Source organism: Canis lupus, chromosome X (assembly GCF_003254725.2).
Source record: "Canis lupus dingo isolate Sandy chromosome X, ASM325472v2, whole genome shotgun sequence".
NCBI classification, from domain to species: Eukaryota; Metazoa; Chordata; class Mammalia; order Carnivora; family Canidae; genus Canis; species Canis lupus.
Genome location: NC_064281.1, coordinates 17465124 through 17607265, shown reverse-complemented (window position 1 = coordinate 17607265; position 142142 = coordinate 17465124). Strand labels below are relative to the sequence as shown.

Below are 142142 nucleotides of genomic sequence, written 5' to 3'. Positions count from 1 at the left end.
TCAGGTTTCTGTCAGGTAATTATTTTATTTTTATTTTATTTATTTATTTATTTATGGAAGCTTTACACCCAACACGGGGCTTGAACTCAATGACCCCAAGATTAAGTTGCATGCTGTACTGCCTGAACCAGCCAGGGCCCCTGTCAGGTAACTATTTTAAATAGAGGACACATAGCTGAATTTTTTTTTAATTCATGAGAGACACAGAGAGAGAGAGGCAGAGACACAGGCAAAGGGAGAAGCAGGCTCCCTGCAGGGAGCCTGATGTGGGACTCGATCCCGGGACTGCAGGATCATGCCCTGGGCCGAAGGTGGCGCTAAACCGCTGAGCCCCCCAGGGATCTCCGCACATAGCTGAATTTTTATTCATACAAGTTTACTTTATTATTTTTAGAGGGGGCACCATATATATATTTTGGCTGAATGCAAGACACTCTCATAATTAAAGATCAGAATTTGGCTGAAGCAGAATATCAACGTCATATAATAAACTCCTGAGATACCAGAATCAACATGAGATAGAACATGAGATATTAATTTAAAAATATTATTACATTTTATTGTGAAAAATACTAGTATTCAGATTTTTAAAGTTTGAAATTTTATGCGGGAATATTTATTTCTTATCAATGTAGGCTGATAGTTTGCTTCTGGGGTCACTATACTCTACATTTATGACACTAAATTATAGGATAAGCTAGGTTATGCTTAGTTAGCAAATTCTTTTTAATTTATTTTTATTTATGATAGTCACACACACAGAGAGAGAGAGAGGCAGAGACACAGGCAGAGGGAGAAGCAGGCTCCATGCACCGGGAGCCCGACGTGGGATTCGATCCCGGGCCTCCAGGATTGCTCCCTGGGCCAAAGGCAGGCGCCAAACCGCTGCGCCACCCAGGGATCCCTTAGTTAGCAAATTCTAAAATCCCAGGGGCTAGGGGCACCTGGGTGGCTCAGTTGGTTAAGCGCCCAACTCTTGGTTTCAGTTCAGGGGCTGGTCTTGGAGGCGTAGAATGGAGCCTCATGTTGGGTTCCATATGTGGTGCGGAGTCTGCTTGAACCTCTCCCTCTGCTTCTCCCCTACTCTCGAACTCTCACTCTGTCAAATAAATAAATAAATAAATAATAAATAATCTTTAAAAAAAATCCCTGGGGCTAAAAACAACAAAGAATTATTTGTGCTACGTATCCATCATGGGCTGGCATGCTGATGGAGACTCCACTATTTTATCATGCTCACGTCTCAAAATGAGGTTGAGAGTTTACTGCGGCAAAGACTAGAGTATGTACCACTGGCAGTGAAGTGCCCTGGCCCAGAGGTGCACATATTACTTCCACTCATGTTTCATTAGCCAAAAGTAGTCAGATAGTTGTGCTTAACCCATGTCATCACCTGGAAGGAGAGGAACACTTGGAAATAAGCAGTGGTGTTATTACCATATAAATAGAAGTTCACTCTCACCTATGGAGGGTCTAGTAGCACATACTGTTTGCTTAGTGCTGTCATTATGGGATACTGCTAGTGTTGATGCTTCCACACAATTACTAAGCCTTTCCTTTCTATTTAATAGGAACCGACTAAAGTAAAGACTCCTCTCCATTTTAAATCCCTAGTCTTGGTATGGTTGAAGATGGCACAGTTTGGATGAAGCAGTTCCACAAATGGAAGTTTCTAGTTCCAGCTGAAGAAAATATTTTCTGAATCTCGTCTGAAAGTGCTGTCTTCAGTTCTGTTTCATATATATATGAATTGCCTGCAACTGCTGCTTTACTGTCATGTGAATGTTTGTCCTTATAAACCTTGGTTCTAAAAATGTGCTAATCGAGCAATATAATTGGCTTTCAAGAAACCAATCATCTAGGTTTTTCCATCTGCATTTCAGTTTCATTTTGTGTGCATGAATGTCTGCATCTTTCTGGAGTGAGAAGAGAATCTTTTTAGCAGCTATAATGTAAGAAATATTTGCACCCTGAAAGCATCAGTTTGGCTACTTCTTCATTCAGGTTCCAGCAAAGCAAAGTACTTTCTCTGCAAGCAGTTTTAATAAAATCTATTTTTTTCATCTAAAAAGCATATTATTTTGCTTTCGTTCAGGATGGCTTTTGGGGCACCTGGGTGGCTCACTGGCCGAGCATCTGCCTTTGGCTTGGGTCATGATCCCGGGGTCCTGGGATTGAGTCCCACACTGGGCTCCCCACAGGGAGCCTGCTTCTCCCTCTGCCTATGTCTCTGCTTCTCTCTGTGTCTCTCATAAATAAATAAATAAATAAAATCTTAAAAAAAGATGGCTTTTAAACATGTTGAAACATCTTGTTAAGTATACGACAAGGCAATTCCAAAATCTTTGGACATCATGTACTTTTGTCTTTGACTGAAGTATGATGAAGTGGCCCACTATTCTTCTGCTTATAGACAGTGATAGGTACTTTCTGATTACAGTACTGAAGTGCGTATAAACAAAACACTGTATACTTATGATTCCTAAATCACTTCGCCTTTACCATGTTTGTTCTATTATTAATAACAGTGACACATTTTACCACTGATTTTCCATCCTATAAATAGTTCTTCAGTCAGAATACATTATGTTGATAGCTGTGTGAGACCTTAACAATCTCTGAACTATGAAAAGAAGCAGAGTGGAATTCATTATTAATCTACCATATCGTCAGACTTAAATATGACCTGTAGTTGTTTTTACATATCCAAATGTCTGATCTCCTGGATAAAATAGCACATGTAACAATATCATAGCCTTTCTATATATAGCAGAACACTATTCAAGAAATTTTTCAATAATACATTTTTTAGAAGGAACTTGAAACTAGCATTTATAGCTTCAGCAAATACAAAAAAAATCCTTCATCTTCAACTATTGAAAATAGTTTATAGTATCTAGTAGGAGATGTCAACTTATGGCGTGAGGGTCAGATCTAGCCCTCTGCCTGTTGTGTGTATAAAGTTTTATTGGGACACAGCCATGCTTCTCTGCATATTATCTAGGGCAGCTTTGCACCACAACAGAGTTGAGTAGTTATGACAGAGACCTAATGGCCTACAAAGCCTAAAATGTTATCTGGCCCTTAAAAGAGAAACCATGCTGGCCTATAGTCTATAGTAATATCATCAATAAGACTTTTCTTTAACTTTTAGCTTTCTCAGGCACAGAACTATAAGGAATTCTCAAAGCCTTCTCAAGAAGTCTATTATTTTGAAATTTGATAAGTGGGAATAAAATGTGGTTTTGAAACCTTGTTTTGCTTTAATACTTTTATTCTTCTTATACTTTACATTATTTTTTCATGTATAAATTGAAGATGATTTATCAAGGATGCTATTGAACAGGACTTTGGAATTTTTCCTGCTTGTGAAATGTTGACATGGCTAACCAACTTTCTGCCATTAATTTACCCTCGCAAGATGTGAGGAATTCCTTAGTGAGACTTTCTTGAAGGTTTATGACCTAAGTGGAAGTGAAGAACAAAAAACTAAATATAGCTCTTTATTTTAGAGTTTGTTGCTACAGCATAGCCTAGCAAAAGCCAAGCAATGCATATTCTTAGTTGGTTTTCTGCATAAACTTAATAGTTTAAAAAATTATAATTATCACAGCATTTTACTCTTCAGTAATGGGTATACATTTGTTAATCAAGTGATGGATTTAAACTTAGCATGTATAAGTTTTTTTCACCTCAAGTTATTTTAGACTCTGTGTATGTTTGAAAGTGAATATTAAAATGTTTTCAGTAGATGCAAGTGACACATCTTTCTCATATTATTCACATTGTTTCACTAATTATATATGATGATACCTACTCCATCATATGATCACTGGTTGTACAAATTTTCAGAGGTTGCAGAAATGATGTGGAAGTAGGCATTTGCCATATAGAGGAGGAAAAATAATTCTCCTTCTACCTTTTCAATTTCTTGGCTGAGACTGCCCCCCCATAATAGAAGATTCACAGGAGAAAAGCAAACAGAAGCTTAATAATATGTACACCTCCTATATACATGGGAGAGACCCAGGAAAATGGAGTAACTCCTTAAAATGGCCCAAGCTACCACCTTAAATATCATCTTCATCTAAAAGCAAAAGACCTTGGTGGGGGAGCCGGTTATGGGAGGTGACCAGGAAAAGCACAATAAACAAGGGTAAGGCTGTTAAGCAGTTTTGAGTTGTTGCCTTCTGTACTGATAAGGGTTTCGGGAGATTAAGAGTCATCCTCCTTCTGGTACAGAAGGAGAAACCGCTACAAATGGAGATTTGCCTTTTAAATATTTCTTACAAAGGGTAACTTGTATTCAGTTTTCAGAGCTTCTCCCATGTTTGCTGTTTCTAAAAACAAAAACAAAAACACTAGTTTAAATTAATATGCCAAAGAGGCATATTCTGCGGTGGTGTATTTTGCTCTGCTTTAGCCATTTGGACTTCCAAAGGTGGGAAACAAAATTCTAAATCCCAAGTTCCAAGGTTTAAACAAAACTTCGGTGCATCCTTGTTATTTAATTCAGCAGGCTCTAAAGTATTAAAGTAAAAGTATTCTCTTATGGCCTGTCTGAAAATATCTTGATTTCCCTCTTATTTTATTTTATTTTATTTATTTTTTTAAAAGATTTTATTTATTTATTCATAAGAGACACACACACAGAGAGGCAGAGACACAGGCAGAGGGAGAAGCAGGCTCCCTACAGGGAGCCTGACGTGGGACTCGATCCTGGGTCTCCAGGATCACACCCTGGTCCGAGGGCAGGCGCCAAACCACTGAGCCACCCAGGCGTCCCTCCCTCTTATTTTAGATGATAGTTTCATAGGTCATATAATTCTAGGTTGAAAGTTGTTTTCACTCAGCATTTTGAGAATGTTACTTACTTTCTGGCTTATATTGTTGCTGTTGAGAAGTCTGTTGCCAGTTTAACTGTCTTTTGTTTTAGGTAATCTGCCTTGTTTTTAGTGTTCCACTCTGGCGTATTTAGATGTTCATTTCTTTTTCTCTAACTTGCTTGGAATTTGTTGCTATATGGGTCAGGGTCCAGGCAGGAGAATGGCAACCATGCTAGGTACTTCAAAACAGGATTTTTAAAAAAATTTTTAATGATTTTACTTATTTATTCATGAGAGACACAGAGAGAAAGAAAGGCAGAGACACAGGCAGAGGGAGAAGCAGGCTCCATGCAGGGAGCCCGACGTGGGACTCGATCCCAGGTCTCCAGGACCCCAGGCCGAAGATAGGCCGAAGACAGGCGCTAAACCTCTGAGCCACCCAGGGATCCCTCAAAACAGGATTTTATAAGGGAATTGGCTACACATATATTGGAAGGTTGAAAGAGGAACAAAGGTGAGGTAGCTGGGAGATTAGAAAGCATAAAGCAGCTAGCACATCTCTAGGCCTATACTATGCCCCCCAGGCATAGAACTGGGAGGGTGTGATGCTACCAGAACCTTGGAGGGTGGTGGAGGGGGCCACCATCCCAGGAACGATTGGGCTGGACGGTTGGAGGAAATGTTGTGGCTAAGGGCTAGTGGCCAGAAGGAAAAATAGGAAGTGAGCAAATTTGAGAGAAGAACTCCTGCTAGTACCCTCTTTCTACTTATGATTCGGTACTAGTGCCTCTTATTGGTGGAATCCAGGAGGAAGCCACTTGCTAAAGGAGTCTGGGAAAGCAGTTTGCAAACATCCAACCCCAGTGCTACCTTGACAGGGATAGTAGGATGAATGTGGAGCTGAAAGCTAGGTAGGTATCCAGCACTATTCGGCTTGTTGAATTTTATGTTTTGTCATCTTCACCAAACATGGCAAATTCTTTTTTTTTTAAACATGATAAATTCTTAGCCATTCTCACTTTGAATATTCTTTTTCCCTTGAGTTTTCCTTCCTCATTTTGAAAGTCCGATTAGATATAATAGCTTCTTTATCCCCTATGTCTTTTTCCCTTTCTTTAACATTTTCCATGTCTTTATCATCCTGCATTCTGGGCAGTTTCTTGAAATCCATCTTTCAGTTCGTTATTTTTAACTTCAACTTTGTTTAATCTGCTATTCTGACCAGTCCATTGATTTTCCAGTTTTAGCAATTTTATTTTTAATTTCTAGAAATTATATTTGGTTTTGTTTCAAATCTGATTTGTTGTGTTTTTTTTTACTTTGCCTTTTTCCTTAATTATATTTTCAATTCTATATATTTAACATGCTTATTTATTATATATCATGTATCCAATGATTCCAGTATCTCTAATGTTGGCTGTTCTGATCCTTTATTTTTGCTAATTATTGCTCATGATAGTGTTTTTTCCCTTTTTATTGCAAACTCCTGTTTGTTCGAATTCTCTCTGGTGGAAGTAATTAATGCCTGAGCTTAATTAAGGTCAGTTCCTCCAGAGAAGGTTAAGATTTACCTTTGCCAAGTACCTAAGGGCCCCACTAATCTGAGGGGTCACTTAAATCTAAATCATTAATTTTTTAGGTCCCAATTAGATGGATTAGAGGTATGGTGTCCAGTTGTGGTAGGTTGCTTCTGAAATGTCTCCCAATGATCTATCATTGCCTTGTGTAATCCCCTCCCTTTGTGTGTGGGCTAGACCTACTGATGTGCTTCTAATAAATAGATTATTGCCAAAATGATGGGGTGTGGCTTCCATGATTAGATTATAAAAGACTGTGACTTCTAGCTTCCTTATATTCTCTCTCTCTCTTTCTCTCTCTCTCTCTCTCTGGCTCTTCTCATTTGCTCACTCTGATGAGACAAGTTACTGTATTTATAAGCTGTCCTATTGAGAGGCAAGTAACTGAGGGTGGCCTCTGGCCAATAGCTAGTGAGGAATTAAGGCTTTCAGACCAGCAGCCTGAAGAAACTGAAGACTATCCACAACCTCAGGAGCAGGGTTGGCAGCAGATCCTTCCCCCATTGAACCTTGAGATGACTGTGGCCCAGCTGACTTGACTGCCACCTTGTGAGAGACCCTGAGCCAGAGGACCCACCTAAGCTATGCCCAGATCCTTGACCCACAGAAACAGTGAGATTATAAATCTTACTTCAAGCCACTCACTTTTAGCATTATTTGTTATCAAGTAGTAGATAAATATTACACCAATCACAAGCAGTAATAGTCCTATTCTACTCTGCACAGATTGAGCCAAATCCTTCTTATTATTTTCCATAGTAGCCATCATTCCTTAAGAGGACACTGGAACAAAATAGAAAGTGCCCAGAGGAAGACTGTTGGGGGGGGAGGGGTAAGAGGTTTGGAAAAATGTGTCATATGAAGAACAAGTGAATGAATTAGGTGAGTTTTACTGAAAAATTATCTATTATGATTTTTCACATTTTAAAAAAAGATTCAGGTAAAGAGGCCACATCTAGAAGCAACAGGAATTATCAAGACTTATAGGCACCAAAGCTGCTAGAGGCTAGTTTGTAATTAGAAAATGTCATAGGGGCCTTTTTTTTTCTCTCTTCCATCTATAGCCACGGCCAAGAGGGGCAAGTTTCTTCTTTACTGTCACATTCTGGGGATGGTTGGTTTGTTCTAGTTCACTCACTGAGGGTCTAGTTTCCACATTTTCTGTTCCTATTGAGGGCCCATTAAAATAGCTCAGGTCAGCAGATGACATCAGGGCAGCTACCTGTTTCAAAGCTCACTCCCTGCTCTGAATTCATGTTTTTCTCATCCTGAATTTTTTTAAAACCTTGAGGATTTCCCTTACTTTCCTCTACCTCAACCACGCATTTATAAAATATTTAAAATTTTCTATTATTTTGTGTATTTTTGTCCTAGGAGATTTTTCAGGATGGCTAAATATACCATATTACTGGAAATGGAACTCCCTACACACCTGTTTTTTAAAAATTGTGATAAAATACACATAACATAAAAATTAAATTTTTAGCCTTTTTAAAAAAGATTTTATTTATTCATGAAAGACAGAGAGAGGCAGAGACACTAGCAGAGGGAGAAGCAGGCTCACCACAGGAAGCCCGATGTGGGACTCGATCCCTGGACCGGGATCACGCCCTGAGCCAAAGGCAGATGCTCAACCGCTGAGCTACTCAGGCATCCCCATTTTTAGTCATTTTAAAGTGTACAGTTCAGTGGCATTTAGTGCAGCTACAATGATATATAACCATCATCACTGTTTCCAGAACGTTTTCATCATTCCAAAGAGAAACTCTGAACCCATTAAATAATATCTTTCTATTCCCCCCTCCTCCTAGCCCCCTCCTCCTAGCCCCTAACCTCCTACAGGCCTGTTTTTAAAGGGTTAAGTTACTGCAGATCTTTGAGAATATATCTGCTAAACTTCAGATAGTCTCAGATCCTAGGTTGAGGAAAAAAATGGTCAAAGACTATAAATTTAACATTGGGGACTTATACCAGGGAAGTGTTATTGACTATTTCTGTGCTCTATGCCAATCACAGTTCCTTTTAAAGTTGACATGTGCTGCCAATATCCATATTTTAGGAAATTGCAATTTGGCTTTTCTGCCATTCTCCAGAAGCCCTGCTGTTTCCCAATTTTACTTTTATAACCTTCAGCAAAAACAAACAAAAAACAAAAGCATGCTGCGTGGAATTCTTGGTAAAGGCTAGTAGATATTGCCAAGAAGAGCAAGATCAAAGCTTACTGCTTTTTAAGTGAAAAATCTGTTGTTTGTACGGATACCCACTATCATTAAAAAGAAATAATTACTCAGTGGTACCTTTTCTATAGGAAAGTTTAATTAACATCATACCTAAGTATACGAGAAAACAAGATATATTACTGGCTGAGCATTCTGTACGTCTCTCCCCATAACTGTCTAGTAAAGAGAATTTTGTCTTTGCTATCCTATTCGAGATCTTTCAGGATGCAGAGTTGGAAGAACGAGATGGACTTAGAAGGAGACAGACCTGAGAGGTGGTGAACAAGAGGAAAACATTTAGTGTAAAGCCAAGTTAAACCTGGGATTAAGTTTGAAAGAAGGGAGAGTGAAAGGAAAACCTATGTGCTGGATGCCAGAGAGAGTTTGGGGGTTTGGTTAATGAACTGGAGAGGAGAGGAAAGCTGACCTTAAGGCTGTTGCTGTAGTTATGATTCATATCCCCTTTAATATTCTTCATTGATTTCACTTTTTCCTTTTATTTTGAGACATTACTCATGTACAGTCAAGTGCACAAATCTTAAGGATCGAGCTTGATGGTTACACACCACCAAGGTCAAGATACAGAACATACCAGCACCCCACATATCTTCCTCATCCCCTTCTTGGTCTGCTCACCAAGAAGTAATCACTCTTCTAGTTTCTATCACCATAGATTAATTTTTGTTTACTTAACTTCATAAAAATAGAATCATATAGTATGTATTCTTTTGTGTCTGTTTTCTTTCACTCAACATTACATCCATAAGACATCAATATTGTTGGTCGCAAAAGCAGATTATTTTTTAATTAAAGGCAGGTTATTTGTAATATTCCACAAATTAATTATCTGTCGTCTACTTGACAGACATTTGGGTGTTTCAATGTTTGTCTATTATAAATACTATGAACATTCTAGTTTGCATGTGTGTGCATATATATATGTGTGTGTGTATGTGTGTGCATATATATATATGCTGGTAGACATAATCACTCATTTAGGTTGGGTGTATGTCCAGGTGTAGAATTACTGGGTCATAGAGTGGACATATCTGTATATTTAGTATTTGTTGTTAAAAAATTTTCCAAAGCAGATGTACCAGTTTATATTCCCACCAATAATGTGAGAGAGTCCCCGTGGCTCCATATCCTTGCCTGGCCTTGATATTTAAGTAATTTTTTCCAGCTGTGTTGAGATATTGACATATAAGGATTTGATGTTTTCAGGCTTTTAATTTTAGTCACCTTTAATGTTCTTTGAGGGGCACAAGCAGAGATGAGAAGTCCTTTTTAACTATTTTTGTTGTTAACCTCTGTTTTAGGATAAAAAATTATTTTTATTTGTTTATTTTATTTTTTATTTAGTGAGAGGGAGAGAGCGGCGCAGGAGGAGGGCAGAGGGAGAGGGACAGAATCCTAAGCAGGCTCCATACCCAGTGAAAAGGCTGATGTGGGGCTTGATCCCATGACCCTGAGGTCATGACTTGAGCCAAAATCAAGAGTTGGGACACTCAGCTGAGCCACCCAGGTGCCTCATGCTTGAGTATAAAGAATTCTATGCATATGAAGCCTTGGAAATTATCAGGGTCACAGGAGACCTGAGGTTTTGGTTTATGCAGATCCAGTTGAGCTGTTGAAGTAAGCACATATTTGAGAAGAACTGAAGATCACACACACACAAAAAAAAAAGAACTGAAGATCACTGTGGTCTTGAAGGTGAAATTTTATTCTATAAAGATAGAAGAGTGGCTCTTAAAAGACAGATGGTTGAGTAAAGACTGGCTAAAGTTGGCAAAGCTGTCAGAAGAAAGGATAAATGTATCTTTCTATTGGGCCCGTTGTTAAACTTGAATGTGCATCAGAGGGCCCTTTAAACCACAGCTCACCACTCCTACCCCCCAGGGGTTCAGAGTAATTGGGTCTGGGATAGCGGAGGGATGAAGAATCTGCATTTCTAACCAGTTCCCAGGTGATGCCCATACTGCCGATCCCAAGGGCACACTGATGTCCAACCACTGAAGTCCCTGGTTGTGATGTCCCAGTGAGGGGCAGTGGAGATGATAGGCTGTTGGTTTTAGGATATATTTGGAGGGGTCTAGCCAATGAAACTTGATGTTAAACATTGTGATCCTAGGTCGCTCTTTAAATAGGTTTCCTGTTTGTGTTTGTGCTTTTAAGTTTTTAAATTTTACTTATTTAAAAAAAATTAGAGGGGTGGTTGGCAGGGCCATCTGAGGCTTTATTTGGGAAAAAACACTTGAATTGGCTTTTAGTTGGGGACATGGGCAGGGGAGTACCCAAGGCAGTAGATGCCCCCAAGGGTAGGCTGATGGCTAGAGCTGAGCCTCCAGTGTGTCTCCTGTTCTGATGTAACCCTGCACAACTCCTTCCCCCAGAGGCTCTGTGGCAGCCTCGGGAGCAGGGAGGCTGGAAGGGACCACTGTGGCTGTTCACTTGGACAGGACATCAGACGACCTGCATACCCAGTTTCACAACAACCATGGTCTTGGAGGAGCTGACTCAGCTGAAGGAACTGGAGCTCTCCCGCAGCTGAAGCTGGACTGGAAGCAGCTCAGGCTGTAGTCGAGGCCAGGGCTCATGAGGCCCCTGAAGGCTGAGCTCAGCCCATCTTCTGCCTTCCAGACTCCAGCTGGCTCTCCTTGCCCTCTAGTTTGCAGTAGGTGGTGATCTCGATGTGCAGGGCCTTCTTGACGTTCATGAACTCCTGCCACGCTATGTCCTGCTTGGCTCGCTGCAGGGCAGTCTCCAGCTCGGCAAGCTTGGCACTGGAGTCCTTAACAGCCAGCTCCCCATGCTGCTCTGCATCAGCAGTGGCGACCTCCAAGGATGCCCTCTGGCCTTTGAGGCCCTCGATCGCGGCCTAGATGTTCTGGTTCATTTCGGAAATCTCCATCTTCTTGTGACAGCAGTCATCCCTGTGTGCTTCCCCATCAATATTGGCAGCTCCTCATACTTGATCTGGTACATGGTGTGGGCCTCAGCCTGGGTGCTGTTGGCGATGTCCTCGTACTGGACCTCGACCTGGGCAGTGATGCGGTCCAGATCCATGGAACAGCTGTGTCTGAGATTTGGCCCTGCCGCTCACCGATTTCCTCTTCATACGGCCGCCTGAAGAAGCCGATGTCATCGGTCATCCCTTCCAGGTGGGACTCCAGCTCTACCTTGTTCGTGTAAGCTTCATCCACATCCTTCTTGATGAGGACACATTCATCCTCCATGTCTGCGTGCTCTCCGATCCCCTCCTCATGCTTATTCTCAATGTCCTCCAGCAGTCCCTGCATGTTGCCAAGCTCTACCTCCAGCTTCAGCTTCTGGCCCAGTGTGTCCAGCTGCCACCAAAGGTTGTTGTTCGAGCTTTTGAGCATGTTGTCCTTGCTGCTCTGAGCTGTTTTCTGCTGCTGCACACGGCTACACTTGGTCTTGAGGATTTTGTTCTGCTGCTCCAGGTGCCACACGTTGTCGACGAAGGAGGCAAACTTGCTGAGGGTTTCAATCTGCAACTTCTCCTGGGTGTGCACAGCCCGGATGCTGGGGTCCACCTCCAGCTTATGGGGGCCTCAGCAAGCTCTGGTTCACTGAGATGGCAGTGATGTCCCTCATGCCGCCAGCCTCACTATAGCTCCAGACCATACTCATGCTGGTGCCCAGGCTTCCTCAGAAGCTGCTGCTGCTCACATGGGAGAAGGCTGATGAGCTGATGTGGGTGCCAGGTACCCTTGTGGACAAGGGGCTGCCGAAGGCCCCGGAGGCTGGAGGTGGACACCTTGTAGGACTTCTGGGTCACCCTGATGGACATGGGGAGGCCAGAGTGGAGGCCAGTAGGCTGAACCTGACAGAGGTTCGAGAAGGACATGAGAAGCTACCTCTATGTGGGTGCTTTTTTAGTGTTTTTAATTTAAGAGCCAGCACAGTCTTCTTAAACGTTCAATCTCTAGGTTCAAATCAAAACTCTCCGACCTATCATTTATGCAGTGTTACACATTACTTCATTTCTCATTTGTAAAATGTGGATAATATGAGCAGGAGGTTCTTGTGAGGAATAAATGAGATACCTCATATAAAACTTCTCATGGAAAAAAAATAAAAATAAAAAAAATAAAACTTCTCATGGGGATGCCTGGCTGGTTCAGTCAGTAGATCATGTGACTCCATCTCTTTGTTGTGAGTTTGAGCTCCACAATGGGTGTAGAGATTACCTAAAAAGATTTTATTTTTATTTTGGGGGTGCCTGGGTGGCTCAGTTGGTTAAGCGGCTGCCTTCCGCTCAGGTCGTGATCTTGGGGTCCTGGGATCGAGCCCTGCATTGGGCTCCCTGCTCGGCGGGGAGCCTGCTTCTCTCTTTCCTCCCTGCTTGTGCTATCTTGGTCGCTATCCCTGTCTCTCTCCCTCTCAAATAAATAAGTAAAATCTTAAAACAATTATTGGAAAGAGAGAGAGAGCACATGCGCATGCATGAGTGGTGGGGGGCAGCAGGAGAGGAGAAGCAGGCTCCCTGCGGAGCAGGGAGCCCAGAGTAGGGCTCCATCCCAGGACCCCGAGATCATGACCTGAGCCGAGGGTAGAGGCTTAGTCAACTGAGCCACTCAGGCACCCCCAAAATAAAATCTTCTAACAAAATTATGGTATATGGAATATGGATTTATGGATTTTTGACGGGTTCAATTGGGGCAAGGAGACACTGCTTAGATATTATAATGAGGATTGCCAAACAACAGAAGAAAATTCTCCATTTTTTCCTTTAAAATATAAAAAAAAATTTTTATTGGAGTTCAATTTGCCAATATACAGCATAACACCCAGTGCTCATCCAGCCAAGTGGCCCCTCAGTGCCCATGATCCAGTCACCCCAACTAAAATATTTTATTTTTAAGTAATCTCTCTACACACAACGGGGGGCTTAAACCCACAACCCTGAGATGAAAAGTCATATGGTCCACTAACTGATACAGTCAGGCACCCCTCCGTTTATTTTCTAATATTTTTTGATAACTAAGAAATAGGCAGAAAGCTAATTTTTAAAATTTCTATTTTTATCACCTTTATGCAAAGCACATATTGTCAACAATAATTCTGATAGGTGACTTGAAAAATTTAGCTTGTATCTTCTGGGCAAATTCTGTACAATATTATGTACAGTATTCACAATGCACATTTTATCCATTTGAATTTAATGGGTTTTGGTGAGAATTGCAAACTGGATATCTGCACTTGGCACTTGGAAATTTTCATTTACTTATTCAGTTATCTTATCAGTGGCACAATTAAAGATTGCTGAATTATCCATTCAGCTACAAAACTGCCAAAGGTCAAAATCTCTAATACTGGTTTTCAGCATACTGACAGGCCAAAGCAAACGATGCAAAAATTTTAAAATGTTTTCAGAGCTCAGCAAAATTTTGGCCAAGGAAAGTTTTCATGCAGGAAACATGATGCAAACATCTATTTTTTTTCATACCTTTCAGAAAATGGAATTGTCCACTATACAGTAATACATAATTCCAACAAACTCTTCTGCATCCAATTAGCTATAAAAAGAACTAACCATCAAAAGGCAATCATCTGTAGCAAAAGCATTTTATCTCTGGAGATACCAATAAAGGTTTCATTCCTTTTGAAAAATAGGAAAAAGTTATTTTCCAGCCAAATATAAACAATCTTCTTGCATACTGTTATTTTTTGTTCCAGTGTTTTTAAGTGGAGACACCCATCAGAATCACTTGAAGGGGGGTGCATCTTCAATATACCCCTGGTCCTGGCCCCTGGCTGGATGCAAGGCTGGGATTCTCTGAGGCCGAAGCATGGACATGTTTGTGTTTGCATGTTTTTTAGGATTCCATAGGCCCTCCATTTTGGGCCACATGGCAGTTTGGAGAATTTGAAAGCCCTTCTGCTATAGAACACCTAGAAGTACTGGATAAAGTGAGGCAAGTATCTTAAAAAAAAAAGAGTTAATTTTTTTAGTAATCTTTACCTCCAACATGGGGCTCAAACTCATGACCTGGAGGTCAAGAGTCACATGCTCTCTGACTGAGCCAGCCAGGTGCCCCGCCACATTTTTCTTTAAAAAAGTTTATTTTCTTTTAGAAGGCAAGTATCATTTTATTTTTTTAAAGATTTATTTGAGAGAGAGAGGGTGCATGTGTGCACATACACATGAATGGGGGAAGAGACAGAGGGAGAGAGAAGTCAAGCAGACTTCAGGCTCAGTGGAGAACTAGATGCTGGGCTTGACCTCCTGGTCCAAGAGATCATGACCTGAGCCAAAAGCAAGAGTAGGATACTTAACCAACTAAGCCACCCAGGCATCCCGAGAAGGCAAGTATCATTTTAACTATCTATCGATTTTATTTATTTATTTAGAACACAAATGAGGGGAAAGACAGAGGGAGAGGGAGAGAAAATCCAGAGCAGACCCTGCAAGGAGCCCAGAGCCTGACTTGGGGCCTGATCCTAGTACTCTAAGATCACTACTGGAGCCGAAATCAAGAATCAGAAGCCTGACCGACTGAGCCACCCAGGAACCCTGGCAAGTATCATTTTAAATGCATAGTTAGGATAGTAAGGAAAATATTTCAAGGCCAAAATCAGAGCTGAACCTACAGTTCCACATGGTAAACAGCTGCTAACACTGATTCCCCTAGAGAAGGAGAGAGAACTTTGTGACCAAGATACTTGGGTTTTAACAGCTTTGAGGGTCCAGAGAAAAGGATCTGGGAGGAACTGGAACTAAGAACTTTGTATAAACTTGGGATCCTGAGAGTGATCAGTGGATCACTACAGTGATCAGAAGGCAAAGCTATCCATTAGCTGAGGTAGAAAACAAAGAAGCTTGTCTACCCTTGTCTGAGCTTTGGGTGAGGGTGGGGGAACACACACACACACACACACACACACACACACACATCCATGGTAATAAATAATCATCACCTTTCCTAAGGGTAGTTTTCAGTCTGAATTTATATTACTTCTGTGGTCTAGCAGCCCCAAGCTAGGAAATTTAAGAAATGTTTGCAAACTAGATCATTTTCAGGACTCTTGGAAAAAGCAAATGCGGGACTTCTCTTGAGGGGCACAATCAAGTGAGACCAAAGCACGGTTGTAGGGGACTGCAGGAGTAATTTAAGCAGCGCCCAGGTGCTCCCAGGGTGCAGAGTGGCTGAAGATGGGGTGCACTGCTTGGCCTCAGGCAATCACCTTGCTCCCTGCACAGCTGATGGAGACTCCCTTCTTCAAGTTCCACTACTCTGAGGGTTCAAAGGTATATCCGTAGCCTGAGAATTTGCTCAATGGGATGAGAGTAAACAGAAGACTCTTTCACTATCCTGTCCCCAGCTAATAATATAGTTAGAGCCTTGTGTTAGAACCTGCATATAGGGGGTAGTCCTTGCTGCTTCCCTTGAATTTTGGACTTGACCCAGATTAGGGGCTGCCTTTCAGCTATTTCCTGTAGGTGTGAGGCCAAGCTGCTAGGACCTCCATGGGAATATGAGTTCATAGGCCAAAATAACCAGACATCTGAGGAGTGCAGATACCTCAAGAGAAAAACAACAGTTTATTTTGGAAACCAAGTACCAACTGTAGTAGAAATACTAACAAGCCAATCAAGGATTTTAAGTAAATACGAAAGGACTTCCCCTTCCAGTTAGCAAGGAAAAAGTTGCAAGATACTGCCATTTCCACTGGACTAGGTGATTTGGAATTAACTGCCCGCTGAAATCTACTACTCTGTTCCAATAACCTGTAGGACCATAAATGCATGGGAAAATGCAGACAGGCTAGATTTGATAAGAATGGTGATCCACGGCAATAATATTTACATGCACGTGCTTACATTTTATTCAGTACCATGCAATTTTATCTTGAAACTGCTGAGTCAATTAGGGGTAAGTTGGGGGAGATGTAAAGGTGAAAACATCACTAACAGAATGGTTTATTAATTTGTGGTTCATTGGAAGACTAAAGATTGTTCAAACAAACAGCCGTGAAATCTTCCCTAATCCTTTGTTATGGAGGTGTAACCCCAAATGAAAATCAGTGTGGCAGCATTATAAGTACTACAACCAGCTTTATAAGAAGAGCCAGGAAAATTTTAATTTATTTAGCATTACTGCACTTGCAGATTGTTTTTATAAATTGCATCAGCCTATTCAACCTTTCTGGATTGAAACATTCCATGTGGGAGAGTTACACGGCCTTGAGGTAGGGAATTGTCCTCAAAAGCGTTGTGGAAACCTAAGCATCAGTTAGGAGCAAGATTTGGTCTGTAATGGAGCCCTAGAAAAGAGCACGGTGACTTAGGTAATGCCTTTCTCTGCAGTGTCCTGGGGAGAGCGTCCACTGTGAGTCTCAAGAAATATTGAAAATGCCTGATGCTTCCAACTCTGAAATTATGTCAAGCTAATAAAACCTGACTCCATTTCGGGAAAAAGACAGTCTCTTTAATAAGTGGTGTTCTCAGAACTAGACAGCTACATGTAAAATATTAGACCATCTTTTAACACCATACACAAAGATAAGCTCAAAATGAATTGAAGACCTAAATGTGAGACCTGAAACCATAAAAATCCTAGAAGAAAAAACAGGCAGGGGGTGCCTGGCTGGTTTAGTCAGGAGAGCATGTGACTCTTGATCTTGGGGTTGTGAGTTTGAGCCCAACGTTAAGTGTAGAGATTACTTAATTTTTTTAATCTTAAAAAAAAAACACAGGCAGTAATTTCTCTGGCATTTGCCCTAGCAATATCTTTTCTAGATATGTCCCCTAAGGCAAGAGAAATAAATAAAAGCAAAAAAAAAAAAAAACATTGGAGGGACTACATCAAAACAAAAAGCTTTGAAAAGCTTTTGTACAGCAAAGGAAACCAACAAAACAAAAAGGTAACCTACTGAATGGGAGGAGATATTTGCAAATGATATATCTGATAAGGGGTTAATATCCAAAATATATAAAGAATTTATACAACTCAAACCAACCAACCAATCAGACAAAAAATCAACCAAACAATCTGATTAAAAAATGGGCAGAGGACCTGAACAGACATTTTTCCAAAGAAGACTACAGATGAGCAACAGACACATAAAAAGATGCTCAACATCACTCATCAGGGAAATGCAAATCAAAACCAATGAGATATCACCTTACACCTTAGTCAGAATGGCTAAAATAAAAAAGACAAGAAACAATAAATGTTGGCAAGGATATGGAAGAAAAGGAACACTTGTACATTGCTGGTTGGAATGTAAATTGGTTCAGCCACCATAGAAAACAGTATGGAGGATCCTCAAAAAATTAAAAATAGAATAATTCCGCTATTAGGTATTTACCCAAAGAAAACAAAAACACTAATTTGAAAACATATATGCACCTCCATGTTGATCACAGCATTATTTACAATAGCCAAAAATGGAAACAACCTAATTGCCTATTTTTTTTTTCTAATTGCCTATTAACAGACAAATGGATAAGGAGGATGTGGTATATATGCACAAATGGAATATTACTCAGCTACGAAAAAGGATGAGATTATGCCATTTGAGACAACACAGACGGCCCAGAGGGTATTATGGTGAGTGAAATAGGTCAGACTGAGAAAGACAAATACCATATGATTTCACTCAAAAGCGGGATCTAAAAATAAAAGTGAATAAACAAAAAAGCAGAATCAGACCTATAAATAGAGAACAAACTAATGGTTGCCAGAGGGAAGAGGGGTGGAGGGTGAAGGGGAGAGGGAGATACAGGCTTCCAGTTATGGAATGAATAAGTCATGGGAATAAACATGCATAATGTATAAGCTTGTCAAATCACTGTTATACACCTGAAACTAATGTAACATTGTGCGTCAACTATACTAACAAACAAACCTGATTCTATTTTAACATTTAAATCCTCTTTCTTTGTTCTGATTCCAAATATCTCAAGCCACTTTCAAGTTACCTTCAGATGATTAGACATCTCATATAGCTTGTTCAAAGGGAAAAATGTGCTGGTTAGACAGATAAGAGTAAAAAGGCCCACACAGAAGTTATATTTCTCAATAAAAATTAAACATGATGCATATGGGTGTGTCATATTTAGTCCCCTGTGGGTTAGTATGAATCACGATCTCTGAGATAAAGCTCCTAGACAGTAACACCAAGGGCCAGACTTAGACCGGGGTGAAGTCATTAAGATAAACACCATCAAGGGAGTACCATCCTGCTAGCCTTTCTCAGTTGTGTATCTTTCCTGCCACGTCTATGGTGCATATGGCGAATATTCTAATCCCCACTGCTAAAGAACTAAAAGAAGCAGGTTGAGGAAGCTTGTGTTTGAGTTGTGGTGTTTCACTCCAGCACTCTATTGAAACTCTGCCCTCAAAAGTCAGTAGCATCATCCCGGTGGCCCAACGCAATGTCTTCTCAGTTTTTATCCTACACTCGCTTTGCTACTTGAACCTATTGACCATCATCTCAGTCCATGGGAATCCTATCTGAGGCAGTCCAGACTGGAAGGAGAAGGGTGAAGCTGAGCCACAGTTCAGGAAATTAAGCATGAAACCTAAAGTCATTAGGCATCCACTAATTATGCATGCTAAGCATTTTCTTCCAGGCACCTGTGATATATCAGTGAATAAAACAAAGACTGCTGCCTACACAAATGAATATAAATGTCTCCAGGAACATTAATAGAATAAAGGATTGTATTCTCCCCTTCATGTTACTGTAGGTTTTATTCTCATTTTTATTACAGTACTTTCAATGGATTATTGCAATTGTTTGCTTACGTGTCTGTCTCTCCATCCTGGACTAAAGGCTTTGGGATGGCAGGGATGACATATTTTATTGTGCTGACACTTGGCAGGCATTCAATAAATGACAGTAGAATAAATACCTGAATGAACAAATCAAGCCGGATTGCTAAATAGGCTTGAGTTCTAATGTCTTAGAGAGACTGTGCTTATCTTGGTCTTAGAGGAAAACAGATTTTATATTAAAAAGAAAACCCCCCCACAAAACAGGAATACTGCACTAAAGGAATACATATTAAACAAGAATCAGTGCTTCTCTCTGCCCCCTACCACTGACACCCTGGGCAAGGCCACCATCATTTATTTTTCTCTGGATTAACAAAACCATCTCCCAGTTTGGCTGTGTTCCTCTTCCAACTGGTCTTCTCTCCCTCAATCTGTTCTCCATAATGGAGCCAGGGAATGTTTTAAAATACGACCATGACCATGTCATTCATTCCCTTCTGCAAAATTTGCCATAGTCTTTATTTTAGTCAGTTTTTGCTACCCACATCTGAGTGACTTACCAAAATAAGTATTTTCAGCTCTTAGGTCTGTAGGTTGGCAGCAGTTTGGCTCACGAAGCCTGGGTTCAGCTGGGTAGGACCCCAGGTTTCTGGTTGGGTTAAAGTGTAGTACATGATGTCATTCTAGGGCCTAGCGAGAAGGGGCAGCAGCTCCCTGAAGCATATGGTTTACACAGGCCACCAAAAGAGGCGCAAAAGGACAAATGAAACCAAGTAGCTCATTCATACCTTCCATGGGCCTTCTCAGCTAACAGTTCATTGGCCAAAGGAAGTCACATTGCTAAACCCAAGGTCAGGGGGCAAGGATGCTTGCTCTGCACACCGTAAAGATGTGGTCACTTCTGTAACATGAAGGGGGAAAAGAACTGGGAGCAACAACCCAATTGACCCCACTTTTCCTTGACCTTAGGGTTCAGTCCAAAAACCCGTCACACTCTGTTTTCTTACTTTCCCACCTTCTACTCTTGCAGCTTCTCTGTCTCTCTCACTGCATTTTCTTCAGTCTTTGGATGATCAGGAGACGTTCAGGTCCAATAATAGGGAAGGCTGTCTCTCACTTGCAAGCCTTCATCCACGCTACTGCCTTCTCCTGATGCACTCCCCCGTCTCTCTTCCTCACCTCTGCCTCCCTGCTCCCGCTTGGCCCAGGGGATTCACCTCTCCTGGCTGCCAGCATAAACGGTACCTCCTGTAGGACTGAACCAGTCCCTCCTTCTCTGCATCACCAAGGCTCCGGGACTTGATATTCTTGGAGCCTTTATCACCAAGCATTGTTTTTTTCTTGTGTAATGGACTGTCTCCCCTGGCTGACTGTGACCTTTCTGAGCTTGGAAACGGTGACTCTGTTTCACCAGCCTGTCCCCAGCACCTTATACAGTTAGTACCTGGCATACAGGAAGTACCATTTTGTTTTTATTTGATGAATGTACACAGAAGTGAGAACAAACAACAGAGAATACAATTTGGTTTGAGGATCTGCTCACAGTAATGTATTTTGGAAAGTCTGGGATGTACACATGTCCTAGAGGCTCAAGGCAATGAAATATGTGCGTAGCCTTTTCATTTTTTCAAAGTCCTCTCTGGTCTCTGCTGCTTATTTTCATTACACAATTCTCCTCTTTGTTAGACTTTTGTCATCCACACACGACACTACAAGACAGCCTACAGGTGACCCTGGTAGTCTGAAGAAAGACTTTACCCTGTGGCTATAATAAAAAGACAGAACTGGGCTGATGGTGTTTGCAACAATCCAAAGGATACAGCCAGAATATTGATCAGCTCTTGCAGCTGGTTGTATGCCAAGGGACAAAAGCATCTCCCCCAGGATGGAGTGACGAGATCTGCTTTTGTAAAATGCACTGCTCTAAGTTATTTGTTCATAGCCAGAAGACTAATTCTTAATTGTTGCATTTCTGAGTGAAGAGACCCAGATGTTACATGCTCATTTTCTCTTTTAGAGTGTGTCAATTTATGCAGTTCTGGCCTGAAGGCTGGGAGAGGCGGCCAGTCACACCTGACTACCGGCTCTACATGAAAATATGAGCACCGATGTTTTATCTCTGGAATTTGAGGAAGAAAATTTCATTAAGGACAGAAGCCATTCCTAGTTCCCAATAAAGGGCAGACGAGAAGGCCAGTTAAGGATCTGAAGGTGATTGGCTGGTGGGTGTGGGGTGTGGGGTGTGCGTGGAGGGGGATGGTTGAAGTCATGGAGGACCCAAATCTTCCAGGTCCCAGCATATGGGTTTGTTTACTTTGAGAGGTGATTGCCAGCTGAGGCCTGTGTTCTTGCAGCTCATTTCAAATTCTGATGATAGAGAAATTATTCCTTTTTCTGATGATGAGAAATCTGATCCAAATCGCATAGGCTTAGAAATGTCTATGCTAGTAATTTGCTAAATTTAAGGATATAGGATTTCACAATTAGATTCTCATTTAAGAAAAACCATCTTGCTTATTTAGAGAATTAGTCTTTTATTAGTCAAAATGGATTTGCTTCTGAGGCTTAAGCTACTTGGACTCATTTCAGGCAAATGTTTTCTAAGAGCTGAGTTCTTAAATTGAAAGAGAAACATAAGCCAACATAATAACATATTTAATGAGCTGCACGAATGCCTTGAAAAATCCCATCCTGACCAAACAGTAGAACAGAAATCATAACCAAAGCTGCCAAATAGCTTCCACAAAGGGCCCGAATCATCCTAGGTTACAGTATAGATTCGTGTATTTATTTTTTTTTCTGTTTTCTGAATTTCTTCTTATATGAAGCTTGGTCCTTTTAAAATGCAGCCTGATGGGCAGCTGGATGGTTCAGTTGGTTGGGTATCTGCTTTCAGCTCAGGTCATGATCCTGGGATCGAGCCCAAACTTGGGCTCCCTGCTTAGTGAGGAGTCTGCTTCTGCCTCTGCACCTCCTCTCTGCTCCTACTCTCTCTCTGGCTCTCTCAAATAAATAAATAAATAAATAAATAAATAAATAAATAAATAAATAAATAAATTTAAGAATGTAGCCTGATTTTTCCTGGCTATTTTAAGGGCATGACTGGCAACACTGAATTAATTGTTTCTCAGATGAGATCAGTAATCTCTTTGGAAAAGTGTGTGGGTTCATTGTGTGTTGGGGAGCAGTGGAGGTGGTTACAAAGAGACTGTGGAAACACTACATGTGCAAGCAGGGATGTGGAGAACTCCAGATTGTATGATTACCTCTTCCAAAATGTTTCTCATCCTCTGTGTTGTGATCCTTTATCTCCCAATTATTTCAAAAGTTGCTGTGAAATTTTTAGCACAGCTCTTTGAACTTCACAGTGGCCTTGGGGACTTCCCCTCTGCCCATTTTGTCATTCACAGGACAGTGAACCTCTCCAAGTGCAGGTGGGAACTGTTCCACTGGCCAGAGAGAGGAGCCCAGCGGGACAGGGCCTGGGTGAGGAGAAGAGGTGACAGAGAGAGGGCTGAGGCTGGAGGAAGGGGCTGACCCGGGATCTGGAGGACTGGAGGATCATAGATTACAAGGTGAGGAAATGGCTTCTCAACGCACACATTTCCAGGGTTCCGGGGAGGCCCTGGAAAGAGAACTTTCATGGATGGATGTCTGCTGACCATGCTATCCTGACTCGCCCCATAAATCTGACCTCCCTGGGGTTCTCTCATGGGTATTGGCTGCCACCACCACCAGTCCTCCTAGAGTTCTTGTAAAGGAACCTAAACCAGTGTGGCTGTTCAGTCATCACCAGGGTTTTTGGTTAATATAAGGAAATACTTAATGATCAGAGACAGATGAGAATTATGGATCTCCTCCCCTACCACCAGGTGGATATCACTGTAAAAGCAAACCTAATTCTGCCAAACATACAAGTACTTAGAGCGAACAGTCACAGGACAGACAGCCTGTTCCTATGAGTTCAGTGACCTCACTGTCAGTTTTTTAGGCATTCCGACAAGCACCCAAGTCCCAAAGGTTTGATCCAAGGCAGATCCAGCACTGCTGTGATGAGAGGTGACCAGGCCTTTTAGCGAGATCAGGCCCCGTTGTCCTTTCTGAAGGGAGCTCACACCAGATCAAAAAGAATGGTGTAAGCACATGTTTGGTTGTTCAGTGTAGTAGATTCTTATTTTCTTATTTATGCAAAGAGCTGTGAGCCTCACGGAATCTTTCTAGCCCCTCATATATCTCCAACACCACTCATTTCACCAGTAAGCAATTATCTCCAACATTCCCTGAGTTAATATAAAAGCCCCAGGGAAGATTCCGATGGCCATGCTTGCATAGCTACCCTGGAAGGTGGTTTACTGATGAGAGCCCTTTGGTGTTCACCAACTGCCCCTGGGGTATAGATTAAAGTACACTTTCATTCCTGTAGCAGTTCCTGTGCTCCTTTCCCCCCACTAATCTCCATAAATGATGTTATACACATCATCCCTGGAAGTAAAGTAACTCCATAAAATCCCTGCTCCTCATAGTAAAGCAGTGTGTAGGTTATAAGCCACTGTGCCTCACTTCCAGACTCTTCTTCGTGATGCCGGCGTGAGGACTCTGGACACACATGCTTTGCCAGTCGTCCCTGTTAGTGTCTGCCCATGGGGAGGGACCACAAAGCTGGAAAAAGAAATCACTGCTCCTTCCTGTGTCCAGCATCGGCCAGCAACTACACTTCACTTTGTCAGCAATGTCACCTTCCCGTGCTTCTGAGGCACCAGCACCAGCCAAGCACCTCCCTGCTCAGAGGTCTGTGTCCCAGCTCCAAGGGACCCCTCCTCTGGGCCTTGAGGCTCTGGGAACTGCCTTCTTCCCCTTGTTTCTTAGCCTCAGGGTTGGTAGCTGTTTCTTGCCATTATTGTCTTTCAGTTACCTCATTGCTTCCATTTTATGTTTCCAGGCCTCCTGTACCTGCTCTACTAAGTCCCAATATTAAACTTACTCTGTTAAAATAACTAGTCTGGGTTCTATTTTCCAGCCTGGATCCTAAATGATAGAGTCAGGGTCTAAATATAAGAACAAAAAACAGAAAAAAAAATTCTAGGAGCTTGGCAACGGAAATCTCAAAGAAAAGGTTGGTTTACAAGGAAAGGACTAATAGAATATGATTATCTTTGGATAGCCCAAGACCCAAACTATCAGGATGGTAGGCCTAGATCAGATCATTAGAAGATTTTCCAGAATCTAGTTATCACAGTGATCTGACAGCAAGTGTGGGGAAGCAGGCACCGAGTGCCTGGGAGTGGTAGACAGTGTGCTTGCTAGTCTCCAACGATGGCCCCAATAGTATCCTCCCTCCCTTTATACATGTGCCACTCTTTCCATCAGGGTAGAACTTCTTTCCCCTCCCCATGAATTTGGGCTTGCCTTGTGACTGGCTTTATGATGCCATTCTGGGAATTCTGAGCCCAGTCATTAATAGAACTGCCAGTTTATGCTTTTTCCTCTCGCGTTGCTCGTTCCTAAGACAATCCCTCTCATAACCCAGCCCCCGTGCTATGAGAAGTCTGAGCCACAAGGTGAGGCCACACGAAGGAGAACTGATGTACACTGGTCAATAACCCAGTTGAGAGCCCAGCAGACAGCCAGCATTTGCTTCCAGCCATGTGAACATGCCATCTTGAATGTTCCAGAGACCTTTATTGTCACTCTTCACTCTGTCCAAGTGCTTCATCTTCCATCCCCCAAGTAGCCCTTCAAAGGATTTTAGGCCCCTCCTTAAATTCTGGTAGCAGCTAATATAATCAAATATTCATGCTGCTGTGCTGTCTTACAAGGAGTCTTTTGATAGAGGTACAAATTCTGCTAGGATGGGATTGACCAATTTTAGTAACCATGCCTCCAGGTTTCCTCTCAGTGATCTGAGCCTCCCAATATCTGGGAAGTGGGCTTCCTATCTATTTTTGTTCTCTTTTATCACATATGACATACTCTAGAACTTAGGGGCTTAAATAAGCACCTCATTCTCTCTCCCCAGTCCCTTGCTTGACTGAGCTCCGCTGGGTGGTTCTTCTGCTCCACATGCTGTCAGCAAAGACTACAGGCATCTGAGGGCCCAGCTGATCTGGAACATTCATAGAGCTCTTCTGCTTTGTGAATAGCTAATTTCCCTCAACTAGATGAAGGATAAAGGCATTGTCTTTATCTGGACAGAGATGCGATAACAGAATAGGAAGAAACGTGTGAGTGAGACTCAGCAAGAGTTGGAATTCCTAGTGAGAAACACTCGGAAATTCATGAGTTCCTAGGAATTTGCAGACATTTGGGGACAGCATTGAATTTCTCACATGGTTTGGGGAGGCTTGAGCTGACTGAGCTCCTTTAAATACAATAAACAGACCCAGGGGTTGCCTGGGTGGCCCAGTTGGTTGAGTGTCTGAATCTTGGTTTTGGCTGAGGTTATGATTTCAGGGTCCTGGGATCAAGCCCTGAGTTAGACTCCCTGCTCAGCAGGGAGTCTGCTTGAAATTCTCTCACTCCCTCTCCCTTCACCCCTCCCCCTGCTCTCTCTCTGTTTGAAAGCAAGAAAGCAAGAAAGCAAGAAAGCAAGCAAGCAAGAAAGAAAATCTAAAAAAAACTCCACAAAGAACAGACCTAGCTGACAATTAGAAGTTCCAAGAGAGAATTAGAACCTGGTGCACATTCACATCCATTGTATGTAATGAATTAACTTCTTTCCTGTGCATCTAGAATGATACTTGTTCTCAATTCTCCTCGGGAGAATTTGAGAAGAGTCACCTGAATCATTTTCTGTGTTCTGGGGTTCAGGAATGGACTCCCAATCAAGACATCAGGCTTTTTATAGGCCCAAATAATGTACCTTTTGATAGATTCAGAAGAATTTAGAGTTTTTAGAGGAAAACATTGACAGTGTACCAAAGGCCCTGGCTGGTGAGAAGGTCCCTATTCTAGCAATCAGAACTTCAGGTCTCCAAGCTGGAGGGTACCCTGAGAGTCGTGGAATTCAGTCCCTTATTTTCCTCATTGTAAAATGAAACTCAGAGAGGTGAAGTGACTTGTTTGTTAGGCAGCAGAGCTGGAAGGGGAACCCTGTTTTTTTGACTCTAGGCCTAGGAGTCTTCTGAGAAACAGTTCCATGTACTTGTGGCAGATTGTATTACTGTTCCCCCAAATATTCCCTTTTTTCCCTCTCTCTTCAATGCCCCTCCCCTGTGGTTCATGATCTCTCTTTTCCTTTTGCCTCAACAGCCTGAGTGAATATGGCATGGGGCAGAGCTGCATCGGACATCTGGTGTCAGTAAGCAATGCCTTTTGGTGGTTGTAAGCCACTAAAGTTTGGAGCTGTCTGTTACCAAGGGCTTAACTTAGTCTACCCTGACTATAGCCATTTTCGTCTGCCTTGTAAGCAGGCCATCTTGCAAGTGAGGGGATGTATTATCCACTGGTCGGCCTGAAAACTGCATTTCTTCCACAAGGTATTATTTTGGAATGCTGCCACAAGTTCATTTCCTCTGAGTCTGTATTGCCTGCACAGTACCTCAATGAACCCGATCAACCTGGATAACTGGAAAGTAAGATCCAAGAGTTTGGAAAAGAAACAGTGATATTGAGGGCTTCCCTGACCATCCCTTCCTCTGCTAGAGAGAAAGCAAGGGAGAGAGGTGGGAGGGTGAGGGGAAGGAGGCCAAATCAAGAAAGGGATATGGGGGTTGCAGAGAGGCAGAATTTCCTGACTTCCTAAGTTTGCTTAGGGCCAACCTAGAGAGAGTTAGCTCTGTACCCGACCCTTAGAAACTTCTTCCTTACCTGGTAAGGTGTAAAACAAGGTCTTCCTTCTATACTGCTTATTTTTGTTGTACTCAAACTTTAAATGATGAAAGAGGTTGAATTAGGGTATTCAATGATGATTACTTGTCACATTAAGTCATTAATGTCATCCATTGTGTCATTAAAGTGAATCAGCCTAAGGTGAGGTAATGGTGGCCCTGAAAGTAGATTATGTCATTAGAGAGTAACCCTTTGACAGAAAATACTGTATAATTGCCCGGTGATTCACATATTATCTAGAAGCAAATCCCAAGCACCCGATTTAGGTGAAATATTATTTTTGAGCTTTTAGAATTTTGGTATTTCCCTCAGCGGAGGTGGAGTTACCTAATGGTGCTGCCAAAGTCAGAGGGTGATTGAACTTCATCGTTACAACATCAAAACCCTAGGCCATTAAACAGTCTGCATATTTGAACCCCAATTTCATATATTTTATAAAATTGTGAGTACCCTTTAAAAGGAGCCTACATGGCTCCTTTTATCTACATGGATGAAAAACCTTTTTAAAATAAATTTTATATTTGGTACTTCATGGACAAAAAGTAAGAAAGCAATTAAAACAGATAGAACCAAGTTTTGTGTTTCCAATGTTGTTACCTCGTGACTCTGGCAGTTATGACAAGAGCAATTTCACGTCAGCATGAGGCAGGCAGCCATAAAATCTCTCTGAAGTAACTGCATGAGAAACAAGGTGTTTTGTTTATGTATTATAAAAAGTTCACAAAGACTCCATTATGTAGGAATGTTAAGTATAACCCAAGTGACAACTCCATCCTAACATGTGCCATGTCTGATCTTGCCTAGCCCAGAGCAGCCTAGCTACAGAGCCTGCTCTTCTCACAAATATTTGGATTAGGAACTTTCCATATAGGTTTCTTTTTTTTAAGGATTTTATTTTTTTATTTGACAGAGAGAGAGCACAAGCAGGGGGAGTGGCAGGCAGAGGCAGAAGGAGAAGCAGGCTCCCTGTGGGACACGGAGCCCGATGTGGGGCTCGATCCCAGGACCCTGAGCCGAAGGCAGATGCTTAACCGACTGAGCCACCCAGGCACCCCTCCATTTAGGTTTCTTATTCACACAGTGTGCCACTGTCCAGATGGAGTGCCACCACAATCTACTGCGACAGCACTGGGTAAAGGTACCAGACCCTGGGGGGCAATGAATGAATGGCAGTGCCCCACATTCCTTCGTCATCCACATGCTTCCTCCTGCCTCTGTGAGCTGCCTGTTTGCGATGTGTCATTCAAAGCACTACAAAGTTCACTTGGATCAGAGGCAGTGTAGTGGTTAAGAGCATGGATTCTGGGGCCAGGCTGTCCTACTTCAAATCCTGGCCCTACCATAACTGTGCGACCTTGAGCAAGTTCCTTAACCTCTGTGTGCCTCAGTTTCCTTAGGTATAAAATGGGTATGATGAGAATGGTACCTACTTGCAGGGTTGTTATGAGGGTTAAGTGAGTCTGGGCGTGTAAAGGGCATAGAACACGTTGCTCCTGGCTCGTTGGGAAATGCTACCTAAGTGTTAGCCGTCACCGGTTAGCTATCACTGCCCCTGGTTCCAGCCACTGTGATTTGGAATTCCATCTGTCAGGAGAGGGTCCATGTGGTTTATCGGAACACTCAGTTGCCAAGACATCTGGAACGCCTATCATAGGAACTAATGTGAGGCCCTGGCCTCCCAAAGGCCACCCAAGGAAACCAGAGTCTTAGGGGGCAGTTTCACTCAGTTTTGTCACTAGGTGGGGCCAGGGCAGGCTGCCGTGGCAGTTCCTGACCTGGGTGTAAAGATGGATAGAGAACTGGTGACAGCAGCCAAGCTCCAAAAGGGCATAATGATGGACTTTACTATTATTTCTTATAGGAAGAAAGGATTTCACAGACGTGGTTTTAGGTTAAGAGGATTGTTCCAAAAGATATGTCTGTGCTAAAGCCCTTCGGCCAAAGATTTAGTCTTATAGAGGCCCTGTGTCATCTGAACAAGAGTATTAGTAGCCCATCCTTACTAGGAGGTGGAGGTGTGGAGTTGGCCTGGCTGCCCAAGCCTGGTGTCGGGGACACCTGGCGGGGAGACCCTGGGCCCCAGCACATCCCACTAACCTGCAGCCTCCCTGCCATGCCATGGCCAGTGCTGTTGGCTGATTATTCTATAACCATTCCTCTTTTTCCTTTGCCTACCTCACACTGGAGAAGCGCAAAGTCAAATACTACATGGTCTGGTGGGTAGTCATGTGACACAGCTCTGGCCAATAAGGCACAAGGAGAACTCTTCTGAGAAATATTTCCCCCTACTTTCTGCCTTTGGGGACAGTTATTTAAAGATAAAATACGTATAGCTGTGGCAACCATTCTGTGACCATTAGCAAGTCCAAGGGCAGACAAGACAGTATGCTGAGGAATGGTAGGAGGGGAGGATGGAAAAAACCCGAAATCTCTCTGTCCTCATTGAGCTCTTGAGTGAATCCTGGGACTGCTTCTCTCTGGATTCTTTATTAAGTAAATAATGAATGTTCTTAAGGTTTAAGCCACTGTTAGCTCTTTTTCTGATACTTACAGCCAGAAGCATTTCCAAACAAGGCCTTAACTCTCACCCTGTGCATCTCGTTTGTGTACCTGACGTGCTGTCTCCTCTCCTGATCTGTAGCCCTTTGGACAAGGGCAGGCCCTTGTTTGACCAGGCCTTAACCGCCTTACCAGCTGTTCTCTTGCTCCCTCTTCAAGGTGCTGGAGACTATTCCCAGCCACTGGCTGAGCCCCCAGGATGCCCTGCTTACCTGTTCCCAAATGCAGGATCTGGCCACATAGTCCTGCCACGGAATCACTGAATGGCACCCCTGCTGAGCTGTGTCCTTCTAGACCCGAGGCTTCCCTATCACTTGGAACATTTATATTTGAACTACAGCCCCCGCCCCTCCGCCGCAAGGTCGGTTCCCTGGGTCCCAGTCTTGCCCAGTTTTGCCTTACTTGTGCCTCCCTGAGCGCTGGATGCCACGTCCCAGCAGGGCCAGTTGCTAGGCCCGCACTGGCTGGGACCCACACAGCCGGGGAAGTTAAGGTCCAGAAACTGCCCCTCTTGGTCCTGAAGATTTTTGAGTTCAGGGTGCTTTATCCCTCACTCCCCAGAATTTCTGTGCTGCTGACTGGTCATTTTACCCTTAGCCCAGAAACCTGATCCTAATCCCTGCATTACATCTGTGCAGAAGGGTATTTCTGAAAAGAGGTCTGGATTTTAAGAGTTAGGAGGTTTTGGCTCTAGTCCTGCCTCTCCCACAAACAAATCAAAGCAGGCTGCTACTGTTCCTTTCTGGGCTTCTCTTTTCTGTGTTCAAAATGGGGTGTCTACCCTTCGCCTGACACTGCCATTTACATATTTTAGGAAGTGAAATTTAAACTTAGAGACACAATGAAAATTCCAGAGCACACCTTGAAGAACTTATTTAGAGCACCGAGGGACGTTTCTATAAGTTCTCATGGTGGTTTTTTAATTTTGAGGTTTGGGGATTGTAATGAAAATTTCACTGGAGCCAGTCTTAATTTTAAACAAATCACATTAATTTCCCCCCAGGGCTTTCTAACACACCAGAAAGAAATTACAGAAAGGAGAGGGGGAAAAGCACCCAAACAGTAATTCTTCCCAGCTGTAAGCCTTGCTTTTTATGTGAATTAAGTCTTTGATCCCTAAAAATCCATTTTGCTCTTGGACAAATTCCAGAGACACTGCCCTCTTGGGGGAAGCAACGGTGCGGGGGACAGAATGGCTGTTTGGGGATGAGGTTCCTCCTCCAATCGTGCTGATCCAAGAAAGAAGCCTGAGGAATGGGAGTGGGGCAGTGAGCTGTGGGTTCCTGCTATCTGGCAAATGCAACAGACTTTCTTTCCTTTTCAATTTCCTCTGCGGCTTCTCTCTGCTCTCTTCAGAAACGCAGGCCCTGACTCTTTTCTTTATGAGCACATTTGTCTTTGTAAGTCTGCAAGGCCGCGGCAGTCCTGCTGAATACAGTTGGCTGGAAACGGTGAGGCCTTCAGTCTATACAGTCAATTCTATCCTTAGGTGAGCTCATCTGTTTTTCATATCTGAGCGTTTCTATGTGCCAGCTACCATCCACAGATGTACTGACGGGCAAAGTGGGTGCAGGGCACCCAAAGAAAAAAACCCATTTGGGGTAACTCATACTGTGCTGGTAATAGAGATTTTTATTTATTTACTTTTTTAGAGACTTTTAAAAAAAGTTTTAAAAATTGTGGTAAAATATGCATAGTATTTGTCATGTTGATCATTTTTAAGTGTACAACTCGGTGGCACTAATTACATTCTTAATACTGTGTACCCATCACCAAAACTTATCGTCACCCCCAATATAAATTCTGTACCCATTAGGCAATAGCTCCTCATTCCTCCCTTCCCCCAGCCCATGGTTAACCTCTATTCTGCTTCCTATTTCTATGAATTTGCCTATTCTAGATATTTCATAGGTGGGATCATACAATATTTGTCCTTTGTGTCTGGCTTCTTACATTGAGCATAGTGTTTCAAGGTTCATCCACGCGATAGCATGTGTCAGAACCTCCTTCCTTTTCACGGCTGAATAATAGTCCATTGTATGGAGAGACCCCATATTGTTTATCCATTCATCTGCCCACAGACACTTGGGTTGTTCCCACTTTTTGGTTGTTGTGAATAGTGCTGCTATGAACCTGCATGTATAGAGATCTGCTCAAGTTCGTACTTTCAGTTCTTTTGGATAGATACCTAGAAGTGGGGATGCTGAATGATAAGGATTTTACATGTGGACATGGTGTCATTAGCACCAACACAGGCAGTAGGGGTTTGCACAGATAAGACATGTAGCCACATCCAGAGGGCTGAGGCAAGGATCAGAGCCAAGTGCAAGGAGAAGAAACAGTTGGAAGAGATGGACCATGTAGTTGTCTAGAAGATGCTGAGATTCACGCAGGTCCACAGTGAAGGTAGAACCAGAGGCCAGGCACTGGGTAAGCGGTCCCTTTGGAGAAAGGCTGCAGGAGCTCCAGGGAGGGTGCAACAGAGCTGGCACACAGGGGGACTGAGCAGCCAGGAAGGCAAGGGGCAGAGCGTCAAATAGTGATCATGTACTAAAGAACCAAAGAACCCACAGGAACCAAGTGGCAGGGGTCAGGGACCAAACCAGTCGTCCAGAAGGCAATATTGAACCTGAAAACTAACAAGCTTTGATCCTGTGGACATCCCCCCAAGCTAGAAGGCCTCTTGTATCCCTCCTGCTGATCCAGGGAGAAAACCCTGATGGTGTGAGGAAGGGCATCTAGATAAGGAACCATCCTGAGCCAACTACCTGTGGGAAGAGGTCGCTGAAGTAATTCCCTTTTGAGACCAAGGTGAGCGGCTAAAGGCTCAAGGTGATTGTCATCCTGAACTATGACACGAGGGAGCATCACAAAACAGCGCCGTTTTAGTATATGCTGGACCCAAGGGTAAATATATTGCATGTGTACTGAGCAAAGTGTTCTGTTAGGAGGCCAAGAAGCACACATACTAAATTCTAGGTGATGACTAATTCCCATCTACTTGGCTTAAAAATAACTGCAGAGGCCATTCCAGGCCACGGAGGTCAGTAATTCTAGGAGGGCACAGACCAGGTGGCGTCCTAATCCCCCTGTGCCGCAGCCTGCTGGGAAGGGAGTTTACACCTCGGTCTCCAGGTTTATCCCTCGAGCAGGGGCAACAATAGGAAAGGTCATCTAGCGAAGACAGCCGGGAGAACAGCTGCCTGGGACAAACCCAGGGTAGGTGAGCTCTCAGCCCAGAACTCTACAGCTATCCACGTTCAGGCTCACCGAAGAGGGCGACACAAATCTTGGACGGGACAAAACCTGCCTGGCTGGGAACTCCAGGTGGTTCTCAAAGCGGCTACTTCTAGATCGAATTATCTCTGGGGCCAGAAGTTGCACAGCTCAATCAGGCCCTATCTGTGAGCTGCCCTGGGACTAATGTCTACTCAAACTAGCATCCACATATGAGTAGGAAACTTTCCTCTGTCACATCCCTGCCGCAGAGAATCGCACCAGGGCTTTGGGAAAACACACAAACGCTGCTCTGAATTTGCACGATGCATAACCCAATCAGGGTAACCCAAGTGGGGGCAAATCCACATTAGGAGAGATTTTAGTTCAGGTCCCTTCTCTGTAGCATTTTAAAAATAGGCCTCAATAGTAACAGGCCCAACTGTAGCCACTCTGACACTTTGAGAAAGTTCTGTGCTTTCTGGCTTCTGATGTGTTTATTTCTGGCGGCTCCCTTCTTGGGGGGGGGGGGTCTCCTACCCCCAGAGGCGTGTGTGCCAATCTGAACTCCTCCAGGCTCAGAGATGTGTTTCACGAAAACCTCCCCGGGATTGCTTCTTGCTCCCAGGGCCCTCACCCTCCTCGGAAAACCTAAGGTCACTTGCCACATTCTGGGGTGGGTTTTGTTTTTGTTTTTGTTTTTGGCGTATTTTAAAATCTCCTCTCCTAGATGGTAAACTTCTTGAGGTCTCACGGTTTTCTTCATTTTCCCATTTCTCCAGTGTGTCTTGTACGTAAGAGGCATGCGATGGGTATTCATAGAGACAATCAATGAATAAACTCACAGGTACAGACGGAAACTATATTCAGCATGATTTTTTGGAATCCCTATTTGTACAGAGTTATGCCAGGTACACTTTGGGAAAGTGTTTTTTTTTTTAAGATTTTATTTATTTACTCACGAGAGACACGAGGGAGAGAGAGAGAGAGAGAGAGAGAGAGAGAGAGAGAGAGGCAGAGACACAGGCAGAGGGAGAAGCAGGCTCCATGCAGGGAGCCCGACGTGGGACTCGATTCCGAGTCTCTAGGATCACGCCCTGGGCTGAAGGCAGCGCTAAACCGCTGAGCCACCCAGGTGGCCCCTGGGAAAGTATTTTTAAGTATCTGACATTCCCAGTGTTTCATATATCTATTTTTTCCCTGTCTTTTTCTTAGTAGAAAAAGCACCATCTGCGTATGGTATCAGTAAATTAATTAATAAGTGATTAGCCTGGTCCTAACCGCCCCTGCCGCCCCCCCACCCCCTTCCAGGTGGCTCTCTCTCATTCTGTCCTCCGGTTTCTACCGTCTGCACCTTACTTTCGTGGGCAGTGGAACTGTTCACTATGTGACCTCCCCGGGTTTTTGTTGTGAGGACAAGACCATACGGTGATGCAGACAGGTTTAGAAGAGTGACCGGTGCCAGGCAGAGTGAGGCTGGACTAGGAGCTTTGCAAACCCCCTCGCAGAACGCCACATGCCACACTTGACCACATGGGAGAAGACAGCGCCGCAGGACACGTTGTTCGTCCTAATGAGCTCCAGGAGATGGTGCACGACAAGAGTCCAGCGAGGAACAGGCAGAGAACAGGACGAAGGACATTTCCTCCATTCATCAGGGGGCCGAGAGCAGAGCTCTCCTGTGTACCCACTTAATCAACCCAGCTTACCTTCCCTCCAAAGCAGGCTGTACCCAAACCACACAAGCGCATTATTTCAAAGTCACAGGAGTTGCCTTCCAGAACAAGACAGCCTATTAGAAAATGAATGATGTGCCTTTCTTCCTGGAAAGAATGAATCAATACCCCTCGTGGGCCCAGTCGTGGGAGGGGATGGAAAGGACAGCTCTTCCTTCCACTCCTGGCTCACCCGTCTTGGCCCCGTGGAAGGGACATTTCGCATCTTCTCTCCCCACAGAGGCTGAGTCTGCAGTAAGAGAAGTTTCCCTCCCTCTAAATAATACATTTTACACATCAGCTATGATGGATACCCCACGGGCGAATATTGTCTTCTAAGCCCCATGCAGACTTGAGGTTCGGATTACTCGGACAGGTGCGGTTGTTCATACTGTGGGTTCAACCACAACCCCCCGACAGTTCAGTTCGGTTGCATAGAGGTTTATTTTAAGGTTAATAGTTTTGAGCCCCGCTGTGCACTAGACACTGTGCAGAGCATCTTCTATGGCTTGTCACCTCTTCTCTTGTTTTATAAACCAAGGAGACTGGTATCAGAGAGCTTTGGTCATGTGCTTGAAGCCATACGGTTGGGAAGTGGTAAAGCTGGCTTTTCTTTCTTTCTTTTTTTTTTTTAAAGATGGGATGTTCCCATTTTTATTTTATTTTTTTAAAGATTTATTTATTTATTTATTCATGATAGACATAGAGAGAGAGAGAGGCAGAGACACAGGCAGAGGGAGAAGCAGGCTCCAGGCAGGGAGCCCGAAGTGGGACTTGATCCTGGGACTCCAGGATCGTGCCCTGGGCCAAAGGCAGGCGCTAAACCGCTGAGCCACCCAGGGATCTCCAAAGCTGGTTTTTCAACTGAAGTCTCTGTGGCTCCAGAGTCCTTGCTTCTAACCATTAGGCTGTGGTGGTCATTTGCGGTGTGGCTTGTTAGGGACATAGGAATGAGTCAGATTTGCCTTGTCCCCAAGTGTGAGAGGCTGGCATGTTATGCCTATCTCACCTGCCTTTTCCCCCCACCAAAGGTGTATTTACTTATTTCAGAGGCTGAGAGGCAGTGGTAGAGAGAGAGGGAGAGGGAGTCCCAAGCCGACTCCGTGCTCAGCGTGGAGCACAACGTGAGGCTGGACTCCACAACCCAGAGATCAACCAAGAGTCAGAGGCTTGACCCACTGTGCCAGCCAGGCACCCCTCACCTAGCTTTGATTTGGAGTTTACTGGATATCGTTACCTACTGTGAGGTGGAAAGTGAAGAGCCACAGAATTTAGGGTCTTGCCCAAAGTAGGGTTAGCGGGTGACCAAACAGGGACCCGAACCCAGGCAATCTAGTCTGATTCCACAGCTCATACAGCTAAGCACTGGGCCACATCTCTCCCTGCAAGTGTTTGCAGATGTTTACTTAAGGTCTAATAACTTCTTTAACAGAGGTAAGTACATGGACTGAAACATAACCACTGCTTGCACTGAAGAGTCAGGGACACCAGGTTTGGGGCTTAAATGGCGCCACTAAGGGAGGTGGCAGAGGTGGGAAGGGCACTCCATGCCAGGGGCCCCCAGGAGCAGGCAGGTGTGTCTCTGTGTCCATCACACACAGCTCCCTGCTCCAGTGCCCCACTTCAGGTGACCCACTAGCCAGGACATTGCACAACAGTCTCCCAATACCAGTGGCTTGGTTTGTCATTTCTTGTTGGTTTGTTCGTTTGTTACTTTTTATTGAGGTTTTCCTTACATTTACTAAAGTGCTCTAATCTTAAATGTACAGCTTGATGAGCTTCTCTAAAGGCATACATCCCTGTAGACGCCACCTAGAGTAGGATGTAGATCATCTCCATAGCCCGAGAAGGTTCCTTCGTGCCCTCTCCCAGTCACTACCTGTACCCTTCCGAGATGATCCATGTTCTGACCTCTACTGTCTCTATTAGGCGGTTTTGTCAGTCCTTGAATTTCACACAAATAGAATCATACAATGTGTGTTCTTCTGTGTCTGGCTTCTTTTCCTTAGCAAAATGCCCCTAACGTTCCTCTGTGTGGTTGTGTGTAGCAGTTCTTTTCATGACTGTCTAATTTCCACTGTAGGAATATACTTCAATTTACTCATCCATTTAACGTTCATGGATGTCTGAGTTATTTCTAGTTTTTGGATATTATGAATAAAAGTACCACATCTTGTACATGTCTTTTGGTGGACATATGCTCTCATTTCACTTGGGTATATACTGAGGAGTGGAGTTGTCAAACTAAAAAGTATCTGTGTGTGTGTGTGTGTGTGTATCTCAAGCCAAAAGGTTTACACACACACACATATGTGCACACACACATTTAGTTTTAGTAGGGATAGCCAAACTATTTTCTGAAGTGATTATATCAATTTATGCTCCTCTGTCAACAGTGTGTGAAAGTTCCAGTTACTTGACATTCTTACAGGCCTTCCACATAGTTCAGTTTGACCACTGTTCGTTTTTTTTTTTTTTTTAAACTTTTTACTTTGGAATAATGACCAATTGGAAGAACCACAATCAAGATACAGAGCTGTATAGTTCGCCCCCCCACGCCCCCCACACCATCCTAACCCTTAGCAGTCACTAATCTATTCCCCATTTCTATACCCTTGTCATTTTGAGAGTGTTACACAAATGGAATCTTACAGCCTGTGACCTTTTGAGATTGCCCTTTTCACTCAGCATCGTGCCCTTGAGACCCATCCAAATTGTTGTGTATATTAAGAGTTTGTTCTTTTTTATTGCTGAGTGGTATTCCATGGTATGGATGCAGCATGGCTTAACCATTCACCTATTTATAACATTTTAGTCATTTCTGGTTTTGGGGTATAAATAAAACTGCTATGAAAAATCATGTACAGGTTTTTGTGTGATTCTAAGTTTCCATTTCTCTATGATAAATGCCCAGGAGTGAGACTGCTGGGTCATAAGGTAAGTATATGTTTAGTCTTTTAAGACCCTGCAAAACTGGGGTGCCTGGGTGGCTCAGTCAGTTAAGCGTCTGCCTTCTGCTTGGGTCATGATCCCAAAGTCCTGGCATTGAGCCTCACAGCAGGCTCCCTGCTCAGTGGGGAGTCTGCTTCTCCCTCTCCCTTTGCCCCTCCCCCTGCTCTTTCTCTCTTTCTCTTTCTCTTTCTTGCTTACTGTCTCTCGCTCAAATAAATAAAATCTTTAAAAAAAAAAGGAACTGTGAAACTATTTTCTAGTGGAGCTATGCCATTTTACATTCTTTCCAGCAGTGTAAGAGAGGTCCAGTTATTCTAAGTCCTTGAAAGAAGTTGCTTTTGTCACTATTTTTAATTTTCTGTTTTGTTAAATTTCTGTTTAATTTTCTGTGTTTTGTTTTTTCCTGCTTTCCTGTGCTGTGGGTTACTTGAACATTCTTTAGTATTCCATTTTAATTTATGTTTTTGTGATTTGTGTTTGATTTACTGTGTTTCATAGTGTATCCCTCTGAATAATCTTTTAAATGGTATGTAATACATATATTACATATACATAACTTATCACAGCCTGCTAGTATCAATGTCTTACCAGTCTATGTGAAGTGTAGAAATATTACTTCCCCTTAACTCCCTCTACCCTCCCATTTATAATATAATTGTCTTAAATATTTCCTTTACACACATTGAGAACTACATCATACAGTATCATAATTTTTGCTTCAACTGTCACACATAATTTGGAAAACTCAAGAAGAGAAGGAAGGTCTATTGTATTTGCCCATATTTTTATTCCTTCCATTATTCTTTCTTCCTCTCTGATGTTCCAAGATTTCCTTTTATCATCTCCTTTGTGTTCAGAGAATTTTCTTTAGCCGTTATTTTAGCATGGATCTGCTAGTGACAGAGTCCCTTATTTTTCCTGGATCTGAGAATGTCTTTATTTCCTCCTTCATTCCTGAAGGTTATTTTCACTGGATGTAGAATTCTGGGTTGGCAGTTCTTTTTTTTCCTCCAGCACGTGAGAAATCTTTCGATCTCCCCAGTACCTTATGAGAAATCTGCTGTCATTGGAATTGTTTTACCCCTGTAGGTAATGTGTCATTTCTCTCTTGCTATTTCCAAGATGTTTTCTTTGTCTTTTATTTTCAGAAGTTTGACTGTGAAGTGTCTTTGTGTGAAATGCCTTAAATTGATTACAGCTGGGGTTTGCTCAGCTTCTTGAATTTGTTTGTGTCTTCTGCCAAATTTGGAAAAGTTTTAGCCATGATTTCTTGAAAGACTTCATAAGCCTGACCTTTCTCCCACCCCTGTTTGGACTCTGATGATACGAATGTTAAATTTGCTATAATCCCACAGCTCCCTGAGGTTCTACCATTTATTTTTTTTAAGCATACTTTCTCTCTGTTGTTCAGATTGGGTAATTTTTTAAAAGAAGAATTTATTTATTTGAAAGAGAGAGAGAGGGTGGGGGAGGAGCAGAAGGAGAGAGACAAGCAGACTCGGTGCTGAGCTCAGAGCCCGACACAGGGCCTCAACTCCACAACCCCGAGATAATGACCTGAGTGGAAATCAAGAGTTGGGCACTCAACCAACAGAACCACCCAGGTGCTCCTGGATTGGGTAATTTTTATCATTCTGTCTTCCAGTTCACCAGTTCTCTTGTACATGCTTTCCATTCTGCTGTTGAGCTCATCCAGTGAATTTTGAATGTTACTTGTTGTATTTTCACTTCTAAAATTTCCATTTGATTCTTCTTTATGTCTTCTATTACTTTGCTGACACTTTCTAATTTTTCATCTTTTAAAGCATGTTCATAATTGTTCATTGAAGCATTTTCATGATGGCTGCTTCAAAATCCTTGTCAGATAATTCTAACATCTGTGTCATTTCAGTGATGGTGCCTGTTGATTGTTTTTTCTCTTTCAAGTTGAGATTTTCTGGTTCTTGGTATGACAAGTGGTTTTCTGTGGAAACTTGGACATGTTTGGTGTTATGTAATGAGATGGCTGATCTTATTGGAGTTTCTGTTTCGGCTGGCCTCTTTTGATATTATTCTAGTGGGCAGAAAAGAGGGGTGCTGCCTTGTTACTGCTAAGTGGAGGTAGAAATCCAGGTGGACACTTGACGGGATGAGCACTGGGTGTTATTCTATATGTTGGCAAATTGAACACCAATAAAAAATAAATTTAAATCCAAAAAAAAAAAAGAAAGAAAAGAAATCCAGGTTCTCCATTGGTCTCCATTCACACCTGGGTGGGGATGACTCCTCATTATTGCCAGGTTAAGATGGGAGTTCAGGTTCATTTCTTACTGGGCCTCTGCCAATACCACCCTGGATGGGAGGAGCGGGGTGCCTCCTTACTGCTCCCCACATAGCTTCCACTGACATCATGCATAGGAGGCCTCATTACCACCGGGTGGTTGTAAAATTCTTGACTCTCCACTAGGCCCCCTTTGACACGGCACTCCATTAGGGAAGGGGAGGTATGTCTCATTACTGACAGGTAAGAGTGGAAGTCCAGGTTCCCCATGTGGTCTCCGTTGACAGCAGGGATTGGTGAGCTTTGTTCCTGCCCTGTAGAGCAGAAAGTCTGGGCTCCTCATTTGGCCTTCTCTGGTAACACTTTGTTGGAGGACTTGTGGTGCTTGTTTGGAGCCTGGCAAGTACACAAGTATGGATTTTCCAGTCGGCCTTTGCCGACGAAGATAGATATGGGGGCTACAGTATCTTCTCTGGTGTGTAGCTGGGATAAGGTGATTATTGTCTAAAAGTTTCCATCTTTCCGGTTCATCCCTTTTGTGACCCTTTGGCTGAGCAAGGCAGGATTTTCTTGGGGCTTCTTTTGGTCTGTGCCCATTAGAATTCTAGTCAGCCAGCATCTCCAGTATCCAGATTGGGATATTTGAGGCAAAAACAAAAAACAAAAAAACAGGAACTCACCACTATGTTGTTTCTCAGGCCTCAAGTTCTCTAACTTGTCTACTTTCTTTTCTCTATCGTTTTGAGTCTCCTTATATTTGTTTGATATAAAATTTCCAGGAGTTTTAAGGTGTATTTAGGGAGTGAAATAGAGCAAAGCACATCTACTTTATCTTTCTGAAAGCAGTAGTCCTTTCTGAAAGTTGTTTTAAAATGCCGTTTCATGGGGTCATAGGTTTCTGGAGTGTTATCTTAGGGGCTGCTATGGTGATGGGAGAAGGTGATAGAGGGGAGTATGGAGTGTCAGTTGATGCCCTAGGGGCCCTTACCTATGATTTCATAGGGTGGCTTCAGTTCTGTTGATTTTATATATTGGGGTCCTATCTAAGATCTCAGGGACAAAAGGGTTTTGCAGCTTAAAAGAAATTGGAAACCACTGCCACAAACTATTGAAATGTCCTCAAATTCCAACATTTTGGTTTCCAAACTATGTCTCTCTCACTGTCTTTCACACCTGAAAGAAGTGCAAAAATCTTTTGTCAAAACCATGTGTCTATGTTTTTAATTTGGGCAACATGGTAGCCATAACCATATGCCATGAAAGCAAAGTGTCTTGGAAAGTCCTAGATATTTGCACACCTAACACAGATGTTCCATTTTGCTATTTTTCCAGCTGGTGGGATTGGGGAAAAAATTCAGCCCCTGAGGTCTAAATGCCTAGATTTGAGGCTTAACTAATTCCTAGCTGTAATATTATACAAATGATAACTTCTCAGAGCCTCCATGCCCTTATCTGAAAACAGGGATAATAAGATCTTATTTATGAGATAATTTGTTAAATGCTAACAGCCCATACTCATCTAAAGGGCTGGTCTCTGCAATGCTGCCCAATACAGCAGTCACTAGCTATGTGTGTCTACTGAGCATTTGAAATATGACTGGTACCACTGAGGAATCAAATTTTGTTTTATTTGAATTAAAATTTAAAAACTTGTATTGGAAAACTTTGTAGTATATTTGGAACAACCTGAGTTGTGAGTATTTGGAACACCTTGAGTATGGAACAACTATAAATGTTATGAAATCTAAATACAGATCAAGAATTTCTTTTTTTAAAAGATTTTATTTATTCATTCATGATAGACACAGAGAGAGAGGCAGAGACACAGGCAGAGGGAGAAGCAGGCTCCATGCCGGGAGCCCTAACGGGACTTGATCCCGGGACTACAGGATGACGCCCTGGGCCAAAGGCAGGTGCTAAACCGCTGAGCCACCCAGGGATCCCCCAGATCAAGAATTTTTGATGAAAATTTGGTGTCTGTGTTGTGGTGTGCTCTAAGTGTAAAACACTGGATTTTGAAGATTTAGCATGAAAAAGAGAATGTAAAATTTTTTTAAAAAATTTTATTTATTCATGAGAGACAGAGACACACACACACACACACACACACACACACACACACACACACAGAGGCAGAGACATAGGCAGAGGGAGAAGCAGGCTCCCTGCGTAGAGCCTGATGTGGGACTTGATCCCAGGACCTCCGGATCATGCCTTGAGCCAAAGGCAGATGCTCAACCACTGAGCCACCCAGGTGCCCCAAGAATGTAAAATTTTAATACTTTCTGTGTTTATTGCTACATATTGAAGTGACAATAGGTTAGACATACTGGAATAAAGAAAATATACTATTAGAACGAATTTCACTCAGTTCTTTTTATTTGTTTTTAATGTGGCTACCAGAAAATTTAAAATTATATAAGTGGCTTACATCATGTCGCTGTTGGTCAGTGCCGTTCTAGAATGACACATACGAGGCAGCCCCGGTGGCTCAGCGGTTTAGCGTAGCCTTGGGCCCGGGGTGTGATCCTGGAGTCTCGGGATCGAGTCCCGCGTCAGGTTCCCTGCATGGAGCCTGCTTCTCCCTCTGCCTGTGTCTCTGCCTTTCTCTCTCTCTCTCTCTCTCTCTCTCTGTGTGTGTGTGTGTGTCTCTCATGAATAAATAAATAAAATCTTTAAAAAATAGAATAACACATATGAAGTAGGTAAATGAACATTACATGCTCTTTTACTTTGGTGAGACTGATTGATTCCTCTAGATAGCTTTATTGCTTAAGCAATTAAAATATATTTTCTTAAACAGTTTAGCATATAGGGAATACATAGAATTTTTGCCTAAAAGTTGGCTGACCGAAGTTATAAGAGGTAAGTTCCTCTCCATAGTGGTGGGAATGCAAATTGATATAATCGGTAGCAGATAACCATTCATTCATTCATTTATTTAGGAAGAAGTTTCTGAGCTTTTACTTTGTGTTAGGTGTGCCAATATGTGGGACTTTACTGAACACTTTACTCTCACGGCATGTGGTTATTATGGCCACCGTGTTTCCCAAACTAAAAACATAGACACATGTTCTTGATGAAAGATTTTTACACTTCTTTCAGACATGAAAGACAGTGAGGGAGATAGAGACTGGAAGCCAGAATGTTAGAGCTTACTGACAACTTGGGAAGTCAGTCATTTGAAAAATAATTACAAGAAGAGTCATTTAGTTGTAGTTGTGATAGGCTCTACAAAGTAAAAAATACCTTTTAAAATAAACATGCCATTTGTACAGAAACTTTCCTCTTAGGAATTTATCCTAGAGAAATAATCGTAGTCATGTCCAAATGCATGTATAGGAATGTTCCTTGAAGTGTTAAGGAAACAACCCAAATGGTCAACCCAAATGTGGGTCAACAACCCAAACAACCCAAATGGTCAACAATTAGGGATTGGCTATCTAGAGTCACCATTTGAGGAACACCTGGGTGGCTCAGCTGGTTAAGCATTTGCCATTGGCTCGGGTCATGATCTCAGGGTCCTGGGATCGAGCCCCGCATCAGGCTCCCTCCTCAGTGGGGAGCCTGCTTCTCCTTCTCCTTCTGCTGCTCCCCCTGCTTGTGCATGCTCTGTCTTTTGAAATAAATAAATAAATAAAATCTTAAAAAAAAGTAACCATTTGACAGAAAACTATGCTGTCATTACAGACATGTTGAGGCAGACATTGAGTGACTTTAAAATGTGATCATAAAAGGAGTATGTACATTGTCAATCTGATTAAATAAAACATAACAAATGTACATAAAAGTACAGGAGCAATCTTCACCAACGTGTTAATAGTGTTTATTTCTCTGGTGGGGCAATGAGCGATTTTTCTTTCTTCTTTGGCTTTTGTGAAGTATCTACATTTCCTTCACAATAAACATCATTTAGCTTACTATCTAGAAAAAGAGGTAAATATATGTATTTTTAAAGGGAGCTGGCTAATCAAGTTGTGTATCATTTCATAATTGTGTTTAACTGGGACAGAATCAGGAGATGGAAAATAGGGGTCTTAGTCTTGTAGGATTTTATAGTTAATTTTAAAAAAGTTAGGCCATAGTTATTCTGTATTCATTACTCATTTGAAACTAACATCAAAGCCAAAAGAAATTTAAGAGAAATTAAAAAGATAGCCACCTCAGCCAGCTGAGTGGAACAGGAAATTATTGTTTCTTCTGTGCTTGAGTGGGTTCATCATCACGAGCCAGATTTCTCTGCACAATTCAGCTTTGCGAGAGCCACATTTTGTAAATTCAGGTGCTTTACAAATTTAAAGTAAAGATGTTTAATGAAAGCTGTGATTAGTTCTATTACAAAGATTCAAGGTCCCTTTCAACAAAATGGAAATTACCTGGGCTACAAAAGAAGAAGCAGTCTCCATGTTTCACCAGCTGCCTGATACACTGGCTCATCCGTGTTTTGCAGGACTAGGAGTTCAGGTCTTCCTTGGTCGTTTGCTGTTCCGTGGCCTCTTCCTTCCCTGTCCAAGCATAGGCTACACAAATCTCCTACTGTGACTGCTCCGAGGACTTTGTCTTCTGCAATACTCCTGTTTCCTTTCCTCAGATAAAAACGCTTGGGTTTAAGTGGTGACTTAAAGGTGGTTGGTAACAGTTAAAGACGCCAGTGAGGGAAGAGCACCAAAGAAAACAGGGACAGACGACTTAGAGTGAGGACCAGACCCAACAAACGTTCCTATTATTCCTATCCTGCTCTATTATGAGGCTGATACACATTTCCAGTTGCACGTCATGTGCACTTGGGTAGAAAAAGATCTGTGGTCCATTGGTCAAATAGCTGACCTGCGGAGGGTTTGAGGACATGTCCAGTGACTGGGGACAGGGACCAGTAAGGGAACATCATGTGGTCCCGGGCAAATAATAGCACTCCAATAACAGTAACTACTACATTAATTGAATATCTACTTTGAGCCAGACCCTAGCCTAGGTACTTTATTTTTATTTATTGATTGATTTTTTAAATTTATTTGAGAGAGCGAGCCAGAGCATAAGCAAGGGAAGGGCAGAGGGAGAGGGAGAAGCAGACTCCATGCTGAGCAGGAAGCCTGATGCACAGCTCGATCCCAGGACCCTGAGATCATGACCTGAGCTGAACGTAACGCTTAACTGAGTGAGCCACTGAGGTACCTGGGTATTTTAAATAAGTTAGTTGATTTGCAAATTTATTCTCAAAACCCTTAAAAAATGGGTCTTATTTTTCTCACAGGTGAAGAAAGTGAGGTTGACAAGGTTATGTATTAATATCAATACTATTATTATTACTACCACTGGAATTGCTGGTTAATTTCATTGAGCAATAGCTATGCACCAGGTACATGCTCTGAATTTCTTTATCTCATTTAATCCTGGCAACAACCCAATGAAGTTAACATCAGAACACACACCTAGGGGCGTCTGGGTGGCTCAGTTGGTTAAGTTTCTGCTTTCAGCTCAGGTCATGATCTCAGGGTCCCGGGATTGAGCCCGCATTGGGCTCCCTGCTCAGCAAGGAGTCTGCTTCTCCGTCTCCCTCTGTGCTCATTCTCTCTTTCTCTGAAATAAATAAAACCTTAAAAAAAAGAACACACACCTAGTAATCTGGGATTTATATGCAGGTGCATTTGACTTCAAAGTCCAGCTATTTCCATTGCATTGTACATTCACCACCATTATCTTTAAAAAGTGGTAATTTAACAATACAAATAAAGAATAGCTGAAGAATGAAAGTAAACTTAATTTTTCTTCTAGTTCTAATTTGCTGTAGATTTCCTTTGGGGGTTGCTAATAGATTGTCTGTACCACTCTTTTTTGTCTTCCTCGAGAAGATGACATTTGGGGGACTTGCATTTATTGCAGTGTTTATTTCCACCCCATTCATTCAAGTAAGAATCCTTGGCCCACTCAGTGATGATTCTTGGAGCTGATCCTCAATCTATTTCCATATTGAATCTCCCTGCCAACCAAGTCCCCATCAGACATGGAGTAGTGTCATTATTTTCCTTAAAAGCTTGTCTGAAATCAAAAAGGAAATTATCTTCCACTCCAAATCAGGACAGGAGAGATCATGAATAAGTGTCACCTAGTCTCTTGGGTTTGTCCCAATGAGGTAAAAGGAATTCTCAGACCCATGCATATGTTCTCTCTTAGGCACATTTGTTCTGTTCCTTCCTCTTACTGATCTTGTCGATCACATGCTTATAAAAAATTGTTATTTTGAACCTGAAAAGTCCTAGACCACCCTGTGGCCCTCCTCAGCATGGTTATACATTTAAAAGAAAGATCCAGTCTAATCCAAAGCCTTCAAGGGCAATGAAGATCTTTGTTCAATATTCAGCTAGCTCTCTTGTTCCTTTCTCCTTTCCATTCATTTTCAGTTATTTGCTCTTACAAGTATGCATTTCTACTTGTTGCCCTAATCATGATACCAAACATCAAAGCAGCACAAAGTAGGGGTTGGAGGGACAGAAGAGTCAGAGGCACGCTTTGTATATTTATGATTGTTGTGTCCCTGTTACGTCTTACACAGTGTCTTCGTCTCTTCAAAGTGGTGGTTCTCAACCTACTGCACATGTGAATCACATGGGAAATTTTATAAGATATCAGAAGCCCCAAACCGCAGCTAGACCAGTTAAAGCAGAATTTCTGCATGGGACCTAGGTATTGTTTTTTTTTTTTAATTTTAAGTTGAAGTATAGTCAACATAAAATCTTAATCTAGTTTTAGGTGTACACCATAGTGACTCAACGATTATATACATTGTGAAATGATTACAACAGTAAGTATATTACAGTATTATTTGATTGTATTCCTTATGCTGTACTTTTCATCCCTGTGACTTATTTATTTTATAACTGGAAGTTTATATCTCTTAATTCCTTTCACCCATTTGGCCCACTCTCTTCCCTCCTTTGGCAGCCCCCAGTTAGTTCTCTATATTAATGAGTCTGTTTCTCTCATCTTTGTTGTTTGTTTGTTTTGCCTTTTAGATTCCACATATAAGTGAAATCATATGGTGTTTGTCTTTCTCTATCTGTATTATTTCACTTAGCATAATATTCTCTAGGTTCATTCATATTGTGGCAAATGGCAAAGCTGGAAGTATCACAACCCCAGATTTCAGGACATACTACAAAACTTTAGTAATCAAAGCAGTATGGTACTGGCATAAAAACAAACACATAGATCAAAGGAACAGAATAAAGAGCCCAGAAATAAATACATGCTTATATGGTCAACCAATCCAAGACAAAAGAGGCAAGAATATAAAATGGGGAAAAGACCATCTTCAATAGATGGGGCTGGGAAAACTAGACAGGTACATGCAAAAGCATAAAAGTGGACCATTTCCTTATGTCATACACAAAAATAGACTCAAAATAGATTAAAGATCTAAATGCAAGACCTGAAACCATAAAACTCCTAAAAGAAAACATAGGCAGTAATTTCTTGGACACCAGTCTTAGCAATATTATTCTGCATCTGTCTCTTCAGGCAAGGGAAATAAAAACAAAAATACACAGTTGGTACTACTTCAAATTAAAAAGCTTTGGCACAGCAAAGGAAAACAGTCAACAAAACAAGACAACCTACTAAATGGAAGAAAATATTTGCAAACGATGCATCTGATAAGGGGTTAACATTCAAAATACGTAAAGAACTCATACAACTCAACACCAAAAAAACAAATAATCTGACTTAAACATGAGCAAAGGACCCGAATAGATATTTTTCCAGAGAAGACATCCAGATGGCCAACAGACACATGAAAAGATGCTCAACATCACTCATCATCAAAGGTATCCAAATCAAAACCACAATGAAATATCACCTCACACCTGTTGGAGTAGCTAAAATCAACAACACAAGAAATGACAGGTGTTGGTGAAGATGTGGAGAAAAGGGAACTCTTGTGCACTGTTGATGAGAATGTGAACTGGTGCAGGTACTATGGGAAGCAGCATGGAGGTTCCTCAAAAAATGATAAATAGAAGTAGCATACAATACAGTAATTCCACGTCTAAGTTTTTACCCCAAGAACGAAAATACTAATTCAAAAAGATATAGACACCCCTGTATTTATTATAGTATTATTTAAAATAGTCAAGGTATGGACACAACCTAAGTGTCCATCAGTAGATGAATGGATAAAGAAGAAGTGATATATATATATATATATATATATATATATAATGGAATATTACTCAGCCATAAAAAAGAATGATTTGTTTTTGATCTCAGGTTATTTTTAACATGCAGCCAAAGTTTACAACCTCTGCTTTAAGTGATCTGTGGTTGGATTCTTCTGTTTCATCTCTTCTAGGACTTAGCATGTTTCCTTTTTGTCTTTTCTGCCTCTTATTTTATTTTTCATGTTCACTTTTCAACCTTGTACTTCTCCATTCTCATTTATTCTTTCACATGTACTTTATTTCTAATAAAGGGATGGAATGACGATTCAAGTACAAGTTGTTACTTTGAGAGGTGATCCTGGGGAATCCCCATGAGGGAATGGGGAAGTAAGATAGGGAAGGGAAGGCGGACAATAAAGGATGCATTATCAAGGGTGCCTACTCTGGGCAACTAGAGCTTAATTTGGTTGAAATGTAAACACATACCTCAGAGTTATGCCATCCACGGAGGAAGGGAGGTAGAGACTGTATCTATCAATTCCTGCCAGTCTTTGGTTGAGGATTGCTCCCAGGGGCCTTTAATTCTCTGCCCCTTCTAGCCTATAGGCAAAATGGGCTATAATAGCCAGAGAAGGACCTGAGACCAAGGACTACAGGTGCTGACATTTGGAAGACTGGCTAGTACATAGCAGAGTTAAGCCACACCATACTCTTGTTCTCAACCACTGGTAAACAGATTCAGGTTCAGCACGTTTACAACTTCTTTAGTGTCTGTATCAAATCTGTTCTTCCTTGGCTTTCTTCTTTTTTTCCCCCTCATTGTCTCACTTCATACCATGATACCTCACACTTCCTCTTTCCTCATATTTCTTCTTTCTTCTCTGGCACTCTCATTTGTCACTGGAGGCTATGATAGTCTCCCTCCTGGGAAAATCTGCAGGACATACTGGTGATCTAAACACTAGTGCATTTGCAAAACACATATTTGATCATGTTACTTTGATAACATGTCCTCAAACATGATACTCTGTCCTCAAGATCTAGCTTTTCTTTTCTTCATGCCTTTATCAGATTTTGCATGTGGCTGACTCATCCTTCAATACCTAGCTCAAATATCACTTCCTCTGTAAAGACACCTTGCAAAGCCAAATTAATTCCCCTTTCCTCAGTGCTATCATAATGCTGTGTGTAAACCTCAGCACATTTTGTGCTCATCACAAAACATCATAGGTATTTATCTACATATTAGTTTCCTCATGCAGAACATGAAGACTGAAGTTGTTTCTCTTTGTATTCCTTCCCCAAGTGGAGAGTTCTGTGAAATTATGTGTTCTAAAAATGTTTATAGGATTATACCAAATTCATATTGATTTGAGATTTGTTTTGAAATATGAACATTGTTTTACGGGTGTTCTAACAAACACATTCATGGAAGACATACCTAATGGATCTAGTCAGAGAAACTTTAATCAGAAATGAGTTTTGTCCCAATACTGAGAGAGTGACACTAAAAGTTAGGAATTGACTGAGATTTGAGGTAATACAATTATATATAGCCGAACTACATCCAGTTGGACAAATAATAAGAATATACATTATGTTGAACTCATTGTCATGGTGAACTCTTACTTGCATGATAAAAAAAATAGATCAATCAAAGGTATATGAAGTATCACCAGATATGTGAGTCAAAATAGCTTTCCATAGCACAATAAGTTAGAGGTGGTGGAGAGAGGTATTGGGCAGTCTTTGACTGAAAGAATGGTGTAAAAGAACTCTAGAAAAGAATTTGAATCAGATAACCCATTGAAATGAAGCTATTTTCATTTCAGTCTTGTTCTGTAATTTTGCCTGTGAATTTGACCTCCCTGATTTAATCACTAGCTCATTGATAGTTTAATATAATACTTTACCTCCCTGAGATTTCATTGTACTTATGTTCGTGTCTATTTTTATACATTTTATTTTCAATATTCTTGATTCAGGAGGTGCAAAGTGGAGGTGTAGGGCGGGGGTTCAGAGAGGGAAGGTATTGTGTCGGCAGGTGGTTTGGACGTGGACCAAGTAAAATTTTAGGATGTTCTAGTACATCTGCAATTTATGAGTTGGGGAACATTTCCTTATAAGGAATGGATAAAATATTATCTCTTTCTTCTACTTGAATTTTTTATCTACCTTAATCTTCTCCATTTTAGAGTAAATAGACGTCTTTAGTATTTCTCATTATTTATTTATTTTTAATTTTGACAGTTTTTTTTTAGAAATATGGAAAAGTAAGATCAATATAATACCTTTGTACCCATGAGCCATAATTTGCTAAGGACTAATATCAAATTTATTTTTTATATAGAAGAGGCATTATAGCTAAACTCGAAATCTCTTTCCCCATTTTTCCTCCCCCTCCTATAGGCAATTGTTTTCATGTGTTTTGAATGTATCTTTATTATTCAATTTTTGGATTAATATATTTAGGTTTGCTTTTTAAATTGTTAACAAAATTTTCTTTTCTGAACATTCTATATCTCAAAGCTGGAGTGTTTTCTTCCAGGCTTACCCACCTGGAAAATTTCTACTCATCCTTCAAAACCCAATCCAAAAATATCTCTTTGAAATCTTACTTTAATCTCTTACGCAGATTAATGGTGAGTTCATCAGCACTTCTACAACACTCAGTTCCACACCCCCAGTCTGGTTAGGTTTATCTGTCTTTCTCACTATGAAACCTTCAGGGATCAGAATACATCTTATTTACCCTTGCATTCCCAGGTCTAGTTTACTGACCATCAGTGAGGAGCATCTCAATAAATATTTGTTGAATGAATAAACTGAAGTTTAGAACATTCTAGTAGCTAAATATTGAATAAACACGTCTTTTATTCAAGGAAGAGAGACTATGGGAATGGGAAGAAAGAACTTGATGTGTTAGGCAGTCTTCAAGAACTGGGACTCTTTTGACTTGAGTTTCATTTGAGAATTAAATATATTTATGCAAAAATCAATGAAGAAAACTACCCCAAATTTGGTAAAAGTTTACATTACCTGTTTGAAATTAACTATGCTTATTTCCTCTATGATAAGGTGGAAATTTTAGGGGTACCTAGGTGACTCAGCCAGTTAAGCATCTGCCTTTGGCTCAGGTCATGATCCCAGGGTCCTGGGATTGAGCCCTAAATCTGGCTCCCTGTTCAGTGGTGAGTCTGCTTCTCCCTCTCCCCTGCTCATGCTATTTCTCTCTCACTATCTCTCTCTCTCTCAATAAATAAATAAAATCTTTAAAAAATTAAGTGGAAATTTTAGGCTATTTCATTTAAGGGAGATATGTAAAAATAGTAAGAATGGAGGAATTATGAATATTCATGAGGGATTATTACTATATTAATAGAAAAATGAGTCAGGCCCAAATTTTGTTCAATCTGGGTCATAACTGCTCAGTGACATAAAATGTGAGCTCTAAAGACAAGTGCCATTACAATTTTTATAAAAACACATTATCCTTCAAAATATTTTAATTAAAAGTACTCAGGCAAACACTTAAAGCAAATTCAAAGTTTTTTCCTCCTTTTCTTCTGGTAGGATGGTCAGAGAGAAAGCAGGTCAGAAACAACCCTGGAGATGAAGAACAGCACATCTCACACCAGCCCCAGAAGTGCCAATTTCAAGTAACATCTTGCAAACCACATAATTCACACTGTGCTGACAAGTGATTTTCTACCACTCAATTTCATATTCCAAATTTGGGGAGATTTTAGATGTAAATGTTCCCAAAACATTTTACTTTCAATTTTCAATGACGTTGAGGGCATCTGTTTACTGTCTGACCTCGTTTCCAAGGGCTGTAAGATGAACTAGACCCTGAAAGATGACCATGGGGCTTCTTGAGAGCCAAGTCACCGGTCATGGCATTTGACCTGATGGAATGCACCACAAAAATGTCTTTTCTGTGGTGTATGTGTGCTTGTATGAGCTCTCGAACAGTTGTAAGATTGACATGACAGCCGTCTTCTAAATGCTACCCATTCCAGGGCTTCTTAATGGAGTTAATTTATGAGGCCTAATGACTTACATCTTTCTTTTCACTATCTTCTAACTGAAATTTAGTTTTTATCTCAATTATGAATATAAGCAATAAACCACAATTAGGCATTGATCTATAACTTTATCACCAATGGAACAGGTATTTTCCAAGGACATTTTAATTGTTGCAATTGTTGAAACAGTGTTTATGCTCATCAGTTGGAAATTACGATAGTTAATGGAACTACCTTTAGACTTTATCCATGAACACATTAATAAATCAGCACGTATTGCACAAGTTTACCTTTAATATTTTGATAACTATCTTGATATAATTGATTAGTTTTGTAGTACTATATATTTTGTTTTATGCACTAAAAACATTATTCTGAGGAGAGGCCCATAGGCTTTCCTAGACGCCAAAGGGTCTATGGCACAGAAGTAAGAATTCATGGTCTCCAGAAGGATTGAACTTCCTCAAATGAAACACTGTCAATGCAGCTGTGGTGTAGACCAGTGTTTCTGAATCTTTGTAAAGTCATTAAGCCCTGTCTTCAAACAACAGCTCATGTGGAAGGCCAATATATACAGTAGATCAAAGCATGGCTGCCCTGTTTGAGGTGAGACCCTTAGCCCACAGTCCCAACTTGTGGTCTGTCATTTTGAAGTTGGCCCAGCGCAATGTCAGAAAATTAAGTCTGTGATAGACTCTACCTGTAGGCTTGAACAGAGTCAGAGAGGGCAACAGAGAACAAAAGTAGAAGACAAAAAAGTAATGGAGATTGAGGAAGGCCACTGTAGAAAGCAGACTAATAAAAGAGAGAGTAAAGATGGTGAGGAAAATCATCAAGTCACTGGGTAGGATATCTTTGATGTACCAGGGGCAGCTAGCTCCCTTCCAGTTTTGTATTACAGTTGACCCTTGAATAACATGGATTTGAATTCTGTGGGTCTGCTTATATGTGAATTTTTAAAAAGATTTTATTTATTTATTCATGAGAGAGAGAGAGAGAGAGAGAGGCAGAGACATAGGCAGAGGGAGAAGCAGGCTCTCCGCGGGGAGCCCAATGCCGGACTTGATCCCTGGATTCCAGGATGATGCCCTGAGCCAAAAGCAGACGCTCAACTGCCTGGGTCACCCAGGTGTCCCTATTTGTGAATTTTTTACAGTGCAGTATTGTAAATGTATTTTCCTTATGATCTTCTTAATGATATTTTCTTTTCTCCAGCTTACTTTATTATAAGAATACAGTATATACTACATATAATAAACAAAATATGTGTTAATCAACTGCTTATGTTATCGGTAAGGCTTTGGTTAACAGTAGGCTCTTAGTAGTTACATTTTTGGAGAATTAAAAGTTATACTTGGATTGTTGACTGTGTGAGGGGCACATGCCCCTAACCCCTGCGTTATTCAGCTGTAGTTGTAGAAATCCAGTACTTTTATTATGAGAAGCCTGTTTGCTTGCTAGAGTCCAAGGAAAATGCATGAAACATTGGTCTTGCTGCATGAGGGCAGATGTAAAGAAATGGGGTATTCTCTCGAAGCCACACTGCAAGTTCAGGGAGGCTTTTTGGTGGAAATGACCTCTGGAAAGGAACTCCCAGGACAACCTCTTTAAGTCTAGTGGATGCTGTTTGTGCTCTGCCCAGATTTTTTTTTTTTACTAGTCAGTGCATTAGCCCTCCAGCTCCTGTTGTGTTTGGGAGCCTCTTCTCCACAGTTGCCCTTGGCTCTGTGTAGCTTCTCCTACCTCCAACCCCCCCACCACCCTCAGAAAGACAAGGGGGTGCCAACGCTGTCGCCTTATTGGTTTGTTGCCATTTGTGCTCCAGAACTCTCTACTGAATCAGGCTAAAGTTGGTCTCTAGCTGAGATCACATTCTTGCAAATTATCTATCCCTTCCTATCCTTTTGCCTCACACCACTTTTCTCCAGAGCACTCCCACCACCAGCATATGGACAAGAGTCCCATCTCAGACTCTCCTTCCAGGGAACCTAAACTAAGACCTGGATTCTTCATCTCTCTCTTCCTCACCCCCTCCTTCTTTTCTTCCCTCTCTCTCTCTCTTCCTTCCTAAGGCCAGTTTTATTGAAGGCAGGAGCAAAAAACAAGAGGCATGAGGACACAGAACCTGAGTTTCACGGGCTTCATAATTTTGCCTTGCATTTGGGACAGGGATTACTCTATTTTTGTATAATCAGTGCCTTTGCCTAAAAGCTTAGCAGTTGCCTTGAAAAGCAATGACTCTCTCCTACTTATGTCATAGATTTCCTTGGGACCTGATCTTATTAATATGACGTATATACGAAATCCTTCCTTATGGATTCCTCATCTTTTTAAAAAGGCAAATAACTCCTATCTCTCAGAATTATAGCAAGAACTTAAAAATATGGTGGACCTACAATTAGAAAAGATAATTAAGTGCTCCTAAGAGCATTAAAAATCAATTTCCTTAATTCTTGACCTCCAATGTCTTTAAATGACTACAGATTTTTGTCTTTTAAAACAATATTGCCTCCCACTTTCCACATGCAGAAAGAGAGAAACAAAATATAAAGGTGTATGTGCCTGAATGTTGAGAGGCTAGGTTGCAGAGAGGTTAGTGCGTGGGCTGGGGAGTCAGGTTGTCTGAGCACCACCAAGACTAGCTCTGTGACCTTGGGCAATTAATTTTGGTGTCTCAGTTTCTGCAATTATAAAATGGGAAAAGTACTAGTACTACCTACTTTATAAGGTTGTGCAGTGGAATAAAGCACTTAACCACATATGATATAGAAACATTAGATATGTTTTAGCCTTATTATGTGTACATGCTTTTCCACTTTATTCACATCTTATGGATTTGATCATAGCCGAAGTCTGCAAACCGTTTTTTCTCACAAAGTTGATGATCATACTTTTGTTAGGTTTCCTTTATTACCCTAATTTTATCTTTTGTTTTTTTTTGAGTAGGCTCGATGCCCAGCATGGAACCCAACATGGGACTCGAACTCGACCCTGAGATCAAGACCTGAACTGAGATCACAAGTCAGATGCTTAATTGGCTACCCAGGTGCCCACCTTAATTTCACTTCTAAAGAGAGAATTTGAATAATTCATATTTGAGATTTATTTGGCTTGATGAAACACAACTCTTCAAAAGTAGAGATATGGTAGGTCCCTATATAGTTACTACTCATCAAGAGAAAAATAATGAAAGAAATTGAGATCATACACCAGAGGTAATTACACATATCCTGATTCAGAAAAGTATTCAGAAAAATACTCAGTGAATATTCTGGTTATTTGTGTTTTGAAACCAGTGTCTTCTTTTCAGATATTACATTCATTCTATCCCAATGAGGAACAAGGAACTAACCTTACCATATACAGGGACACTAACTTATGTACACTTGACTTAAGTTTTCTCCAAAGTGGTCTATAGAGGAGACTCCACTGTATTCATCAGCTAGGTCTGCCATAACAAAGCCCCCCCAAAGACTGGGGGGCTTAAACAACAGGGATTTATTACCTCACAGTTCTGGAGGCTAGAAGTTCAAGATCAAGGTGTTGGTAGGGTTGGTTCCTTCTGAGGGCCATGAGGGAGAATCTTTTCCATGTCTCTCCTCTAGGTTCCGGTGGTTTTCTGGCAATTTTTGACTTTCCTTGGCTTATAAGTACATTACCCAGGTCTCTGCCTTTATCTTAACATGGTATTCTCCTCATGTGCATGTTTGTGTCCAGACTTCTCTTTTGAATAGGGACACCAACCATATTGGATTCGGGGCCCCCTGGACTCCAGTAGCGTGACCTCATCTTAATTGATTACATATGCATTGATCGTCTCTCCAAATAAGGTCACATTCTGAGGTACTGGGGTTTACTAGTTCAACATATGAAGTTTGGGGGAACACAAATCAATCCATAATATCTATTACTGGGAGAACCCCCATCTTCGTTTTAAAGCTTGGCTGTGCCCCAGAAGTAGATTGCTAATGGGTAAACTCTTCAGATAAAATGTGGACATAAAATATAGTCAGAATTAGCAAGAATATTTCTAGTATCTTTCTCTAAATAAGCAGGATTCTTCCTTTGTCCTGAAGACATTCCTCTTATCCATTCTCCAAAATATTTTGATGTGTTTTTTTTTTTTTTTTAAATGAATGTGCTTCTAAGGCCTTTCTTGGCCTAGGCTGCTTTTTTGCTTCTATTTTGGGATGATAATCAGCCGTTGCAACAGGTGACCTGACACTCCCCAAACCACTCAATGGATGGTGACTAGAACAAACTATTAGAAGAGAAGTCAGGGACTGGGGCAGTGATGTGTTCAAACGGCTGTAATGGGCAGGACCGTGAATGTTAACTATGACTGTCTTTGAAGTTTTCAAAGCTAACATTTGCCTCGTTCTTATTTCTTCGGGGCCTAAGTTGTAGTTCAAAGATAAGCCAAATGCTTTTTTTCCTAAAACTTACTTCAAATGTCAAAGGACAGTAGAGTGATGATTTTTAGGATACATATAAAATACTACTTGGCAGGGAAGAAGAAAGTTCATGCTGCCATCTTGGTTAGGTCACATGGTTGTGGCTTCAGGGTTTTGATGATCACCAAGGCCTATGTGGGACTAATCCAATGCCAACTGATATGTTAGTTTCTCAAAGAGTTTTTCACTGCTGGATATTTGCTATATTCAAAGATTAAGTGGTAACTGGAACCAACCTTGGGTTAAGGCAGCTGTCCCAGAGTTATATTTCAGTGTTTGTGTGGGCTACATTCATAATACACTTTGTAAGAGCTTAATATAAATTCCTGGAACTCAAGATAATACCTCTATGTCTATTAAAAGAAGTTAGAACTTTGGGATTTAAGATGAGGTTGCTTGGCAATAATAAAAAGGAATAAAGCAAGTCACCTTAACACAAAGCAATTATTTCTTCTACAAGAAAGACTGTCACAATTTAAGGGGGAAAAAAAAGCTTTCATTTAAAAGAACTAGAAAAAAAACCCTAGAAAAGAGCAAGTTACCACATTGTAGAATACATTTTTTTCATTTATAAAAGCAAAGATTTATTTCCTACGAATCAGTAAAGTAGAAAGAATAATCATAATTCTATGTTCATTATGTTAGCATATAAATATAATTATATGCATTGCTGGAAGAGTTGAGAATATACCGTCCCATGTTTTTCACATGATTGTAAAGAATTTGTATGAACGAAGGAGGTTGTTTCCACACATGAAAGCAAATACAGTTATTCCCCACAGGGAAAAGAAAGATTTAGAAGAAATGAGTGACCCAGGGAACGTCTGAATGACATTGTGTATGAGAAGGTGGCAAACTTCTGCGGTAAAAGGCAGAGAGTAAACATTTTTGGCCTTGTGGGCCGTGCCGTTTCTGTCACAGCTAGTCCGCCCTGCCTTTGTGGGGGAAAGCAGCCACAGACGGTATGGACGTGAATGGGTGTGGATGTGGTCCAATGAAACCTTGTTTAAGCCACAGCCAGGAGGCCAGAGTTTGCCAACCCGCCCTATGTATCTATTAGGGAGACTGTTATGATTAAGTAATAAACAGTAGAAATAATACTATAGAATTTGGTGCTTTATAACCTTCCAAATAATTCCATATACGTTTTTTTTTGGTTGGATCACTCTAGATGGCAACTCTTTTCTCCCCACCGAGGAGGACAGCTTTAATGAACATTGTATGAGAGCCTCTATCAGCTGTGAATTCCCTGAAGACAGGTTCTGTATCCAGTTCTTCAGGGCCCTGCACTGCGTGTTGAATCAACTCAGGGCATTTCCTGTGGACTCATGAATTGTATTTCTCTGCCTACTTCGCTTTCTGTCTCAGTGATGCATTTTACCCGTCGAAGCAGCTGTTCCTGTGAGTCTTGAACATTTGGAATCCTCCACATGTATGCTATTTGTATTCCTAAAGATATTTCAGTTGCCCTAAAGAATGAGGGTGGAGCCAGAGGCTTTTCTTCCTCGTCCCTAACCTGCCTGTATGGATGAACTTAATTGAGCATCCAACATTAGACACTTAAAAGGGAAACAAGGACTATTCTTTTTTTTAATGTTTTTTAAAGATTTTATTTATTTATTCATGAGAGATAGAGCGAGAGAGGCAGAGACACAGGCAGAGGGAGAAGCAGGCTCCCTGTGGGGAGCCCGACGTGGGACTCGATCCTGGGGACTAGAATCCCCTATTTTGTTATTCCTCTGGCCTTGGACCCAAGGCAGGATGCTCTCTTGTTCTGGCCATGCCTTTGAGATGCAAGACACCGGACAGGACGAGGTGTTACGGCGATGGCTTGGGATCAGGTGGTGACTGCTGCTGGCCCCCATTTCGAGTTATCTGTTCCTAAGCAGAAAGTATTTGAGCTCACTAAATTGGATCTCAAAAGAATCATCTAAATGAGAAGATATACCATGCTGAAGTTTCCTAGTTACCTCAGTAGGCCTTCCTATTTTTTTGCCTTCACGGTGATCGAAAAACACGGCCACAATATTTTGCAGTTTCTTGTACCAAGAAGTGGAGCGTTGGGCTATGAATTTGCCTCTGGGTGTGCACTGTTTTCACTGTGGCTAATTTATAAATGGGTTGTAGTTGTGATATTCATGTTTTTCTTCAGCCCCTGAGTTATGTGAAGAGTATTTTGGAGTTTTCCTAATAGTTTTAGTTTTTTCGTCTTATTGGTAACTTCTAGTTTTTTTAGCACCTGGGTCAGAGATATTGGACTATTCAAGTACTAAATGTGGGCAGTTCAGGTTTCCTTGATCTCATAGTAAAATATTACATGGCACTTTTTAAAATATTTCGTGGCAGTAAGAAATGAATGCCAAATTAAACATTTGTGTGTGTGTGTGTGTGTGTGTGTGTGTGTACTGTCATGCATGTGTGTACATATAGTCAATCGGGTTTAAGAGCTGTAGTATTATAGTCTTTTGTATCTATTTATAACTAGATGGTCTTCCAAATTCTGAAGAGGTGTTTTGTCAGAACTTTTTTTTTTGGTATTTAAAATAGTCCCTGCTCTCTTTATTTTGATAAAATGTTGTCAGTAATTAGAGATTCAAGATTACTTTATTTTGGTGGCTTATGTTTGTATTCAAAAACTCCTAACTTTTTTGAAATATTTTTAAAAATTCATATAAATAATACATGAATAAAAGAGGAAATCAAAATTGAAATGACACATTATTAAAAAATATTAATGAAAATACCTTCAGATGAAGACTGATCCTGGTCTCACTTGAAATTTATGACCTTAATTGGGCCCCAAGAATGACCTCACAGCCCAACTACATTTTCCAGGGCAATTCCTTCTCTCTCTGAGGGAGCTATTTTAAATCTTCTCAAAATTCCCAAACTTCTTTCTCAGTCCTCATTCTCAGCTGCCAACCTTGCTTATTTCCCTGAAAAGTTATTTTCCATCAGAAAAGCACATCTCCCTGGCAACTGAACCAACCTGCTTGCTTCTGTATCCCCACGCCTTGTCCCCCTCCTGTCACACTGATCAGCTGCCCTTGCCCCTACAGAGGCCAGCCCTGCCTCCTCGCACATCAGGTCTCCACCATTCACAGCTGCTTGGGGCTTAGCGCCACTGCAACAAGTGTCCCTTCTCCTTCCTGTTTCATCACCATTTCTCTCTCCGTGGGACCATTTCAATCTCAGCCTTGAAATCCGATGTGTAGTTTTTTGCGTTAAAATGAGACTCTTCTGCTGACCACTTCCAGCCACTGTCCCCATTTTTCTGCTGCCTGAGGAGTTAACCACCTTCTCCCTCTTGCCCAACTCATCCTCCCAACACCTTTGGGCCTACTTAACACCAGCATTTGTCTCCACCTGTTTTGTGCTCAAGGTCACTGCCCTCTCCACATTGCCAAAAGCAACAGTTAACTCTTTGTTGATTTCTCAGCAGTATTTGACTTGGTTTGGTCCCTCCTGCCTTCTGGAAACACTTATTTCATTTGATTTTTATAACCATTTCTCTCTCTCTCTCTTCCTTTTTTTTAAAAGTTGTAGTAAAATACACATAACATACAATTGACCATCTTACCCATTTTTAAGGGTCTACCTTAGTGGCATTAAGTACACTCACAATGTTGTGCTGCCATCACTACCCTCCCTCCATCCACAGAACTCTTTTCACCTTGCAAAATGGAAGCGGCAGACCTATGAAACCCTAACCCCCTCCCTCCCCCACTCCTCAGTCTCTTCTGGACTTTTTAATGTTGTCATGCTCCAGGGTTCAGCGCTTTGACCCCATCTTTGCTCTAGTTACACTCCTCTGGGAGATCTCATCTAACCACCTGGTGTCAGATACCAACTCCACAATGGTGACCCCCAAATTTGGATTGCAGCCTGGACTTCTTTCCTGAACTCTGTATTTGGATATCCAACTTCTTTCATAACACCGTTTAGACATCTAATAGGCATCATGAACTTAATATTGTCCAAACCAATCTTTGTTTTCTGCCCCCCAGATCTGCTTCTTCAATAGTGGCCCCCACCCAGAATTCCCCACCTCACCATTCAGTGACTTGCTCAGGCCTGGAGCTGGGGGTTCTTCCTAGAGTTTAAGACCCAAGAGGGCAGGGATTCCTGTTTTGTTGGCTGAGGTACCTCCAGCACCTAGAATTGCACCTGATACATAGAAGATTCTCTACAGCTTTACACGATCTAACTGTGGATGTATCTTTCCTTCTACCCCTCTGGCTTGTTGCTCCACAACCATTTGCTTCAGCATGACAAGTAGGTGCCTACTTAATTTTTTTTTCAGAGTTTTAAAAAAAAACTTTTTAAATTTATTTTTTTTATTGGAGTTCAATTTGCCAACATATTGTGTAACACCCAGTGCTCATCCCATCAAGTGCCCCCCTCAGTGCCCATCACCCCATCACCCCAACCCCCTGCCCACCTCCCCTTCCACTACCCCTTGTTCGTTTCCCAGAGTTAGGTGTCTCTCATGTTTTGTCACCCTCACTGATATTTTCAGTCATTTTCTCTCCTTTCCCCTTTATTCCCTTTCAGGTGCCTACTTTAGAAACTTTACAGTTATTCTTTTTCCACCTAGTTCTGGAGTGATTTTAAGAATATGAACTTAAGAGAAAATTCTTAGGGGGGCATAGGAATATCGAAATTAGTCTTTTACTATAGTCATTATCTCTTTCACTCCACCCCCCTGATACGGTCCTCAAGGGAAAGAGATGCACATAGGAGGCAAACCAGGCTCTAGTACTTTGTGGAGTTGTGGCTTCCAACCATCCTGCCAACTTATGGACATCACAGAAAACTCCTTTATCTCGTCCAGGTTCACCTAAAAAGCCAGCCTTCTTTTCAGAGCCTAAACTGAGGTTGAGTCTTGGCGCTTCTAAGTGCAGAAGGCCACACCTTCCCACCTGTGCAGGAGAAAAGGGGGCGAGAGAGACCCAGCAAAGGAGCGTGTTTGTCTCAGGGATGAGAGCTGCCTCCCCAAACCTTTGGATGCAGGACAGATGGCCGTGGGTGGGATGCCACGGTGGAGGGAGAACATAGTAAAGGGGGAGACAAAAAACTGGAAGGGAGGATCAGAAGTTGGGGAGGGCGAGACAGAAACTGAAGAAGAGCCAAAGAGCGATAGAGACAAGTGTAGACAGAGCCACAGACAGAGCCCACTGCGAAGAGACGTGGGGAGAGCGGGTCAGAGAGAGCATGACAGGGTGCAGAGGCTGGGGAGAAAGGTACCTAGTGACACTTTATACTAGTGGTGCCCACAGCAGGAGCCCAGGACATTCGGGACAGTAGCTCAAAGTGGTTTACCAAGCTGTGCGATGCTACTACCCTCCTCCTCCCTACACACCACAGACTTTGTGCGGGGTGATGTGGAGGCACGAAGGGCTGAGGGGTGGTGTGCGGGGCGGGGGGGGGGTGCTAGGGCGGGGCTGCTAGATATGCCTGGGGCTACACCAGGGGGCCAGTGGGGCTGGAAGTCAGCACCTCCCATTGGCCAAGCCCCGCGCCTGTGGGGCGGCGCCTTCTGGAGGCGAGGGCGGCATGTTCAAGACACAAGGTTTCCGTGGCCCTCTGTCCTTCTGCTCGCCTAGGTTACGTTCCTCCACATCTCTGCCGATGTGCAGCAGTCCGGGTTTGAACTGAGCACCTACTACATGTCACTGGGCATTGTGCAGGCTGCTGGGGTCCATCCTCAGCAAAACAAGCGTGCAGCCGGTCTTGTTTTCCACTTCCGAAGGGCAATTCCTACGCCCTCTTGAAGTCACAGCTTAGCCACCATCGCATCCTTAGGGAAGCTGCAGTGGCTGCAGTAGGGGCCCAGCCCCATGTCCCCCCTGCTTAGTCCTCATTGCCAGCATCTTTTTCTTCCTTGAACTAAGGGAATCTTCTGGCACTGGAGCCTCGCTCAGGTGCACGTAGACTAGGGGACACTTGACAGTATCCAGAGATGTTTCTGGTTGTCACGCTTCGCTGTGTGTGGGAATGCTACTGGCATCCAGTGGGTAGAAGGCCAGGGATGCTGCCGAATAGCCTGGAATGCACAGGATCCCACCCACCCCCACCATCTCACCACACACAAAGAACAATCTGGCTCCAAATATCAGTAGTGCCAGGCCAAGAAACCCTGATGGTGATACAACTCAGAAGTCTATGTACGAGTGTGTGCTAATGCTCCTGGAAGCAGGCCTTAAGGAATGGAGGGCAGAGCCATTGGGTAAATACCTGAGGTTCCCTGTCCTCTGGTGAGGTGACTCTGAGGTGTGTTCCACAGTTTCTTGAAGAGTCCCCAGCAGGATGGAGCCTCAGTTGCCCACAAAGGCAAATTGCTCACTGTGCGTCCTTTCATTGGCTTTTTTTTTTAAAAAAAGATTTTATTTATTCATAAGAGACATAGAAAGAGAGAGAGAGAGAGAGAGAGAGAGAGAGGCAGAGACACAGGTAGAGGGAGAAGCAGGCTCCATGCAGGGAGCTTGATGTGGGACTCGATCCCAGGACCCCGGGGATCACGACCTGAGCCAAAGGCAGACACTCAACCACTGAGCCACCCACTGGGCCTGCAGATACCTTTTCTGATTCTCTAGCTAGATTCAGTTTCTCTAGCTTGAGGGCAGCCATCCCTCTTTGTGGTGACTTTGTGTTTAATAGTGCTTCATAGACCATTAACTCTATGAGGATGGGTTCTATGCCTGTCTTCTTCCTCGCTTTATTTTCGTGATTTAGTGTAGTTTGTGGCACATGGTAGATGCTCAAAAGGTATTTGTTGAACGACTGAATGAACAAATGAATGAGTTGAGGCTGTTTTCTTCCTCTGAGTTTGGAGCCTCTTTTACATGGTTGTTTCCCCCTGGTTTGAATGGCTTAGGGAGACAGTTGGGAAAACCTCCAGAAGGAGGGGGGAGGTCAGGCCATGGCTGACTTGATGGCAATATTGCTAGGTTATAATTGGCCCATTTTGTCAGATTCTTCAGGCTTGGAAAATTATGACTTTGGAATATGAAATAGTCTGAGAACATTCTCAATAGTTTGTTTCACAAAGCAGAGACTCAAGGCCCACAAAGTAACAAAGAGGACTATCTAAAGATTTTAAGAAAGCAGAGAAGTTGGAAACAGAGTGAGACTTTACTGAAGGAAAAGAGAAGAAAAATAATATTGATGGGTTGCCATCAATATTATGGCTTCGTATCTTATTTCTACTGGCTCATTTGGTGGTAGGTATCATTATAACTATCCATTTTACAGATGACGAGATTGAAATTCAGAGAGAGGGAATGGCAGAGCCCAAATATGAGCACCAGCTGCCCCTCTTCAAGGCTTATGGCCTTCTCTGTCACAGGATGGGGTGTAGGGGGTGTCTAGATACCACATATATTTGCAGCAAGTGTGGTGGTGAGGCAGGCACTGGACAAGAGTTTGGGTATGATGTCCTTCTGGGTCCCTTACAATGGGAGGAGTGTCTTACTGCAATGCCTGCAAGCTCTCCATTGGGCCTCCTTTGCTCGTTCATCAGTTTCAGCTCGGAGGCAGCAGGCATTTTCCAATCATTTACTTTCCTTGATTGCTTCCCATTAGTTAAGGCTCCATCTTATAGATATTGAGGCCCTGGCATTTATTGCATTTCAACTGATAAGCTACTGGTTGGATGGTACATGGTCATCTTATGTACCTCTAAGAAAGAGAAGGAAATGCTAAACATCACTATAAGATGCAATAAATTTTAACAAGTGTCAATTTCAGAGATGTTAAAATGTGAAAAATTTGAATTTTCAAATCCATGAACTATTGCAAACTCAAATTCCCAGGACCACGTACTCAGTTATCCCTAAAGCAGGAGCAATATCCCTGGCTCTCCCCTCTCCTTATCATTGATATACACTTAGTGGATGCCGCTCTGGATAAGGCTCTGGCTCAGATGGTTTGAAAGGAATATAAAATAATCTGGAACCAGAACCCCAAATTATAATTATGGTGAGGTGGCTTTAAAATATGGCCAGAAATTTTATGGCTTTTATAGAGAGGCAGGTCCGCGTCCCTTTTCTGTGAATTTGTGCAGATCTGTGACTGCGTTGGCACAGAGGACAGCAGGAGTGTTGCCATGTGACTTCCACGGCAAGATATAAAAGGTCATGCGGCCTCTGTTCTTCTTACTAGATCCCTTGCTCTTGGAACCCTGAACCTCCATGTAAAAAGCCAACTATCCTGAGGGCACCATCCTAGAGAGGCCACATGTAGGCATTCTGGTTGTCAGTTCCAGCTGACCCTGCCTTCCGGCCATCCCTGACAAAGGGCACCAGACATGGGAGTAAAGCACCCATCTTGGAAGAAGGTCCTTCAGCCCTAGCTGGTCCAATTCCCAGAAAGGGGCAATAATCCCTTGTTTAGGTTAAATAATCCTGGGCTGTGCCAGTTACAAGCCCAAATTTCTGTAGACTTACATGGCAAACATTTATTCATCATTCATATCAGAGTCTGATGTGGGTACAGTGATTCTTTTCCATCTTGTAGCTATGACATCTAGGACCAATGGCTTCTAAGATTGCTACAGATGGGGGAGACAGGTCTGGATTTCACAGGGTGCTTTTGAAGGCCAGGCTTGGAATAGCTTCTGGCAGTGCTTCTCAAACCTCCTTTGGTAGGTTTGACATTTTTTTTTTAGGATGACATTTTTTAAAAAAGATATTTGTATTTATTTGAGAGAGAGAGCATGCAAGTGTGAGTGTAAGTGAGTTGAGGGGGAGAGGGAGAGGGAGAGAATCCTCAAGTAGACTCCCCATTGAGCAAGAAGCCCAACAACTCGGGGCTCCATCCCAGGACCAAGATCATGACCTGAGCCCAAGTCAAGAGTCAGCCACTTAACTGACTGAGCCACCCAGGCGCCCTATCAGGATGAAATTTTCTAATCAAACACATACCAATACTTTTATAAAAATACAACAAAAATGAGTTACTAGGAAAAGGAAATGCTGATTGGATATAGTGGTAATGTCAAATTGCCATAAAAGTCCCTAATTTCTTACTTAAAAATTTCTGTATTAGGTCATTGCAAACTAGTAACAAACAATCTGCAAGTGGGCACTGGTGCATGGCTTGTAGAAATTGGGCCTACATCCTCTAGGTCAGAACTCAGTCACATGGCCTGATCCAATTGAGTGAGCCTGGAAAATATAGAGTCTTCCGTGCCAGGAAGAAGAAACAGTGTGCTGAAAGCACAGCACTGCCTCTGCAACGTGCTGACCGTCAGGGGCTTACTCCTTTCTAGGAGGCCCCAGTTGTTTAGAAGTGTATTGCTTTATTTATGTTCAAAGAAGGGGCACCTGAGCGTCTCAGCCAGTTAAGCATCTGCCTTTGGCTTAGGTCATGATCCCAGGGTGGGTTGGGGTTTGGGTGTGGGGGGGCACTCAGCAGGGAGTCTGCTACTACTACCTCTGCCCCTCCCCCTCCTTCTGCCCCTCCCCACTCATGTGCATGCTCTCTCTCTCTCTCTCTCAAATAAATAAAATCTTTGGTTTACTTTTATTTTATTTTTAATTTTTAAATTTAATTTCAATTAGCTAACATAAAGTACATACTTAGTTTCAGATGTCGTGTTCATTGATTTATCAGTTGCATGTAACACCCTGTGCTCATCACATCATGTGCCCTCCTAATACTCCTCACCCCATCCCCCTACCGACCTCCCTTCCATCTACCCTCAATTTGTTTCCTAGAGTTAATACAATCTTAAAAAAAAAAAAAAAAGATCTAGGTTAGAAAAAAAACCCCACCTTTGCAGGGCAAGAAGGAAAGAAGAGTGGGGAAACTGCTCTGCATAGTGTATGGTAAAATTGTGGTTCTTTCCAGTTTTATAGATCCTGACCTTGGGTAAAATTCCAGTTGGGTAAAAATTTTGTTCAAGGGCACACAGGCTGCAGTAATGTTTCTATCACATTCCAGATCTCTGGTGCATGTGTGGGATGGCTACTGGTACTGCTTCTGATCCTGGAGGAGGACCCTCCTCCATCTACCCTGTGTCACCAAAGGGATTAGTGTTGCCTCATTTTTTTTAAAAGAGCCAGATTATAGAGGTCTTATGTGACAATGCAGGAAAAAAAGTAATTCTAAATACATTTACAGGCTGCCAAAACTCTGCAAAAATAGTCCATTTCAACACTCATTAGAAAATGACTAAAAAGAAACAGAAGTGCTCAACACCGCAAAAACATAACTTTGTAAGATTGTTTCAAAGAAACTAAGCTTTTTAGAAACAAGGTGCCAGTGTAGTTCAGGACAACTTTGCTGAGGCCTTGGTGCCATAAAAGATAGCCATGTTGGGCAGATGATGACGGAGCCGAACCCAAGTCCCCTCAGTTCCCATGTCCTCCTTTGTTGTCTGCCTCTGGCTTCATTGGACATTGGTTTCCAACACCTTAGTGCTCCTTTGGAGGCCTGCCTGGGGGGGCCCTGGAGCATGCCTTTCCAGCTGGCCAAGGGAGCCAATAGCCTGGGAACTCCCCGCCCCTCACCGGGCAGCCCTGAGCTTATGCCAGACAGGTGCAGGAGTGTGACCACTCCGCTCTGTGACCTGGGTTAGAATAGCTCTCTGGCATAAGTTCTCACACTCCAGAGCTCTCTTGCAGGATCAGAAGGAAGATACCTTTTCGGGGAACTTGAGATCCCATCTTTGTTCCCCCAGTAATTCCTGGAAACATTTTCCTAATTAATCACTTATACACAAATCCTCATTTCAAGACCTGCTTCTGGAGGAACCCAACTGAAGACACATGTTCTTTATCTTTAGAACTGACACCCCCGCAAAGCAGTCACCGCGTTGACAGAACAGCCATCTCCGAGCAGCGAAGTTTCCAGCCTCAGGTGGAGCCTCAACACTGCTGGGTGGTACTTTCAGCTCTTCCCTGTTCTCTATGACTGAAGACCCTGAGAAAGGTGAGGTGGGCTGTCAGGTGGCCTCCGTTTTACCTGTTCCTCCTCCCCAGCCTCATAGACCCTCTTATGACCTTTTTGGGATCAGTTTAGCTCCTCCTTAGAGGAAAGGATATGTGTTCCTGCCTCCTCTCCTCTGGACTTTGCTCATCAGTGACCTCCTTTAGACCTTTATCATCCCCATCACTCTGGCTTCTAAACAGGTTGAAATGTTGTTGAGACTGTTAGAAGATACAGCCCCCTGAATTCTCTCCCTATTGGAAATCTGGAGAAACCCAACAATTATCCTTTTTCTCTGTTCTTAGTCATGGGGCTACAGGAGGTGGATCCGCTCACAGCCTCAACTCTTCATTTGTGCCACAACCTGTGGTGACCTGGTTTTTGAAGCAGCCCCCACAGTCTATGGAAACACTTCCTCTGGGGTCAGCACCGGCTTTCTAATTCTTCATGCCCATCTGAGAGCTCACTATGTCCTAGGCTCTATCTATGTCCTTCAGATGTGTCTCATTAGTTCATTCCTCCCTCAAAGCACCATGTTTCTCTTTTTCATCCTTCCACATCCAATCAGTTAGCAAGGCTAGTTTTTTTAGGGAGGAGGGGTAGAAGGAGAGGGAGAGAGGAAGAGAAGCAGATTCCCACTGAGCACAGAGCAGGACACAGGGCTCCAACCCACGATCCTGAGATCACACCTGAGCTGAAACCAAGAGTCAGACGCTTAACCGACTGAGCCACCCGGGCACCTCGGCAAGGTACTTTTGACTCTATTACTAAAATACCCTTGAATCTCTTTTCTTGTCTCTCTCTTCACTGCCATCGCCTTTGTTCAGGGCACCATCATCTCTAGCCTTTTAATGGTTCTCCCTTCTTCCCTGCTCTTTCTCATCCAGTCCTCTTTCCACATGGCAACAAAAGTGAGCTCATCAAAGCTGCAATCAGGCAACTCCGCTGCTTAAAGCCTCCTAAGGGTTTCTACTAAACTTGGAAGAAAATCAGCGTCTCTTCTCAAAATGGCCTCTGAAGGCCCTGCTAGCCTCTCCTTTCTTTCTCACCTTGTCTCATGCCATTCTTCTCTATGTTTGGGCTGCATTGTTTTTCTTTGAGTCCTGAGAACATACTTTCCCATCCCGGAGCCTTTGCACACGCAGTCCCCGCTGCTTAAATATTCTTTTCTCACCTTATCAGCTCACTTCTTTTTGGAGAGATGCTGCTCCTGCCCCCACCTCCCCAGCTTAGCCTCTTCCTCAGCCACTGAATCAGATTTACAATGATCTTGTTTAATTGTTTACTTGGCTTTGTCTGCACCCTCTGTCCCGCACTGTAAGCTCTGAGAGCAGGAACATAGGCTTATTTACTCTTTTCACCTCAGTGACAGTGGGGACAGAACAGTGCTGGCATTTAGTTAGAAGGTCGGGACACTCAGCATAAACATGTCCTTCTCTGTGAAGCCTTCAGGGTCATGGGAGTAACAGTTAGGGGCAACTTTCCTGTGAATTCTGATAACAGTTTGAAGATAGCACATAAATCCAATAATCATGTTGTTGTTGGTGGTGAGCAGGCTCCTAGAACACAGAACTATCTCTTACGCATTTGTAAACCCGCAGTATCTAACACAGTGCCAGAATCAGAGCAAGCACTTAACAACATGAGTGATAGCTGGATGCATGAATGAATGAATGGCATCTTACTCTCCCAGCTGGGAGTGACAGAGAGGTGGATGCCAGCAATTTTCTCTGAGGACAGAGAAACCGACACCATATTTCTGGAGATGGAGGTCTGAATTTCACTTCTGAAGCTTAGACAGCTCTTTTATCTCTGTAAGAAAAATACTTTTGGGGAAAAAGCTGTTGAGCTGTACAAAGGTGAAACAAAGGTCCCTTTTTGAAATGAGAAGTCTGCAGACAAGGAGCTGCTAAACTGTTCTGCATAATCATGTAAAAGGTTTTTTTAAAAAATTTATTTATTTGAGACAGAGAGTGTGTGTGCTTGCGTGCGTGCGCGTGTGCGTGTGTGCACAGAAGGAAGGTCAAGAGGGGGGCAGGAGAGAGAGAGCAGCAGACTCCCAGATGGGTGGGGAGGCTGATGTGGAGCTCCATCCCAGGACCCTGAGATCACAACCTGAGCTAAAATCAAGTCAGACGCTCAACTGACCGAGCCACCCACGTGACCCGTAAAAGATTTTTTTTTACTTCTTTTTGTAAAAATGATTCTTCCATGGCTACTCATGGAAGTAAGGTAAATTCCAAGGAAAGAGTCATAGACAGGGCTGCTCCATCACCACGACGGACTGCGGCTAAAGAGAAGTGGTTCAGCTCAAGAAATCACAGAAGGAAGGAAGTCATCACATAGCATGCACCCCAGGGGACAAACCTTGTCACCTGCTTTCCTGTATTAAAAACAAGCATTAATTTGTTCACAGTTACAGTGTCAAAAATTAAAACTCAACATAGAAGTAAATGTAATGGCAAAATAAAGTGTTTTCATAGACCATAGCTAGTTTCTTTTTCATGATTCTTTGCTTCTAGTTAATCATTCTTCATTTATTGATTTTTCTTCTCTCCATCAGCCTATAAAGTTTTTTTTGGGTTATAGCTTTACACATAATGGTATGGATAGTTATCTATTAGTTCATTTAAAATTTTTCCATATGATTTATTTTACTCTTCGCCAAAACTATAGGCAGTTCTATGATAGAGTAGAACTGAGCAAGAGGACCCCAAAAGAAGACTGTAATTTGGGGCACATGATAAGAATCTTATCCATGAGGACATTCAGGGATGAGGCAATGGTATGAGCAGCCTGGCTTTTTTTTTTTTTTCAGCCTGGCTCTTTCTGTTGGCTCATGCATAGAGGAACAAGCAGAATCCTCTGGAATTCAGAGCCTAAAGACCTAGACTAGGGTTCCAAATGGACACTTCTTAGTCATGTGACTTTACCTTTTTCAATGTGTTTTGTCATTTGTAAAATGAAGATTTTTTCTCATTTCTTCTTTGCAACCATGAGATCTAGTTCAGCTAATGAACTGCAAAGGAAGTCTGCTAAGGCTTCTGGGAGAGTTTCTTACCTGAGAAGAGGAAAGCCCCTTTCCCCACCATCCCTGTTCTTTTTCCTTTGGATGCTAGTGCAAGATTCTGATTCTTGGAGCTGTGGCAGCCATCTTGGGAACAGGAAGTAAGAAGCATGAGGGTGTAAAACTGACTTGTTGAGAGACGCTGAGTAAAGAAATTGGCTGGGGCTTTTTGACTTCATAAACCCCATGAACTTTACGGGTTCTTTTTTTTAAAAAGATTTTATTTATTTATTCATAAAAGACACAGAGAGAGAGACAGAGACACAGGCAGAGGGAGAAGCAGGCTCCATGCAGGGAGCCCGATGCGGGACTCGATCTCGGGACTCCGGGATCACGCCCTGGGCCAAAGGCAGACACTCAACTACTGAGCCACCCGGGCATCCCATAAGGATTCTTTTAAATAGCACACAAATGGAATGGAATGGTGAGCTCCAAACTGAGATGAACCACGATTATCTGCTGAGCTCCTGATTACAGAAAGTTGGTTTTCTTTTTACCAACCTGAAAACAAGCTAGTTGCTTCCATTTGGAATGCATTCAGCTGCAGGGAACAGTAACATGACTTCAGGGGCTCCTATGAACCGGAACCTCTTTTCCTCACTTCACGAGAGGGCTGAGAGGAGATGGATGCTGGTGGTGGCTCAGTGGCCGACCACACCGTCAGGGACTCAGACATGGAGTCACCTTCATCCAGGGGATGAATTATAAGTGATAAGTGTGCTCGCTCTGTTTGGTCCTTCTACTGAAGGGAACTTCTAGGTAAAGGTAGTTTCAGAGACTGAAGAAGCAAAGCAAATTAAGTGATTAAGAAAAACAGTGTTAAAAATGATGAGCCCAGGTAAAAGAAAATACAACCCTCAACTGCCAAAAATCAAACCAAAGCAAAAATAACGAGCGTGTGCCTTGGGACTTGGGAGCGTTCTGTTTAAAAAAGTGTCTTGCCTCATACTTGGTCCTAGCCCCGTCAGAACTTGAAACCAGAGATTTCCTCTTAGTGTTGTTTTGTGCCGTTGTCTCTTGTGCTCTGTGGTTGTCCTTGTCACCAGCAGAGGCAGCAGAGCAGAGACAGCAAGGACTCAGCCCCCGAACCACATTTGAGTTGAATGATCTGGAACCATTTATGACCTACAAAGAGGGCGATGTCTTATAGTTTGACATAATATTATAATTGTCATCATTTGGGGAGCATTTGTTGACTGCTGCTCACAACAGAATTTCAACAGCCCCTAAGTGACCCAGCGAGGGCCCCAGTACCGCCGGGCGTCGGGGCCCCTGCCGAGAAGCTCGGGGCCACGCCGCTTCTCTCATTTGTACCGAACACTCCTCATCTTCTGGCCTCCAGGTAATAAGGCTAAAGATAGAAACTTTTCCTACTTTCCAAACTTCACTGTGCCCCCTCGGAACATGTGAGAAAGCGCAGCCAGCACCTTCTGGAAGATTAGGAGGCCAGTAAGATTCCGTGGCCACCTTCCGGCTGACATTTGAGCCCTGCTTTCAGCACGGTCAGGCCTTTCGGAGGCAGCCAGTATATGGCTTGTATCAAACTCTATATTTAGGAAGAACAACTGTGAGCTATGACAGGAATTCTCTTTAACACTTAGCCTTAAGTCGAGTTTCCCTCCAGCCCCGAGCGGGGAGCAGCTCTCAGTACCGAGAGAGGCACCGAGCGCTTGAGCTATTTCAGCCACATGCAAAGCATCGGAATTGAGATCGCAGCTCAGAGGACACCGGGCGTCCCTTCCACCTTCTGAGGAGCCTTGTTTCCTTGCACCTGCTGCCTGGGACTTTCCTTAGGCAGCACACAAATACGTAGAGCAGGTAAGCAGGAGGACCCAGCTCGGGCGACCGGGCTTTCTGAAGGAAATTTCCTTGATACCTAACTTGAAGTGACTACTTAGAACTTTGTAGGCTTGTAACTAGTGGATGTAGCTTCCTTGTAAATTCGCTGTTCACTGGTGGTGTTGCTGATTCTGTTTTAGAAAGTGTGTGTGTGTGTGTGTGTGTGTGTGTGTGTATGGGGGGGGCTATTTGAAAGAATACTGAACTCAAAGTAGTTTTCTTTTCTTTTTTTGTTTTTTTTCAAAGTAGTTGTCATTGACAGTGACATGAAGAAAATTTCCACGGTCCACATAGGAGGACTGTGACCCTGAGCACTATGTCATTTTCATTCCTATGGCCAGGGCCACAGTCAGGCAGCTGCAGACCGATTCGAGCTGTAAGCCTAGAAATAAGCAGGAGAATGTGCAGTAGAGAAAAGCTACCAGGCTAGCTCTCTGACTTAACTAAATGCAAATTATTGCCAGAGTTATTACCCAGTACAAGTTTAAAGTGCTTTTCCCCTCTCCCCCGGCGTCAGGCTTGGCCTCAGTGATAAAGTTCTATCACCATACAGATCGATTAGAATTACAAAACTGTCTTGTCGAAGAGCCCCACGTTGGTCACAGTGTTCCCTGTACCCGGCAGGGTGGAGGGCAGCACTTGTCCCTCCGTGTGGGCACCAGGTTCTGAGACACGGCAACCATGAGTGCCCCTTGCCTCTCGGCATATTTCAGGCAAAGTGAATAAGGAGTTAGTCAGTTCAGACAGCTGAACATCTTTCTACACCCTTCTCAGGAATTATTTTTAGCTGCAGGACAGAAGATAATTCCCGTCGAGATTGAGCTTTAGCCATTTAGTAGACTTTTAAAAAGAACAAATAAAGCCCCTTCTATCCAAATATTGATTTATTTTACTCTGAATCCTCACTTATTAAATTAGTGATATTAATGTTGACGAATTTTTGGTAAGTGAAAGAGTCTTATTTAGAAGTCAGATATTAGGTGCCGCCCAATCAAAAAACCAGCAGAGGTATATTCTATATGACTCAGCATACAGACCATTAAAGTTTCCCACCGGCTTGCAGATCTTCCAGGAAAACCCAACATGACTGTGCTAAGCTGGCAAGCATTTCCATTATAGTATAAGCTTTGTAAAAGTCAATATACGTCTTGTCAAACTTTTCGTGTTTCCCAGTTTTAGCCAGAGCCAGGAGACACAGTAACAGAGTACGCTAAAGGGTACCTCTTTGGATGAAAGGCTGTGGTCGGCTGTGAGTAGAGTTGTGCATCTAAGACATAGCTTTCTTTTTTGGTCGCCGGACGAGGCATGCAGATAAAGAAGGAAAGTGCATTCTCCACTGCATCCCTAACGGAGGTGAATGCAGGGCTGGGGAAACAGCCAGGGAACACTGTCTATTTTTATTCATCAGTGTGCTTTGCCCTGATTTCTCTGCGAATAATGAGGACAGCAGGAACGGCTCCAGGACTGATTTACACAAATGTTATATAGCCTGTTTGCAAGGAATGAGAGCTGGGATCTGACCAACTTTCTAAAGATGTCTCTATTGCAGATTGACGTATATGTTCAGAAGGAATTCATATGCAAATGAGATCATGCCCAGGTTATACAGGAGACGAGGTCCAAGGTATAATATCTATCCTTTAGGCTCAGAGGTCCACAAGAAAGCAAAGCCATCCAATAGTTTGGTGAAAAAACAAAATCAGCCTAATTTTTAAAAATGAGTGCAATATAAATAACACAATCACTCATTGTCTGATTTGTTTTTTACATTTCAACATGCTATTGTAATAACAAAGAAATTTCCTACTTACTCTGTTTCCAATTGAATACAAAAACTTTTTGTAAGTTCCCAAGTGACGCTGGTTAAACTGTAGTTGTACATGCACATAGGAAGGTATATGCTGGGATGTTTAAGGTCCTGTGAGAATTATTGCTTTGCATGATTTCTAAGAGCTTTTGAGGAAAAAAAACATTAAAAATTAAACTACCAAGCTTTTCCTTTTGATATTGAACTATGTATCCTAGATCCAAAAATTAAAGCCTTCATTGACTCTTTGACACTGCAGGGAAAGACTGAAATCTATTTGAAATATACCATAGAGAAAAAAATACATTCCTAATTGTTCAATTTGTTGTTACTTTTTAACCAAAGCAAAGATATTTCTACCTCGACCCTTCTAGATGCAGGCTATATCTATATATGACCAAAACATTCAGGTGAAACGTAAAGAAAAGGGATGCCTGGGTTGCTCAGGGTTGAGCGTTTGCCTTCGGCTCAAGGCATAACCCCAGGATCTGGGATCGAGTCCCGCATCGGGCTCCCTGCATGGAGCCTGCTTCTCCCTCTGCCTGTGTCTCTGCCTCTCTCTCTGTCTGGGTCTCTCATGAATAAATAAATAAAATCTTAAAAAAAAAGAAACTTAAAAAAAACCTCACTGTTTTCATGTATGTGACTCCAAAGACTTACATTTGGATGTATTAGAGAGTTTTAAAAATTGTGTGATTGTTTAACTTCCTATAATAGAGCCAGGACTTTGAAAGGTCTCAAAAAACTAAATGTTTTTCAGAGTTGTCAGATCCTTCGTATGTACAAGTGGTGAGGGGCGTTGTCGCTACATCGATTCTTACTCTGTACTTGAAGCCCTAGATCAATAAAGTACTGAAAAGTCATGGAGCTGTGGACAATGGCAATGAAACAATAAATATTTGCATCCCGCTTTCGAGTTCCCAAGACAGTTTTGGGAGCTCTATGCCATTTTGATTCTCACCACAGCCTAAGAACCAGGTAAAATCTAAGGAAGAGGCAAAGGGCCTGGAAGTGTTGACACAGGCCACGTGACACAGGACTTGTCACAAGCGCCCACGCTGCTTGTCGGTGTTCCTTTTCGCTCCCAGGGTAGCACACGCATTTACACCAGTCAGTAGAGGAAAGTCAGTCCACCCATTTTATAGTTCGGGTTTAAAGAGCAACATGTTTTCTGTTCACTGATTTTTTTTTTTTTTTTTTTTACCTTTTTCCGCCGGGCCTGTCCGCATTTGACAGACCCAGCTCTGACAGTACTTGCGTGCGCGGTGGCAGGCCAGAGGCGGGCTGTTCCCTGTCCCCCTGGCACCTGCAAACCTGGGCCACCAAGCCACCTGCTGTAAGTCAGGTGGCCCCGTCCGAGAGCAAGCCCAAGTCCTTTGGGGAGGAAGCACTGCGGCACCTGGGGAAATGTCGGGTCCCGGGAGTCCTTGCTTGCGGGGGGCTGGCGGCGGCCTGCGCTCGCGGGAGGGGGGACCGTGGCCGTCCTCAGGGTGCCCTCCGGGCCCGGGCCCAGCACACACGTGCTCGGGGAGGGGGCGGCCAGGAGTCAGGACCCAGCGCAGCCGGGCTTTCAGGGCAGAGGACAAGCTCCCAACGGGCTGACACCCAGCCCTGGCAGCCGCTCCTTGGGAGCAGAAGTTCAGTTTCAAGCGGAGACAGAGCTCCCGAGGCCCCACACAAAGGGGTTTTATTCCCACAACCTCTTAGCTCTGCTGCTCCGGGCAGTGGGGGCAGGAGGGCAGGAAGGAGATGATAGGGCCTTTCAAGTTTCTGATCGCCTATCATTAGATCAGGGGCGAGGCCTCTCAGCATTTCTCCTCCTGAATGATTTATCGGGGCCCTCTAGTGTTCCCTCTCCCCAAGGCATTAGGGAGGGGAGTCTCTAAGTAACCCCAGAAACTGAGACTGAAAGAATAGAGGGCCACCGACAGGGGTGACTGCCCAGTGGAATCATGAGTTAAGTTCTAATTTATCAAGTTGGCCAATCTGGATGCCGCCACCTCTAACAGTTTCTCACTTGTTTTTTTAGGGATAAGACCCCGTGAATATGTCGAAACAGCCGGTTTCCAATGTCAGAGCCATCCAGGTAAGGAGGCATATTTGTGTTTTAACGTTAGCTCTGCGACTCTTCGCCTGCTTGCTTAATACATCAGACTGTTTAGGACTGTTCACCCGTCGTTTGGTGATTCACTTCAAGAAAAGACCGACTCCTAGGGCACGAATGAGGCCGGATCTGAGGCTGGGAAGGTACCACTGAGGAGGGAGAAACTACTTTTGTTCAATTGCACTGAAGTGTGAGACGATCAAAGTTATGAATGAGAATTAAATGACCATCGACAAAAATGCAGTGCTTATCTGTTTGATCTGTTTTTCGAGGTAGGTTTTTGATATGCTCATTGATGGGAATTTAAGAATTCACTTTCCATTTTTATATCTAACGGATTTTATTGACCCATCTATTTAGAAAACATCCTCTCTTGTCAAGTGTTCTTCCTCAGGGTTAGGTATTTATTTATCGCGTGAAGGCTGTGTGCTGTTATGCCTCCTCATACCTTCTCAGCAAACAAATTCTTTGCTTACTTCAACTGACTTAAGAGTCACTCCAAAAGAGGAGAGGGAGAAATAGGCATTTTGGAACACAAATACAATTATGAAGGTAACTTTCAATATTTGTTTTGACTCAATACTTAATTTGTTATTGTCTTAGGGTTTCTGTGTTTAACTCTTCCAGTGGCTCCCACGCTGCGATGCTGGGCATGATGTTTTATTGCAAAATTCCATCTTTCTCTTCCATCAGCATGGAGTCATCTGTGCTACTCCTAAAGGGACGTTTACATTTTTTTTTCCTGGACTTTTCTGAATACCACAGGATGTGTGGCACAGTTTCTGAATATTTAGGATATTCAGTTCCTGAATATCTGATGCACCATCACAGCATGAGCATAAGCGATTGACCATATTTTGGAGGGATGTGCATGTGGCCAGATTGTGGGGTTAGAGATCCTAGCAGATGCCAGTGGTAGAGGTGGGTGGAGGGACAACATACTGTTACCTGTCAAGATTAATGCACAGCCTTATGTGGATGGGCTTCTTAAGTGGCAAGATATATTACAACCCCTGGACACTTGTCATAGAACGAACTACCAAGGAAGAGCTTATTGGCAAGGATCCTACTCCACATTGCCACCTTTGGCCCACCCTTCTGTGTCCACCTAGTGAATCTCTGACATACCTTGATGTTGGTAGTGGAGTTTATTTTGCCTCCCAGACCTGTGGGCATCCTTGAGCCTTTGAACCTTCTTTACTGGAGTTTGAAGTAAAAGTTACCCATCTAGTTAATCCGTACTGGTGTGGAATCATGGGAAAACTTTGTCTCTCTGCCTCTGTTTCCACATCTATGAAATGGGGATAATAACAGTGCTCACGTCCCAGAGCTACACATACAAGGTGCTTAAAACAGCACAGGAAGCCCTCATTAAGCGTCAACTGTTAACATAATAATTATCATTCAGGAATGTTCTTTGTTAATGTGATGAGAAATAATATAATTTAATCACTGCATTTGAAGCTCCCAAAGTGTTAAACATAAAATTTCCTTTTTATTTTGTAGGACACAAAAACATAGTCTTCTCTCAGGCTGTCTTTGCTTCTCTTCCTTTCAAAGCTGAAAGTGTGTTGATTTTTCTTCCTCAGTGCTTTCTGGCTTCCCTCAAACCTACACTGAAAATTCGCCAGTATCTTATCTACTAATTTTGACCTTGATATATTTTTAGGCCTGTAATATTTAAAAAGTTGCTATGGACTCTTCTCAGTAACTGTTATTTTACTGCATTTAAAAAATTCCATCCACTCTACCAACAAAGGCAATAGAGTGCTTCCTTATGGATGTGGTTTTGCCTCTTTCCGTATATTTTATGCCACTCAAAAAGCCTAATTTAATGCACCTTTAAATGAAATGTTATTTCTCGTGGCTAAATAGGATCTGCATTGTCTGATATTTTTCTATGATCTCTGCATTAACCTAAAGTCAGGTTTATTAAATAGAATATGAAAATGGTTACAGTATTAAAAATGGTTTATAGTAGTAACATTATCTAGGGTACAAACAGTCATGTCGGGAATAGATACCCCAAATGATGAGGGGGTACCCTCCTTGTTTAAATAGCACTTAAAGATCTTAAATGTTCTATTCAACACGTTCTAGTTGCTTCTCCTTTTTATTAGGATCTCATTTCCAGTGTGGTTCAACCTCATTTCCTGGGTATATGCTTTGTGACAGGCACCGTGCAAAGTGCAGGCCATGCAAAGATGAATTGATAGCCAATCCCCCTGTTCGAGGAGCTTGTCTCCAGGCCTTACTAGCTGTGTGTCTTTCGGCAAGTTGTTTAAACTCTTTGTGCCTTGGTTTTCTCATCTATCAAGTGGGGAATTAAATACAGTACTGGTCTCATAGGATTGCTATGAGAGTTAAATGAATTAATACATGTGAATGCTTAGGCTAATGCCCAGCTCCTGGTAATTGCTTAATAAATATTAGCTGTTATCATCACTCATCAATCATCACCACCATCATCATTACCATCATCTAGTTCAACAGTTCCCAAAGTGTGTCTCTTAGAATACTAGTTTTCTGGAATGCCATTTGTTAATTAAAGGGTTCCACGACAGAGTGTTTGAGGAACACTAAATTCGAGGGGTGGGGGGTGGATAGGATCTTTACTGCAGGATTTCTCAGAGTCCATAACTTGCTAATGGCTTTGTGTGTTTCCAAGAAAGTGGTGATATAGGCAGAGTTTTTTAAACATACAGGAACTTTCAAATGATTATTTTCTAGCATAGTATTTTGCAGCACAAACTGCTAGAAAATAATGACTTAGATCTCTATTTTGTCTGGCTTGAGCAAACTTAAGCCACTGTCAGCTACACTTAATATAGTTAGGCATTTAGACAGTTGAACTACTGCATCAGACCACATGGAGCCAAATGGTTACAAATCTCTGCCTGGCACTCACTGTGTGACGTTAGGTCACCCTTAGTTTACCCTTCTGTAAAATGGTGACGATCACACTACTTGAAAGGATTGTTATAATGAATAAAATAATGAATGGCAAGTGCCTGGTTTATAGCACACAATTCCTTAAGAGATGGCTTTCTTAACTGCCCAAGTAATGCTTGGTTTCTCTTCAACTGGTTCCATCCCCTCCATACCCCAGATTAACAGGAAGGCCGGAAACTAGGCCTATCCTTAGGGGTCTTGGACAGCTGTCTTTCAGACCCACATGGAAAAAGTGGTCTTTGGATTGTATGGGGATTCTATCTAAGTTGGTGTTTCTCTTCAGTTGTGCTAATGAAATCACATTTATGCCAGGGACATAAAAATACCCCGAAGAAATCAGTTGATCCTTTCTTTGCCTGGACAGGGCCTTTGTCTCCTAAGTAGCTATAAGGCTGTGTACCAGATACTGACAAATCTTTTCTATAAAGGGCAAAATAGTAAATATTTTAGAGTTTTCATATCAGTGGGTCTCTGTTTTAACTACTCAACTCTGCCATCATAGCACAAAAGCAGACATAGGCAGTACCTAAATGAATGAATGTGGCTGTGTGCCAATGCAACTTTATTTATAAAAACAGGTGGCAGGTTGGGTTTGGTCCATGGGCCATAGTTTACTGATCCTTATTCTGTACTCTCCAGACCCTTATTCTGTACTCTCCAGGTTGCTTGTTAAACCCTGTTATTGATGGGGATGGAGTTGCAACCAAGGTAACATCAGCACAGTCAGTGTAGTGGGGTTGATCCCTTCAGGTGAAAACATTTTATGTGACAGGTAGGGAAAGCTTGAGCTGTTTGGAAATCCAATCCCATCAGTGATCTGGTCAGGAAGTCTCTAATGAGACCAACTGACACTGGACACTCCTCTTCCTCCTGAATGCACCCCCTTTGGAAACCACCATGGGCCTTTCCTAGGGCCTCAGCCCACCCAGAGCCAATGTTCTCTAGGTCACCACTGGCTTTTCTCTCCACCATTGACCCAAGTGAGCTGAATATTATTTGTCCTCTCTTATGAGATCTGAGAACTTCATGGTTGAATGGAAAAGAGTTCTGTGCCTTAGTCTTAGCTCTGCTCTGTGACTTCACCCCCCTGGTCCTCTGATCTGCAAAGGGAAGGTGTTGGATTAAATGGCCTCCAAGCCTCTGTGCAGCTTCTAATAGTCTATGAACTTCCTGAGAATAGTTTCTAAGGTTTATTATTAGGATGATAATAGTCACAGTTTCTTCAGGGTTTACTATGTACTTGGTGCAGTGCAATGAGATCTCTATGGATTATAATGAAAGGTTTAGAGAAGTGAAAGAACTCACCCAGGATCACACAGCTTCTAAGTAGGAGAGTCGGGACCCAAACTCAAATAGTCCGTCCCAAAGCCCATGTGTGGAACCACTCCGGCAACATTCTCTAGTCTCATTACTTACCATCCCCACTCTGGCATGCAGAGTAAGGATGGAGGAGTGGGTGGGACCATCTAATAGGTAATCATAAGTACCAAGCCGGGTCCTCCCTTTTAAAGAGCTCAAGTGACATTGAGAAAGAGTGTCAGCATCGTAGGGAAGAAGGTAATAGCCTACCTGATTAAATTCATCTTAAACGTGAGCTGGCTGGGAGTGAAAAGTACGAAGTAAAGTGACTCAGTGATGAACACGGTCTCAAAATACAAACGGCCATGGCCACTGAATTCCCACCTCTCTGTTTACTTCACTTAACCAACCTGCTTGTGAAACTGAACCTAACTCTTATTATACATTTTAAAGGAATGATTATATGCACCCTACATCCTTAGTATATAGCCTCTTATGGGAACTTGTCCGTTGCTACCCAATCCATGTGTAGAACAGAATATCGTGATGCTCTGAGCTTTAATATTTCTTTCTCTTTCCTACTCATTATCATTGCTCTTCTACGCCCCATTGCCCAGGGCATAAAGGCTCCATGGAAGAAGAAAACACCCTGACCAAAATCTTTATAGACAGGTGTCAGAGATTCTAAGTGCTTCCTGACTAGGATTTCTAGTTTAAATTTTTAAAAAATATTTTATTTATTTATCCATGAGAGACACACAGAGAGAAGCAGGCTCCCTGCTGGGAGCCTGATGTGAAACTTGGTCCTAGGACTCCATGATCACGACCTGAGCCAAAAGCAGATGCTCAACCACTGAGCCATGCAGGTCCCCTAGGAGTCTAGTTTATAAAGAATTTCAGCTACATGACAATCCTTGGCACAAAGGAATAAACTGTCATTACCCATGTTCCGCCAGTTAATCAAATACATTGGTTAAAGCTAAAGATAATATCATGATACATATCTTCCTTTCCTTATCTTATTTAAATTTAAAAGTTAAAAATGAATTTTCATTTGCCACTTGTTTTAATGTAGAGTCAAGGCCTTTTCTTTGATCATGGATCTACTGCTTCTTTCTTATGTAAACCACTGTAATACAGTGTTTATTACTTCTAACTCTGGTTTCTTTAACATGTAGGGAGATGGTGAATGTTAACAGACTGACTCTAGAGTGGGCTCATGCTACCTCCAGCTGATAATCTTTACTGCTCCGAACAGGGCTCCACATTGGTAACATGAAGCAAGTTAGTCCATGTTGGCCAAAAGATGTCATTTTTTTATTTTTGAGGCTGACCTTTCTAAGTACCTCAGAATTATGACCTGCCCTCAACCAACTGTACACATTAACTTAATAGCCACATAGTACATTCTTGAAATCTGCTTTTCCCTGGATGACAAGACGACAGTTGGGTCATTCAGGAAATTACTGAAGAGAGTAATGTGATGAGAAGAGAGAGGGAGAGAGAGAGAGAAAAGAAAGATTTTCAGTATGAAACACCATGGGCGATGGACAGTGGCTGAGTGAGAGTTTCTCAAGATTGTGTTGAGTGGGTAAGTTTTGTATGTTCTGAATCTTTTCCAGATTTCAAGAATCCCTAAAGACAAAGAAGTTATATTCTAATGGTAGAGAACTGTATTTTAAAATAGGTTGGAGGGATCCCTGGGTGGCGCAGCGGTTTAGCGCCTGCCTTTGGCCCAGGGCGCGATCCTAGAGACCCGGGATCGAATCCCACATCGAGCTCCCGGTGCATGGAGCCTGCTTCTCCCTCTGCCTGTGTCTCTGCCTGTATCTATCTCTCTCTCTCTCACTGTGACTATCATAAATAAAATAAAATAAAAATTTAAAATAGGTTGGACTACATTTTAGTTGGTAGGTTCATCTGTCTCTCGTAATTTAGGCTAATATATCAAATAAGAATCTCATTTTTAAAAAGATGTATTTATTTATTTATGGGTGGGGGAGAGAGAAAGAGATCAAGAGAGAGCGCACAAGAGCAGGGGGAGGGAGAAGCAGACTCCCCGCTGAGCAGGGAGCTGGATGTGGGAATCAGTCCCAGGATGCTGGGATCCTGACCTGAGCCAAAGGCAGTTGTTTAACGGACTGAGCCACCCAGGTGCCCCAAGAATCTCATTTTCTAATCAGCTATTGAGAAACTTCTTTCTGAAAGTCTCTATGAAGATGCTAGAAATCTCAAAATGGTGATGCCTGGGTGGCTCAGCGGTTGAGCATCTGCCTCTGACTCAGGGCGTGATCCCAGGGTCCGGGATCGAGTACCACATCGGGCTCCCTGCAGAGAGCTTGCTTCTCCCTCTGCCTATGTCTCTGCCTTTCTCTGTCTCTCATGAATAAATAAATAAAATCTTTTTTTTTTTTTAAAAAAGAGAAATCTCAAAATGTCATACCTTGCTCCGTTCAGAGAAGGTCTAGGACACCAAGAATAGGAAGGTACAGAACGGAATACTGCAAAATGCAACCCTGCAGGGTTTCCCTCTGCCTGTGGCCTGGGAGGATGACATGAGGGGGCGGGGATGGCTATAGATTCTGGCCCGAGTGGCTGGAGACCTCTGAAAACTAAAGATAGAATCAGTGTGCGTGTTGGGGGGGTTATCTGAAACAAATATGCAATGGGAGGAAACTCCAAAAGTCTCAACACTGAAGGGAGAGCCAGAATGGGTGCCAACAGGGAGGGAGAGACAAGAGAACACTGGCAGAGGAAAGCAAAGTAGATAGGGATTGTCAGTGCCCAGGGGCGGAGAGCTATCAGAATCCAACCCACTGGGGAAAGAAGATGTCACTCCATTGTAAGTCACACAGGAGGGACTGTGGAGGGAATATTGTTTCCAGAATCCTCAGGCTCAACGCCTGGAGCCAAGCAGGAGAACAATACAAATAATTAAGGGAGTAGTGGAATTAACTTACAGGGAATTCTTTCTACTTTTCTTCGCCTGGTGAGATCAAGTGTAGTATTCATTTCACATCAGATAGGTCCATTATCAGGGAACTGTATCCTGTTCTGGCAAAAGATGATCTAGTAGATTTTTTTTCCATTCCCAACTTCGAGGATGTACCAAATTATGTATAGCTTGGGAAAGCTATGCGCTGGGCTTGCTGCGTCAGGGGCATATTTAAAAATATCTAAGATGAATAAAACTTAAGGGAGGAAAAGAAATGCAAGGGAATGTGTTATGAAAGGAAGAAACGAAAAGCCTGCTTCCTTTGCATTTATACAGAGTCTATAAAGAGAAGGAAGTGCAACCTTATAGAATAAACAAACCTAGAAAAAGTCTAATAACATCAATGATGTGGAGTCAACTCAACACAGAGAAAGTCTACCACCAATGACCTGGATTGACTCAATTTTCTTTCATAAAAATGTACCTAATATTCGAAATCCATTTTGAATAGTGAATATCATACCCAATTTGCAGATGGAAATGTTAATCATTGAAAGGTATTTTATTTGCGTTCAAACAGAGTTGAGTCAGTGAAAAAACAAGATTATGACATGATTCTCTAGCCAATGGAATAAAAAAAGAGAGCTAAGGTCTATGTATTTTCATTAAATTCAAGTTGTAAGGAATTTTTCTTATGGCTATAATTTAGTCTGTAATTTGTCACTCAGATATCACCACCCTACAATTATATTAATGAACTGTCTCTAATCATTTACAAAGCACTCTTCTGACACTCCCTTCAGGTGTACGTTAATGGCTGGATATTTGACACGTTCTTGGGCTGCTTTGGATTCTGTCAATATTTGCTGTCAAAAAAAAAAAAACCATTTAGGTTCCTGGTTTCTTGAGGGATGCCTTAAAGATGAAAAAGCATCAAGTCAGTGAGTTAATGGCTCATTTTTCAATGTGGCTTTTCTCTGACACCGATTTTGGGATTATCCATTTTGTGTGCCCGTTTTCCAAGGCCATTCTCAAAGTGTAACCCTGTAATTTTTCTGACAGTTTTGAGAATTTTAGAGTGGTTAGAGCTCATTTTGTTCAGGTAAAAAAGTGCTATTTGGAGAGGGCTTGATGGAGTGAAAAGATCTGTCCTTAAGATCAGAAGCTCTGATTCGGAAACCTGGCTTTTCCTCCAACTCTTTGTGTGACATCTAACTTCTCTGAGGCTCAGTTTCTTTATTTTTTAAGATTTTATTTATTTATTCATGAGAGACACAGAGAGAGAGAGAGAGAGAGAGAGAGAGAGAGGCAGAGACACAGGCAGAGGGAGAAGCAGGCTCCATGCAGGGAGCCCGACGTGGGACTCGATCCTGGGTCTCCAGGATCACGCCCTGGGCTGAAGGCGGCTTAACCGCTGAGCCACCCGGGCTGCCCCGGCTCAGTTTCTTCATCAGCAAAACAAAGGTGATGGTCTGAACCTCAAACCTCCGAAGTCTGTTGCGAGGATGTAGGCCCTAGGCTGAATCAGGGTTTGGGGGTGGTGAAAGTACTGTGTAGTGGGTGGCCAGGGGAGTAGTTACGGTCCCCAGTGTCGCGCCGGCTTAGCCAGTCTCAAACCCAGCTCTGCCACATGTACCCACCGTTTGCTAAACACACACTCGTTAGCAAGCAGGCACAAACCGGGCCGTGCAGTCTGTCTGCGGGCTCCAGGAAGCCTCAGTTCTCGTTCCTTCAAGTGCTTCAAGTGACTGTCACCTGTCCTCATATGAGGCAGGTGGGGATTCCGTGCCCCTAGTTGGCAGCACCCAGCGGGAAACCCTTGTTATCGGTGGCTGGAGACAGGCCCATTTAGGGATCGCTCCCCGAGCTCTGTCTCTGCAGATGCAATCTACAGGCCATCAGATTCTCACACTCTGTTCGGTGGCGGTGGTGGTGGTGGTGGGGTTGTCTCTAAAACATTTTAACCAGTCTACAGACCCTAACCTCCTCTAATTTCTTCAACAAGAGCCATTTCTAATGCTCATGCCATTATTTCACCTATTTTTGACATTTCTTCAAATGTCAAGACCTCAGATGTTAGTGGGCATTTGGCTTAATGGAAGGACTTGGAGCAGCAATCGTGGGAATGTGGTCTTAGTGATATTTTACCACCTAATGACCACCCACCCTACTGAGAGAATAAAATCCCATTTAGAGCAATAGAATTCTCTAGAGCTGCAGTTTAGACCAGGCTGAATATATAAAATATCATATCCCCTATGCTAGTTGAGAGTAAATTACAGACAACTTAACAATAGGAAGAATGAACGTTGTAAGTACATGCCAATACTCATCCACTTAGGGGTGATCTCTTTCAATGGTTGTCAGATTGCCCCCCTGCCCCACACACACTGGAAGGAACTGCTCACGGCCCAGGGTTTGGGGAAATCAGATGGGGTCCTGCATTCCCTTCCACCTTAGCCAGAGCAGCTCTACCTCTACCTGGTTTGCATTTTAGCTCACAGTACTTTACTTGAAGAAAAGGTTCCAGAGCTGAAGGGCCTGAAAACCACTGGTGAAGCCTAACATTCATATTACAAATGGGAAAGATGAGACCCAGAACAGTTGTCACTTTTTCAAGTACAGAGAATCTGTAACAACTCCTAGCACTGGGCTCTTTTCCCTAGCAGAAGCCACCCGTTTACCGTGGAGAGGCGACATGCACTGCTAAAATTAAACTCTGAGCAAGAAAAGGTGGTGTTCCCATAGCATGTGTTTTACCCGAATACATTATCCTGGATGACCTTATGTGTTCCTTTACTGAAAACCACAACCCACTATAGAGCATGCACACTTGATCAAATAGGTTCGTTTAGCAATAAAGTCTTTCAGAAGCTCTATGTGAACCTCAACTCACTACTAGGAAGATGCCGTCTGTAGATGCTTAATAAATGGGTCAGGGTGGAGATGATCTAATTAAACTTTTAGCCAGTTAACCTTCTCCCCCCGAAGTCCTTGTACCTACTTTTCCCCCCTTTTTCAATCAAAGTGTAGTAATGGAGATAGTTATTGCTTCAAAATAGATAATCGTCTGCGGGTCTTATTTTCATGGTTTTGATCTTATTTCAGGACCCTAATGAGTGTTCATCCAATCTAAGATGCTGCCAACTGTAAAATACCATTATTTTATGGCCTGCCAAAAAATAAAAATGTGCCAATTAAAAATTTAAGAAACCATTGGTTGTAAGACGCATTTTGATTTCAGAGATATTAAAAGAGGTGTATCCCGGAATTCATGAGGTATGCTACCATATTTGCCACCACAGAAGACGTATTTTCCCCCTTGCCTTATGCCCCTCCCTCCTCCCACTCTAGACCACCTGATATTTCCAGTAAGCAGAGGAATAGCATAGAAGGCTCAGCCTTAGACTTTCCAAAATGCTTCCGTCTAAAATTGTGTTGCACCTACCTATATTCTGGTATACATTGTACACACCGATAAAAATACTCTTTGGCTTCTTGGCCCTAGGAATGGTGATGTACCTGTTTTGATACTCTCTACGAACACTTTGGATCTGTTTCCTTTCTGTAGGATCGGCTTTATTCTAGTAGGAGAGTTTTAAAGACCCTAGGAGGAAGACATCACTTCCTGCTCTGGGGAGAACACAGATCTGCCAGGCTGCCTGAACATGGACCCTGGATATTTCCTATCTTGAGTTAAACATTCCTCTGGCAACAGAGCTCATATCAGGCAGTTCCAAATGGATCTACCACGTTTCCTAATAATTTTGTTTGATGTGGTACCAAAATTGCCCAAACTGTATCACCAGGTAGTAAAATATTTCATTCCCTTTGCTTGGGCATCATTTTCCTGCATAACATCAAAGTGCAATTTCAACTTTTCAGGTCTAAATACCCAATTACTCATATCCAAAAACTCATACACTTTATCGTAAGTGGAAAAATTATGTTCAACCTTAAAAAAAGTTTTTGTTTTCTTTTTAGAGAGAGAGCACGGGTGGAGGGGAGGGGCAGAAGGAGAGAGAGAATCTTTTTTTAAAAAATATTTTATTTGTTTGAGACAGAGCACAAGCCGGCAGAGTGTCAGAGGGAGAGGGAGGAAGAGAAGCAGGTTCCAGCTGAGCAGGAAGCTGGATGTGGGGCTTGATCCCAGGACTCCGGGATCATGACCTGAGCCAAAGGCTGCCATTGAACCGATTGAGTCACCCAGGCACCTCACACATTATCTTCATAAAGGACAAAAATCTATGAAGCGTGACACCAATGAACTTGAGTTTCCAGCACTCTCCTTACGCACTGATCTGCACAGTGGTGTACTGGGGAGAAGGTAGAGGAGCATCAATTATAGACATCTCAAGAAGTGCTGAAAAAATCATAGACATTATGGAAAGGAGGAGGTGGTTTAGCAGGTGTGAATGCGGCCCTCCTAGGGTGAATCTGAAGGAAGCTGAAGGAGGGCTAAGGAGTGGAATGGCTTCTATGGATGCTGTTTCCTCCTTTCCTATCATTATGTGTTCCTTCCCCATCTGAGGGAGAGAAAAATATTAAGCATCACAGGAGGGCAACAGCCGGAACAAAGTGTCTTAAAATTCTTCTATTCAACAGGGAATTGTGAAATCACTGCACAGACCTAAGGATGAGTTCCAGAAATTTGTAATAAATGGAAGTCACATTTTCCTTCACATATTTTTATTCTGTCATTATGGCAATTTTCTTGAGGTAAAAAGCTTTAAGGATGTACTTTCTAGATGCATTTCTCCTCGCAATGATTATGGTCTCTGAGAGCCATTGCAACTTCCTTTTTTGAGCTAAATCTTCCCTGCTTTTTTTTCTTTTAGGCAAATATCAACATCCCAATGGGAGCCTTTCGGCCGGGAGCTGGGCAACCTCCCAGAAGAAAAGAGTGTACTCCGGAAACGGAGGAGGTGAGGAGAATTTAGCTGGCAGAGCTCAGCCCTTTCTTTCCCCTCCAGCCTCCGGATGAGAGCGGGGCAGAGGCAAGGCAAGGCTTGGCTCTCCAGGACAAGGGAGGCATGAATGAATGTGGGTCAAGGAGTCACCACCCAGTAGATCCATTTCTTTGACTCTTAGCCACGAAACACACTGCTCCTCACTGCCCCTCAGCTCTTTAAGTGCCTGGCACAGTTACTTGAAGATGCTGAGTTTAACATGTAGTTTGTTGATTGAGGAAGTGTGTGCGCGTGTGTGTGCTGGGGGAATAGCCTCTCACATGCTCTTGGTCTGACAACAGTCACTAGCTCAGTAAGGTTTCACTCGGAGCTTATACTGAACCTACTAGAATGTCTTTAGTACAGCTTCTGATGAGTGACAAACCCCTGTGGGAGCTCAGGTAATAAGCACGTTAAATTACTTGTGGATTCAAACAAAAAGTCCCAATCTCTGGGTATTTCCTTTGAAAAGAGGACTTTGCAAAGGAGTCCATCAATTTCTGTCTTTTTTTCCTCCCGCTGATTCTTTACCTCTCCTCCAAATTCGGATGCCTGCTCGGCTGAAATGGAGGCCAAAGTGAGTAAGTGCATTAAATCGAGGAACCCCTCCATCCCGCCCCAAAGTCTGCATTTCTTCACCAGCTGTGCCTTTTCTGATGAAACCTGGAAGGTCTGATACTGAAAAAAAAATTCAGGTTTCAGACCATGTCATTCACATAAGACAAGGAAAATGGAATTAAACAAGGCCACAGGGCATAGCTAACTGTATTTCATCTTTTTAAAAAGGCTTTTTTTATTTTGAACTTTTGTAGGTGACCTCTTTGGTATTTGCCCTCAAAGAACACCTATCATCATTTCAAAGCTTCCTAATAAAACTTTGGTTGTCCCTCATCTAACCTTTTCTTCCTGTAAATAATTCCTGACATGGTCCTAAGTTAGTAGTTCCAGCCTCCTATCAATAGAAAGATAAGTTTTCAAAGAAGAAGTTGGAGTATTTGAGTGACACCACCAAGGTCTGGAATTTCCACCACTAAGTCACCTTTGATGAATAAAAATTTTGAACATATAAGTTGAAACGACCCAGCACTACCCTGCATTTCTGGTACATAATTTCAAACTCTGACGCTGCCGACTTGGCTATCTAGTTCACTCCTGAATATGAGCCCTCCCTCTGGGATTTTGGTCAAGCATTTCTGAGTCTGTGTCTGCCAAATAGGATTCACTCTTGTCCTCAGAGCTTTGCTGAGAGGACTCAGCGATATAATGGAAATGGCACAGCCTAGCAAGCGTTCAGTAAATGATTGGCCATCAATTGATCTAATTATCTAATTTTCATGAAGGACTCCCAGGCCTATTATCTGGCGTATTGTAAGAAATAGGCATGGGGAGGTTGAAGAAAGGACAGTGAAATTCTTCCCACACCTCTGTAATTAGGTTTTCTTCCCATGCTTCCTTAAGCTGTGTCTGTCACTCCCATGCCAGTCTGTCAGAAGGTAGCTTGACCCGGTTTTCTCACTAAACTGACGGATGTAACAGTTGTTTTGGAGGGTTGCATCTCATCTTCCCTCTGCGGTAAAGATGACCCTCAGTTCTTCACTGTACAACTGGTGCTTTCCTCCTCACAAGTGTCCCAGTCAGGGGGTTGGGAAAGCACTTTGCTCTCACACTTGTCTGATGGTTCCAGCACATTCTAAAATAGACAAGAACTGATATAGCCTGTTTGTGAACACCTACTTTATGATAAGCCACATGTACAGATGGCTAATCAATATTCTGCACAGGATGAAAGGAGTGAGGTATCCACAGAGATCCAGAGACTCCAGGAGTGTTTCTTGAAGTGAGCTGTACCTTTCTCATGGGGCTCCATGGGCTGGGATGGTGGTATTCTGTTCCTGTAAGAGCAGAAATGAGCTCTCTCGGGGCTTGTGGGGTCTTAGGTAGGGTTAGGATCTAATGACTCAAAGTCTGGCCCGGACCTTGGAATGAGTTTCTCATGGAAACAACATTGCATGGGGAACAGTTAGGCAGCGTGGCTTGGCTACAAGGGGCATTAAGTAGGATTTTGTGGGTTTGCCCCCTTTCGTCCTGTAGTTTGGAGGGAAAAATGGAATCTGAAATAAAAATAACTTCTACAGCCACACTTCCAAAAAATTTTCTAGTTCGCAAACCTGGAATTGCTTACATAGTTAGCTTTGGGATTTGTAGCCTAGCCTTGCATTAAGATAATCACTGTATAAAATGGAGATTATAACACAGCATCCCTGAACACAATAGGCCACCTCGATCACAGACAGTAGCTCCCCCATCTCAGTGCTGACGCCATCTCCTATGTGAAGAGGATGTACCCCAGCAGGAAGCCAAGATCAGCCTTTGGCTGTCTGACAAGGCCTGTGAGCACTGGCTGGGTCTTCAGCCCACCTATGGTCTCTGTGAGCCCTTTACTCTGCTCACAGAGCTGGAGCGCACCCTCCGTCTGCTCGGCCCAGCCAGTGTTGGCATGTGCCCGACATAGAGGCCTTACAGCCAAATCCTTACAAGCAGGGCCCATCTTTTGGATAATACAAGGCAGCTGCTTGCCTCGAGTGATTTGAAGGGTATTGACAAGCCTCCACTCTGCCTCTCAAATCTCTTTTTTGACCATAATTCCATCATTATTAAGCCAGAAAATAGCATGTTGGGCCTTTCTGTTAATTATTTCCCTCTCCACCTTGTGCCCTTACAAGATGCAAACACACTGCTTAATTCTGGTCTCACTACTTACTAGCTGTGAGGCCGTGGGCAATTTTCTTACTCTTTCCCTCCCTGCCCTGGGCCTCAGTTTCCTCAACTACACAACAGGGACAATAGCAGATTTATAGCATTGGTGTGAGGATTCAATGAGTTAGCCTTTGTAACTTAGAACAGCTAGCAGTGTGGTTGCTCTTAGTACTAAGTCCTCAGTGTCTGAGCACAGACGAGCACAGCAGACTCCATCACCCCACAGAGGGGAGGTTAGGGGAGATCTCAATAGGGTGTCTGGTAGTAAAGGGGGAGATGGAGGCAAGATAGCCAGAAAATGGTTCACCATTTCGCCACATTTTACAAATACTTTGTCAGTGCCCCCAGGGGAATGTTTCCCTTGACAACAGCCATTCCCAAAACTGGTAAAGTGCTCCGGCTGATAAGCCCTCTCTCGAGCTCTCTTTATCTCAACCAAAGAAAGTCTTCCATGTCCCTTCTCAGTTCAAATATCTATGTACAAAAGGAAAAAAAAAGTATTATGCATTAGCCAAATGGAGCCATCTGGAGCCCTGCCAACTCATGCCTTTATTTATTATAATTCTTATAATAAATTTATAGAAGAAATAGGATCTGATTACCATTTTTTAAAAGATGAGAGAAGTTTCAGTTAAGAATATGCACCACCATTAACCCCTTCTTGAGTCAATGTCATGTCTACTTATTGAATATATCCATTTATAATTTCCATCATATGTGACCGTGCCAAATCAAGTGCTAAAAGTCTTACCTTATAAGAAAAGCCCAGTACATTGAGGTTTTAATAATTTGGAAGTGGCTAATATTAAATATTATCATCCTCTATCCGTGTATGTTCACATAGTAAATCTTTGCATATAGACACATAACTACACACAGCGGCTTTATGCGTTAAATGTGCCAATATAGCACATTTTGATATTACAAACACAGTGAATGTGACGTACCCAGGAACTTAACAGAAGGAATTAGAGACATTTTTCTTCTTCATGCTTCTTTATTAAGCTCTACCCACCTAACAACCATGGGAACATTCATAAGTGAGGAAACATTTTTCATTTCAGTGCTACACATATTTAAAAAAAAAACCAATTTATAGCCTTGTTTAAAACCTCTTTCCAAAAGCCTAGCAAAGAACACTTTTGAATACCTGGTGCTCCAAGTGGATGTTTAATAGTTTTAATTATTGCTTCTAAATCTGCATTTATAAATGATAAATGTGTATCCTTGATAAAAGGAAGCCAATCCTATGGCTCTGTACGTTGGCCTGAGGAAACATTATTTTCCAGATATTTACAACAGGTACAGTCTACACTGAATCTACACTGAATCACATTTTGTGTGGGTGACACATTAGCTCTTTCATCAGTGTTGTGCCAACATTCAAAGAAAATGACTACAGGAGAAACCATTAGTCCTTAGAAGAACAGCACGTTAATATTTTATATTTCTACTCACCCCTCAAACAGGCAATTCTATAAAGGACATGACTACCAAATAATTGGTTAGAGGTTGGGACTCTTGAACAGTTTCTTCCCTTTCCCTGTAGGTTCGAGACATTTTGAGAACTAGATGTAGGAGCCAGATGGAGGCAAAGCCCAGCATTAGCTTGAATACCCAGGTCACAGGGCTGCCTGGTTAGGCTGGCAACAAGTATGGGCATAGGGCTTGAACCACAGGCAAAGGTGTGGTTTCTTACTCCTTTTCCCTGAAACTGTATTGGTTTACTCAGTTGTTGGCCAAACAGATGAAGCCCTGCCAGTCCCACATCTTGACTGTGTTAGTTTGGGTCCTCCAAGAAGCCCACAGAACGATGGGTTTGGACATACAAGATATTTATTGGCAAAACCACTTGTAAGGAAGAATGGGAGGGTGGTTGGATGTGACGTGGGTGAAGAAGAGTGGGACAGCGGATGGGGGCAAAACCTCTTAGACCTCACTGCTGTTCTAAGGAAAATTCTCGAGCTGAAGTTCCTTCCCAAGAGTCTCTTGTCTCCCGGGAACAGGCTGGCTTCAGGATCCTGTGACACTCAGTCATTGGGCACGAGCAGAGCAGCCGTGGGAAGTGTGATCTCAGTGTGGTGATGGGCGGCTTGTAGGGCGAAGCAGCTGGGGCCAGTTATCTAATTACCCTGCCGGGAGAAAACTGATCGGAGAGGCGTGCTCCTGTGGCTGCCACGGTGATCAAATGTTCCTCCAACATCTCTCTTCTAGGGCCAGAGAATATGCTCCCCACCTCTACCATAGGAACAATGAGCTCATAAGCAACTTTTTTCTATAGTAATGACTTGGGGGTTGTAGGAGCCACATACAGCCACTGATCTCATTGTTACAGTCACTGTTAATATGTATGTTTGGCGTATGTACACAGGCATATATTTGCCATTATGGTACATTCTTGGGATTAATCAGCTAAACAATAATGGGCAAGTGTGCATGTCTGTACCAGGCATTATAGGAGCCACAAAAAAAAAAAATATAGGATGTGGTCTCGCCCTAAAGCTGCAACAATATAAAAACATTAAATAATAGGAAATTTCAAATAGCTCCTAAAGCTGGGAGGGAGAACTGGGCCTCCTCTGTGACTCCACCTCATCCCACCCACATTCAAGAAGGTTTTGCTTATATAAATACTAGTTTGTTTATGCTTCCCAGAGATGTTATTGGAACAAAGGCTGGCAGCTACTGCACCCCAAAGAAAAATATTTTTAAGCTTCTGGACTAAGTCATTGTTAGAGCCAACTGTGTACTAACATTCTACAAATCTCTGCTGTGCAGGCATATTAGGATCCTAAGATACGAAATTAAATTCGCTCTCGTAAGGTGCTTCTCCTGGAAACACAAATCCTAACTAGTCATAATGTTTGTTAGTTTTCAGGCATTGAATAGTACTCCTGTGTTTTCTAAGTCACATGGAGATGACTTGTTTTCTTCTTCTAACTTTATTTCATATTCGTCTACAAACTTCAGATCTTCTGGAAGCTCCGAGGGTGTCTCAACAGCGCAGGAACAAGTGACAGAGAGCCCAAATGCCTTTTTTTTTTCAGAGAGCCCATCCCTTCTTACTTTTCTTTCTCTTCAGGGTGCTCCTCCCACCTCGGATGAGGAGAAGAAGCCAATGCCAGGAGCGAAGAAACTTCCAGGACCTGCGGTCAACCTATCAGAGATCCAGAACATTAAAAGCGAACTGAAGTATGTCCCCAAAGCTGAGCAGTAGTTGGAAGAAAGAAGGTGAGTGAAAAATTATTTCCTTCCACTTAAAAAGACTGCTATAAAATGGGTTACGGAAGCCTTCCCCAGAGGGAGTCTGGGATTCCAGAAGCATTCATTAAGCTCCAGGGCCTTCAGTTTAGACCAGTTTTTCTGATGCAAAGATTTCCTGGTAAAGCCGAGCTTCGGGGCCTGTCATATTTCATAACCAGCTGGAGAGCCATAGAGGATGTTTGTCTGCCAACCCCTTTCTGGTCACCTTCTTTGCTGGGGGAGAGCAGGGTTGGGAGTGGGCCCTGGGGAGCTTTTCATCTTGGGGTCCCTCATTCCACGCCTCAGTTTCCCCACCCAGATGCCACGAAGAGTGACGAGCTTAGTCTTCAGGAGAGGCTCATGGGAGCAAGGTGTTGAGGAGGTCTGGAAGTGTAAAGAGGGTAGGGATCAGTTCAGGCCTTGACAGGAATAACCCAGATGTGTGCAGAGCAGACCAAGGGGCCCCAGTGATGACTCAGAATGTGCACGAGGGAAGAGCAGGCTCAAAACTGTACCTGCCACCCTCCCAAGGAGGCAGTGCAGGCAGGGCCTGTGACCTTATTTTTATTGTTAATGGATCTGTTCAATCATGACCCTCTGGTGAGGGCTCAGCCCGGCCCTGCGTCTGCAGACCTGACAGGTGCGGACTGGTTTGCGAATTTTGCCAGCAGGGGGCGTGTGGAATCGGCCTGTCCTCTCTTTCCAGCTCTCTCCTGGGAACCTGAGAGCAAATCTACTTTATCCAACATTACTGAATCCCACCATGCACAGTTTATTCCGTTTCTTAAGCAGAAGTTTAAGTTCAGAAGAGAGGAATCTACATTGGTAACACAAAACAGGTCTTTATCTGGCTGACTGCCCATTCATTCGTTTGTTCATCAACTCACCCATTTCTTCAATATTTGCTGAGCATCCCCTATGTGCTGAGCAGTAGAGACGTGTGTTAATCATATGCCATGTGCCAGATACTGTATGAAGAGCATCACATCCATCGTTTCTGATACCCACTTATTGCTCCCATTCTTGAGATGAATCTTACAGAAAGACTGGTTTTCCCTGTCTGTCATGCATCCTCAAGAGGGCATGTGACTTCAAAGTTAGTGCTGTCACTTACGTGTTATTCACCCCTTCCTCCCACCGTACCTTACAGAGGTATCACACGCTCCCTATGGGTGTCAGGGTGACCTCTGGCCATGTAGGTCAAGGCAAGCACAGCACTGGAGCCCTGCTGAGCCTTCTCCTGTAGACATAACGAAGAATAGAACATTCTCTGAGATAATCCCAAGTGTAATGGCAATGTTACTTGTGTCACGCTTATGCCGGCTTACTAGAACATTTCCAAGTTAGCTCTACGGAAAAGATTTCTTTATGGTACAGAGAAAGAGGAGCTGTTTTGAGTTAAAATAACACAACACAGTATCTAGTGTTTTCAGCACAGTTACATAAAAGAACAAAGGAGTAAGAATAAAATACAGTGGATTCTATGACTCTAGAATGAATCCCAGGAACCTGGCCAGGGCCCAAGTGACGCAAGCAGGAACTGACCTGAGGTGCAGTGACAAACACTTATTATTTATGACAGAATGAAACAAGTTGATGATGAGCATCATTACACTCTGCCCTGCTTATATAGCCAAGCTGAGATGAAATACTGCAATATGCTTGGGACAAAGCTGCAGAACTTTCTTGTGAGAAACCCCGGGGAAGGGAAATAAACGTTGTGTAATATTTATTATCATCACCCAACCAAGGCCAGTTAGACACATGAATCTTTAATGTAAACTTTAAAGGACTTTGCTCTTATGAAATTCATGTCGACCTAAATTTAACCCTGGTTACGGTTTCAGAAGAACTTGGTTTTGAAGATTCAAAGGAATGCTGTTTTAAAATGAGCTCAGAGAGGATCTTGAAGTGTTATCTGGCAGTGAGTGTGCAGCCTTGGATCTATGGTTACAGCAATGGGGAACAATATCAACTCAATAAAATACCGAAAAGTTACCAGATAGCCAGGACAAGTTTTTCTTACTTCATTTTCTCAGAGAAGACTATAATGATTCTTTTTCCCTGAACAAATTCTAATAATGCAAAACCACTCAGAGAGGCCTATTTTTCCTTATTCTTACAGGAATGTGAAAACCTAACGTTGTCACGGTAATTGATCTGAATTCCTAATGAGTACAGTCATTGTTTTAAGCCAAGGAATGACCTTTATTTCTTGTAGCAGAGGTAGTAGGCTGGTTTGCTTTTGACGTACTAATTCTTCTCCCACAATTATGTCAGATTTTGAGACTTCCATGGTCATGGTTTGTGGTCACAGAGGGAGAGCCTTTTTTTTTAACATTGACTCATTCAGTGGACTCATAAGGCGTAAATATCCTGGACCAGCCATCATTTAGCCCCTTACTGGTTGGCCTGATTTCCTCCTTCTGGGCTACCTCTTTGTCTTTGCTGCTTGATCAGGAATCTCCTGTGTCTACAGTCAGAAGCTACCATTGGCTTGTTTCTTTATAGCTATAGCAGATTCCACCTCAGACTTCATAGATAGGGATCTGGGGAACCCAAAGGACTGCTCAGGGCTGGTGTCCAGCAAGCTGGGTGTCCTTTTCTGTTCCCTCTCTATCCTCCGATCAGACCACAGGTGCCCAGTAAAGAGCCTCTAGCTCTGTACCATGGCATTTTCTTCATTATGTGCTAAGATATATAGATGTCAAACTTGGTCTCCACTCTAGGGATACTTTGATCTTGGTGGAAAGATAAAATACTTCAAAAGGCAACTCAAGAATTAGCAGCTCAGTGATTCAAGATATCCAATGACTGTTTATGATCCTCTAAGTAGGCAGGAAAGATAACTGATGTTATGATTTATGAGAGGGGTAACTTGTGATGATTTTGTGTCAGGGACAGTTTGAAGGAGGTAGTGGGAATGGGATGGTTTAATAGAGGCCCAGAATTAGCCTCTGGACATATGGAATGTCCAGAACATCATTAATAGACAAGCCTAGTGAGATCAAACAGTTCCTCTAGGGCAACGTCCTTAAACTTCTGGAGTGGAGCAAAACAAGATCGTACAACCAGCCCACACCATCTCTTCTCTTCTTCCAGTGGTAAAAAAAACTCAGTGTTTTTTTTTTTTTTTAAAGAACTCAGTGTTAACAAAGCATTGGGAAGGAACAAAATAAGTATCAAAGTGGTAGCAATACAGCAATCACAAGAAAAATGGTTAACAAAGGGTAAACCCTAAGAATAAATCTACAATTATGTTAACGAGCACAAACAGCAGCAATTGAAAGTCCTGGGACCCATGAAGCACTAGAGAGAAACTGTTGTTCTGAAGTTGCAGGAATTCTTCCTCTCTGTGTTGGACATTACAGTATGGCCACATGTTGTGTGGCAGCCAGACTTCATGGTTACATACTAAACCAGGGCTTCAGAAAGATGCGAAATTTAGTGATTCCTAATAATTCGCTTAATAGCTTTTGGCTATGCATGGACTTAATCCCCATCTGCCATTAAGAACTGAAGAAAGCACTCGCATTTTTGCATTAGGAAGACTTTTGAGGTCAACCAGTGGGTATTGGACCATTCTCTGAGAAACACTGTGGTAGGGCATGGAGAGTGAGTTCAAATGATCCGCAATGCTTGTGTGGTCATACACAGCCCCATGATCTCGAGCTGGCCTCTATCCCATACCCCACATCAGCCAACCAGCCTTGCTTCTGGATTTCTTTGACAAGAACCATCATAATGCCTTGATAGAGGAGGTATGCCTTCTTCCAGCACTCTGCCCCACCCCTAGCATCTTCTGTTTACGCCATCACAATATTTACCAAAGTGATGTATTGGTTTCCTTGTTTATACCTTCTTTATGATGCTAGGATATAGCTTCTTTTTTTTTTTCAGGATATAGCTTAAAGGCTGGGGGGGGGGCACCTGATATGTCATGAGCATGTAAGGCATGTCTGTAGAATGTTACTGGTGCTGTGACCATAGCAAGTTTGGTGGTCCCTAAAAATGTGTTCTTGTAGACTCCCCAAGTCCTTGTATTCTCATGGGGATTACTATTTAAAAGCAAGACTAGCTTTTCTTGCCAGGTCTGAAAGTAACATTGAGACCACGATCAAGGTCTCAGAAATTTGACTTGAATTCACTGATTTTAACTTCATTATTCCTCTGGGAAACCAAAAATTTGGAGAAGATGTCACCTTTGGTTCATAGTCTTCAAAGGGAGAAAAACATGTAAAACCAGAAGAAAATAATTTACTTATCAAGAGTTATTTGGATTTATTTTTCAAAGACCATCTAGGTCCAGATAAGACATATTTACCAACCATTCATCCAGATGTCATTTCTGCTAGAAGAGAACATAAGGCGTTCATTACTCTTAAATGTTAACTACTATGCATCACCATTGTTCCTGCTGATTCAAGGGCTAATTTTGAGAGTGTTGGCAGGAGGGCAAATTGATGTACCCAGACATTTGATGAAAAGTGCATTTAGTACCTAACAACAGACCCCTGAAATACATGATTCATAGTTACAAAATTAAAGGAAGAAACAGTTCAACAATAAGAACAGGATAATTTAATACCCCACTTTCAACAGTGGACAGAAGTAGACAGAAGATCAACAAGGAAACTGTCTTAGTCTTTTGTTATATAGTCTTTTGCTATATAACAGTATACCTTAGACTGGGGGGCTTATAAATAACAGAAATTTATTTTTTCACAGCTCAGGAAACTGAGAAGTCTAAGATAGAGATGCCGACAGATTTGGGGTCTGATGAGGCCCTGCTTCCTGGTTTATTTTTTTTAATAATAAATTAATTTTTTATTGGTGTTCAGTTTGCCAACATACAGAATAACATCCAGTGCTCATCCCGTCAAGTGCCCACCTCAGTGCCCGCCACCCAGTCACCCCACCCCCCGCCCACCTCCCCTTCCACCACCCCTAGTTCGTTTCCCAGAGTTAGGAGTCTGCTTCCTTATAGATGGCCATTATCTAACTGGATCCTCACATAGTGGAAGGGATAAGGGAGTTCTCTGGGGTCTCCTTTATAAGGGCACGAATCCCATTCAACAGGGCTCCCCTCTCATGACCTAGTCACCTCCCAAAGGCCCCACCTCCAAATGCCATCACATTGGGATTACATTTCACCATATGAATTTGCATGGATATAAACATTCAGTCTACAGCAGAAATAGAAGACTTGAATAATACTATCAACCAACTATACCTAAGAGACATTTATGAAACATTCCACCCAACAACAGAAGAAAACACATTCTTCTCACGTGTACATGGCATATTGTCAGGACAAGCCACAGGTTAGGCCATAAAGCAAGTCCCAATAAGTTTAAATGGACTGAAATCATGCAAAGTATGTTCTTGGACCACAGTAGAATGAAAGTAGAAATCAGTTATAGAAGAAAGTTTGGGAAATCCCCAAGTTGTGAAACTTAAATACCACACTCCTGAATAAACCAATGAGTGAAAGAAGAAATCACGAGGGGAATCAGAAAATACTTTGAGACAAACAAAACCGAAAAGACAATATACCAAACTTGTGGGATGCGGTGAAAGCAGTGCTTAGAGGGAAATTTACGGTTCTAGACACTTACATTAAAGAAGAAGAAAGGTATCAGTAACCAACCAATCAAATCAATATTAGCAGCTCTATTTTTGGAAACCATGCCCTTTATTATTTTAAACTTAATTGATACCTACATATGTGGCAGATGATTAAATTGATGTGTAAATGGAAATATCTTTCCTTTCAAAGTAAGATGTAATATGCCTTAAAAATCAATTCGTATATACTATAACAAAACAGAAGGTGGGAAATAGAAAATAATCACCCATAAGATCACCATTTTAGCATTATACTCATTTTGATAGCTGCCCCATTTTGATTTCCTCTACGTTTACATATAAGATACAGCAACAAAGTTGCTGATATGGGATTTGGGGTTATCAGGGCATGGAAGGTTTGGTCTCATTACCTTCTACCTTTGCAATTTTGAGCTCAGGGTCTCTATCCCCTCATTTCATAAAAAGCAGAAAGCAGTGTCTTCCTCACAGGGTAGCTGTGAAGGATCAGGGAGATGGAGAGATTTAAGAAAGTGTAGGTGGGCATGGCACCCAGGGCAGGGTAATTATGCAAAGATGGGAACTGGTTCTCCTTTTACTTTTTCTTTACATAACGTCATTCACAGCACGCGTATGATTTCATATCTTGCTTTTTCCACACTACATTTTCTCAGAAGAATATTTTTTATGTTGCTTTGTGGCCTTCAGAATTAAGATGATTTATTTCTCATAGTGCTTGGCTTATCATGATTTCATAACCTTTTCCCTTTTCCAGAAGACAAAGGACTGATTTATGGTTGCTACACAGAACTAAATTTAAAAAAAAGAAAAAAAAACTTCTCTAAATATCTTCTTTGATTTGCTGGAAATTTCTGTCTTCAATTTTAAAATGTTCCCCACTTTGACTCAATTACAGAAGCTCTCTTCACTTTTTTTTTTTGAAGGAAATGGCTTTATCCTGAGATGTTTCACTCTCTAGTGAAGCCATTTTTCCTTTGATTTGTGATGCTCTTTTTTTTTTTTTGGTTCTCCACTTGGTTAGGATAAAGATGAGTTCTGCCGCAGTTCTGAACTCCATCAAGGTTTTATTCATTTGTTTTCCTGACCATCAAAGCTATTATTCTAGGCCCTGGTTACAAACTGTGTGGGTGCCAAGTGCTCTTGTGGGTGAACATAAGAAGACTTTGAGTTGATTGTGGCAGTTGCTTTAAGAGCCTCTCCACAGCAAATACACAGAAGCTATCTGGATGGTTTCTCTTAAAACAGAGATCTGGAGGGCCTAGTGTGTGAACTAGTGGGGGAGAGCTGGAATCAGTGAGAGAGCATTCGGGGGGTAGACCTGAGACCAGAGAAGCACATCTGCTCCAGTCAGCTTGGTGGAAGGTGGAGGTGACTGAGGACCCAACTGTAGAACCCTGGACATGGGCACATAGATTTCCACGGGCTAAAGGACACTTCTGACTGGCAGCACTTGCCATGCTTGCAACACACTGGAACTCAGTACGCCATCTCAGAAGTGTGGGGATTGGTACGGGGTGCCAGTGTCTGCAGACAGCTTGAGTTGTCACACCTGGGAGGAGGTATGGGCTGCTACCGTCATCTAGTGCACAGACGCCAGAGATACTAGTAAATGTCCCCCAGTGCCCAGGACAGGCTCCTCCCTGCCAGCCCCAAGCAAAGAATTATCTAGTCCCAAATGTTAGTAATGCTGAGAGTAAGTAATCCTGATTTTCCCAGTTTGAAGGTTTATGTCGGGACTGACTTGTTTGCCTTTCCAAACAATCAGTGTATTGTATTTTACAGAAATTAAAACATTAATAAAAAGAATAATAAATAATTGCCCAGTATTTATTATCTCTTTATAGTCACAGAGACTTAGGAATAAAAATAAAACCCTCTTGAATAGGATTCTTTTGTCAGCTGGTAAACGAAATATATTTATGGTAGATGGTATACATAGAATATTCCCCAGTAATAGTATTAGGCCTTAAACACAACTATTTTTTATAGGTTCTTTTTTCATCTTAAATGTATCAGAAAGCAGTAGGTCATCTTAGCGGCTCATCAAGTCTTTTAAAATCTGAATGTTAAGCATTTGTAATCACCGGCACCAACGTCAACGTCATCCTTTTCGTTGCCCTCATTGGTGTGACCACGGAGTGTGTGCTCAGGGGATGCCCGACGCCACGGCTCGTGCTTCGCGTACGTTAGTTCATTCACTGCTTGTGCTGACTACCTGGAGTATACACGATGCTGCTCAGACACTTAAGGAAAAGAAGGCCAGGAGACTTTACGAACTTGACCTGGGGTACCCCGCTTGCAGGCCACGGAGAGGAGATGCAGATTGTCGTCTGTCATACTCCACAGCCTCTCCTTTTAATCACTGTCACCCACTGCATTCTCTGAACAACAACTTCTCTTAGTTGAATCTTCCAGGGTTTGCAAATATTTCACTGTGTCAGGTCAGAGTAAAACAAGCAAAGGCTAAGCTCTTCACAAAGAGGTGATCCTCTAACTCTGACTCATTGGTTTATTCATTCGTTCGTTTGCTCATTCATTCATTTGTGCGTGAACTCATTCATTCATTCATTCATTCATTCAACAAGCACTCATTAAGCAAGGAGCATGTGCCAAATGCGGAGGGTATCAGCGTTGTCGACTCGGATATGAATCGGCGTCTGCCCGGCTTCAGCTGAATGCACAGAACGCTGCATGGAAGCACAAGTAATTTGCTTTTTTTAAAGGTCTTGAAGAAGAGGAAGGGTTGATGTCCATAAATATCAGAGAGTGTGAAAGAGAGGAGGGTTGAGAGAAAGGCAGAGGAAGGAAGGGAAGGAGGTAACGGAGAAAGGGATGGGACAGCAGCGACAGTGGCAGTGCTGGGGACCACGGGGGCCCGGCTCGCTGCTGACAAACGGCACAGAGGAATGCCAGGCCTCGGTGGAGGCCGCCTGCGCTCCGGGGGCGAGCGAGGGCTTGGCAGGCGTCGCTGTGTCATCACGAGGCAGCCGGCTCCTACCCGTGGAGGCTTTGCTCTCGTTCCCTCTCCCGCTGCGTGCAGCCCACACAGAAAACCGGGGAAGTGAATTCCAGGCTGTCTAATCAGGCTTGGCTGCGTCGTGACAACACTGCTCGTTTTAACTCCCTCCGCACGTTGTGGCATTTGAGAAGGGGAAGGAATCACGAGGAGCAAGTCAAGGCTCGCTTGTGCTCCGGGGCCACCGCTCCCCGCCTGGGAGGCCGCGGCTCCACAGCCTCTGGTTTGGGGCTCTATGCAGACGGCCAGGTGGTGGCTGCTTTAATCCCAGGCGGGGCCGGTCAATTGGCTTCTCACTGAGGGAAATTTCTATCAAGCAGTCCACAGATTGGAGTCGCTTTGGTCCAGGCAGGTGGCAGAAAGACTGCTCAGAGCAATTCGTCCTGACTGCTGGAAAACCAGCGGAGCGCAAGCGAGTCCCACTGCCCCCAAGTCACCGGTGGCTCTTCCTCCCACCGCAGAAAACCTGCCCTGACACGCAGCGGGCACAGCCTAGTCCTTAACAACTCGCACACTATTGCACTGCCCAGCTCTCGCCTCGCCCCCCCATTTTGGACACAGATGATAGGAATCACGGCTGCCCTTTAGCTGCAGAGGCAATGATTCATTCTGGAGAACTTACCAAACAGGTTTATTAAATTCTGAGTGCTCAAACATCCGTTTATTCAGACTCAATTGCTTTTCATCTTTTAATCATTTTGTACATGAGCTACTTGGAATTTACTTTAGCTGAATTAACCTTTTTCTTCATAATGCAAGTTAACAGCTCGAACCGGATTTCAATGGGAATGAGTAAAGTATGGGAAAGACTCATTTAGGAAGTGAACATCTGCCAGGCCCCGCAGTGTTAGAGGAGGCGCCGAGGACGGTGCCCCTGCGGGAGCTCACGGTCCGGCCAGGGGAGGACGTGAGCGGGGGCATTAGCTTGTAAAGGTTGCAGCAGGAATGACGCAACGAGACACAGCCTTTGAATATAGGCGACGAAGATTCTAGAGACGATGTTAGAAAACAAATATTCGAAAAGAAGGTTGATGAGCAAACACTTTAGAGGGGACTTGGGTATAGGTTCAGGCCCCGGCTTTGCTATTCCCTTGGTCTGTGATTTGGCATAATCGCTCTGTGTCTTTGTCTGAAAAATAAGGAAAAATCCCTACCTCACAGGGGTGATTTTGCTCCTGACCCTAAGGGACATATTGCAATGTCTGGAGAAATGTTTGGTTGTCACCCCTCAGGGCAGATACCACTGGCACCTAGTAGGTTGAGGCCAGGGGTGCCACTGACTATCCCACAATGTGCAGGACAGCCCCCCACAAGAAATGTCAGTAATGATGAGATTGAGAAACACCGAATGCCACGGTGCGCATAAAGTCCTGAGCCCAGTGGTAGCTATTATTACTGATGAAAGCATGTTACCAGGGGAAGGAACCTAATCGAAGGCATTAGGCAGTGGATGTGCTAGAGTGGGCACAGCTGCACTCCACGTCCAGCTGTATCATGTAGTAACTCTGTGACCTTGTGCAAGTTGCTGGGCACTCTGAGCCACACATCTAAGTAGGAGTGAGGATACCAATCTTGAGACGGAGCCATAAAGACATGGAGTTGACTCCGATGGGGCATCTGGCATGAACCAGCATCCAGAGAGTGTTCATGCCCTTCATAGTCCCCACTTCTTGCCTATACCCTGTGTCTTCTACCCTCTTCTACCAAGGGCAGCGATTGGTTGGTTGGTTTTTAAATGAAATGCTCTCTAAAGAGTAGCTCTGCAGATTTTCCCAGGGAATATAAAAGAGCTCACTGAAAATGAAACTCCACTAATTGTCTGTGACTAACAGGAGCTCACCGAATCACCTGCAAGCCTCCGAGAAGCTCTCTTTCTCCGCCACCACCTACCTTGCGTCATCCAAGCCTGAGCCAGTTTGTGAGAGGATTTCTAAGCTGCGTGTAAGCCCCTTCTCCAGGAGGAGGCACTGCAGTCCCACTTTTCCAAACCCGCAGCAGCTCCAGTTTCCAAAGCCCTTGTCTCCACAGTAAAATTACAAACATTTCACTCAAGTGCTTTCATTTTGTTTTGGAAGCTTCAAGGGATTTCCACTCCTCCTCCTACCATTTTAAAGCAGCAAATATACCTGGTTTGTAATTTCAGACTTTTCCCTGAAGAAAATCAGCTTAAGAAATATTTGGGAGGCCAAGCTGCCTTCTGTTATCAAGGAAAAGTGAAACAATGCATTTGAGACACCATTTTACTGAGCATTTCGAATGGGCTTGATGGCCAAAAAGAGGTATCTCATCTTTTTAGTAACCTTTGGTGCACAGACTGTTTTATCGGAGTCTGGTCTAGAAATGAAAACAAGATCCATATCAATATAAACATCCAGAAAGTGCCCTAGGTGTCTTCTCTATGACGTCTTCTCCTGGCTCATGCCCATTCACATCCAATTTATACCTATTATTACTCCCTAGGAGTGTTTCCTCCCTCTTTCTGATGTTGCTTAACTTGATCATTAAGTAATGTCCACTTTGTAATAAGAGTGAAACAGGTAGGCAGGCATTAATAAACACATGTGCCCAACAACATGGCAGCTTCGCCACTGTGAATAAGCCACTTAGGAGGGCACCACGAGCCAGGCGATGAGGAAATAGAGGCTTATTTGGAGTTTTAAGTTTTAACGAAATCACATCTTTTAACGAGAGACTAATAGCAGCAATAACATTAACAAGCCCTTGTACTTGATTTTAAGACTTCCAAAGTACTTCTATGTTCGCTTTTGAGGCTCACAGCAGTTCCATGAGACAGGAAGGGCAATGAATTTGCAGTTCCTTCTTATGTGACTTCCAACTTCACACAGGGGAGAAGATCGTGGGATGTGTCATCTCCTTCCAGAGAAAGTTCATTTTAAGAGTATTAATTAAGCCTAGTTAAGAGCATCTGGAAAAAACAAACAAACGGGTGCAATCTCTTTAAATTAGAGAAGTAGGATCGCCACACAGTCTACAGCAGGTGCCAAAGAAGGGTTAGTTACAACCCGTGCCATGGGCCAGAACTGAACAGGTAATGGCTTGCTCTGCTTATACCCAGGAGGACTTTCTCATTGAAAAGACACCTAGGATTAATCTATCCACTTCTATGAATAGATATAGCCCAAAGGAAATGTACTCTCTGAACTTTCTTTTTTTTTTTCCAATTTGAGGTTGTTGGTTTATTTTAAAAAGGCGTGTTTTGCAGCTATTAACGTCCCACATCATACAGATAACCAGCTTTACCTCCCCCCATCCCCACCCCATCCCCTCCAGTTGTCTTTTATATATATATATATTTTTTTTTAATTGAAGTTCGATTTGCCAACATATAGTATAGCACTCAGTGCTCTCATCCTGTCAAGTGCCCCCCTCAGTGCCCGTCACCCAGTCACCCCATCCCCCTGCCCGCCTCCCCTTCCACTACCCTTTGTTCGTTTCCCAGAGTTAGGAGTCTCTCATGTTTGGAAAATGAGTGGGAAAAATTAGAGAGGGTGACAAAACACGAATTTTTATTTCTATTTATGATTTTCTTGCTGCCTAACCTTAAAAAATCATATTGTATCATTTTTATTTATTTAATTTTTAAAAGTAGGCTGCACAGTCAACGTGGGGCTTGAACTTATGACCCTGAGATCAAGAGCTGCATGATCTATTGACTGAGCCAGCCAGGTGCCCCATATTGTATCCTTTATATACGTATAAACATACAATACACACACACACACACACACACACACAGGATCCCAGATTTGAAAATCAGGTTGAAATATCTTCATTTCAGAAAGACTAGGTGGCAAACAAATGCCCCCAGGGAAGACTTCACTTTAAGAAACCCCCAAAATCATCTCCCTAAAGGTACACTCTCCTGGAAAGCTCTCCACTGTCACCAACAGCCAAGAAATGGCATCCTGGATTCCCTGTAGAATCATATATGAAGTTTACTGCTGGTTATCTGTCAGGGGAGAGAGAGCCTGGGAGTCTGAGCCAAATCCAATTCAATTATGGGCCAATTATAGACCTGCTTCCACTGCCAGGAACGGGCCACACCACCAACCCAGCTGGTTTCAGAGCCCCTGGCTGGCAGGGACTCCCTGTACATGAGTAGAAGAGCTGGTGGCTCAGATAAGACAAAATAGCTGAGACGGTGTTTGGAGAGCAGCACAGATGGCGAACGCCAGTATGCCTCCCCTGAACCTCCTAACCATCTCACTACCAATCTTTCACAACTGACTCCAGACTCCATTTTCCCTCCTGGGTGGCACCCCTTCCCATGATCAAATTATGAAACACCAAGAGGTGGTAGTCAGGGCTTTGCTCTCGCACTCGGAGTCAATCTTGCAGCCCTGGCCACGCTGCTAACTAGGAGCACAGTGTCTGGATTACCCGCATCACCACTGACAGCTTCACCCAAGTTAGGAGTTAAAATGCCAAGAAAGGTGAGTTAGAAACTTGGGTTAGGTGAAAATAAAGCTATCTCTGTTAAAAATCAAAACAACTTTGTGAAGTCTAGCTGGCACTTCCAGCCGAATGACATCATTTCAGGTCTGTATTCTAGCATCGAGTGGTACAGTTCTCCCTCCGGGCTGGCTTTGCCTGTCTGATCTGCCAGTTTAAGAAGCAAGCTCATCTCTAACTTTAAGGGAGATCCCGAGGAGAGCGGGGACAAGGCAGCACCAAGGACAGCATCCCGTAGGCTGTGGCAGTGGAAACCATTTAGATTGGCCTCCAGCAGCGGTCATCAAAGTTTCTCAGGGCCTTGGCATCACGTGGAGGGCCTCCTGAAACTCAGACTGCTGGGTCCCACCCCCAGAGTTTCTGATTCAGTGGGTCTAGGGTGGGCACGAGAATCTGCATTTCTGACAAGTTCCCGCAGGCTGCTGCTGCTGGTTTGGGGACCACACTTTGAGAACCACTGACCTCGAGCCAGTAATCTAGATTGTTTAGGTCTGGACATTGAGAATTTCTAACTAACCCATCATCTGATCCATAATTTTATAACTAGTATCCAAAGGTATAGTAAGCAACTTGGTCAAACCTCTTTGCTGAAATTCAGATACACAAAGCATCAATGAAGCAACAATCATAAATGCTTAGAATAGGGTTTCTGAGGGTCAGGCACCATGCCAAGTATGTCACCTTGTGATTAGTAAATGAGTTAGAATTCATAAGCTCCATTTCACAGGGGACAAACCTGAGGCACAGACAGGTTATGTGACTTCCTCTAAAGTAGCACAACTAGACAACAGGACAACTGGGATTCAAATTTGGGCTGACTGGCTCTTAACCCATTACCCCAGGCTGACTCTCCATGTGGCAGATAGGATGAGCTCCATGGAGGTGAAATGTGCTGTGTAAATTAAGAAGGACACTGCTAAGGGGCCAGGAATTCTGGCAGTGGCATCAACTTACCTACCAGTCACTTAACCTCACTGGTTCAGCATTAATTTCTGTAACTGTTTATTAAGTTTGGACACCGTTACAATCCAAGGGTTGGCAAACTAGGTCCCACAGGCCAAATCCAGTTTACTATGTAGTTTTCTTTTAACACTTTTTCACTGAGAGATAATTCTAGATTCCCATGCAGTTGCAAGAAATACTACCAAGAGATCTCTGGATGCAATGGTTGGGAAGAAATAAGAAAAAATCATTTTTCCAATCTCTATAGAAATATTTCTAAGGAAGGCCTTGCCATGTTTTGGATATATGCAGAGACCAAAAAGTCGGGTTTGATAACCTTCATTCAAGCATACTGTTATGTATGTCCAGGAAGTGGAAGGAAAACACAAAAGGGGTTCTAAATTTGAACACTTTACAAATCCAGTACAAGACAGGACCAGGATCACAGCTACTTGGATGATTGATAGGCAATTGTATAGCTTTTCTCAAATATTATGACATAAGAACTGAAGCCAGTTTCTGAACAACTGTGTTGCCCAGCCTTGGGCTTTGGGTGGGAATCACTTCTTTTTATTCTAGTTATTGTAGTCTTGGAGTCAGGCAGCAATGAATTGCTGGATGTAGTTAGACTTGAGATCCTCAGTGTGGGCTGCACTAGGATCACCTGGGCTTGTCTGAACCCCACTTCTGACCAATTAATTCTCTGAGGGAGGAGTATATTTCACAAGACCCGAAGGTGAGCCTAGTGTGCAGCTTGGGTCATAAAGACCAAGTTAGTGAATGTTTCTAAGGTCTTCCCAGGACAAACCAAATGGAAATGTTTGTTGCTTAGGAAAGTATTTCTTTGGTTGAATGTCAACGTTGCTGGGATGGAAGTCCCCAAATGTGGGAAAGAGCCAAGCCTTCTTGGAAAGGCATGGAGCACAGATGTACACTTATGTATAGGGTGATCCAATGGTGAGCCACAGCTTCTGTTTGGGATAGGACATGGGGAAGAGATAGTGTTACCCAGAATGCCATTGAGTGCAGAACAATAGCCATACTGGGCTTGGCATGGGCCGAAGACACCCTCTAGTGAGTGTGCTGTGCCTTCTCAGTGCTGCGGATATGTGTTTAGCCAGCAATATGTAGAGTTGTATTCTCATAGGTCAGGGGACCATCTGTGTTACTTATTCCAGCCCAGCCCAGTAGGTCCCCTCTATGCTCCCTGCTTTGCTGTATGTCCCCTACCCTGGAGAGTCACTTGACTTTAACCATGAATTTAGCAACTTTTAAGCCCTGTCCCAATCCGTCTCACTCTAAAAACTGTCAGGGCTGCTGTTCTCTCCAAATAATCCCAGTCACACCCTTTGGAGTGACTCACCAAGAGAAGAGTCCAAGTAAGTCCCATTCCATTGGAGTTTCTTTTAACTTGTTCAGCCTCTGGGTATAAACACAATACAAGGAGGGTTATGTTTTTGGTATGATGTGCAAAGCACTGATTGCTGAGTGCTGAACTGTAAGCTTTGGTTCAAGATCAGTCAGCTATGTTGGCCTGCTCCCACAAAATTGAATCCATGAGTTCTCAGGATGCCAGATCTCTAATGTCTGGCTACTCACCATTTCAGAAATGCCCAAAGCAGTCTGTTCCTAGCCTCTGGCTAAGGATCTGGTTTCTGACATAAGTGCCATTTCTTGTGATTCCCATCAATAACACCTATTCATTGACACATAAAATACAAGAGCTAGACTTGACTTATAGCAACTGTATTACATATATATGCGTGTGTACAAGTAACACATGTATACACATATGTATATATGTATTATACATACACATACATGTAAGTTTTTATTTAAATTCCAGTTAGTTAACATATGGTGCAATATTAGTTTTGGGTGTAGAATTTAGTGATTCAACAGTTAACATACAACACCTGGTGCTCATCAAGACAAGTGCCCTCCTTACTCCCCATCACTTATTTCCCTCATTTCTCCCCCCCACCCACCTCCCTTCTGGTAACCAGCAGTTTGTTTTCTAGAGTTAAGAGTCTCTTTTTTGGTTTTCCTCTCTCTTTTTCCCCCCTATGTTTGTTTTGTTTCTTAAATTCTACATATGAGTGAAATCATATGGTATTTGTATTTTTCTGACTTGTTTCACTTAGCACAGTACTCCCTAGCTCCATCCACATCGTTGCAAATGGCAAGGTTTCATTCTTTTTTTATGGCTGAGTAATATTCCATTATATAGATATACTACTTCTTTTTTATTCATTCATCAGTTGATGGGCATTTGTGATCTTTCCATAATTTAGCGATTGAGCAACTGTATTGTCTATTGCTGTGTGACAAATTACCCCAAACCCTGCAGCTTAAAACAATAAGAAGTATTATCTCAGAGTTTCTGTGCATTAGGGATCTAGAGGTGGTTGAGCTGGGTGGTTCTGGCCTGGAGTCCCTCATGAAGTTGCTGTCAAAATGTCAGGTGGGACCATAGTCATTTAAAGCTTTGACTAAGACTGAAAGATCCACTTCTAAGATGGTGTACTCATGGCACTGGTTAATGGATAATGACTATTATCAGGAGACCTTACTGTCTTTCCACGTACACCTCACCACTGGGCTGCTTGAATGCCCTCACAACATGGCAGCTGGCTTCCCCCAGAGGAAGTGATCCAAGAGAGAGCAAGGCGGAACCTGCGGTGGCTTGTATGACCTAGCCTTAGAAGTCACACTCCGTCATTTCGGTAATATCCTATTGATTGTCCTAGTCAGCCCTATTCAGTATTAGACAGGACTACATAAGGGTATGAACACCAGGAGGCAAGATTCACCGGGGACCATCTGGGAGATCTCTCCAATAGTACCTTTTTTTTCTAAACCAACGAGAACACTGGGGTCCAGAGAAGTGAGGTTTGCCCAAAGTCACTCAGCCTTAACATTCCAATATTTGTTTTTCTTTCAACCCCAACCGATCCTTACCACCCACAATTTCTTATATTTATTTAAAACACCAAATGTTGTTTATCTTTGGGAAGATTAGAAAGATTATTTCCAAATGTGAAGCCAGTTTCCCTGATGTTTTTTAACAGAGGAAGCCTTCAGAAACCAGACAGCGTATAAGCAAAGTGTACACTCCAAGCACTCCGGAAAGGTTTTTCCTCACTTCCTTGAGTCGTTAGGGAGGCAGTGCTCCAGAGGGAGGGAGAAAAAAGCAGAACCTCTGAGGGAAAGCAAACTCAATAGAGAACTAAAAATCCCATGTTTGAGGGATAAAGTTTACCTTTTGCATGCTGTTCTCTCTCCTTGGCTTGTTCCCATATTACGATGTTTTCCTGCTCTTGCTTTTGATTTCTGAGAGTGAAAGAACAAGAAAAAGAAAATAAGAAGTGAGGAAACAAACAGAGTATCACAATCAAACCAATGGCAAGGCCACCCTCCTTAAGGAGTGTGGGTTTCATTAACCCCAGATAAAAGGCAGCGACCTGGCCACAGGGACTCCCTAGGAAAATCACAGATTTTTTTCCTTTAAAAACTTATGTCTCTGAACACACACACACACACACACACACACACACACACAGATTTTTAAGCACAAAGCTCTGAACTGATCAATATTATCAGTTCTTTTCTCTTCAGGATCCTCTTTGAAACAGCCATCTTCTAAGAAAGGCAACAGCAAGAAAGAAACCTCTTCTTCATTCTCTATCCCTTTTCTATCAGCTAAAAAAACGACAAGGCCTGTCATCTCTGATCACCGTAACTCGTCAGGAGACACGACCACTTTCTCCCTGCCTGACCTATTTTGTCTAATGGGGCCCACTCCTGTGCCCTCTGCCACGCTACCTTCTCTCCCGAGTTCCATTTATAGCAGAGCTTTATTAATGGTTAAATCGTTAGGAGCGGGTCTGTCTCCCTCCCAAGGCTTCTTTCCCCTATTCAATAAATTAAGCCATGGGATCCGAGAGACTGTCCATTTCTGCTCTATTTAAGCTCAGATTCTTCCCAGCTCACAAAATACTGTGAACTGACAGGTGAGAGCTCAGTATGAGTTCCCAGGGCCTGCCCAGCAGTCTGTGGTCACTTGCGATTTGTTTCGTATTTAGTTCTCGAAGTAACGCTTGTGTGGCCCATGGGAATTTACCTAAGCCCTTGATGGAATTCTCCTATCTGGAGCTGAAATGCTTCACCGAGGAGCCTTTGGGCCTTCGCTAATGGTGAATGGCCTCCTTTCACAATCCTCAGGCAAGAGCCCCTGGACAAGTGCTAGGAGGGTCTGACATGTTTGACCCCTCTTTTCACCTTGAAAGAAGGTTTGCAAATTCCATTCATCCGCCATTCTTGTTGCTGTCACACAGGTGACCTCACTGAACAACTGGAGCATTAGTGGCCCACAGCTGTCAAAGTGACCTGTGCATTTCACTTCTCAGAGCCTTTTCTCACTTGGTTTTAGTTGCCAGAGCCCTGCAGTCAACAGACCTTTCAAAAAAAAAAAAAAGAAAAGAAAAGAAACAGAAAAACCACAAAACTGATAATGTCACTGCCCTGCTGAACACCCTTCAGTGGCTCCCCATTACCCCTGGGGCCAGTATTAACTGGCTTATACTCACCAGTGTTCCCCCATCTTGCATTGCTGCCTGCTCAGAGCATTTCTTGTTCCAAACCTAGTGAACTGCTCCCAGTTCATGGAGGTGCCACGCTAACACGAGGCTGCTACACATGCTCAGAATATTCTTTTCAAGTCTTTCTCCTATACCCATTAGCTGGTTAGTTCCTACCCCTCATTAGGTCTCAGATTATTTTTTAAATAGATTTTATTTATTTTTAAAGATTTTATTTATTTATTCATTCATTTATTCATGAGAGACACACAGAGAGAGTCAGAGACATAGATAGATGGAGAGGCAAACCCCCTGTGGGGAGCCCGATGTGAGACTTGATCCCAGGACCCCAGGATCACTACGTGAGCCAAAGGCAGGTGCTCAACCTCTGAGCCACCCAGGTGCCCCCAAGTCTCAGTTTAAATACAATTTCTGAAAAGCCCTTCCATGGCCCCTTAACTGAATAGCACCCACAGCAGCCACCATTTATTTTATTATCTGACTGTCCTTCCAGATGTTCAGTTCCTTGAAGAGGGATAACTTGTCCCCTAGTGTATCCACAGTACCTAATACATTTTCTGACATATGATGTAACCAAATTAAAGCCAGGCATTTTGGTGCTCACCTTTAAGACCATTTACGCATATTTAAGTCCCAAGCCACATCCAAAAGAAGCGTAAATTGGTTGCCAAAAATGGCCTCAAAAATGAATGCAGATCTTCATCTAAGAAGGATTTACATTGTAAAACACACAGTAAAACTACTCCAAAAGTCTCTTGATTCATTTCCAGTGCAAGATCCCTTCACCCTAGAGACTTACCCCAAATCTCTCATTATTTCCCCCAAACCCAATTATCCGCTGATGACCCCAAGCCCTCTGTTTTCTGTAATTTTGACTCCGTTAACTCCTTTCGATTCTCTACTCTAGCCACTTAGACCTCCACCAACCATCAGCACCACAATGAGCCTCCAGCCAAGATGACAATGACTGAATCCTGCTTGGAGGGCAGAGGGGAGTAAGGGATGTGTTGACTTATAAGATTTTTGTGGAACTTGTAAGCTTTTCTCTTTTTTTTAAATACATAGAGGTGCTCTGCTAATTGCTTTAATAAGTTATGCTCCCTACAACCCTATAAGCTTGATACTCTTAGTTTCCTGCACTACAGAGGAGTACTTGACCAGGGTGACACGGCTAGGAAGCAGGAAGAGTCAGGATCTGAAGGTGAGAGTTCATGCTAAAATGCCCCCACAGTAGGCACTCAGTAAACATGAGCTGAACATATAAACAAGATCCCATCTGGGAACCAGTTTGGAGGCTGGCAAGGCAAAAGGTGTGGAAGGGTTTTCTCTGATGAACTGATTGCAAGTACATGTCAAAGCTTTACTTCAAAGTTGCTTAAAGAAGGGGAGTGGGAGGCTTCCAGTTAGGAAATGTATGTCATGGGGATGAAAGGTACAGCACTGGGAACATAGTCAGTAGTATTGTCACGGTGTTGCATGGGGAAGACGGTAGCTACACTTGTGAGCACAGCACAACATATAGACTTGTTGAATCATCATGTTGTACACCTGAAGCTAACGTAACACTGGGTGCCAACTATATTCAATAAAACAAACAAAAAAAAAGTTGCTTAAAGAAGCTTCAAAAGGGCTAGTTCATAAACTTGGAATAGGAAATAATGTGGTTAGATAACATTGTTAGACCAAGTAGAAGTGGTCATTAAACTCTGTTACAAGGCTGATTTAGTGAGGCAGGTAAATCTAATTTCCCATAAGGGGCTCTTAATCTGATTAAAGTTGATCAGAAAATCATTCATATGTTTTATCAGAAATGCCCCAGAAGGGACCACTCATCACACCAGAGCACACAGCTGTCCCAGCTCAGGTTTGGGATCATTTTCTTTCACAGAAGTGTTTCTTGACCTCAGCAATCTTCACATTTGGGTGGGATAACTCTTTGGGGTGGGGGCTGTCTCGGGCCCTGTGGGATGCTTAGAGTATCCCTGGCCTCTACCCACCAGATGCCAGTGGCACCTCTTCCTTCTGGATGTAATAGCCTAAAATGTCTCTACATGTTGCCAAATGTCTGTGGGAGGGGACAAGATACCACCTCACACAGTGAGAGAATGACTCCTCTAGACCCTTGATTCTCAAAGTGTGATCTATGGACTAAAAGCGATGGCATCTCTTGGAAGGTTGCTAGAAACGCACAACCTAAGCCCCACCCAGACCCCTAGAGAAGGAATCTGCAGTTTAACGAGATCCCGAGGTGCTTCCTATGGACATTAAACTCTGAGAAGCCCTTCTAGGCCAGCAGTTCTCAACCCTGCCTGCACATCAGAGGCCTTGGGAGCTCTAAAGAATACTGCTCACAACCCCAGAGACTGATGTCATTGGTCTGGGGGCAACCTGGGCCTTGAGAGTTTTAAAAACTCTCCAGGTGATTCTAATTTGCAGCCAAGTTTACACTTCTTATTCTGGATAGTTTAAAAACAACCTGCCCTACAGCTTTGGGAGTGATTTCCAAAAACCTATATCGAGACCTCACATCTCCAAAGTGATGTTTCTTTCCTTCCCATGAACATCCTTCTTTTTTTGACCTTTTATCACTTTTAAGATGACAGAATTAAAGTTCTTTGATGATGGTTTCAAAAGGTAGGATTTGGCTATAACTAATTTAAAATTATGGTTGGAATGATTTGGGAAAAAGAATGAAGGCATTGGTTTAACCTTCCCCAGGTAACTTCTTAAAGAAGTAAAAGCCATATAGGCAGTGATATTGTAAAAGTGATGTATGGTGACAGATGGCAGCTACACTTGTGGTGAGCACAGCATAATGTATACAGTTGCCAAATCACATATGTTGTACACCTGAAGCTAATGTAACATTGCATGTCAACTAAAACAAAATAATTTTTAAAACTTTAATTAAAAAAGAAGAGCCAGCAGAATCATCCCTCAAAATCTTGCTAATTTTAAAAAATGTCTGTACTTGAAAAAAATCCAAACATTAAACAGCAAGCTCTAACAAGAAAATTGTTTTGCATGAAATGTGCAATTATATAAAGAGCCCATGAAAATTGGGAACCAAAACACTAACACCTTAATAGATAAACAGATAAAGGAAATGAGCTCACAATTCACAAAAGTGGATGTATAATTAGAGAAGCATGAGAAAATGTGCAGCCTCACTAGTAATCAAAAGCATGCTCAATGAAAAAAGAGTTAACAATTTTCCTCTTATAATATTCACCATGATGAGTGGGAAAATGATCATGAAACAGACACTTGCTTATTCCCTCAATAGATATGGAGTGTCTTCTGAATAGGAGGCATCCCGCTAATCTACACAATGAGGGTGTGGGGCTTAGGAAATGAAGAAAGTTCAAGCCATTAAAAATTTCTATCTTCCCCCACCCAGTTAGGCCTTGATGGAAGCTATCCTAAAAGAAAATGTTCGTGTGGAAAAAGTTATGTTCATTTATGATAGCAAAAGTGATTAAAAGCCCAAATACCCATTAACAAGATTCTGATTAAGTAAACTCTGGTGTATCCACCTGATAAAATACTACAGACACTATTTGTGATATAATGAATGATTAATGAAAAAGAATACGAACAGTAGACTACTGGAAGAATGGTGCAGTAATAAAGTAATTTTGAAAATGCTACCTGGTGTCATCCCCACCACCCAAAACACACAATATACATCTGTATATTTAAAGCTCTGAGGGTAAAAGATGTGTACTCTGAGAACTCTGGAACACTTATGAAAGAAATTGAAGATGACACAAAGAAATGAAAAAGAATTCCATGCTCATGGATTAGAAGAACACTGTTAAAATGTCTATACTACCTAAAGCAATCTACACATCGAATGCAATCCTTATCAAAATACCACCAGAATTTTTTTCACAGAGCTAGAACAAACAATCCTAAAATTTTTATGGAATTGCAAGAGATCCTGAATGGCTGAAGCAATTCTGAAAAAGAAAAACAAAGCTGGAAGCATCATGATTCTGGAATTCAAGCTATATTACAAAGCTGTAATCATCAAGACAGTATGGTACCGGCACAAAAACAGACACACAGATCAGTGGGACAGAATAGACAACCTGGAAATGAACCCTCAACTCTATGGTCAACTAATCTTTTTTTTTCTTTTTTTTGGTCAACTAGTCTCTGACAAAGCAGGAAACAATGTCCAGTGGAAAAAAGTCTCTTTAACAAATAGTGTTGGGAAAACTGGATGGCAACATGCAGAAGAATGAAACTGGACCACTTTATTACACTATACATAAAAATAAATTCAAAATGGATGAAAGACCTTGAATGTGAGACAGAAAACCATCAAAATCCTAGAGGAGATCACAGGCAGCAACCTCTTTGAGCTCAGCCGCAGCAACTTCTTAATAGACACATCTCTGGAGGCAAAGGAAACAAAAGCAAAAATGAACTATTGGGACTTCATCAAGATAAAAAGCTTCTGCACAGCAAAGGAAACAATCAACAAAACTTTTTAAAAGGCAGCCTATGGAATGGGAGAAGATATTTGAAAATGATATATCTGATAAAGGGCTAGTATCCAAAATCTATAAAGAACTTACAAACTCAACACCCAAAAAACAAATAATCCAGTTAAGAAATTGGCAGAAGACATGACTACTACAGACACTATTTGTGATATAACGAATGATTAATGAAAAGAGAAATACAAATCAGAGAAATACAAATCAAAGCCACAATGATGACGGGATTAGCACTGGGTGTTATGCTATATGTTGGCAAATCGAACTCCAATAAAAAAAAATACAAAAAAAAAAAAAAACACCCCACGATGAGATACCACCTCACGCCTGTCAAAATTTACAACACAAGAAACAACAGATGTTGGTGAGGATGTGGAGAAAGAGGAACCCTCTTGCACTGTTGCTGGGAATGCAAACTGGTGCAGCCACTCTGGAGAATAGTATGGAGGTTCCTCAAAAAGTTAAAAATAGAGCTACCCTATGATCCAGCAATTGCGCTACTAGGTATTTACCCGAAGGATAAAAAAATATAGATACAAAGCGGTACATGCACTCTGATGTTTACAGCAGCATTATCAGGAATAGCCAAACTCTGGTGAGAGATCAGATGTCCATCAACTGACGAATGGATAAGGAATAAGTGGTGTGTGTGTGTTGGAATATTACTTAGCCATCAAGAAGAATGAGATCTTGCCATTTGCAATGATGTGGATGGAACTAGGGAGTATTATGCTAAATGAAATGTTAGTCAGAGAAAGACAAATACTGTATGATCTCACTCATATGTGGAATTCGAGAAGGAAAACAGATGAACATATGGGAAGGGGGAAAAAAGGAGAGAGGGAAACAAGCCATAAGAGACTCTTAATAATAGAGAACAAACTGAGGGTTGATGGAGGGAGGTGGGTGAGGGATGGGCAAGTTGGAGGGTGGATATTCAGAAGGTCACTTGTGATGAGCACTGGGTGTTGTATGTAAGCGATGAATCACTGAATTCTACTCCTGAAACCAATATTGCACTGTATGTTAACTAAAATTTAAATCAAAAAAAGAAAAATATAAAGCTGTGAGGAGCCCTAAACCGAAGAAAATGGTTTATCTTTGTTTAACCTATTATTTCTCTATTTATCTGACCATAGAAAGTTTCCTTTTTTTCCTTCCTCTCCTTTTCTTTCAAAAGTGAAATGTGTGTTATTGTCTCTTGGAACTAGTATTTCCCAAACAAAGAAACAAACCAACCAATCCTTGAGGATATGTTGGCAGATACAGTAGTATTGAAAACCTATGTAAAAATAAAAGCCATATATGCTATATATACACATATATAGAAAAAAATCCATCAAGTTGTTCACTTAAGATTTGTACGTTTGCTCTACAAAAATATTAAAAAGAAACCCCTCTAAATTCTGAGAAGGCAAGAAATATTTTTTAAGTTAAATATTGAGGTCCGTTAGAACAAATAAAAGAACTAAATCAACTTATTGATACACTACAGGTATATTTTTTTGTATCAGTTGTTTCTGCAAGGTGCCTCCAATACCGTCAGTGTGTACAGATTACTTGTGCTCATTTTATTAGAGTTTTGAAAAGAAGCATGGGGGAAAGAGCTCCAGACAGGCTTTCTAATCCTGGACCAGCCATTAACTAGTTTGTGTGATCTTGGACAATTGAGTCAACTCCACTGGATTTTAATTGCCTAATTTCTATAATGAGGAGCAATATGACAATTCTAGTTCTGTTCATCTTCAAAAATAGTTTTCAAGCTTTGTAGTTCTAGCTTTGCCTGATGGAACATCAAACGCCAGGTTTTTATTTGAATACCACTTGGTACCATCATTGGCTAGTGTAAAAACAAACAGTTGGTCAGCTCTAAGGTGATCTCCATGGCAATGTGATTCCAGGATGCCTTGCGGGAGAGAGACAGAGAGGACTATATTTATTTTATCGGTTCTGTTAACCTTATGTTAAGTAATTGGTTTACCATTTGGATGTTCCAGAACCTGTGACTGCCACTGACTGTTGCCAGATGGTTCTCAGAGGATGTTGGGTATTTCTGATGCAAGCACCATTGTCTCTAGGCTTTGAATGCTCATGCCTAAACAACACAGAAGGATCTTGCCATCTTTGGAAACTGTGAGAATTTCTTGATAAGACAGTCTACTCCATTTGTTCCATTGCTTTGTCTACCTTAGGTGTTAGTGAGCTCTGCTTCATGTGGTGGGTCTTGGGTCAGTGTTTGTCCAGTGAAGTCACTGGCCCCCTAGACACAAGGAGGTCTGTGCTCTGCTGGATGGAGAGATTGACCACAAAACCAGGAGCTGCCGGTGGTGATGGGTCTTGGATGATGCCCATTTCTCCACTTAGATCTCCCCAAACAAAGTCAGTGTTGTCTCAGCTGCCAGCAGTCAACTCTGGCTTGATTATCCAGTACCACAAATTCTCAATATGATAGGATTAAAAGCAACAACAACAACAACCCTTCTGAACTTGTTTTAGTGGGATTTGACCTGAACCCCAGTTGTAGCTCGCGCCACCTTCCTCTCCATGTGGTCATTTCCATGGGCCAATGTGCGCGAACGTGCTTTACAAATTTCAGAGGACCCTACCAATGCCCTCTAGCCAATTCCAAAGCTTCAGTCAGTTTGCTCTGGGTGCATGGCCAGCCATCGCATATGGAACCAGAGAGAATATGAGGTACACCCTTTCTCTTGACTACTTTTGAGTGTCACTGTGTTTATGGTCTGTGATTGAGCAGCACGCAGGAGGAAGTAATCACCACACAGTACCCGAGTGTCTGGTTAAAGGACTAAATGCAGACAAGTGTTGAGTGGACTCCATTTCATAAATGATGTATGAGGGGTCATGGCCACTATGACTAACACAGCTATAAATGGGTCATGGCAAGGCATAAACATCACATGTTCCTCAGCCTGGATCTAGGGTGACACAAGGGAGATATCTGGTGTATCACCCCTGTACCAGCCAACGTGTGTCCTTCCCAAGCATAAACTAGAAGTGGGGCCTCTATGTCTTTTGGATTTGGGTACAAAAGGTGTGTGGGATACCTGGAGAGTGACTTTTCAATAAATTGCCTCATATTGCCCATTGTTCTCACAAATGTGCCTACAGAAGAAGAGGACACAGCTGGCTAGGCCGCAAAGCAGTGTGGCCTGGGATGCCACCCAACACACTTGCATTCCAACAACCCGAAAAACAAGTGTGCTTTGTCGCATGTACACTTTTAGCTCTGGATCCCTTCCCATTGTTCCCATTTCTAAAATTGAACGCTGACCCCGTGTCTCTGAATTTCTGCATTCTTGTATTCTGGAAACTGACAGGTATTCCAAGAACACACTGAGTCCCACAAGGCCAAGGATGGAGACTCCGGTCCTTTGGGGGCTTGGCAGTGCAGCAAGGACCATATGTGACCGTAGCCATCAGCACTGCCCTGTGTCCAATGTTGCTGGGTCCTCTTAGATTTCACTGCGACCCAGGAGGGAGAGGGAAAGCCTGGGGGGTGGGCAGGATGGTCTGCAGAAGGACAACTGCTGTGAGTCCTCTGTCTCATCTGCTGTCTCCTGCCTGGCTCCTTCTACAAGGGAGAAATGAGATTCCACTGCAGATTAAATGAAGTAATTGTGTGAAGTGGCACACAGCAGGTGGTCAAAACTGGCACCATTGTCATTAGCTATTTCCCCACCGCCATATGATGCATAGGCCGATGATTTGGGTACAGGGGTCCCCTCTTCCACCAGCTTCCTCAAGCTTCCCATGGCTGGCAGGCACTGCAAGGGAAGGGGAAGAGCACAGATCTCCCGGGAATAGTGTTGCAGAAAGAATTACATATGTTTGTTTTCCTAAATCATCTGGGTCTCTTACAGTGGTGATGATGATCTGGGAAGACTCGGTCAACATTTCCTTGTGTTTCCAAAACTGTCAGAGACAGAGGACCACAAGCTGAGCCCCACTGTGAGGGGTGCTTCAGGGCTTTTAAATAGTCACTGGAGGATCATTGCAAATGGCTCATCTCATACTTCTCAGTATGGCCACAATTTCATCCACCTGGGGCATATAGGTGGTGGTCAAAGTCCCTATCAAGCTTGTCACAGAAATGGTTCCCATTTCTGGGTTGCAGATGGCACTTCTCGGTCTGGACACTTCTTGGAGCGAAATCACACCTCCTAGAACATACTTCAGTGACAATTTGCTATGACTCATCACTCTTTCCATGCTGCTCAGAGGAGCTGAAGGAATGTCTCAGCTTCGAGGGCAGATTGTCATGGGCCTCTCACTAAGCCAGAGTGACTGGCCATATGTCACCCAGCACAGTCACCACAGCAAATGGCTTGAGTGTACTGCCATGGGGCTATAGCCAGGGCCTCAGGCAGATGTGACAGCACCATGGGGACGCGGCACATCAAATCAACACTCCTGGTGTAGCATGTGGCCCCTCGCTCATTCCTGCTGCCTCACATTGACGAACGTGGCTTTGGCTATAACTCCAACTCCACTTCTCATCCTGCTCTCACTTACCCAGTGGTCCACTCGTCAGTCCTCTGGGCCGTGCCGTGGGCCAGGTGCTGTGATCGGCAGGGGGATGTAAATATGAATAGGAAGTATTCACAGGCTCCTGGAGGTGAGAGCCTAGTGGCAGGACAGCTATGTAGGGAAGCCATGAGAGGAGAGACAAGATGCATATATAACAGATAATTGCAATGCAGTGTGTTATGTGAGAGTCACAGCAGTGGAGAGGGGGTACACAGTTGTAAGCACAGAGGGAGAGGCCTGAGGGTCCCCTCGCATTACAGAAGCAGTGAGCGTCCAGCAAACTCAGAGCATGGGGTGCACGAGGGAGAGTGATCAGATACGGACTGGCTGGAGGGCCCAGATGAGGCCAGGAAGTTACTGGCCAACAAAAGGCATTTCAGCCAGAAGTCTGGGGCCGGGAAGAGTTGGTATCTTGCTTCCTCTTGGTGGCCAGCATGGACTGAGAATAGAGTTTCTAAAAAAAAAATGCTAAAGAAATATGAGCACCTGTGCTGACTGCTATTAATGTTTTCAGCTATATCTTTATGAATCTTTCCCTATCTTTTCCTCTGGCTTGAGAGCTGTCTAGAACTTTCCTGTTAGTGGTCTGGAAAAAGCCAGAATCAAAACACCTGAGTTCAAACCCCAGCTTCTCTATTTACCAGCTATGAGACTTTGAGCTACTCACTTTGCCTTTTGACCTCTACATATTTCATCTCAACAGTGAGTACAGGTGGATTTTGGAGACATTGTGGGTTTGGTTCCAGACCACTGCAAAAAAGTGACTGAAATGAATTTTTTTGGTTTCCCAGTGCTTCTAAAAATCATGTATACACTATTTTGCAGTCCATTAAGTGTGCAATAGCATTAGGCCCAAAATAAAACCGAGGTACATGCCTTAAATAAGATACATTATTGCTTAAAACCTGCTAACCATCATTTGAGCTTTCAGCAACTTGTACTCTTTTTGCTGGTGGAGGGGCTTGCCTTGATGTTGATGGCTGCTGACAGATCAGCATGGTGGTGGTTGCTGCAGGCTGGGGGGACTGTGGCAGTTTCTTAAAATAAGGCAACAGTTAAGTTTGTGGCATCGAATGACTCTTCTTTTCTCTTGAATAGTTAGTGGCCACTGTAGGGTTATCAACTGGCCTAACTGCAATATTGTTATGTCTCAGGGAATAGGGAGGCCCGAGGTGAGAGAGACAGGGGAAGGACTGGTCAGTGGAATAGAACACACACAAACATCTGTTAAGTTTGTTACCTTATCTGGGCATGGTGCATGGCACCCCAAAACAATTACAACGGTAACATCAAAGATCACTGGTCACAGATCACCATAACAAATATAATAATGAAAATATCTGAAATATTGTGAGAATTACCAAAATGTGACAGATGCCAAGTGAGCAAATGTTATTGGAAAAATTATGCCCACAGACCTGCTCAACACAGGGGTGCCACAGCCCTTCAGTTTGTTAAAAGTGCAGTATCTGCAAAGTGCAATAAAGTGAAACGCGAGAAAACACGGTATGGCCATATAAACAAAAACTGCATTACAGCAATGCTGTAAATGGTAAATGACAAAATGTGCTCTAAGAACACTGGAAAGCCAAGCATTCTAGAAGACCTCTGCTACAGGGCTCACTGGCCATGACTGGGTCCCATGACTACCCCTACCTCAAAGAGATACCGGCAGGGAGAGTACTTGGCCACCAGCCTCTGTAGTAGAGGAAAACGAGGGTGAAGGTAGTTGAGCGTGGGTATGGAGAGAAGCCAGCCCTAGTGTCTGCCACAGCAGTGAGGGACCTTTGTTTGTGGAATTTTCTTTCTCCAGCCACTGACAATAAACAAATGTGAGCATTCCACTTGTTAGAAAAGATTCATCTTGTTCACATAAGGAAGTAACACAAGGAATGACACCCAGGAATAATGGAAAACAAATGTGTGAGTGATGTCAAAAGATCTTTACATTACAAGAGATTTTAAAAGAAATGGCACCGTATGCATTAGCTATGGGTGCATAACCAACTCCCCGTCACCCAAATCCAATGGCTTAGAACATTTATTATCCTAGCTCGTATGTTCCTGGCTCAGCTGATTTAGGCTGGGCTCACTTAGGCATCTTTTTTTTTTTTTTTAAAGATTTTATTTATTTATGAGACAGAGACGTAGGCAGAGGGAGAAGCAGGCTCCACGCAGGGAGCCCGATGTGGGACTCGATCCCGGGCCTCCAGGACCATGCTCTGGACTGAAGGCAGGTGCTAAACCTCTGAGCCACCCAGGGATCCCCCTCACTTAGGCATCTCTATAGCTGGAGGCTCTGTGCTAATGGGGCCTGGTGGGGACGTGTTAGCTGGGGTGGCTCAGCTGCACATGTTTCTCATCCTTTTCCTGGGATTAGCGGGCGGGCCAATGGCAGATGTGCAAGAGAGTTAACAAACACATGTGACACCTGTTCAGGGTCAGAACTGACAGACCATCACTTCTGCCTCATTCTGTTGGCTGAAGCAAGTCTCATGGCCAGACTTAGATGTGAGGAATTATACCCCACCTATGATAGTAGGCAACTAAAAAGTTACACGGCAATGGGGATGGCTGTGCGGAGGGGTGGAGAATTGGGGCCACGACTGCAAATTTACCACAGGCACCAAAGGTCTTGCAAGTCACACACATAAGGTTAGCATTATACTCTAATTCTTCCAGAAGGAAGCCATCCTAATTTAGTTTGGAATTATTTAAATCACTAGAGTCAAAGCGGATGGTCACACCTACTCACAGTTCACTTTATATTCATCGAATCAAGAGATGAAGTTTCCAAGTGAAAATAATGTCTCCAATTTTGACTTTTACCTATCACATTGATTTTCAAGCTATCCCTACATTATATCTTACGAAAACAAAACTAATGCTTCCTTTGGCTTTTCTTTTGCAGGTTTGATGTGAAGAACTGAAGAGAAAGAGAATGGATTCAAATAAAAATAGCTCATGAAAAAATTTTATATATTTGTATGAAGATTACGAACCTCCTGAATGCCTAAGCCTCTAGCAGGAATGTCTTGTTTGTACATTTGTATCTCTGCCTTCTCGTTGGCTTCACTTCTTACTTTACCTTCCTGTTTGGCACCTGGCAAAGCAAATCAGCTGAAGAATTCACCAACTGGAGGAGGAACTGGATTTCACAGAGAGGGATAGGGCAATATGCATGACAATAATTTTGATAGGAAGTTCTCTATACTTCACACACTATTTTGGTCAATATTTGGAATGTATTTTAGTTCTTCACATCCTAAATTATATCAATAAACTTTTTATGAGTTCAAATACTTGAGTAAATATAAAATGTGAATCTAGACTAAATCAGTTTTTGTATCTTCAGATAGCTACATATTCCTCTTCATGGAGAGAAATGAGATATAAGAGCCAGCCAGGGGTGCCTGGTGGCTTGTTCAGTTAAGTGTCTGGCTCTTGGTTTCAGCTCAGCTCATGATCTCGTGGGTGGTGAGATGGAGCCCTGCATTTGGGCTCCACGCTCAGTGGGGAGTCTGCTTGAAGATTCTCTCCTTCTGCCCCTTCCCCCACTTGCACTCTCACTCTCACTCTCTTTCTCTCTCTGAAATAAATAAATTAATCTTAAAAAAATAAAAAAGAGCCAGCCAGATCCCACATTGCTTACATGGGGGTTTCTCTTAAATAACTGGGTACCATGGGTAAAACTAGGGCTGACTGGTCGCTACAAATGGGGTTAAACAGTGCCTTATGACTTGATGGGATGAGCACTGAGTGTTATACTATATGTTGGCAAATTGAATTTAAATAAAAAATGTAAAAGAATAGCTCCTTAGGAACTGGGCATTGTTGATAGTCCTCCTCCAAGGATGACCTTCATGGTGAATGTGTTGTACTTCCATAGAGGCCTAGAAATTCCCTTTGCCCAGATGAGGCAGAGTTCATTAAAAGGCACAACAAAATAAACCTGAAAGATCGGAACCAGAGAGGGGCAGATCATACCTTAGGTGTCCAAAGAAAGGCGAAATGTGTCTCCTGCTGCTAAGATGGAGAGTCTCTATGTAACATAATCAGTGGCCAACACCATCATAAACCAAAAAGAGTCACCCATGTCCCTCTAGAGTCTTCTGATCTTCCCAGATGCCAGGCAACTTCACAGTGTGAAGATTTGAGGAACCTGGTTCTGGAGACTGCATTGTTTTAAAGGTAAGTGTGTCACCTATCTGGTATGCAGAGACCCCAGCACTGTGACTTTGTTCCTTGCTTCAGTGCCTCCCGTTAAAAAAAAAAAAAAAAAAAAATCAGGGCAGCCCGGGTGGCTCAGCAGTTTAGAGCCACCTTCAGCCCAGTGCATGATCCTGGAGAACTAGGATCGAGGCCCGTGTGTCGGGCTCCCTGCATGGAGCCTGCTTCTCCCTCTGCCTGTGTCTCTGCTTCTCTCTTTCTCTCTCTCTGTCTCTCATGAATGAATAAATAAAATCTTTAAAAAAATCAGATGTACCTCTAAATATCTCAAGCAAAAATCAGTCTTTAGCTTTTCTGTTTCGTAGAGATCAGTTTCCCAAAGCAAGACTATCAGGCACATGTGACTGGCTGTAGGTTCAGTAGGGCCTAATGAGTTTAGGTTTTCCTGAAAGGGTATCCATCTGGCTGTGGGACCTAGGTATCTCTCTGGGCTGTGGCTTAGCCTGGTGGTCCAAATCTAATATAGATGCACAGGAGGCAAATATCAGTCAGAACAAAACCTGCTGGCCTAATCCTCTGTCAGCAGAACAGGTCCTAAATAACAGGGCATTGTGTTGCCATTCCGCTCCTTCCTAATTAGGGTAGTTGGGTAGGGTGGTGGTTGTCCGCTGTTTATAATCTCAGCGTTCCCTTTGTTTATATATAAATGATTCATGTTCAGTTTTAAAACGACATTCTGGTTGGATGTCATAAAAACTGTCTTCACATTTTCCTGTGGTCTCTCAAGTCATATGTGCAGCATAATACAGACCAGAGGCATCAGCCAAATTCAGCGGATTTGTGGAGAGCTTCTCATTTTACTATATATTTTGTTTTGTTAAGGAGCAAATTCTCTGTATTTGGGAGTTAGCAAGTTCCACAGCCTGTCATTTATTGGACAGCACATATAATGTAGGAGAAGACAGAGTTTCTTTTCAATGAAGTTCTTTTTTAAAAAAAATTCACATGCCTCATGCTAAATGGCTCTTAAAAAACCCATATATCACGTTGAAACAGCCTTATTTATCTTACGCGTTTGTAATCAACCAATTATTATGCCACTTTTCCGTGGGGAAGAAACAAGATACAAGTCGTTGAAGGTTCATTAGGAGAGAGAGAACAAAACTAGAAATGACATCAGTTTGAGCAATTAAAGTCAAGCATAAGGTACAATAGCGTTTTTAGTACAAGTGCTGTAAATGGTACAAGTGTCAGATGTTCTGCTGACAGGTGGGGATGTTCGAGTGTGATCACAGTCGCTCTGCCCACACTGCCTGGCTGCCTACTCTATGGCAAGCTCTATGCTAAGTGCTGGGAGGAGCACAGCACATTCACCCAAAAGATCACCTTGCTTCGAACCCCTCCTCACATGCCTTCTCCCCACTCCCTCCCCATATGAGATGTTCCTATACAGTGCTGGAGTGAGGGAAAGAGAAGGCCTCCCGCGGGGTTCAGGCCTGTGTGAGACACTTGAAAAGCTTCTCCCTTTGGAGTAGAAGCCATCTGGAATAAGCAGGGCTCTCCAAAATCTTCCCAACCACTCATTTTTTATGATCTTTACATTTTAAGAGCACAGATTGGAAGGTAATTAGCCTTGCTTCCAAGGTTACTTCCTGAGTAGCTGAACGACAAAGTCAAATTCTAAAAGTTAGGCCTAGGGCATGGGGATGATGATGACTCAAATGAATTTCTCATTTCTAACTAGAACAGGTAAAGGATTTACAAAAGACCTCTCATTTCTGATAAGGAACCCTAGTAATCTGAATGTACCATCCCATGGAGCTACCACTCTGACATTCTTGGGCTGACCTAGAATTAGGGCTCTCCCCTCGGAGGTAACACCTGGAAAGGTTCATGAGGAAGGAGAACAGAGCTTGTCTGGATTCAAGGACCTCAGGTTGATCAATTACAACCAGTTCCCCTTGAAGGCGTGTGGCATTATCCCAGTGCTTTGCAATCTAGCTTGAACTAGAAACGACACTTAACTTGGTGATTGATGCTCCCTTGGGATTTTAACCTGCTGCTGAACGTAGGCATCACGGTGGCCCACAGCTAGTTCCTTGCCTCCTCACACCATTAATGACATTTCTGTGCCTCTCTAAGGGAGACGATATATTACTATAACATTCAGACGCCATTGTGTATTCAGTCAACAAGCCCCACACAGAACAACCACTTGGGGAGAACCGACCCACCAGCGTGTTGCTAGGTGAAGAAAACCATTCAAGTTCTTATACTGAGTTCATTTTTTCTCTAAGCAAATGACCCAACCTGCTTAGATTCTGCACTGAAGGCAAATCACACTGTCAAAAAAATATATATGCTGATTATAAAAGAGGGGATTCAGCTGTAAAATAAGATTACGGCCTTAACAACACCATCACCTAAAGGTGTTCTTCAGAGAAAGAAAAACAACCTCAATTAAGCAATCATTTTCAGATTCTGGGATGCACTTGGCCTCATATCCTTCAACCCAATGCTTGTTTATTAAAGGAAGAAAAATCACTCCCATAACATTTGACTTCTGTGCAAAATAATTCAATGCCACCCTTGACTAGGAGAGACTGCACCATCAGATAACAAGGCTCTTTTTTATGGCCAATTCTTCCCCTGGTTCAGTGAGGATATATTCAAGATGCAGATTCCACAGGGAATGGGGCTTTCCCCTTAGGCCTCGGATGCCTGCAGATGAGCTGCAAAGCAAAAGCAGGTCTGCACTCTAAAATCTCATTTTCAAATGTCATCCTGAGTTGGGAAAAGCAATGGTGGGGGTGGGGGTGCAGGCAGGACTTTACCTCAGTGTGGGTTGCTTATGGTCTCTAGACAAAATAATTCTAGGCTTCTCTGGAAGCAGTTCCTGCTTTTTAATACTGCTCACGCATCTATGATGCACTAGACAAGACAGGGTCCTGGAGGAACTGTTCAGAAGCGTTCTGAAACACACCAACGTTCAGTCCACACACTCACACAAGCCACACTGCTTTACAGCTTTAATTAAAAGAAAAAAAGGCATGGGGAGGGAGGAGGTTTCATGCCTTACTTATAACTTTTCCGGGGGGCTTCATTTTATATAGTGTTTTCTGGCTCTGACCACACAGAGAAAGATTCTTGGGCTCAGGCAATCTTCACCCTCCTCACCCAGCAGGAGCCGAGCTTTCCTGCATTCAGTGGGAGCCAAAGGAAATATCTTAACTCCCAGGAGGCCGGATACCCATGAGGCCATGGACATTTCTGCTCAGTATTGAAAAATTAGGTATTTGCTTAGTATTCTAAAATCTGGGTGAATCCAACTTTATTATAATTTCTTTAACATGGAATGCTGCATTTATTTAAATTTGCAGGCAAGGAAACCAGCATACCTGTCCCTAGGGATTAAATAATTGTGTACAAACCAAGATTCCTTAAATCATAAACAAACATAAAACACCAAAAAAAACCCACCCACCCCTCACTCCAAACTTATTTTTTTTTTCCAAATCTTGAAGTCTTTGCCAGGCACTGCGGTTATGATAATGACGACCGAGGAGGAGGGTTGGGGGCTCCATTTGGAATCCAGGTAAACCACACACATATGGGGTGAGGAATAGGGAAGGAGGAAAGAGTCAGGAGAGATGTCCCTTAGTGAGACCCACTGGGCTCCAAATTCTGTAGTTCGATCCTGGTCGACTACTGGGACCCCCACCCACAGTTCAACATTTTGGTCCTACTTTACTTAATTGCTTATTTCCCTAGACTTTTCCCAACATATTTTCTTTACCATCTGGGAAAGGAACTCCCTCCTCTCTGCTCTGGAACCTTCCAATTTGGATAACTGGACTCTGGCTGCAGATATGCTGTAATGACTGTGGCATTAATTTCCTTGGAGAGTGTGCGTCCACCAGAGGCTTTACCACTATCTGCCCCCCTGGAATCATTCCTTCCATTTGGCCCTGGATATAAAACAATAATGCCTATTGCTGGCTGGAAAACAAACCGTGGGAACTGGCATGTTTTTCAATGAGAGGTCATGGAGAACAGCGCTGGCAATGACCCACTGTATCCCCCAGACCTTTCGTTTAGAGGCTGAACGGAGGCAATGATCTCTAACAGATGCACCATTAGGCAAGACCTACATCTGAAAGCTCCGTTGATTCAGATATTCAGTAATTAAGTTGTGGGCCAGCGAGCACATTATCTGCAATCAAACATGTCCCTGATCAGTGATTAGACGGGCAAACATGTGACCTCATTATCTCTGCCAAAGGATGATTATGTAATAGTCTCTCGTCCTCAGACATCATGGTTATTTGCCAGCTTTTGATCCCAGTAAATAAGCTGAAATCACTTGCTGTGGTTCTGGGAATCAGATTTGTAGGACAACTGATTCTTCCTTGAGAGACTTGACCCATTCGGGCTGATAACTATGTACTAAAAACTCTACAGAGACTCAGACCCAAGGTGGATGGATCAGAGAGGGGGGAGCTGCAAAGAAAGTCTGAGGGGTGGCCAGGTGTTGCCTGCTTTACCCAAAGATATGTTACAGCACATGCTTTTAAGCTGCAGGGCTTTCTTGCTACTTAAGAAGTAGTAAAGAGAAAGGTGTGTAGGAAGGAAGGAGGGAGAGATAATGAGAAAGAACATGAGAGAGGGACAGAGAGGAAAGAAGGAGAGAGAGCATTTGCTTCCAGAGCCCCATAGTCAGGTCACTGAAGATTCTGTGGCTTCTGAGGTCTGGCTGAGCAGGGGAAGCCTATCTGTTTCGTGCACAATCAAACACTCATCATCTATTTTTTTCTGAAGGGTAAGGAGGATGCATGAGAGCTTCCAAGTGCATGTGAGGAGCCAAGAAAGGACTAAAAGATAATCTGGCTTGGGGTGACCTGAGACATCTAAATGTCACATCGCCTCGATGCACATGTGACCTGGAACTGCCCTGGGGTGACTCAGGCATCAGCCCTTTCTTAATCCCTTATTTGCTCTCCTTACTCCAGTGAGATTAACACAGCCACAGCCCACAGAGCAGCTCTGAGCAGCCCTCCCTCCTGCTTTCAGGGGCCAACTCCACAGTTCTGCACACAGTTAGGAGCTCCGTCGGTGTCCAAACTCAGATTGATCTGCATTAAAATCCTGGCTGCTTCATTAGAGTAACAATCACTTAAAATGCTGCATGTGTTTTCAAAACTAAAACTACAGCCAAATCAATAGGCAGCGAGCCTCAATCCTGTGCAGGCCCAGGCGTATTGGAGGAAAGAGCACCATGCAGCAGAGTCCCTTCATGTAGGCACTTTCCAACAAGAGCTGTGAAGGCTGTGTTTGAGGGGGCTATTGAGGGCCATATGTGACGACTACACACGGAGCAAAGTTACAGGGAGCAGTTATCAACAGTGATTTAAGATGAATCTATATAGCTTGTGGTTTAAATCATGATCAAATCATTTGGACTCAATGGAACCCCCCCCCCCATAAGCCAGATTCCTCTAAACCACAAGTTATGAATTAGGCAAAAGTTCAGGGTAGTAAGCACATCAATAAGCATTTTGTTTGTTTGTTTGTTTGTTTGTTTGCTCTGTCTTCGTTTCCTTTCCTAGCAGAAGACTCTGGGACAAGTATTCGATGGAAGGTACCTTGTTTGGGTGGAGAGGGAGACACCCACAGGGGTCTGGGCAGATAACGCAAGGCCGGGAAGGCAGCTGAGTGAGGAGGGAGGCTGGGAAGCCAGTTACGACTATGGGTAACTGAAGCCTAACTCCACAGGGGAAGCTCTGGAAGTCTGAAGACAATACACGGCCCAGGGCGATCCCAGTTCAAACAAGGGGGCTGGGGTATCTATGCGCCAACTTCCATCTATCCCTGATTGAGGGCTGTCCGCTGCAGCAGCAGGTGGAGTGCATGTTGCAGGCCAGAGAAAGCCCTGGACAAAGGAGGGCGGTGATTGGCAGGTCGGAAGCTAAGTTATTTGTGCTGAAATGTACAAGCCAAGAGGTGAGGCCCCAGGGCCCCTTATGACTTCTTTGTACAAAACATTTTAAAAAATTGTAGATAACAGACACATTTTCTACTGAAGATGTGACTGGCTAAATATCCATCATTACTTTAATCCAGAGGGTGAATCATTCCTGGTGTTTTCCCACTACAAATGAGTGAAGGGTCAAAGACATGGATAGGGGAGTTGCATCCTTTTCTCTCTTTTTATTTCCTCTACATTTTGAAACAATACCGATGATGAAAACCATTTTTAAAATAGAAATTCTATAGGACATCTTATCTCAATTCATTTCACAACTCTCTCCCATTCCCCCTCCTGCATATTTTTCAAACTCCATTTTCATCATAATGATATAGAGATAAAGCCAGGAAGGCATATATTTATCTGTAGTAACTAAACCTAGATCTATATAAATAAATATGGAAGTATATCTGTATAAATATGGATAATTACTACATGATTAATGATATTTGCTCTCCATATATAATTAACATATAAGATGACTATTAACACTGAAGGCTTGTTTTTATTTTTAAAATAGATGAATGTATCCCTCGAAAAACAGTTAATCAGACCCTAATTTCTCTTTTCTGTAAAGGCAATTTCATCTATTAGAATTTTTTGAACCTTGAAATAAAAATCCTCATGGTTACAAACTGTGGCCCCAAAGTACCCCTGACTTTTCATCATTCTTGTTTATGTCATTGCAAAACTGTACATGACTTGGGGCTTATGTATCAGTTCAATAAGAAAGCTCCCTTGAACAAAGTGATAAAAAGAGTGAGAGAGAAAGAGAACTTGAACACAGTATGTACTCGGTACCGCTGACTTGGTCGGCTGCTAGGCTCTGCAGTGAACCTGGCAAAGGAGGTAAGAGCATCCAGAAGGAATTGGGAGGAAAAGCACCAGCGGTGGAAATGCGGTCAAGGAGATCATTATATGAGGTCCTGAGAAGGCCTGAGGTTGAAGGGTGGCAAGCAAGTCCTTTCCACCAAGTGGCTTCCATACCACGACAGCAAGTCCGAGCCCTGGGAGTGCCGGGAGTCTAGAAAACATAGAAGGCAGTTTCATGGCTGCCAAATGTCAAAATGTCTTCAAAGTGGACAGAGAGAGCTACGGGTCCCTCAGTACTCATTCTTTCTCCTCTTCCTCAGCAATAAAACCTCTAAACTTGACCTGCACAGCCACCCCTTTTGCAGCTCACAGGATTTGAGGATGAAATTCCTGCTAAGGGTCATTAGGCAAAAGCTGTGTTTATAACTCCTGCTCAGTGTGCCTGAAGGGAGAGGTCAACTGCCTCTTCCTTTGCTGTACCTCTTGCCTTCTAGCTGCACTGCAGCTGTAAGGGCAGGAGCAGCAGCAGCCGTCCTGGGCCATGCAGTAGAAGCTGTGTTGACAGGAGCCTACAGAGCCACCAGACTCCTCTAGGACCACCTCCATTTTTACGGGAGGGAAACAAAACCACTTTCTTGTACTTCAAGGTTTTTGTTACTCACAGCTGAGCCTTATTTCAACTAGTATCAGGACCATTCTTCCATGGAGATGAATATGGAAGCCCGTGAGTTATTAGCTGGGATAGATTTTCCTGTTTGACCAGCAAGTGTACTCATTTCTTACATTGAGAGGTTTGATCATTCTGTATCTTTCTCAGCCTCCCTGAGAGGGTGAGAGGGTGAAAGGACAGATACTTGCTTCCATGGAGTGCCAGGGCATGGTCACATGCATGGAGGCAGGCCATTTGAGAATGGCAAAGGAGCAGTGGACAGTTCATTATTTAGAATTCGTTCCAGACTGATGGAAGTGGCCTGCCCAATTTGATGGCAGCAGTGTCTGAGGCAAGACTGAGTACTGGGCAGTGTACACTGGTGTCCTAACCAAACTTCTCTATGGTACCTTGGTGTCCTAACCAAACTTCTCTATGGCACGATTTGGTGATGGTTCTGTCATACTCAGCCCTCTATTTCCTTCCAATCCTGGAGGGGCATTGGATAACTCACATATCCAGCAGCAGCCACTGGAAGCCCAGCAGATTAAATATCTATGGTCACTTGGAATAATGTCCTCACTGAGGACTGATTCCTCATAAGACTGCTACATCTCCACCAGCAGTGTCAAGAGCGAAACCTTCCCCCAAGAGGTGGGATCATTTTCCTCCTGGCAGGAGAGAAGAGGCAAGCAGCTGTAGGCCTCCACGTCTCTCACCTTCCCCTAATGTACACCCCTTCACCAGCATCTGCATTAAGACCGCCACGACTAGCCTCACTGTGCCCTAAATGCCCTTCCCTTCCTTCATGACAAACAGCTCAGACCAACATGTCACCCTCCTGTTCTCTGCTTGAATCTCATGGGGTGCTGCATATCTCTGACTCAGTTTCCACCTCCCAGCCTCTCTGCCTCCTGTGAAGTGCCCTCTGCAACCCCTCGTTGGTAATCAGCAAAACCTCCACTGTCCTCAGTCTCTTTTCTGAACAAACCCTGAGCACGGGCCTGCAGAACGGAGCACAGGGCATGTTGTAATGAAGGCCTGACTTTCTCCAGAGGGCATTACTTCCTGTTCATGCCTCACAAATAGCGGCTGTTTTTATTTTTACTTTCATCTTTCACATAGTACAGAACATGGAGGTGGGTAGAGTCTTCTTTGCTCCTCATGACCAGTTCCAGACCATTCTTCATCCCGCTTCCCTCCTTTCTCAAGCCCCACCCCCTGACCCTCCGCAGTCTGAATCTCCTGTCAGCCGCCCACATTCCCACTGGCCCTACTTGTTGCACTTGTTCACTCTCCCTCACTTCTTGAAGATTTCGCCTCCCGGCTCTCTATTGATCTCTCTAGCACTGTTTTGTTTCTTCAGGATTTATGTATAGGAAGTATGTGAATTTGTGTCTTCCTTCCTATATCCTAGCTTCTCAGATCCTTGACCTCTCTCTGGTTGTCGACGCTATGCTCATTCTCATGGTCATACAGAGACCTTATATTATTACTACTAAAAACTACAATTCCTTCATAGTCTCAGATCCAAACATCCATTCTCTAACCATCGCCTCCTATGTCACAGGTGACTTTGTTTAGTACCCTGATTCCAACCGTCCAGCCACATGAGGCTGTGTGAGTACAACAGTGGACTAAGCAGAGGTGGGTTTAACCAGGGCAGGGCAATGGAATGGTTGACCAAAGAAATAAAGCTGAATAAAAAAGGGCAATGAGGACCAGAGGGAAAACATGCATGAAATGATGGCAGGATCATCGGTTGTGGATCCAGTTAACATCAAGGGATTGTTGGGGGAAGTCCTTTGTTTGGTGAAGTCATTCCCAAGCCATTTACCCACTTATCCACTTATGGTCTTCTAGAGCCAGACCTGGTAAGCATTTCTCTTTTGTCCTCTTGCATGCTGTTAAGTGACGGCAGTTGATGGGAACTGTGAGGCCACAGCAGGGGGGAAGGGGCTTTTTTCTCTGACGCTGGTGGGCTTCTTCTTCCATCCTCAACGCACAGCAGCCAGCAAGGTGCAAGACACCCACGGGGATTTGCCGTCCAGCAAGTGTCTATGCATCCCTGCTGGCGGTCTCCTGGGAAGTGCCACCAGCATCCCAATAGGCAGCTTCCTACTGAGCCTCACCAACGCTCTGGCAGTTGGTTTCCAGCCTGCCATAGCTATTCTGTGGCACCTCAGCGAATTTCTCCACAGCCTGACTCTCCCTACCAAAGCTGGAATCTCAGTCTCGGTGGATGAGGCCTCTTTCAGATTTGTTCCTTCCTTAGGCGTTCAGACTTAGCCTCGAGGTAGTGGCTGCTCTCTATATCCACTATTCCTGTATTCTTTCCAGCTGTCCATGCTATTTAGTATCTAACCTCCTGTCACTAGTGAGTAATCCTTTAAATTTTCCAAATTACTATGCAATTTCTGTCTCTTAACTTCCTAAAGGAAGTAATGCAGTAGAAAGCCAATTCTCGACGTCTACACTTCCTACCACTAGAATCAGATCAGCATGTTCCGGTGGCCAATCAAGTCACTCCAGAACCAGAAGCCTTGTGCCTCAAGATAATTGCAGGCTGTACACTTATAATCAGCAAAAATCTGGGGAATATGTAGAAATGAGGGTATTAGACCCAAAACGGAAAAGCACAACTTTCTATTGGGCTGAATTAATCAATATGGGTCCACTTCCCAGAGGTTCTGGATCTAGTAGGGGAGCTTGAGAGGCTGCAAATATATCTAAGAATTTACCTGTCTGGTTGACTGAAACCTAGAGTCAGTTGTGGCTCATCTTAAATGAGGCTGAGATCCAAAAAATTCATCTGCAAGGATTCTAGAGACTTACAGACATTGTAATGCTTGTGTTGATTCATTTTTGTTTCCATTACTGTTGTCACTTGAGAAACCCCAAAAGACAACCCCCTCCCTGTGGCCTTGAGAAATAAATTGGTGAAGGGAAGGCATCTTCTCTATAGCCCAGAATTCCTGACAGGAGATGGTATGTACAAATGGCTTCCTGCTATCAATGTGTTAGGAATATATCACTGTGACAAAGGCCAGGGGACACTACTTCACCACCAGAAGCAAGATGATCATGGTTACTGGAGTGGGAATCAGAAGATGCTGAGCCATGAGGTTCTTTGGCAGTAATGGGTTGATCACAGGATCACCAGGGCTGAAGATCTCGGGTAGTCTACTAAGGCCCTATTTAGCTTTTAAAACAACAACAAAACTCCTTATCTGGTTAACAGAGGTTAGATATGCACCAGAAAATAAAAATACCTGGTTGAGGCCTCTCATCCATTCTAAAACCTGAGTCATCCCCCTTCCACAGCTTCTTCAAGTGGGGACCCTGCAAAGACCTCCCCAGCACTTTTTGAGTCTTTCTTCTGGCCCTCATCAGAGATACTCTGTGGTTTACCATGGGAAACATGCACTGGGGAAAGGGAAACACATACACGTCTGGGGGATTATTGGACACTGGGTCTAAGGTAGCATTAATTCCTGAGGACCCTGAAAGTTACTGCAGCCCCTTAGTCAGAATGGTCAGAAAATAAATGGAGTCCACCTCATGGTAATGCCTACGGGAACCCATTCCCAGGGTTGTTTCCTCAGTTCCTAAACACATTCTCAGAAACAGGCTGTGGCAGACTGGTTTTCTTTTTCAAGGACGGATGCAGTACCTCCCATCCCTATAGTGTTCTGAAATATGAACTTGATACTTCCTCGGCGAGAGGCAGAGTCTGTTTCTCCAACCCTTTGAATCTGGGTGGGCTCTGTGACTGTTCTGATCACAGAATAGGGCAGAAGTAATACCATACCAGTTTTATGTGTAACCCTTAACTGGCCAGGCACTTTTCTGCTTCGCGCTTCTTGCAAAACAGCCTCCCTGTAAGAAGACCAGCTACCTTGAGGCCACAACACTGTGAGAAGGCCAACTCAGTATGAAATGTCTCAGGGAAAAAGAGGTAAATAGGACCGATGACTTGGTTTGACCGTGAGAATGGGCTTTACCAAATAGATGAAATGGCAGACATTTCCCAAAACTTGAGTGAGCTAAAATAAAGCTGTAGTTCCAAGCTTTTGATGAAAATATAATTAAAGCACATGGCAATATCAAGATACCCTATAAATAATACTGTAACAACAAATAGTTAAAAACATTTGCTGAACTTTTCTGACTATAAAGGCTAAGTGAGATGGCTATTGCAGAAAGGGCAACAAGTAATATTAAGTAATATTAATAATATTGTCACACTAATATCTTTTTTAAAAGATTTTATTTATTTATTCATGAGAGAGAGAGAGGGAGAGAGAGACAGAGAGGCAGAGACACAGGCAGAGGGAGAAGCAGGCTCCATGCAGGGAGCCCGACACGGGACTCAATCCTGGGTCTCCAGGATCATGCCCTGGGCTGAAGGCAGACGCCAAACCGCTGAGCCACCCAGGGATCCCACAGTAATATCTTTTTAGAAGACTCTCAGAAATGGAGAAAATAAATGATTCCAAGAGTAGATGACAATTTATTTCTCAAGTCGTACAGTTCTAATTCTTTGCTTTTGATAACACTGAAAAACCTATGAGCTGGGAGCTGTAACATCACTGAAAATAGTATTTGTTGCTAGATCGCTATGTAGCTTTTAGCACGAATTTGGAAAGACTTCAACAAATTGAGGGACAGAATTGTTCCATTCCTATATACTTATTTATGTGAGCAAGATTTCTCAGTACCCACAACTCTAACAATGGAAAAATAGAAATAAATTGTTCAATTGCTGCTGAACCCTGCCCCATTCATAGTCATCTATGGATATATGAATGAGTTTTTAAAAATCAGCCCCTTCCAGGGGGATCCCTGGGTGGCTCAGTGGTTTAGCGCCTGCCTTTGGCCTAGGATGTGATCCTGGGGTCTGGGGATCATGTTGGGTTCCCTGCATGGAGCCTGCTTCTCCCTCTGCCTGTGTCTCTGCCTCTCTCTCTCTCTATGTCTGTCATGAATAAATAAATAAAATCTTAAAAAAAAATCAGCCCCTTCCATATTACTAACAGATGTGATTTTTAAATAATAAATTTATTTTTTATTGGTGTTCAATTTGCCAACATACAGAATAACACCCAGTGCTCATCCCGTCAAGTGCCCCCCTCAGTGCCCGCCAACTAGTCACCCCCACCCCCCGCCCTCCTCCCCTTTCACCACCCCTAGTTCGTTTCCCAGAGTTAGGAGTCTTCCATGTTCTGTCTCCCTTTCTGATATTTCCTACCCATTTCTTCTCCCTTCCCCTCTATTCCCTTTCACTATTATTTATATTCCCCAAGTGAATGAGAACATACACTGTTTGACCTTCTCCGATTGACTTACTTCACTCAGCATAATACCCTCCAGTTCCCTCCACATCGAAGCAAATGGTGGGTATTTGTCATTTCTAATGGCTGAGTAATATTCCATTGTATCCATAGACCACAGCTTCTTTATCCATTCATCTTTCGATGGACACCGAGGCTCCTTCCACAGTTTGGCTATCGTGGCCATTGCTGCTAGAAACATCGGGGTGCAGGTGTCCCGGCGTTTCACTGCATCTGTATCTTTGGGGTAAATCCCCAGCAGTGCAATTGCTGGGTCGTAGGGCAGGTCTATTTTTAACTCTTTGAGGAACCTCCACACAGTTTCCCAGAGGGGCTGCACCAGTTCACATTCCCACCAACAGTGCAGGAGGGTTCCCCTTTCTCCGCATCCTCTCCAACATTTGTTGTTTCCTGCCTTGTTAATTTTCCCCATTCTCACTGGTGTGAGGTGGTATCTCATTGTGGTTTTGATTTGTATTTCCCTGATGGCAGGAGATGTGATTTCTATTAAAATTTGCTTTATTGTTTTATGATTATCAGTACTTATATTTATGCCATTTTGATCAACTGTGCACAAATAATAACTAATGATAACTTAGTCTAAAGAATATTTTTCACACAGAGATAAAACTTAAAATTCTAGGTGATTGGTATATATTTATCACAGAAATCTGAGGAAACAGTCTTCTAATATTTCAAAGCTTATTTGATACAGTAAAGCAGCTGCTCGTGTCATTGATGAACAAATGAAATTGTCATGTATCTTTATTTTTGCCTGCCGTCTTCCTTGCTAATGCAAACAGAATTATCAGCCAATATCCATATCAGAATTACATTTATTAATGACTTGAGCAACTTCTTGGCTGAGCTGGAATAGTAATCAAGCCTTCATTCGTAGTCTGTTTTTGTCAAATCATGGTTGAATTGTAACTACAAGTGGCAAAAACAACAACAACAACAACAACAACAACAACAACAACAACAAACAATGAAATGTTTCATTCCAAAAACGCTAAGCTTTTTTTTTTTTTTTTTTTTTTAAGTAGGCCCCATGCCTAGTGTGGAGCTCAATGCAGGGCTTGAACTTACGACCCTGAGAACAAGACCTGAGCTGAGGTCAAGAGTCCAATGCTTAACCCTCTGAGCCACCCAGGTACCCCTGAAAAACCTAAACTTTGACCATCAACCAGCAGTATGGAACTTACAATAAAGAACATTGCATATTTTATTATTATTGGTAAATTAGGCTAAACATCCTTTATATCGGCAAAATTTACAACAGATATCTCCCCCCTCCAGGAGAGCTGATGGTTAAACATTTACCAGCTTACTGCAGCAGCCAGCCAGCGGCAGCAGGTTTGAGGGGAATGGGAACCTGAAGGCTTAATGGAGGAGGGAAGTTGTAAATACCTCAAAATCAGGTATAGAAACAAGGACCAGAGCCTCTACCCAGATTCTCTTCCTCATCATGCCATGTGTTTATTTACACATTTTTAAGTGATTGCCCTGCTACTGCACACAGAGCAGGCCAGTGGTTTAGAAGGGATTAGGACAGAAGTATCTATCACTTGGATGCCTCAGGCAAGGGACAGAAGAAATAACTGAGGAAATACTGGGTTATTTTTTTCGGGAATAGAATAGGTTGCATTATTTGCAGAGGGAGTGTGTGTGTGTGTGTGTGTGTGTGTGTGTGTGTGTGTGTGTATTTTTTCAGACACATGCAAAAATGAGTCTTCAGGGATGTTGTACAACGAAAGGGGTGGAGAACCCTCTCTACCTTGCACCCTTTCTCATGTCTGAGCAATGGCAGGCAGCCTGAATTTTGGAGGGAGGAACAGTCCCGCCCCCTACCAAGGAAATGAAAATATGTACTTTTAGTGACCCTTGGTAGCTGGATTTTTTTTTTTTTTTGCATATTATCCAAGCTGAGAAAAATTCAATCCTTCCACTCAGGATTTTGGATCTGGAGACAAAAAGAGGGAATAGTTTAGAAATGTTTGCAGTTACAGGCACAGTAGCCAGCATCCAGAGGTGACAGAGTCAGGGGTAACAGGGCTCAGACATGGTTTCTTTAATCTATTCTTCCTACGATACAGTTTTAGTAATGGATCCAACTGTTGGCGTCCTTTGTTTCCTGCCCCCTTTCAGAGCCAATTCTCCAACCTTCCTGTTAATTCTGTGAGCTATTCAATAAATTACTGCAATAAATTAATTTTCTGCTTAAGGTAAGTAGAGTTGGTTTCTGTAGGTGGAATTACTAAAATATGCCCAGAAGGAAGTCTTTTAAAGGATCATGCTATGACTCTAAAATGCAGGCATTTCCTAATGAGACCCTTGGCTAGAAGCTAGAAATCTGTTGCTGGGAAATTGAGGAGAACATAAAGGCTGGGGGTGTGTTTGGCTGCTTAACATAACATCCATGGGAAATGACCAAGATAGATTGCTCAGAAGTCCCTACTGTTCTCATAGGTCTATTACAGGGGAAAATTGTCTTGATGATAGTTAAACCTCTTTTCCAAATCATGCATTTCATTTTGAACATTTTTTTTGCAATCATCATAGTTCTGCATCGTATTTTTACAAGAGGGCTGGCCAGGCATAGCAATTTCTGACACCCGTCAGCATTTCCCTTTACCATGTTTCAAGGACTTTGTGCAGAAGAAGCTCATCCATGCTGTCATCATCACAGCTCATCTTTAGGAAGTCAACAGTTGGTCTAAATGTTCCAGGGGTACACTGGCCACCAGAGCTTGCCCAGCTCTGCATCTCTCATCTTGTGGTTTGTGTTCAACAATCACTGAGGTTGTTTATCAGTGGAGCAACAGTTCAAAATGTGTCTTGCACTTACATTAGTTTTCTCTTGTTTAAGGAGTCACCAACACATTAGCCGTTTGAAACGATATGAATTTATCACCTCATGGTTCTGTAGGTCAGAGATCTGGGTGGCACCCCTGCTTCTACTGTTCTAGGTCTCAAGGCTGAGGTCAAGGGGTCTGGTAGCTGGAGCCCTCTTTTGGACATCCTGGAGAAGAATCT

The 142142-nt window shown here is 42.8% G+C and overlaps 1 protein-coding gene, 1 long non-coding RNA gene and 1 pseudogene across 4 annotated transcripts; 1 reads left to right on the top strand and 2 right to left on the bottom strand.

The window, feature by feature from the left end:
- Positions 1-11108: 11108 nt before the first annotated feature.
- On the bottom strand, positions 11109-12436 carry LOC112655626 (keratin, type II cytoskeletal 8-like; annotated as a pseudogene).
- A 54883-nt stretch (positions 12437-67319) lies between these two features.
- SMPX (small muscle protein X-linked) lies at positions 67320-125416 on the top strand. Of its 3 annotated transcripts, none has more exons than XM_025438473.3 (5): positions 67320-67472; positions 76212-76268; positions 88311-88397; positions 94261-94409; positions 125028-125416. In XM_025438473.3, exons 2-4 carry the CDS (start codon positions 76230-76232, stop codon positions 94393-94395), a joined length of 261 nt encoding a protein of 86 aa, XP_025294258.1. In that variant the 5' UTR covers positions 67320-67472; positions 76212-76229; the 3' UTR covers positions 94396-94409; positions 125028-125416. The 3 variants fall into 3 exon arrangements, with proteins under 3 accessions (XP_025294258.1, XP_025294251.1, XP_025294240.1); XM_025438466.3 differs by lacking the exon at positions 67320-67472 and adding an exon at positions 68061-68218; XM_025438455.3 differs by lacking the exon at positions 67320-67472 and adding an exon at positions 71570-72354.
- LOC118353723 (uncharacterized) lies at positions 92156-96179 on the bottom strand. The gene is made up of 2 exons (XR_004813067.2): positions 95565-96179; positions 92156-94805 (listed from the first exon to the last, which is right to left on the bottom strand). It is a non-coding gene; the product is annotated as an uncharacterized LOC118353723 (long non-coding RNA).
- Positions 125417-142142: the final 16726 nt, after the last annotated feature.

Bases quoted from the DNA above. Each gene is read 5' to 3' on its own strand.
- SMPX (XM_025438473.3), top strand. From the start codon at position 76,230: ATGTCGAAACAGCCGGTTTCCAATGTCAGAGCCATCCAG. The intron at 76,269-88,310 runs GTAAGGAGGCAT...TTTTTCTTTTAG, and splicing joins CCAATGTCAGAGCCATCCAG to GCAAATATCAACATCCCAAT. The intron at 88,398-94,260 runs GTGAGGAGAATT...CTTTCTCTTCAG, and splicing joins GTACTCCGGAAACGGAGGAG to GGTGCTCCTCCCACCTCGGA.